The 144,179-nt window shown below is 42.7% G+C and overlaps 5 protein-coding genes across 40 annotated transcripts; 3 read left to right on the plus strand and 2 right to left on the minus strand.

The window, feature by feature from the left end:
* Positions 1 to 785: 785 nt before the first annotated feature.
* On the minus strand, positions 786 to 56,579 carry kank4 (KN motif and ankyrin repeat domains 4). Of its 6 annotated transcripts, none has more exons than XM_040184045.2 (10): positions 52,211 to 52,351; positions 16,930 to 17,003; positions 13,035 to 16,409; positions 10,247 to 10,340; positions 7,687 to 7,959; positions 6,335 to 6,419; positions 5,838 to 6,057; positions 5,570 to 5,712; positions 4,956 to 5,156; positions 786 to 3,999 (listed from the first exon to the last, which is right to left on the minus strand). In XM_040184045.2, exons 2-10 carry the CDS (start codon positions 16,946 to 16,948, stop codon positions 3,880 to 3,882), a joined length of 4,530 nt encoding a protein of 1,509 aa, XP_040039979.2. In that variant the 5' UTR covers positions 16,949 to 17,003; positions 52,211 to 52,351; the 3' UTR covers positions 786 to 3,879. The 6 variants fall into 6 exon arrangements, with proteins under 6 accessions (XP_040039979.2, XP_077964256.1, XP_040039977.2 ...); XM_078108130.1 differs by lacking the exon at positions 52,211 to 52,351 and adding an exon at positions 23,013 to 23,201; XM_040184043.2 differs by lacking the exon at positions 52,211 to 52,351 and adding an exon at positions 54,843 to 56,579 and having other exon boundaries at positions 2,982 to 5,156.
* usp1 (ubiquitin specific peptidase 1) lies at positions 55,921 to 66,012 on the plus strand. The gene is made up of 9 exons (XM_040183396.2): positions 55,921 to 56,056; positions 56,520 to 56,752; positions 60,220 to 60,364; positions 60,789 to 60,887; positions 61,128 to 61,294; positions 61,465 to 62,123; positions 62,439 to 62,597; positions 62,717 to 62,918; positions 64,056 to 66,012. The coding sequence occupies exons 2-9, from the start codon at positions 56,586 to 56,588 to the stop codon at positions 64,948 to 64,950; spliced, it is 2,493 nt and encodes an 830-aa protein (XP_040039330.2). The 5' UTR covers positions 55,921 to 56,056; positions 56,520 to 56,585; the 3' UTR covers positions 64,951 to 66,012.
* Positions 66,013 to 66,061: 49 nt separating this feature from the next.
* On the minus strand, positions 66,062 to 107,133 carry dock7 (dedicator of cytokinesis 7). 30 transcript variants are annotated; one of them, XM_078108114.1, is made up of 53 exons: positions 106,973 to 107,133; positions 104,379 to 104,478; positions 103,004 to 103,179; positions 102,122 to 102,190; positions 101,900 to 102,029; positions 101,590 to 101,802; positions 101,253 to 101,338; positions 101,083 to 101,149; positions 100,461 to 100,610; positions 100,054 to 100,134; positions 99,540 to 99,702; positions 98,407 to 98,549; positions 98,183 to 98,276; positions 97,904 to 98,066; positions 90,019 to 90,136; positions 89,674 to 89,744; positions 88,159 to 88,297; positions 87,900 to 88,001; positions 87,466 to 87,552; positions 86,522 to 86,753; positions 85,715 to 85,879; positions 85,475 to 85,495; positions 84,944 to 85,113; positions 83,965 to 84,057; positions 82,287 to 82,376; positions 80,200 to 80,295; positions 79,962 to 80,102; positions 79,720 to 79,833; positions 79,220 to 79,387; positions 78,633 to 78,772; positions 78,088 to 78,257; positions 77,269 to 77,444; positions 76,970 to 77,152; positions 76,309 to 76,468; positions 75,986 to 76,082; positions 75,327 to 75,344; positions 74,254 to 74,350; positions 74,022 to 74,156; positions 73,777 to 73,929; positions 72,812 to 72,970; positions 72,526 to 72,626; positions 72,209 to 72,401; positions 71,972 to 72,115; positions 71,610 to 71,741; positions 71,158 to 71,172; positions 69,152 to 69,277; positions 68,972 to 69,061; positions 68,617 to 68,853; positions 68,382 to 68,525; positions 68,185 to 68,291; positions 67,721 to 67,888; positions 67,055 to 67,074; positions 66,062 to 66,801 (listed from the first exon to the last, which is right to left on the minus strand). In XM_078108114.1, exons 1-52 carry the CDS (start codon positions 107,008 to 107,010, stop codon positions 67,059 to 67,061), a joined length of 6,441 nt encoding a protein of 2,146 aa, XP_077964240.1. In that variant the 5' UTR covers positions 107,011 to 107,133; the 3' UTR covers positions 66,062 to 66,801; positions 67,055 to 67,058. The 30 variants fall into 30 exon arrangements, 29 of the variants coding, with proteins under 29 accessions (XP_077964240.1, XP_077964239.1, XP_077964242.1 ...); XR_013468592.1 differs by lacking the exon at positions 67,055 to 67,074 and having other exon boundaries at positions 69,152 to 69,286; positions 70,104 to 71,172; XM_078108113.1 differs by lacking the exon at positions 67,055 to 67,074 and having other exon boundaries at positions 76,309 to 76,444.
* angptl3 (angiopoietin-like 3) lies at positions 93,040 to 97,178 on the plus strand. The gene is made up of 7 exons (XM_040183398.2): positions 93,040 to 93,878; positions 94,192 to 94,302; positions 94,467 to 94,578; positions 94,690 to 94,803; positions 95,122 to 95,217; positions 95,596 to 95,868; positions 95,962 to 97,178. The coding sequence occupies exons 1-7, from the start codon at positions 93,351 to 93,353 to the stop codon at positions 96,144 to 96,146; spliced, it is 1,419 nt and encodes a 472-aa protein (XP_040039332.1). The 5' UTR covers positions 93,040 to 93,350; the 3' UTR covers positions 96,147 to 97,178.
* Positions 107,134 to 108,144: 1,011 nt separating the features above from the next.
* On the plus strand, positions 108,145 to 117,075 carry atg4c (autophagy related 4C, cysteine peptidase). 2 transcript variants are annotated; one of them, XM_040184880.2, is made up of 11 exons: positions 108,145 to 108,383; positions 108,496 to 108,617; positions 109,494 to 109,577; positions 109,729 to 109,959; positions 111,675 to 112,014; positions 112,501 to 112,571; positions 113,365 to 113,558; positions 113,727 to 113,805; positions 114,587 to 114,663; positions 115,128 to 115,247; positions 115,608 to 117,075. In XM_040184880.2, exons 2-11 carry the CDS (start codon positions 108,542 to 108,544, stop codon positions 115,773 to 115,775), a joined length of 1,440 nt encoding a protein of 479 aa, XP_040040814.2. In that variant the 5' UTR covers positions 108,145 to 108,383; positions 108,496 to 108,541; the 3' UTR covers positions 115,776 to 117,075. The 2 variants fall into 2 exon arrangements, with proteins under 2 accessions (XP_040040814.2, XP_077964257.1); XM_078108131.1 differs by lacking the exon at positions 109,494 to 109,577 and having other exon boundaries at positions 108,184 to 108,383.
* Positions 117,076 to 144,179: the final 27,104 nt, after the last annotated feature.

The raw sequence follows: 144,179 nt of genomic DNA on the forward strand, positions 1-144,179 counted from the left end.
GGACTTGTTATATTGGGAAAGAGTGTGGAGGACTCTGCAATGCTCAGGACTCACATGGCGCTTCTCAGTCCGGTGTGTGCAACATGTACAACAACACACTCCGGATGAGAACTTAACTTAACGACGTCGCTGTGTGTAAGAACTTTGCAGCTCTCATTTAGCTTTAAAATATGAGCTTATCCTGTTATATTAAACATATATATGTTGTTTGTCCTATTGATGTTTTATTATGAGTGCAAAAGAAGTGGCAAGTTATTCATGGCCTTCTAATTTATTTACTGGTCAGTATTATAGACAATATGTATATTTCATCATCGATGTTCTTGAGTAGATCCATAGAGAAGGAAGATTTCATTATACATAAGCATGCACATTGAACTGTAACATCTATTCAGTATATTTTCAATGACTTACCTTTTTCTTTTGCCTGAACACCTTTTTACAGTAGAAGTTTCTTAGTCGTGATGGGTCAAATGTCCTTAAGCCATCGTTACATTTAGTTAAGCGCAATAGTCTAATACTAGAATATAACACCGACAGTATTTCTACTTTTGACACGATATTTGTTGTGACGACCAGTTCTCCACTTTCAGTTTCACACACTTTCACACTTGATGACAAAGAGACTTTTCGTTCTGTCAGTTGGTGTGGTCTTACCACAAAGTTATTCCACCATCTGCTGGTCACTGCGTTTTACTACATTGTATTGTGACTTTGGAGGTAAAGCCCACATGCAGAATCGTGCTCGGAATCAATAGAAAAAAAATCCAGTTCACACAAAAATCTTTGATATTAATATGTATTTATTCAGAAGTAGTTCTCTGGTTTTGCCACATATAAGCCTGTTGTTCAAGGGATATTACAGAGAGGTACATGTTTTTATTTTTGACTCTGTCATGTACATAATCTCATCCAAACCAATGAGAAATGCCAGTATAGCTTTAGCCGGTGTCAATACTGCTTTAGAGTTTACGTTTACCCAGAAATATCAAGGGTAAAATTAAAGGGCACATGACGCAGTCAAAACCATGTCCACATCACACATGTACTTCACCACCCTGCCAATCCATGGTACGCTAGATAATCACATCATCAGGGAACACTCTGCATCATTCTCAATCATTCAATTTCCCCTTCAACACAATCACTGGAATATTTGTCCATGCATACATAAGTATACTATATATGGTAAAAAATATAGCATTTGGAATAAATACTTGTATCATTTATAGAGCAAACCTTCAGACAATGCTTGTTATATATTTGTCACAATACTGTCTGTACACGATTTTTGATTATTTTTGATTACTAAACAGATAAAACTATATATTCAACCCCATGTGAAACCGATTTAATTTCAGTTCTTTGGTGTTGAGCCAGTAATGAAACCGTTTCAGATCTGGGTCACACTGGATTAAACATATGGATGTGATTCACTTCAAGACTTAATACACGAGCACGGAAGACCAGATATACCAGATATTTCACACAGCACCGATTGGATCATCGTTTAGCCGTCTGTCTAACAGGAAGCATCAATGTGCCTCAGTGTACAGACAACCAGAAATGATCACATGTGCTGCGATGATTTAAAATAAGTTATTTCTGATCCTGTTTTAATGCAAGACTCATTGTTGAGGAAATCTTTGCTACTTTGTTACAAAACAAATGATTTGATTACTAAAGCCACTGTTGAAAATATCCCATTATTGCTTAAATTAATCCATTCTCTATATTACTACATAAACGAGATACGTCATATAACAAGTATATCTTCACGGGGATTCCGTAAAGAATCATTTTAGCATCCACAAAAACAATGTCTGGGAATGAGAGACTGAGCGGTCAGATCACACGGCAGCTCGTAAAAAGAAAGGCGATTATCTCAGAACTGGACAGCGTTTGCACGGCGCCGTCTGCACCTCAATGCAGATTGGCCTCCCGCAGATCACACATGGCAGTTGTTAATGTGAGTGGTATTCACCTTCAAATGCCACCTCCAGTGACCCCAGCAATTAACCCGGTCAGACAGAGAACATGTGGCTGATGTCGTCTCTGGAGGAGTTTCCTTTAAGAAGTAACTGGACAATATCATTAGATTTATCTTGTCATGGAGACTAAAGGTTTACAACAGAAAGCCTGTGTTACAAACTCGAGGCAGTACCCAATTAGTTGACAATGTTACTTCCAAAAGTCTGTTAAACAGAGCATTTAATTAACTTTTGTTTCAGTTACTGTGGAACGTTACCGATCTGTTGATAACATTGTCTGCTGGGCGTTTTCCGCAGGGGTCACTGAAGGTGAGCTGTTACGTTGTAAACATTGAATCAAACCAGAACTTCTGTTCAAAGATTCTTTAGAAATATGGGTGTGCGTTTGTTTAAAATAGAAGAAGACGACGACCACACTCCCTGGAACACATCTTATCTCTAAGATGTGACATCGTCATCTGATTAAGGCTGGACCAGAGTTCCTCCCCCTAGAGGTTTAGGATTTAAAAGTTAGCATCGATATTGCTTCTTTCCGCATTGCAGCAATAAAAAAAAACTTGTTTTTGACATATCGTTTTGAAATTATGAATTACTTGAAGCGGCATCGAATTGTTAGTCATTTGAGAACAGGCAGACCAGACATTTGTTGTAAAGATTAAGTGTCTTTAGTCGCACATGGTGAACAATTATTTAGTCCCATGATCCAAGCCGGTACAGTTATACTTGCTAGATTGTTTTCTCGGAATGTATCATAGTCGGCCTGACATTCATTGTGCATTTTGTAGCAGTTGCATACAGGATTGGATTTGAAATGAGAAGGCAAACAAGACACATATTGTATTTGAACTGAGGGACCAAGAGGGAGAGAGAGAGACGCTTATCATGAAAACAGTATTACAACATACTGTTGTTCGTTTAGTATTAAATGCCAGCCAGTAGGGAGAGTAACTGTGTATCGTCATGCAGCACCTTCTGAACTGAACAATCTTCTTATTAGAAAACGTTTGTCTTTCTTTAATCTGGTAACATTGTGGTTATAAAAATTCGTAACATAGAAATGTTCAACAGAAAACATTTTCACCCATGTCCCTGTATCTGGAAAAACATCATTACTATGGCAAAAACAATACAATAATTATTGTTTAATATCCACTGAATGATGGGAAATTTACCTGGACACTCTATTCTATAATTATATAACATCTTTTTTATAATTCACACTTTTAGACACTTTTATATGGTTTCTTAGAGAGGACTATTTCCTTTACACAAACACAATAAAAAAAAAGTGCAGCAGAAAATACAGTTTTCTTTGTTTCTGTATGAGTATAATGCATTCGAATAACATTCTACATATATGGTGTGTATCATTTCTCAATCATTTCCATATTCAAATATGGAAATGATAATGCCAATCTCATGAAGGAAAAATAGAAATTATGTCATATTTAATATTATATATTTGAAAGGTAGATCATGTGCTTAGTATTTTTGCTTGAAGAGCTCGTTGATAAGATAAGAAGCAGACGTTTTTAGAGCATCTCTTCATCCACTTGCGATTCGGTCCGTCCCTGCTGCCCTTTAATATTCTCACCCTGTCTCATATGTGATTTCCTGTCAATTGTCACCATGGCAATGCCTTATCATCAAATCCACAGGGTCTCATTTGTTGTCTATCCACTGAGTGGTTAAATGCAGCATTTCCATAAACACCCACAGGGCCTCAGCAAGCGAGTACATCCACTTTTTTCACTCTGCATACTAAGTCTTGTATGGTGTCCTCCTGTCTGTAGTTCATTTGAGTGAAATCCTTTTTCCTCTTTGTTGGTGGGCAAAAAGTTGTGTAAATTGTGCGGTTGTTGGTTGGAGAGCGAGAGTGGTTTGGATGTCACTGGAGGTCCGTGGTAAAAAAGGACTCGGGGCCTCGGGTTTCAGCGTGGGCCTTCAGAAGGTCACGTATCTCTTGGTGGGCGGCTCCCTCTGCCACAGATCGCGCTGTCTGTCCATTCTGGGGAAACACAAAACGAATTGTCACAGTTTCAAGAGTATTGCAGGAACTCATCATATCCTGACAGTGGCAGTGTTGTGTTGCTCTCTCTCTCTAGCAACTTCACATTATAGTCTATGTGTATTTACTGCAACTGCCCCAATGCAGGCAATGCAACTTAGCTGTAAGATCATTGGAAGAGCTGGGTCCAGTATCAGGAAATAGGGTTTTAGAATTTTTCTCTTCTTGCAATGCCAGATACGTTGTAAAGCTCATCTAATCATTTTCTCCTCTGCAAGGATTAAAATAATAATATTCGCTGACAAGTTTCTCGGCATCAATTACCTACGAAATAGGCCAGGTTACAAAATATACCGTGGGAGGTTATTAAGGAAATGCCTGAAGGCCTGCACGACATTAACATCCATGTGATCAATCTAAACACCGGTAAAAACATAACCCTAACCCCTAACCCGTCATCATCATGGCATGAGTTATCCTCTGAGGTCGCCGGGCAGCAAAAACCGCTCCAGAAATGCTTCAATGTTACAGTAGCCTTCAACGCAGCAACGTGTTGATTAAGGAGTGACATTACTGTATTGCCGCCGTGATATGGCGTTATCTGACTGCGCACCTCGAGCTGTGGAGGAGAATCGACCCTCTGGAGCAATCAATAGACTACCAGGTACAACAATCAATCTCCATTGTGTGGGCGAGGCACCGTCTGCTCTAACCGACGCTGCACGCGACGCAGCCCGATGTCTAGTTATATATTCCATGTATGTGTGTGACCCCGGTGGCCTTTTTGCAACACGGCAGGCAAATAAATAGGTGTCGAGGTGAAGCAGCGATGGCGGTCCTCTCAGTGAATAAAGTGCCCTCGTTGAGTTGAGCCTGCTGATATTCTCGTCTTCTTGGATGAAGGTGAAACAGCGCAGTTGGCAGTATACGTTGTACTTTACGGTACAGCGGTGCACCTTGTCCGTGAGGGTGCTGTCACAGCGGCCCGTCTCCAGCAGCATGCGAACGATGTTGGTGTGTCCGTGTTCGCTGGCACACATCAGGGCCGTGGAGCCCTCTCGGTCCTGTGCGTTTACATCCGCACCGCAGCTCAGGAGCAGCTTTACCATGGCAACGCGGCCATGGCTTACCGCGAGCATGAGCGCCGTCTGGCCCGCCTGGAGAAAGAGGAAGAGATACGGAGAATTAGAATTAAATGGGGGAGAGGGATTTTATGATGGAGAGATAACGAGATGCGGGTTCGGAGATGAGGGAGGAAGTAGATAAAGAAGAAGAGATGGAAAATTAAGTGAAAAGTGGAGGGAAAAAAAGTGTAAGATTGCATGCTGTTACATTTTGTTCGGTTTGCACTGCAGATGTCAATAAAAAGTTGTTGAAAATATTCCAGTGAAGAGAGCCACTTGTAAAAATGTCCAAAGATACAGTCATTTCCCCCAGAGGAGTTATTCAATCCCCATAACTGAAATACAACCCAATGTACAACACGTCAGACGACAGAGATAATCCTTCAAAATCCAGTCTGCTCAGCGCGCCCAATGATTTCGTGCAGGCATGTATGTATTGATATTACCTGTCTGGAGCACGCATTGACGTCACCCATTCTCAACAGCTGTTGTGCAACCTCCAGGTCGTCAGAGCTCTCGGCAGCTGTCAGTGCAGCAAGCATCACGGGAGTGTAGCCTGCCTTGTTTACATTGTCCGTCTCACACAGACCTGGAAACAAAATGTTTTAATAAAATACAGCGTTTGCTGCAATCCTTTTCATAAACTCCGTATTCAAGCTCTTCTGCTTCATTCACCTGAGTTTTTCACTGCGTGTGTGTGTGTTTGCATCTCACCGGTATCCAGCAGCAGTTTGACCACGGGGAAGTTTGAATGTGACACACTGTAGTGGAGGGCCATGTTCCCGTTGCCGTCGGTTAAATTGACTACGTATGGCAGGAGGGTGGGCGTGGTGAAGCCCACTTGTCTCAGGTACAATCTGACGGTATCGGCCTGCGATTCTTTCTGACTGGATATCTTGAACCACTCCTGGTAGAGCACCACTAGGACCTGGCGCTGGGGGAGAGAGGAGGGAAGGATGCTGTGAGAAAGCCGCCCGTGGAAGCGTTTCTACTGTTCTGTGAACATTTTTTAGTGTTTGGGTTGTTGAGCAGCTCGTGTTTTCAGCCTGAGGAACGGGACTGTGAGCCACATTATTTTAGAATCTTAAATATTTTCCCTCCGCAAAAAATGTTTTTATCTTTTTCTCAGTCACTGAATAACTTATCAACAGGCAAGCAATTAACTTTGCAGACGAGTTTGAAGAATTACGACAGCCAAAAGAAAGTCTTACCATTTCTTTATCTGGTGAAGAAACCTCTTCCATTCGGTCTTTTACATAGAGGCAGGCGTCTATGAACCCCTGGTTCACTTTCTCCCTGCAAACAACAACAAGATGGCACGTTCAAGTACTTTCAAATGGACCATATTAAACATTCAAATTTGTACCGGCATTTGCGTTTGTTTTTTGCCTGATTTTCTTTTATACCATCAATCCGACATAACCTACAGCCAAGAGATGGAGACCAGTTATTGTGTAAATACTGTCTTGAGGCTTGTGGGCCTCGGCAGTTTAGACACATCTGTCAATGGTCTGACGGATTGATGGGACACGTGAACCTCAACAGCAACAGTTTGCTCTGATTCGCTGCCCAATAATATCCGCGGTGCGCTCATGCTGCTGGTCTGTCATGCACAGTCATTCTGAATGTCTCAAGCAGTGATACGCCCTGATGGGTCACGCTCTCACTGTGCACTGGACTCCAGCTACAGCATACAGAAACTACATTATGTGTTCAACAACACACACATAGGAATCGGACAGGTGCCGAGTGATGAGTTAATGCAAGTCCTGCCTTTTATCTACTGACTGGCTCTGAGCCCCGTTCACATACCTGAGACGGATAAGTCTGTGACAGGGAGGACAACACTGCTGGATATTTGCTTTTTGTTCTGGGCCTTTGGTATTTTGGAGAAGGAAGGGCATTCATGCACGTGATTAGAGTGCAAGCAGTAAATACTGTGTGAAAATAAGTGTGAAGGAGCAAGTTTTGTGTGCTGTTGCAACGTATGTAAGCGTATGTATATAAATGTATGTGTATAAAACGGAGGTTTGTAGTCTGGGCAAGATATTAAGAGGTAAGGAGGGGTGGGACAAGTTTTAAGCAGGTATGATTTGGGTTTTAATTGGATTGGCTTTAGCTGGACACAAAAAAAGCACTTAGTACTTGCCAAGCATATGTCACAGTGTCACCATGTGGCCTTAATCACTTTTTATGCCTCGCATTTGACTCTGTTTTCTTCTATCATTTCGTTCAATTTACGATGTAAGCTGGAGTTAGAAGGTCAACCTTGTTTAATTATATGAGACTATTCTTTGAAATTGTCGTGTTAATGTTCTGAGATGGCCAGCGTGGGTCACAGTGAGTAGAAAAACTGCAGTTCAGATTGCTTTGCGATGTGTCATTGAAAAAAAAGAAACGTCTCTACCAGCAACAGAAAGAAGTGAATGCTGACCAATCCCAGTTTATTAGATAAACCTGTATTTCATTTCTATAACTTGGCTTAGCATGACCCCATCCAAAGGCTGCATAGCTATAGAGTAACCAGCTGTATGTATGCGTGAAGGTTTACTGTCTATCTCACCCTTCAGCCTTTTCTTCTGGAAGCTCCTGACTGCCTTCTATATCCAGGAGGCCTCTTTCACCCTCCGTCTCTGCAGCCACGGCACCTCCTCCCTCAGTGGAGACCTCTGCATCCTTCTCCTGTGTCACCGCTCCCTCCTCGGGCTTGTCTGCTGGCTCAGGCTCTGTTGCCTTTTCTTTCTCTACCTCTGGTGAGGAGCTTCCTTTCTCCTCTTCCACCTCCACCTTTGACTTCTCATCTCCACTGGACTCTTCGCTGGATGTCGACTCATAGCTGGAGGTGGACACAAACAAGTAGACGTGCTAAACATTAAAAGCAGAGACACCTAAATATCCCATATTATACCATCTGGTATAAAGCTTTTGCATTATTATTGACCTAAAGTCAGGAAATACTTTTAGGACTAATACTGTTTTTATCAGATATCCATCAATACATGATGCACTATTTGGTTCACCATTGAATTTAACACATGATTAATCACTGAAAGTAATTTGTACAAAAATTAGATGCTTCATACAGAAGCAGCCACAACAATGAAAGGAAAAAACAAATCCGAAAGCCGATGAGTCAACAGATGCTAAGGCTAGATAAATACAAACAGATCATAAACCTCTAGAACTCAAGCGTGACTTGAAAATAACAGTCTTCTGTAACCTTGGCCCACCATCGGAAACACACACTTAAACATATACATACAAATCCATAGGCATGTTTGCACACCTACGTATGCAAGCTTGGACACAACCCAACCCTGTTTAGTGAGGAAAGCCTGATGGGTGTTTACAAGTGTGCGTGTGTGCATGTTTGTGTGTATCATAAAGGAACCTCTGTAAGGCCAACGATCAGATAAGTCTGGCTCTGAATGCTACGGATTCATACTTCTTTGTAGACACACACACACTCCGAGACACAGACCACAGCACAAGAGGTGTTCAGGGGCCATAGCATTCCCTGCATTCCAGAGGAGCTCAAGGGAGCAATATGTTAGAACATCCCAAGACAGAAATGCAAACAGCAGCCCACTTCCGAGTGTGGCCAGAGGCCTAAAGATAGTCAGAGAAAATATTGTTGTCTGACATGTTTGTCTTATTATGAATAGCATCTGTAACATCTAACTGGAGACTTCAAAACTCGAGAGATCCAGTAAGACGTGAACCACCTTGTATGACTTATTAATGGTTGCATGTGGAACAGATCTTTACAGTGAATTTCAATTTGTTGTTTTTTCTGGAGTTGGGGTTACTTTTGCAGATCATTCCAGAACAGGGAGGAAGGACTAGACTTCACCACAGCTCTGACAAAACAAAACAAAGGCGAGCAGGTCTTGAAACAGTGAAGCTCAGGAATGCAAGAACAAGAACATGGGAATGAAAAATAGTTTGTTGGTATGTTGGTATCTTTTAGCAGCGTTCTTTTCGAGCATAGACCCTTTATTCAGCTATTGTGTGTGTGTTGCTTTGAGAGATAAATCACAAAAGATTGTGAGTTGTATTTCCCTTATGTTGACTGTACAAGAGAGGGTTTCAGCTGTGGTTACAATGACATGCTAACGTGCTGACGCTTTTGTGTTTTTAATCTGAATATCAGTCAGTCAATATTTGGTTAAAACAAATTATTGATACTGTTGGTTCATTTCATGTGGAGAGAGTCCTGTACCAGACTCCAATTTAAATGAATAGCCTTTTACTGCTACATTGCTCTTCAGCAAGCGGTCCTATGGTGAGTTACAAGGCAATAAGTACTGACACATTTGGGATGCAGCTAAAACACCAGCCATAATTCAGTCCTCATGAAAACTTCTGAGGGGCATGTGTTTATTTGCTTCTACGGTGGGAAGTGACATCCTATCACACAACTGGTCACTTGAGACACATGCTGATGTGAACAGATGCACTTAGAGCTGTCCGCTGTGATGGGAGATGCATGTTAATGCCAGGTCTGAACGGGGCTGTTTGTGTGTGCATGTGTACGGTGTGTTTGGCTCCGTCACATCAGCCAGAAAGAATAGTCTCCCTACTTTTGATCTTCCAACTACTACTATCTGCATACTTAAAATTTATCAGTTTACACATACACACACACACACATACACACACACACTCAACCACTGCATCCAGCGTCAGAAAATAAGCAACATAAGCATGCTTTACACAAAGCACAGGTGTATATCAATATTGAAAAGAAAAATGCACACACATCACATAAGGTAGAACTCATATTCATGCACACACACATTAGGTGTCTTCAAGTGAGCCTCGACGACTAACCGCAAGAATGGACTTAGTTTACAGTCAATGTGGTCTCGGCCTGCAATCTATTTGTACTCATTTTGTATTAAGATTTGATTACATTTAGTGAAGATAAAAGAGAACATTGCATTTAGTTATTGTTAAATAATGTCCCAAATTGTTTCATGCAGCTAAACTATTCTGTGTAGATAAAAAAATGACTGAAACATAAGTGGAGACAAAAATAAAAATGAAGAGAAAAACTGCCTGACACAAAGATATAGAAATCACAAAAAGAGATTGGACCTTGATCAAAAAGAAGATCTTACCCTCCGTTCACCCCAACAAACTTCAGGTTTTTCTTGGCTCCCTTGTTCCCCTGCTTGTCAGCGACCCCATTTTTCTTCATAATTGATTTGAGACCTGGTGAAGAGCAGACAAAGATGAATGAATAAGAAAAGGGAAGGGGGAGAGGGAGGAGGGGGTGTATTAGTCCTTTGTGGAATTGTATTCTGTTTGTGTATACACAATGCTAAACAATGTAATATTCTCCCTTATTCCTGGCACGTTGTCATACCTGACAGTTCTCTGTAACTGGTAAGAGGGTTCCAGAGGCCCTCCCTCCTGGCTCAGTCATTATTTATTTTATTCCCCTCTTCAAATAATCTTCAACAGGATCACTGATTGCTCCTCTTTTACGGAGTAGTTATTGCACACCAACATCATTATCAGTTCCCAAACTGAGATTAAGTCATGCAAAATGAGGGTTAATTAAAGACCAACCCTCGCAAGATTATACCTCAATGAAGCAAAAAGATACTTCTCATAGCAACACAATAGTAGCTGTTGGGAAATTAGGACCTTGCAGTAAAGTAAATGAGTAGGCCACCAGGGTTCACTGGATGTTTTGATGAAGTTTGAGAACAATGTAAAGCATAGCCGGACTTTGCACGACCAGGCTTTTTTGAGTAAGTTATAGTTTCAACGCTGAGCCACACATCTACTAGCTCTGCCTGGGGGATCCCAAGGCGTTCCTACGCTAGTGTGGAGCTATAATCTCTACACCTAGTCATGGGTCTTCCCCGGGGGGGCCTCATCCAAGCTGTCCGTGCCTGGAAAACCTCCAAGGGGGCGTCCCTGCCAGATGCTGAAACCCGGAGTAGGCAATCCATCCATCGGTTTCCTTCTGAGAACCATGGACTCGGATTTAGAGACATCAAAAGCACCGATGAGATACTCCGCACCCCGGACTGTTAAACCCCCCCCTCACTGCGCCTCGATATCCCGTCCATGATACAGATAGGATTGGTGATAAGTCGCAGCCTTGGCAAAGGCCAAAAACCCTCCAGAAACGACTCCAACTGACTGGCAAAAAGCCAGACACAGCTTTGGCTGTGGGCGTACAAGGATTGGATTCCACCAACAAGTTGCGCCTTCACCGCATACCCCTCATGATATCACAATGATAGTTTCCACTTGTTGGCTGTATTTCTTTGTGCAAGTGTTTATAGTATGTCTGCCTGACCCAAAAGTACAGTGTGTGACGGTCTGTATATTATCTCGTGGAAAGGGGAAGCTAGAGCCTCATTTGTATACTTCACCTAAAAGCAACACTACAATAATTGTGAGTGAACAGCATCAAGTGCAGAGTGCATGAAAAAGAAAATTGTTACGGAGATCTCATTATTTTTTTAAGGCTTGCGGAAATGAGAAGCTTAGCTGTGCCTGACAGCGAGACACGGTGCAGAGACTGTAATGTCTTATACTTATTTATCTTGACATTCCCTTGAGAAATAATATAAGCAGGGTGATGTTTACAACATATTTGGCATTTCAATAGACCCTCCATCTTGTGATAAGAAAAACAAGGGTGTATTTTAACCTCGTGTACCTTGACTCACAGATATTTCACTCATCCACGCAAATGTGTAAAGCCTCACTTGAGTTTCTGATGACTGGGATGAGGGAGATTTCTCCTCACAGCAGTAGAAGTTTCTGTTTCCAGTATTTGCGAAAGTAAAACACTGATCGGGGGAGTTGGGCTGTGAATCTCAGATGTCAAATATGTAGAAAGCAACAACAAAGAAAAAGCAACAATTTGAGAGAGCCCCAAATCACTTAAAACCTCTCCCGTGTACTGTACTCCCAACACTGAACTTTAAATGAACCCTCTACACGAGTTATGTGTGTGAGAGCGGAGTGATGCTGTGAGCTTCAGCTCGTGGGCCAGAAACAGAACCGTGCAGAGGGAGTAAAAGGCATCGTCAAATGTAATAATATAATATATTAATGGAGGTTATTGGATGATATTTTAAGAGGGCTTTGTAACATGTGTCTGTCCACTCTGCCATCCAATAGTTACTGAAGCTTTTGAAACACAATGTGTTGTGCTTCAGCCATAGATAAACCAGCATGATATTATTTAATTTATTTAAATTATACCTAAATACTTATATCTATATCTACACTATATACATTATATAAATTACTATTTATTTATTTTTTATTTATATTAATTACTGCAATTAAAGCGTTCCTAAATATAACATGACTTGTAGAGATTTGTATTGTATTAAATGAATTTTAGAGAAACGAAGAGAAAAGCTTAATAAAAGGACAATATCATCATAAATGAACTAGAAGGCAAAGTAGACTTTTCCCTTTCAGGTAGACCACAAAAATGAGTTGTGACAATACATCACAGTCCACATCACTCCGAGTCATTAGCCTCCTGGAAAGGTATCAGATAATTAAGTGTCTCGTAGAGTAATGGGTATTTTAATTCAGATAAGGGGAATTAATTAATCCTGTCATTGTTCTAACTGCAGAGTCAAACTGGTCACAGTGACTTCTAATAAGTAAGAACCCTATAAAGGGAATACCTTTGTCAACAGTCAGTTACTGCACACAAACATGGTTGTGTTATAAAATAAAATAAACTACAGTTACTAAGAAGCACCATCTTGTTTTCAGTTTGGTAATAACAGCGTGTGTCTCACAACAGCTGTATGAAGCAATATGCGTTCAACCAGAAAGGTTGAAAAAAGCTCCACACAAGACATGAATCAGAATATATACAGTTTAAACCATGGGATACTAATTGTAAAACAGGCCTACCTTGATCGCGCTGTTTGCTGGCAGCAGCAGCTTTCTGGCCCGGCGAGTAGAAGGCGGAGAGGACGCTGAGGGAGCTGACCAGTTGACTTTGAATGGAGCTCATTTTGGAGGGACCAGGCTTCCCGGCTGCCTTCCCCGCGGTCGCTGCAGGAACAGCTTTCCCTAGAGGCTTGGCTGATGCTCCTTTCGCTGCTTCGGCCCTTTTCCCCGTTGTCTGTTTCTGTGCGCTGGGGCTCTCCTGCTGGCCGGCCGTCGTCTGTTGAGCCCCAGTGCTGCTCCCCAGCTGTGCCCACTGCTCGCCCAGAAGCCCCGTCAGGCGGGTCACAACTTGGCCCAAAGCCGCAGGCGACGTTGGCGACTCACCGGAGCCTCTGCGATGAGGCTCGGCCTCGCCGGCTACCCGACGCGAGTCAAGGGTTTCGCTCGAAACGCGACGTTGGGTTGTCTCACCGGAGCCTCTGCGATGAGGCTCGGCCGTTTCGCTTGAAACGCGACGTTGGGTTGTCTCGCCGGAGCCTCTGCGCGGTGATTGTGTCTCGCCGGGCATCTTTTGAGGGGCTTGAGTCTCAGCGGAACTTCTACGGGAGCCCTGGGACGAGGGTTGAGCCTCATGTGAAACCTGGCCGGTTGGGCGGGTCTGGGATTCCCCTGGTACTCCACCGGGAGGTTGTGATGCTTTTAGTTCTTTAGAATGCCGTCTGGTCTGCGCTTGAATTGATTTGGGACGTTTTTTTACACTGGCGCCCGGTGGTGCACCTTGAGTTTCACTCCGTGGTTGTGGTTTCGTTTGTTTCCCACTCGACTCCGCTGAAGGCCTCTCGGCAAGGCTGCTGTCCTCAACCTGAGACGGGCATGAGGCTTGAGACGGGGATTCTGTCTGTGTTTCAGAGAGCTGAGCCTGGGTTTGGGCCCCGGGCTGAAGTGGAACGTCCACCTGGGACCGCTGCGCTTGAGTTTCACTGGATGCCCGTTGAGGACGCACAGGAGCGGCCTGAACCTGAGCGGGTATCGGCTGTACCTGCTCGGCTGAGAGCTTTCGGCCCCTCTGGGGTCGCACAGGAGCTGCTGCCTTCACATTGACATTCTCTTCAGCTATTAATACGACTGTGTCAGTGACCACAGTCTCTTTGGTTGTTGCGCACACGATCACAGTTTTAATCTTGGACTCAACATTTTCTACTTCTGCAACAAGTGCACTGGAACACCCTTGATCCTGACTTACAATGTCTGAAACTACACTTTCTTCAACGTTGCTCTCTTGGACTGCAATTGAACTGTCATTACATGCCACATGTTCGCTTTCTCCACTCTGTCTTTGAACTATTTCATTAGCTTCCATATCCTCCCCTCTTTCACTAACCCTGCTACCTACTTCTTCTAACGTTTCACTGCCTGGAAGTTCTCTTACTTGACTCTCTACCTCTGCATCTCCGGCTGGGTTCCTGTCCCGCTGTCTTTCTACCTCTGTCCCGGCATGCTGGTCTGTCCTCTGTGCTTCCGCTGTCTCGGTCACCCTGTCCACAGTGTTCACTCTCTCTGTCTCTGTCCCCCGATCTACACTGCTGGCCCGTGGTCTGTGAGGACGGTCACTTAGTGTCTCCCCCTGTGTTTCTGTGACTTTGTTTGCCCCCTCTGCTACCGGCGTCTCTGTCGTCTTATCCTGAGTGGCGATCCTCTCGGTTTCGGTGCCCCGCTCAATGCTGTTGGCTCTGGGTCTCGGTGGGCTCACGGCTTCTGCCTTTGTCTCTATCGACTGTTCCTTTGTGTCCACTTTATCAGTTTCTGTTTGGTCATTGATACTTTCAGCCCCTGGTGTGGGTCCAGACACCTTAATACAGATCCTATCGGTATCCGTTCCCTGATCTACTGTACCAGCTGACTCTGTCTCCGTCTCTTGGTGGGTGAAATCTACTCTCTCTGTCTCGGTCCCTGTGTCGATGCTCTCTCTTCTAGGTCTGTTTTGTGCTTCTGGAGTACACGCCTCCGCCGTCACTCCATCACTCAGTTGTAGTATTCTCTCTTCTTTTACCTTGTTCTCATCCATTTGTTCTTTCAAAAGTGTATTGGTTCTCTCCAGATCTTGGCTAGCCTGAGTAAGTTTAGCCTCCAGTATCATCAGCTTTTCCTGTAGATTCTGCATACTGTCGGGTTCCTCGAGTTTGCCCGCTTTTGCAGCATCACCATCTTGAATCTTGCTTGTCTCTGCGTCTTTTAAAGCCTCCCTGAGTGATGTTAATTCCTGTCCGGCAATATCTTGTGATAGTTTTTGCACTGCATCATCCTGTGTACTCTCTAAAGTCTCTGTTTGCAATTCTTGCTCTGACAGCCTATTCGTTTGTAAATGTGCTGATGTGCTGTTCAAAGCATCCTGATTTATGTCCTTCTCTCTTTGTAACACTTTACTTTTCTCTATAACAGCTTGTTTTTCCTTCTCTGTTACAAGCTTTGTCGGCCCCGAAGACTCTAAATCTCCAGTGGGTTGAGTCTTCAGAGCTAAGTTGAGCCCCGCTGAAGGTCTCTGTCCTTGTGGCTGAGTGTGTGTCCCAGAGTCATGCTTGGACGCTATTGTGGAGGGCAAAGAGGAAACCTGGGCTTTGCTTTGGGCTTGGGCATGGGCGTGTAGCTGAAGCAGCAGCTTCTCCCTCTCTTCCCTCAGTGAGCAGATCTGAGCTTTGAGTTCTGGAATGGTTTTCACCTGCTCTTCTAGCTCCCTGACCCGCTTCAGTGCCACAGTGATCTGCTGGTGAAGCCCTGTCCGATCCTGAGGAATACACCGCCTCTCAGTTATGTCCGGTGAAGCACGAAACACGTTCTCCGTCGAGCCACTCTCCGGTGTTCCTACAACCCGATCCGGACTGCTCGAATCGGAAGCCTTTCTCTGCTGTAGGGTGATGGGCATGCTCGATGCTCGGAGCAGGTTCGGACGGCTTTGAATACCCGAGGTTCTCTCTTCAACATCCTTTGCTCCAGCTCCCAATTCGTCTCTGGGCTTCGCTGAAACATGGCCAGCTCTGATATGGCTGGAGGTCCCCCCTTCGCTTGCCCTGAAGTCGTAGATCTGTTGGACCTCTGTCACCCGTGATTTTGGCTTGGGTCCCAAGGTGGAAGTCCCGGACCACGTGCTGTCCTTGTCCTTAGGGGGAGGCCTGGCCCCGTGCCCAGGAAGACTGAAATTTCTGGGCAGTGTGCTGAATTTGGCTGGGCTCTTGACTCTGCGCTGAATATGAACCCGTTTGATGGTGTTGCCTTTTTCAATGTCGTCAACATACTTGAGGAAGTCCAGGTCCAGGTGGAAGCCATAGGGGGTTTCCACTGAGTAGGGCAGCTGCTTCTTCTGAATGCTGCCCTCACTGGCTTTGGTCTGAAAGCCGTTGGCTGTTGGGAGTAACATTGCAATGAATCAATGTATCAATGAAGCATTGCTTCTCCCACTAATGCTACTATAAATTCTAACAATACCAAAGATAATACCTCAAATCGCACACCTCAAATGCATTCACGTGTGCAATTATTCAATGAAATGATAGAAACCAAATCACAGATCATGAATTATATTATTCCTTTTTCCCCACTTGTATAGATAAGTTGTATAGTTCAGCGCAAACGGTGCTCCATGATGTAAAACCATACCACTTACTAGGAAACGATTATCATGCAGCAATTGTTCCAAAACAAACAATTCATCATGTTGCATGCTGCTCATGCTGTGTCAATTTATGAACGTGGTTATCAACAGACGAAAATAAATGCTGCTCCGCTTTAGGCTACATACACAAATTGAAGTTCAATATTTTGGCCTTTAAGTCAGATGTTGTGTAATGCAGAACCTCGTTCTATAAGAAAAATCAGAAAAGAAAATTGTCTTTCGGTGAAGTGCACGCTTAGTAACACTCACCACTTTTCTTGTCCATCATGGGAGGCGGAGATCTCAGTCATCGACTTGCGTTTGCTTCAGTTGGAGCCTGCAGCCTGGATAACGCAGAAATGAGAGGTATATGAAACAGAAAATATTATCCATCATCGTTGCATTACCGGAACTGAATTCTACACTGTGCCATGTCGATTCGTACAGGAGAAAGAAAGATCTGGGAAATCAAACAAACAGAGAAAAATAACGTTTGAACCTTGTGGATAAGGCAGTTTTCATTTTCTGAAGATACTCTTCCTCCAGGATTGGCTGAATATTTTCAGCTGTGTGCTGTTGGAAGTACGGACATTTTGCAAGGCAAGCATTACTTGAGCTGGAAATGCAATCAATCAAAATGTCAGCGAGTCCACCCAGGGGCCTGAACAGAAAGCCGTGCCGTCTTCATAGATTGAGGCTTAATAATGTACTGAAAAGATCTCGTTACCTGGAGCCAAAAGGTTTGTTTTTTTAGAGATAAACAGACACACATAAATACACACATCATCACAATCATGTGATTGACAAACTCTGCACAAAATGTGACACCATGTGATTGCTACCATGGCAACCTTTTGTCAATCCGCTACTTAAGCGTGTCCCAGGAGTGAGGAGCGCGCAGGCATTCCTGACTCCTTCTGACGCTTAATGCGGCTACGATCGGCGCGCTGTCCTTAAGGCTTAATTAGCCATTTCCGGAGCGGAAGAATGCCGCTTGTAATTGCTGAGTGAAGTACAGAGAGACCCAACAGGCAATTACGCACAGTGGGAAGGCAACAAAACCTTCCTTAATTAGATCATTACCGAAACGGAGAGACGGAGGTAGAGTAGGAAAGAATAGAGAAGGCGGCAGAAGGAGGGGGAGCAGAACCAAAAGGAAAGAGAGGAGAAGAACTAGCGAGGAGAACATGTGATGAAAAGATATTTGGAGGGGAAAAAGTGACAGAATAGATGATGCTGTGAAATAAATTGCCACACTGATTAGTGACATGACAGAAGTGATACGTAAGATTCTACCTTGCCTTCTCCACAGGGCGGTTGTGATTCAGACCAATATAATCTATAAACATCCACACATACGGTATATATCTTGTACAGATTGCTGGACAAATGTATCGGAATCACATAATCTTACTTAAGGTAGAGACATAACTATTTAATTTTGCATCAATGCTAGGACACATCATTTTGTTCTATGAATACGTAAAAGGAAAAACATTTTTTGAGTCTGTTCCTTCTTTAAGAATTTCTGTGTTTTCCAAATCAGGCTCTATTTTTGATTTTCTATCCACTATTTCTATTCCTATCTTCTATTTTGATTTTTGATGAATGAATGATGAATGAATCACAATAGTCTACAGTCATAATGACTAAGAGCTAAAAGCTCATGAAGGCTACAGTATGTCCATCCAGATTGACAGTGTTTGCTGCAGGCTACACGGCTGAAAGTAGGCCGCAGGTAAGTGTTTCCAAAACTGTTTCCATGTGTCAGCGCCACTTCAGTCACTCTCTGTGTCTGTGTCTGTTTACGTATTTATGCGCTTATATTGACTACAATATGTAGGTCTACGTTTGTGTCTGGCTGAGTCACTGTTTTTGAAGTCTCTCAGTCTCACATTATGACCCCATAAAGGACATGTAGTAATCCGTCAACACCAATCCAATAAGCATGACAGCTGGTCTGGAGGCGACAACGTCGGTAATGTGAAGCCCGGAAGACCAGAATAATGAGGGCGTAGTAAATAAGTTCACACTGACAGGATGCATCAGCGTAGAAACAACACCTAAAGTAATATGGTTGTATTTTTAGGGTATTTTGGAACAGAGACCCACAGAGAACCACATTGTATTTGGAAATGCCAAAATAACATACACTGGGGAAACTGATTCTCCTGAAAATACAGCGTATGATTATATAAAGTAAGGTTATACACCAAACAAACACGCATACACGGAACATTAGTGCTGAACAAACCTACCGAGTAAGAGGAGAGGAAGCATTAATTGAATGACATGGGTCATTACTCTGGAGTGTCTTTGTATCGGATATTGAATTAGTCTGATACACTGAAACAGAGCAGGCTCAGACAGAAGACAGGCCGACAGGAAATAAGATTGTCGAGCGCAGGCAGGGGACAGCAGATCGGCTGATGGGAGAGAGAGAGAGAAAGTGTAAAGGAGAAAGAAGTGCTGGTGGCCGTGAAGTGGATGCGTTTTGGTACATGCTCTACATGTTTTTTTAATTACCGCTTTCAGACAACAACCCCACTTCTGACTTCTAAATCATTTTCTCAGTAAAGAAGCTTGTGGTCTCAATCGGTATTTTCAAGTCGTCTTCAACACAGCCCGTCCAATTTAGAGTGAAGTAATTGATAAAGCAAGGCATGCTTTAGGGGCATGGCATTGTGACCAGGGTGTCGCTTGATAGTGTAAATCCAGTGACAGGTTTCAGTTCATGACAGTAAGTAAAACGGTCTTGCTCAGCGTAAAACCAGAGTGCAAAACACTAAATTCCCTTTTAAAGTTTACCACTATCCACGGTCAGACACATGGTCTTACTTAGATTAGATTTAAAATCACGTCATGGAAACTGTTTCTTTTTACAGGAGTTTACATTAAATCTGAGCCCGTCACCGTTCCCGATGATACAAAGTGTGAGTGAGGGACGCAGCTGGCGTGATTAGTTCAACTGGTGAGTTGCAGGTGCAGCTCACCGTCTGCTATAATGACACAGAGCGTCTCCGGAGCAGCAAACTGGTATTCACTGATATGGCCAACTGGAATATTTCTGATTGCAGGAACGGATCAAGTGAAGGTTGTAGCTGGTCTCTATAACATGAAGACCGAACTAGGAGACATTTACATGATATATCAGTGCAGTCTTTAAAAACGCATCAATAAGCCGTTTGAGTCTGGTCTGTACCACTCGAGACTTGAGACTACTCGAGGTTGATAATCCAGTTTGATCTAGTCGAGTCCAGTGTGAATGTCTGTACTCACAAGGGGACTTATTGTTCCCTCTATGCTACCCAACATCTGGCAATCAAACCCTGAGAGAAAATGAGAGAGGGAATTTTTATCTACGGGCTTCATTAAATAGTGTCCAAACAATCCCGCTGGACGGCAGTGAGAGGCTGCGGGTTTATTGTATAGGTCAGAGTGTTATTCCTGTGTGGAACTGCAAATTAAGATGATCCGTTGCATTCGATACTTGAATGAAGTGGAACATGATAAGAAGATTTTGTCCTCACGGTACAACAACGAAAAGATGGACTAAACTAAAGCTCTTTATCTCTAGTTCTTTGCTGGTTGACTGTTAAAAACATCTTTCCCTCCAGCTTCCATTATACAATAAGTTATGATGTTGAGTGCGGAATAGAAATGTTCTTTCTAAGCTCAGAGCAAAAAAACTCATGCTTTAAAAAAAGAAAAAGGAAAAAATTGCTGGCTTAAGTCTGTGTTTCTATTGCTCAGCTTCAAGGTTCCTTTGCCTCAGCGTAAGGAGATGTATTGTAAGCACACCAAACATTTCAAGGGCCCAAAAATACCCAAGAATATACAGGATGCATGTGGAGGAAGACCTCAACGTATATTTGTATTCCACTTGGAATGATTGGCTTAGGCTGCTCTCGAATATTAGATGTCAAATAAACATTAGATACTAGAGTTCTTTGCAGCATGTGATTAGAAAACGTATCGCTTGATTTCCTTGTCAACTATGTATGTATATGTATATTGTCAAATATGTATATACAGACAACCAATATTGAACAAACATAGCTCTATCTATATCCATTTATTTGGTCCACCTGCACCATTTTCACAAATGACCATTACACCACACGTTACACGTTTAAGCCGCAATAATACAAACGTTAACTGTCCAATCAGATTATTTTATTATATTAGGCAGTGAGAAAGACTAAAAGCGAATGAATAGCCATCAATGACCAGACGGAGATATACAATTGGGTTTGATGTTCTGAAATAAAAGATATTCTACTTGTGTAGTTGAACACGCAGGGATTTGCATGTGTTTAAAACAGATTTATATGTGACAGAGGAGGTACTCTACGTACAGTTGCATTAAAAACATAAATTAAATCACTATGTACATGCGCTATGTGTGTATTTTCAAATTGGCTACTTTAAAATACAGTGGAATAGTGTGAGTGCAGGAGAGGCGGCAGAAATAAGACTTCCCTGCACTGTGCGAGATGTAAATATTGGATCCTTTTGGAGAGTGTTTTCAAAGGTCCTTTTGATGTTAGAAAACAGTATGGAAGGTGGTTAAAAAAATGATGCCATTTTGACTTTATCTGCAGTAGCACGGACCTGACTGTAACATTAACAACACTGTCCAGCTTCTGCCTCAACTGTCAGAGGACAGATAACCCTTTCACCAGGCCCTCCCCGCAACTGCTTTATTCTCAGCATATCTCTTGATCGCATTATCTTTCCATACCAATGAAAGTAACTTCTGTTTTCAAGCGGCTCTGCTCACGCCCTGGTGATATTCCAGCACAAGAAGCAGCTGCCTGCTTTCATTAACGATAAAGGAAGTGACACACTATCTATTATTCATCGGAGCACACGGCCAACCCCTTCTAGCTGGGTCTGGCGTTAGCATTGCGCCTACATCCGCTCGTGGAAGTTAATGAGGATGGTGAAGAAAGTGCCCACTGCTAATTAGAATGTGGACTATCTGACTTCTGCGGTGGCAATCTGTTAATGGTGACTTGTCACCATTAACAGATGTTAAAATGGGTTGAAAAGCAGAAGGTGGCAACGTGAGGAAGGAAGGAAGATTGAGGAAAAAAGTGGAAAGTAGACAAGCCATGGGGAAGAGTAGGGAGGGGTAGTCGGGTATGGCGGGAGTGAGAGAAAAAAAATGATTGCAAAGAGAAGGGTGTTGTACATTGCCGCAGACTAAGATCACTTACAGCGCCGCCATGTCACATTACATCCCTTCTTGCCTCCCATGACAGGCAAAAACAACTCAAACACACACAAACATATGTATGAAATATTAAAATGTACAATATAACCAACTAAAACATGGGTTATGAATGAATCTGGGTCCCCGTGCTCATTAATAATCACTTTCTACTTTTTCAGCCAAAAAATGAGGAGCCACAATCGTCCAATCAGACAATTCTAACACAGTTAGGCATTTATAAAATAAGACATGTGTGCATGGAAGCAGAGTCAGACATGCGTTTGCACAGAATTTATTCCCCCTCGGAGTCCCCCCCCTCCCCCCCTCGGTGATAAAGAGCCTGCCTGACACGAGTGTGAAGCCAAGCAGGCGATGGCTGTGCAGCACCGTGTGCAGAGCAGGCAGGACATCTCTGGGAGGAAATCAACACTCTATTGATCTTAGCATTATGACAGCCTTCCAACTCCGCTTCCGCTTTCCTTCACAGGAAAACACACCAACATGTGCGAGAACACAGATGGAACACGCACATTCAAATATCATCTAGTCAAAAAAAAATTAAAGAGTTGGCTGATTGCTCCACTGAGTAGCTCAACACTTATTTCATCATGTAGTGTGTGTATGTGTGTGTGTGTGTGTGTGTGTGTGTGTGTGCGCTGCCTGATTGTCAGCCTGTGCATTTATTCCTCATGCACCGTCAGCTGCCAACATTACGCGAGGAGCGCAAACATTCAACCGACAGAAAAACACCCTGCTGCCTCTCTCTCAGCCACATGCAACCGCACATGCATTCAAACGCACTCTTGCTTTCTCCCTTCACACTCGTTGTCACACATCCCATGCAAAAATGTGTGACCTATGTTCTACCCTGCATAAATAGACTGCGGAAGAGGAAGCCAGAGATGGGAGGTGTAGCGGATCAAAGCGGATAAAATGAGTAATGTGTGGTGAACTAAATGGAATTAGAGCGATGGAAAACTGAGAAACAAAGAGAGATGTGTTCATGGGAGAGAGAGGAAAGAGTCAGAGAAATGAGGACGTGAGCAAACAGACAAAACTGGGAGGATGAGTCAGAAAAGGGAAGTGAATTGTCTTGGGGTGCTTAGCCTCTCACCTGCCACAGAGATCCACTCACCTCCTGTCCTTCCTGTTTCTTTTTCCTGTTAGAGCTACTGGCCCTGAGGCTCTTTTAACTTCAGCGGAGCTGACAAAGGGAGGGGAGAAAGGCTGATGGTGTTGGGGTGAAGAAAAGAAGGCTTTCTAGCTGGTCACACTGTCGCTTCTCTTAGTATAGATTCACCAGCCTGCAGCCAACTGCCCCAGAAAAAATATAACTGCCTGAGAGATAAATGGGCTGAATGGAGCGCACACACATAGACACGCGCAAACACAGTAATCAGCCACTACCGGCACCATGTATGTGTTTTAGATAGTGCAGCAACTTAAACTGTGATGAGTCTGTAAAGATTGAGATTTCCTTCAGTGAGAATGAGCATAAGTGATACAGCATATGCATAGGCTGTTTATAAAGAGCAGACATAGACTTTGTTTGTAGACCACAGTTTTGGAGCCTCGAGACCACCTTGGATTACGACCGTTACCATGTTATTTTTTTCGCAACCAATGGACAGAAATGAACATGTTTGGAATGTGGAGGAGTGATGTAGAGACGTTGTATACGGCAGCAACCTGTCAATCAGAGTAAGCCTGCATACCATGCCTTAGTGCGGGCTTACTCTGCTATGTATTATGTTCTATTTTACTGTAAAAGGGACCATAATTAACTAAATGAAGGAGTATTGCATTGAATACGACCCGATAATAGTGATCGAGAACCTGAACCTGACAACATTTGGCAACTGGAAGAGTTTCTCCCTGCTACCGGGAGAAACTCTCCCAGTTTACGGCGAATGCACGTTTTAAGACAATTCCATCATTGGCTTCACTGAGCATAATCTGTGGTTGCTGCCTGGATACATGCAGCAAAGTGGTTCTGTGGGCCTCGTGTGTATGCAAACGTTTTGTGCCTGAGTTCGTTTGTGCATTGACTCGTGTGCAAAAATGTGATTTGTACGTGTAGTTAGTCTGCTAACACAAGGCCTGGCCTACATTAAAGTCCCACCATGCACCGGTCTAATTATTACTGGAGGACCCTCACTGGGCTGCCACAGGGCACATGAGGCCTGCTTTGACCAGGTCAAACTCAACACACAATCAAAAAGGCTTTTTGAGACATAAACATGCCTCGCTGAGTAAGTAACTAGTAAACCCTTTAGTTGGATCTGTCCATCTTAATTACAGAAAGTGGTCTAATGAGTAAAGCCTGGTTGACGGGGCTAGCGCTGTAGTGTAAATTGGGGAAATAAGTAACAGCCTTTAAATAGGCTAACTTCTCAAGTGAACAGGTCCTACTTCTTATCTCGTTCCTGCACCGGTCCCTCAGACCATTAAAGCTAATTCTCCTCTTCAAGCAAACATCCACCCTAAAACAGCAAACGGCGAGCTTGTGGCATCTGTAAAATATAGCCTCCACACTTGACATGCCACGTGAGTGCAGGGACATACAGAGCACATCAAATATTTATACGGATACATGGCAGAGCTGTAGCATTGCCAGGCCTTTAAATAAAGCCAGTCTGAATGGATGTTTTCTGGAAGTCAAAGGGTTCATTTGAATTCACATTGGAGGGAGAAAAGTTGACGCTCAATCTGCCAATTTGCGCTCTATTTGAGTCCTACATTACTTGGTTTATTTTGCTGATGCTGTTTGTGATGCCTAGTCACAGAGTAGAGTAAGGGAAGTAGACCGCGTGAGGATGTCTGATGTGTGTGTAGGAGACTAATTGTGATGCTGATAAGCCCAACAGAGAGGAGAATGTGGACCTGCAGAACAGTGGAATTATTTGATGCAGACCTCCATCACTATGTAGCTCAGAAGGACCTGTCACTATACATCTTGCTCATCAAAAGACTTTGTCTAAAAGAGTTTAGTTGACAAACACACAACTTAGACAATGTTCACATCTGTGGCTAAATCGCTCCCCTCTCCCTATGTGTCCAATATTCTGCCTAAAATCTGCTCGCATCCTTTCATCTAAAGCAGCAGACGGAAAGAAGGTTTAATGCGGCCCCGGGGGTTAAGCTTACCTCTTGCCGATCACATGAATGTCTCCTGTCAGGAGGGATCAGATCCCACATCGCACCCTTAGGTACTCTAGTAGCCTCACTCAGCTCGTGTCTTTTCATTGTGTGCGGTTTGTCCATCTGTCTCGCTTGTTCTCCTGTTACTTATTGTTAAGTTAATGGCAATCTCTAAATAGCATGACACAAGCATTGTGTTGGAGTGAGACTGTAAAGGTCAAGTATCTCTTTGTGTTGAGATAAGATGGAGTATGGAATTAAATGGTGGGTTGGTGCAGCACCCACAGTAATACAGGGTGTTCGACTGACCCTCTTAATCATGGTGGAGGGATTCGCACGACCACATGACCCTGAGGCCAGTGGGTAAAAAGATCCTGGAAGCGTGTCACGAGGCAAAGCCCTAAAAAAGAGCCTGTAAGTTGTGTGTGACACAAAACGATGTAGTTGGTATGTTGCGTCTCCTGACCGCGTCTGACTGGACACGCTCAAACATGGGCAAGACAAAGAGGGGCACCATGCAATAATAGTTTGGATATAGAAGTAACAGCCCAAAATAACCACATTTGTTTGTGCCCACAATGTAAATATTGGACAGGTGTTGTGGTTTGAGGTTTCACGTTGTGTTTTCATCCTGAGAAGTTCTCAAAATTGAATGATCGAACATGGCTCTTTCACTTTGACTTAAACAAACCACGCTGAATCGATGGATGTTTTCTTGCCGTCGCCAAGAGGGCTCACAACAACAGGCGTAAGGGTACAGTTTGTCAGGTTATTGCTGCCACCTTTGTGGACTGAAACCTGGCTTCAGTGATGACATGTCCCACACAGGACAAATGGAACAAAGTGCATTGTAGTGCATCAGCAGTTCGCTCTACTCAAACATACAGTTGAATGTTGGAGCAGCATGCAGCGTTATGTAAAGGGAACCACAGGCTTCTGTAAATGAACGCGTTTGTCTGTGTGTGAAAACCTAAAAATGTCTTCAACTGCTGCACCCTGCAGCTGGTAAACAGCTTGGAGTCAGTTGCAGATAACTGAGTTATGAGTGAGTCACAAAGAAACACTTAATGTTGAAGTATTTATGTGTTGAACGTAATTCCAGTTTAGGATTAGTAGCCAGCACAGTCATCATCTACTCTCAGACTTGCAAGTACATTTTTTTCCCATTAAGTCTTCAACTCACCACAAATCAGGTAAACTTTGTAAAATATATGTGTTTGCTTTTTTTTTATTTTCCCAATTTTGCAAATGGTATTGTCATTAGACTGCCAGCAGTACTCTTATGCTAATCATTTAAAGGCTACTGTTAAACTTTCAGAACAATGACAGCTTGAGATTAATGCCAAGTCCTGCAATAGGGGCACAATCTGTGCATCCTGCAGTAAATGAGCTTGAGTGGGTACAAGTGTGAAAAACAAAACAAAAGCTCACAGCTCTCAAACAACATCAAATCGAACGGCTTGGAGTCTTCTGGAAAAATGTTTTGTGTCAAAATGAACCAAATAGACAAGATATCACGAAAATCCCAATGTTAAAATTCAGGATGTATGACTCCCAGCAGGAATGCGGTAGAACCTAAAACCGTCCTATAGGCTGACATGCTCAATGCATGGGATCATCATAACATTTGGTAATACATCACTGTTTAAGTTTAACATGCTTTTCATAGTTGGATGGATCATTTTAATAAATTCCACATATGTTAGACCTATTTAAGTTAGACTGGCCTCCTTCCTTTATTTTTGAAACGCATGTGTATTATTGAGGCAATCGGTTATTGCTTGAATACACGGATAGCAATAAATATCTCTTCTTCTGTCTCCAGACCATATATAGTCGAGACCAACCTTGCACCGCCGACTGACAATATCACTGGCTGTCATTCCTGACAGATTGAAAGTGTGCTGGATTGTTTCTTTGTTTTCATGGGTCTGTTTTGTCATTCCTGCCAGGAAGATGCACACAGTCAGAGAGATGAGAATAGATGAGAATAATGCTCGAGATCCACTGCCTGCTTTTTTAGCTTGCAAACGCTTCAAAAGGCTTCTGACATTTGAGCTGTTGACTGAGCAGTAAATCGGAATTTATTCAGACACCCAAGACACTGCATTACGAAAACAATCATCCACTAGAAACTATCGAGAACTATTTGCGTATGCAGATGGGTCGTGATCCATTGCTCAGGGCAAATTAAACTTCTGTAACATAACATCAAATATCTATTACTTGTTTTAAGATGGAAAAAAGTCAGTTATTACCAGAATTTTCCGTTGAGAAAATGTGAGTGTGTGTGTGTGTGTACTGTACATGTTTGTGTGTGCCAGGGCGGGGTGGGCTGGGTTGGGGGCCGGGGCCAGGGCTGGCAGACATCCTGAGGAAGGCCAGTTGCTGATAAGGCCTCCTGGCGGGAAAAAGACTGTTTATACGAGCGACCGCTGAACTGACCAAGGCGCATGCCTCACTCACAAGAAGGAATGACCTGAACTTATGCGGGTGACCTCTAAAACCATGGCAATATTTAATGTCCTCCTAGAATTTCTGATTCTCTCATCTTTGCTACACGTAGTTGTAGTCATTAGGAAATGTACAGCCTGAGTTAAAGTGCATGAAGAGCGCACAAAAGTCACTGGCGGCTTGCAAAGATAGCGGCTCAGGTGCGAAATAGACAGAAAAGTGCACACCACCTCTGTGTGTCTCTCACGCTTATTATGAATTCTGACTTGCACAGATCCTTTGTATTTAGAAAAGTCCTAATTCCTTTTTTTTTTAACCAAGGTAATTTGTCATTTGAGCTGGAACACAGATGCTTATTTTGGAAAAAGAAGACAAGAAGCATTTTGACTAATGGTTGTAGTTTGCATTACCGCATTGGTGCGATACAGTAACCTTGAAATAATTTGCTTTTCCTGCCAGATTTGCCATTTTATAGCACTGCAGGTCTGTCCTTAAGTGAGCATGATATGGATTTTTATTGGAATCAATAAACCGTAAAATAAGACAACCAAATGGATTCTTGTTGCCTCGCTGCACTAGAGGGAGATGTATATGTGTATCAGTTGTCAGAAATTTAATGGAGCCAAATTTTGAGCTTGCCGATTTCATGTGTGAAACAATGTATCTGTATCTTGGAAGATTTTGGCTATAGGGGAACCAGTCTAACCAGTCTATGATAGCAGGAGTGGAACTTCACCACTACGAGTTGCTTTTAGTCTGTTTTTATTCATCAGCAAGTGTCAATTAATCTGATCTCACTGTCACTTTTATTTGTCTCAATCCATGTCATTCCAAGGACAGACTGAAGATTTGGAAATAACACAGGCCTACGGAGGAAGGAAATACGTAGTAAATAAACAGAGTTTTATCATGATGTGTTGTGTATGAATCACGGCCAACAATAACCCGATTGTGGCTTTGGTCGGCTTTCTCCCTCTTCAGGGCTTCCCTCTGCTGACATGAGGGAGCGAGTGACAAACTACAGCCTGGGATCTAATATCAGTAATAATCACTACAGCCAAGAAACCACAGCTAGAGAGCACTTAAGTAGAGCGATATGTGTTTATGTACCTGTTTTATTGCCGTCATAGAGGTTTACATCATCTTGTTTTGCTCTCTTTTTTGTCATATCTTTCTCCCTTCATTCCAGACTATGAATATACCCTGAAGCTATTGAAACCTAAACAATGACCACAGTTGACAGCGAAAGTTTCTCATTCTCCAGTCTGTAAGGGGAGAGTTGTACGCTATATACAGTATATGAACAAATGGAATTAAAGAGGGAAAAAACGTCCCTGCTGCACACTACATTACTGTACTGTGTACAGAGATCATTATGAACCGTATTACAGTTCAGTCAGTATGATTGGTGTATATACATATAGATAGATTGATCCATCCATTTTCTATACCACGATTCAATCAACTTATCGACCAGACAAGTGTGTGTCGACAAATAATGACTTTGGTCGAGGAGCATCGCTAGACCAAACACGAAGCTGCTGGAATAGGCCCAAATTTGAGGGTAAAGAATAATCATCTTCTCCGCTGGTTTCCTTTTTATTTGCCCAACTGTCTCCTGGCACATCTGAGCTGGAAAAGAGAGGTGCTTCCTCAGCACAGGCAATTTGAGTCTGACTGGAAGCTACAAGGGTCGCAACCTTGTCCAAACAATTCCCAGGAATCTCTCTTTATGTACGTGCAGAATGGAGGGGGTAGTGATGCTAAAGGCGTTAAACCTATTTGTTGGGTTTTCATGCTGTAAGAGCAATGTACTACATGTGGAAAGATTTGTCAGACACAACAACACAATGTTGAGATTGCAAAGAAAAGGCCTCAAAGAGGTTTAAAGATAAACATCCTATACTGATCTCTACTCTGGACCACTGGGTAGTGCTCACACAGAGCAGAGACATCTTTATCTGCCCTCAGGGAGGCCTTTGTGAGAGTGTAATGTTTTCCTTTAAATCAAAACTGCAGGAAACCCACAGGATAGTGTGTTCATAAATATTTATAATTCAAATTAAATGATGTGGATTTAAAAAAAATTGGGGCCACATGTTTGGAATGGCCCAGGGGATTTGCATAGTTGCTGATAACAATGGACATTATTTCTTTGGGTAAATAGACCGCCTTTTGATGGAATTTGGCTGGTCCGAATCCGTTTAGAAGCAAACAAAGAGGAACATGGACTCAAGTGTTTTTTTTCTCCTATTAAATGTTTTTCATAAGACAGAGAAGAGAAGGACAGATGAGGACAAAGTGAGGACAACAAGGAGATGTGTAAGGAAGCAACGCAGGTGACTCAGCTGGCTGAGCCTCTGCCGTGTGCTTCACAAACGAACGGCTCAGGTTGGGCTCAAAGCCCTTTTTGTGTCTCACACCCGCTGTTATCTTTCGTCACACACTCCATTGTTCCCTATCTTAAAAATTGTCAAGACGTGAAGATGAAGTGCAACCAAAGGGGAGAGGTTTGTTTATGACATCATAGAGCAACAGCTGCCTTTGGCCACAAAGAAGGGAGTCAGGCCCGAGCCCTTTCTTTTCTTCCACCTCCTCCTCTCTCCACCTGAACTGCCCTTTGTGCCTCTCTTCTCTTTTTGCATTATCTGTCTCTCCACAGTGGGTAGTGCAGAAGCTCTGCACAAAGACCAGCGGCACATTGGGCAGACGTGAGGAACAAGGCCCGCTGGGATCAACACCATGGTTGTGGCGATGATGATGATGATGATGATGTTACGTATGGAGATTTTCCAGTGAGGCAAATAGAGAAAAGGATGAGGTCGAAGGGAGCATCGGAAGGAAGTAGCAGATGGCGAGAGTGAGAGGTTAATGGTAGGAGGATGAAGCAATTAGACATGGCTGAAAAAGAAAAGCAACGGGAGAATCCAGGAATAGCAAACAGTTGAAATACAAAGAGAAAAGGTGGAAATACAAGAGGAGGAAGCTATTATAGTTTAATAACTTGGCAAAAAACAGCTACTGCAGTGTCAATGAGATTCAACTCATTTAAAAGGATCTATACACTGTTTGGATCATACTTCACTTGTTAACAAATCACACAAAAAAAGAAGCAATTTATTTATTTAGGATATTTGAGTGGTGCACCTACGGTTTGACTATAAGCATCTTGGAATATTGCGTGAACATCGCTTTGGTCAGAATAACAAGAGGTTTTTGCTTTTTTTCACATTCTGCCAATATTGTAAGATGTGCGGATTAACTTCATGGGTCACTTCTGGACCGTGTCTTCAATCATGTGAGATGGAGTGGGGTGATTGGGCATGCGATAAGGAAAGTTTGAGAGGAGAGAATCAAGGTATATCCGCCAGAGGAAATAGGGAAACACGAGGGGCTCATTTCTGTGAGGAGTGCTGCTTCCCTGCACTTTTTTTCATTCTGATCACGTTCCTGCAATCGTTTTAATTAGCCAAAGTTTCTCTTATGTGCTTTTGATCTTGCGCTCTTAGCGTTTTCACAAGGCCCTGCTCAATCTTCGCACAGCCCTGCTGCAAAATGCATTTAATTGATTTTAATATTGACAGCAATGTAGTTTGCTTCCCCCTGAGATACTGGAGAGATGCTGCGACTGCTGTGCATCCATCTGTGTGTGTCAGTCAGCTGCCAGAGTGGGTGGATACAGACAAACTGCACACCACCATGTACGAGCATGAACACCAAATAGGAGATACAGAAATGGCAGGAGAAAAAAAAAAGTACTGCAGTTTGAGAGCAGTCCGTATGTGCAAAAATGAGAGGAACACACAAATGCACTCACAGATGTTGAGAATCTGGGACATGCCGAACAATCGGGACATGAATGCTTGAATTATCTCCCTTTACATTGAAGCTGAATCCCCAAATCACATTGACCCCAAATCTAGCAAAACAATGCCTTATTGGGAGGTATCTGCTTCTGTGAAGCTAAACCCCCATCCTGCTCACCTCATTCTGTCTCTCACCGTCTGACAGAAGCAATCTATCGCTGCAGAAACCATGGGTGAGATGGGAATAAGTAAGTAAATCGAAATTCCTTCCAGAGAACAGGCCGAAGGCTTTGTCCCTTCTTAAAGGGTGAGAGAGAGTGAGATGGAGAGAGAGAGTGGAGACTATGTTAAAATAACTTCTACATGCGTATATGGGAAAACACTCCCAGTTTCTTGATGCCAAAGCAAATAGGCCACATCAGAGAGCGAGCTCTGAGACAAAGGCTCAACATTTGTGTAGCCATGGACATGCCAGGATATCTTTTCCAAAAATACTTGATATGCATATTGTGTTAGATACATGTTGAGGGCTCATACTGACCATTGCAATCACGTCTCAGCAGTGTAATGCTGTAAAGATAATATTTTCTGTGTTATGTTAAGTGATAAAATGCTATGAGTTGGGGGGCGGGACATTTAAAATAACATCATTTACAATAGTTTAAAATAGATTGCTGTGAGGAAATTGAGTAATTGCAGCAAACAAGAGTTTAGCTGCCGATTCCAGACATTTTTCTACTTTTTTTTCCATATTAGTATCATGGATAATTTATTAATACCAAATGATTGTGTTTCTTTGTTTGTGAGACGTCCCCTGATCTTTACAGGGTTGGAAAAAAAACATTTGGTTTGATGCTATGGTGATTTAAATGAAAAAGAGAACCTTGAAAAATGTGTACAGTCAAAAATAATTATTAAAAGTAATTAGTTCTTTGCTGAGAAGTTGACACTGTTAGGTTTCCCTCTCTAACGAGGATTCATAGTCTTGATGTGAAAATCTGTTCTGACTCACAAAAGAGACCCAATAATTATTTTTAGGCCAATTAATTTCTTTATATTTCCTTCGTAAGCAGCACCAATGTTAATGCTGGCTTGTTTTGCTCATGGTTTAATATCGGGTGCACCACATACTAATGGCGCCTTAATTATTGGGATATTAATGTCATGACATTTGAGACTTTTATTTGAATAATTTTTTACCAGAACCCCTTTTTGTAATGTAACATCCAAGTATATATCTTGACTCTGTTTTACTCCGATCCCATTTTAACCATCTCTTTCATAGTGAGAAGAAAGAAATCTCTCGAAAACTCAGCACGACCCGGCTGTAATTTCAAAGTACCATTTTTTTCTCACCTTGTTAACCAACTGCTAGTTTTTTTTATCATCAGTCCCTTTCTGCTTTGCCGCCAGCGAAATTGATAATAAAAATAAAACATCTCACTCTGTTTCACCTAGCATGAAATGTATGATGACTGTATTGAATTTTCTAAGGGAAAAATTGATTTTCCAGTCGGTTGCAAGTGTGGCATAATCCATCACTCTCGCATGGGGCTCAACTGAGATGAGGAAAGCGTTGGTCTGAGCGTTGAAGCTGTTGGATTTTCACCTCTTACAATCTGGAACATTTTGTTTTAATTGGAAAGTTTTAGGAGTATTTTGGATATTTAATGTCATCTCATTTGTAGTGAACAATTGCGGGTATATTTCGTCATTTCTTGTAGCAATACCTGCTGCCATATGCATCCGTTTTAGAAAAGAACCTTAAAGATGGATGTTTGGCAGATGTGCAGATGTAGCCTGAGGGGCAGCTGTTAGTGCGAGCAACGAAAAATGAACATTAAACACAACGCCAATGTCAGATTGATCCACGTATCACAGAACAGAGACAGAAAGACAGACTCTACAGAATCCTTGATGAAGTTATTCATTATCAGGTAGACACACCTTATATAGCCAACTTTTACATTTTGAACATCTCTGAGGATTTAATTCTTTTACAGTGGTGTTTTTGATTAGTATTTTCCGCCTCTCAACCCTTGTTGAACCGGTCAAATCCTGCCGCTATCCTTTTTGACGGACCGGATTGTGCAAGGCGAAAATTGCAATATGGCTAAAAACAGATGGGACAGGAAACACGGTGGGTTATAAACCTACACCTGTGCTATGAAGCAATATTAGCAGGCTTACGACAGCTTTCTATAATAGTAGATTAATCAACAGCTTGACCGTCGTAAATGTCTTTAATTACAATCACTGCAGCCAAGTAGCATCAATCTGTTACGTAATTGTTGGAACAAGATTAGTAACAGTATCAAACTATCAGGCATCATGAAAACAGTCACGAGCAAGAGATTGCATTGTCTGTTTGGTCTCAGGTCGTAAATACGAAACAGTGTCAAAGCTGCTGACTGTCGCCGAGATTGTGCACACTAAATCATTTGAATACTGATTAGTTGTTTTTTTCTAATCCGTGCTCCATAATATAACTCAACCCCCCTCTGAGCTCCCTGAATCATTGACCTATATTTGATAATGCTCCATTTCTGCACTGCCTCAGATGGCATACAATATATATTAGCGTCTCCCCCTCTGAATTATATTTACAACAGTGCATAATGATTTGTTCAACATCGCCCCCGGAGATCCACGCCACAAAAAAGATTTACAGGATTCTTTTTCAGTCTCTAATAATACATTCAAACCTGCTTGCACATCCTCAGCCATGCAAAGATAACCTCTTCTCACTCGCCGACTCCTTCTGTATTCTATGAACCCATCCCTGGTCCAAACTGCACCTTTTAATGCCTTTATCCCTTTTAATTAAGCAGTGGGGCTTCATGACCTCTAATGCTTTCCTTCGTCTTCCCAGGCTCGACCTGAGCCGCGTTCTAATCAGCCACAACAAATGAAAACACCTGCGTGGAGCTGCAGGGCCTTTAAATGGGTCACACTCAGTGGCACAGGTGGTGCTTGTTGATCTAATTGCCGCTGCAGACTAAATATGCACGAGTGAACAAAACAGCAAAACACCCGATGTCGTTCTGAAACACAAGAAAGCCCAAACTGGTTGTGATCCACAGCTTTGCGCGGTCCGTATACACACAGCCGTCTGATCCTAGTGTCTCTCTGTGCCTCCTGCTCGCTTCTTTGCCTCATCTTTTATATTTATATTTTACTCTTCCTTTGCCCTGATATATGCCACTGCCGTGCGTGGAGAGTTTCTTTTGGAAAACATTGTGGAGCAATATCATAGATAGATAGATGGATACTTTATTGATCTTTTTTTTCAGCACTCCTCTACACATCATATAATTATTGTTTGGGTATTTGTGACTTCTACTCATACTCCTACATGGTGCAGTTAAAGTACACCAACGAGAGGCCCAATTTATTTTGTGTTCATGCTGGCTTAACTTTTAGCCAATTCATCTCCCAGTCACAGCTACAAGAGCAGAAGGGTATTGATCAGTGCTTTTTTAACATCAGCGAATGAGGCCCCTGGTAGAAGTTCACTCCGATTTAATGGTGTTAGTATCAAGCTGTTTGGAAGATGTTGAAACGTTTCTGCTTACTTTCTGTCAACAAGTAGACTAGCACCTCAGTGGAAAGTGGAAAGCACCTCATAACAGCCCAGAGAATGCATTAGGGTCCGTATGTATATATCATAACTTAGCGCACTAATCTCATCTTGATTCCAGTTTAAGGTTTCTTGGAGGTCAGACAGTCCTATAAAATCCACCCGTGATCCCTGAGCGGATCATGTGTACCTTTCATGTTAATCGAGACGAATAAACAAGTCATTAATTCCAAGGGCAGCTTTTATTCAGCTCTAAACCGAAAAGAAAAGAGACTCCAGGCTGAGAGAGGAAGGGGGTGTATTCCCCGAACAGGGGAGAGATATCAAATAAAATCCCTCTCCCGCTCCTCATTTCCCCCTCCTACGCTTTCCTTCAAGGAGAAATAACACAGAGGGAAGGAAAGGGTTGCCAAGGTCACTTTTGTCGTCCCTTTCATTTTCTTACTTGTACACACACCGCAAGATGGACATATACATGTTTATGCTCCGAGGAGAGATATTACATAATGTCCTTTGATGACTAGAGTCTGGCGGTTTCTTAATTAGACACCGCTGTGGTCATGTGGCTGATCTCCGGGTTCCGACATGCACAAACACCTTGAAGATGCCCATGAGGATATTCTCCATTTACACAAAGCAACATGAAGGATTTTAAATATCCATGATTTCCGTTTCAAATTCAAAGTGACGCCTCAGAAGAACTGAACGAATCCGAACAAGACGTATGCTGGAAAACATTGTGGAGCAATATCATAGATAGATAGATGGATACTTTATTGATCCCTCAAGAGGGAAATTTTGGTATCACAGCAGCATGTACAGGGAAGAAAATAGAATAAAAAGATACACATTATATACAATATAATAAGAGAAATATTAAATTATTAAATTAAATAAATTATATATCATATATGCTTTTATGATATCATGCAGTATACTAGTCTACCCAAAAGAAAATTGGCTCAATGTTGAATAAGTACAACATTAAAATTCTCCTTCAAGTATGTAATGGTGACAATAAAACAGAACAAGACGTTCATGTGACATGATCATATGACCCTTTAAAGGAAGCCATTCTGCATAATGACTACTTTATCTATTATACATTTGAGAACGTTTTGCTGAGAATTAGCCTGTATTTTCTTTACATTAGCGCTTTGAATTCAGGACTTTATAATGTATTTTTACAGCTATGTTTTAGTGCTTTTACTTAAGGTAAGTTAACTCTACTGGTGGACAAAGCACTTCAATCTGCCCTTTCCTGTAATTCAGTTATTCGCTCTATAGGACTTCCCTATTAGTTACTGTTGTATTATGGGAACTTTCCCTTAATATACTTTACTCCTTCCTGGAATGACAGACAATAATACTATTTGTTTACAGACTAAACATATTATAAATATATAATGGCAAGCCAATACCTGCCTTCAAGCTGGTTGTGTATTAAACGTAACTGTGCAGCTAGCTTCAAGCTTCAAACTAATTCATTATGAAATTAAAATTTGTAGACCAATGAACTGATCTGATCCTAACATCACAATACGATTCGGAACAAAGATAATATTGAATCGCAGATGAGCATTAATCATCTGGATCAAACACCGTGAAGTAAACCGTGAAGACTCAGAGCACAAAGCATGAGGACAACTCAATTGATAGTTTCATGTCTTTCGCCGAGCATATTCATAAGAGTAAAAATAAAACAATAAGCAGTGCTTCTAGTTTGGTTGCCAAATAATGGCACTCAGCAGTGAGTGTCAAACTTGAGGTTTTGGTAGAAACTCTGTCCCGTCTTTTTCAGAACATGTTAACAGCAAAGAATTGGCTTGAACTGCTTCTGTGGCGCTTAACGAGTGAAGAAATCTCATCGTCCAATCCTTTCTCCGTCTGAGAAAAGAAACATCTGTATCAGCCACTCTACTCCAAAGAGGGAGAGCGCAGGGAGAAGATTGCCTTTCCATCATCATTTTGTTTCAAAAGCTTTCCAAATTACCAGCGTCTTTGTTTGAACTGCTCTATATTGAAATAATGGGGATGTATTTAGGTTCACTGCACAAAATGACACAGACACACTCTCTTCGTCTTTCTCTCTCTGTCACACACACACACACACACACACACACACACACACACACACACACACAATTGGCAAGACACACACAGACACACATAACTACAATATTCCCCTTTGGCACCAAGCGCTTTGTGCACACCAACTGAAACAAAAGCTGTAGCTGGGTCTAAAATATATAATATTTCAACCGCTGAGGGAGCTCAATCGATTGTAAGTCCTCATAAAACGGCGTGTTGGCATTAAGCCACTTCTTGTGTGTTTGCAACATGGCCTCACTGCTGCTGAACCTCAAGAGGGAATCCTGCAACGCTGACTGTAGAAAACAGGGAGGCAGCTGCTTTTATCTTCCTCAAAGATTCGTGAAGAAATGTTTGGAAGCCTGAAGTTAGATGTGTCATCTCCAATGGCAAACGGGGAGTGTGATAAACTGGGACATCTGTGAATCAAGCGAGGACGCCCCTGACTTGTGGAGGAAAATAATTATGGTTTAGATTTTTTTTTTTTGAGTGAGACTTAAGGTTTTCCCTGGTGCAGTTTCCTTGGAGCCGGCAATTAGTGGCCATCAGGGGAACTGCAGCTTAAAGGCACTTCTGCTTTCGCTTCTAACTTGGCATAAATTCAAACCACTAAAATGCATTTTCTAAGACTATGCTGCCTAAATCCAAATTCAGACCAGGAACACGTGACCACAAAAAAAACATCCAACTGCTGGGAAAACAATATGGTTTGGCCAAAGGGCAGCTCATTTATAAACAGACTTTGTTTGGGCGGCAGACTGGAATCAAAAGAAAGGCTGACTTGCTGACTAGAGTAGCGGCAGTTCAGATGTTTATAAAAAAAAAAGGAGATAAAAGAAGAATGATGTTGGATCTGAGGAGGAACATTTTATTATTTTATATCCTTGCAATGAAGTAAATACACGGCTAATAAAACTATAACAAATTACGGCTGAGTGATGCATAACACATTTGGTGGATCCCCTGAGGTACTGGTACCAAATCCAGTGTGGGTAACGTTCACGATGTATTTCCTGTCACTGTAATGGCCTGTAAAACATGGCTTTAGGAAATTCAAGTAAACAGACGGTTTTACAATTTAAATGACAGTGTCAAAGCATCCAAGGAGTGAACTGATGAAGCCGTTATGCTTTTCCCGAAAGTGGCGGTAACAGCAGGCACTCAAATAGGACAAGAACAGGCGATGGTGTGTAAAAACTTGGCTGTGTGAGGACAACCCTTTTTGCTGGCTCGGAGATTTCCCTCATGCCTCTCGCATCTAAATGTAATTAGCTCTGTGATCATGTTTAATACCAAAGATAGCGATCATTGTAAGTCGCTTTGGATAAAAGCGTCAGCTAAATGACATGTAGCGTAATTCGAAAAATGTTTACTTCCTTCTTACCCCTTATGGTTTTGAGGTTATGATCATATGGTGCAGGGAAGACAAACCACAAACGGGAAACTGGCGAAACAAACTGTTGTGCGAGATGGTGACCTCAGTGGGATTCCCCTTCTCTTCAAAGGACCATAACTCTCTCTCTCTCTCTCTCTCTCTCTCTCTGCCATGTTCCTTTTTTAGCTCCTGGGCTGAGTGCACACTCGCTTTGTTTTTCTCTGACACGTCCGTATCTTCTGCTTCAGCTCTTTTTTTTCTCCTGTGCCAAAACACTATGACCGCTGCCTGCTGTTAATCTCTCTGGTTTTCCTTTAGGAATGGACAACTGACCTGGTGAATACATGGACAGGCTGGGAATGCGCCAGTTGGAAAGGACACAAAAAAAAGGCAGGCTTCCTACGGCACAGGGACCACTTGTCAAGCAAGACAATAATTAAGGGGGACGTGAAAGTTAATGGAGACTCAATCTTGAAACATGAGGGATTACAAAAAACACATTTAAATAAAGAAGACCATAAATAATCCATTTTCCATCCTAAGAACAAATTGATAACTTTATAACATGTTTACAGTGCAACTGCATTTAACTAATTCTAATCAAGCTGCACAGCAAGGAACTAATTGCTGACTCATCAGGACAATGATAAGTGGCCAGCACAACTGCCAGGTGCCTTGTCCGATCATGAAAACCCATCAAACAGGATTAATGAGAAGCAGTCAAATCCTAAAAAGGCTGTAACAAGCAAAATTCTGCCTTATGACTTTTACAATTACTTGACGATTTAAAAGTCAAAAAATAATTAACCGTTTTAAGAAAATGTAGCTGCTTTTCTTTCCTTTCAAGTGCTAAAAGAGAAGGTTCCAGCCTCTCTGATGTCTGTACGTCAACACGGCGATTAGCTTAGTTTAGAAAAGCAAAAATGGAGAGCAAGCCTGGCTTTAAAGCCTTAGCATTCTGCCTACCACCTCTTAAAGCTTATAAGACATGTTACTTGTTTAATCGGTAACAAACAGAAATGTAAAGGACAATCGAGGACAACAGTTTATATATCTGCCCAGCGCTTAAACAACACCTGTGGCTCCCATACCTGCTGCCAGATGTGGTTCACAAGCACAGGTTTACGAAAAAATGTATAAACTCTGCAACGTCACATACACATCGATCCACCCAGCCTTTTAATCCCCCCCATGCTGTTTAGGGTGTTAAGAGGCCGTAGCCTTCCCCTGCTCCTATTGGACGAGATGATGGACACTGTGTACGAGTCGTCAGTCTATCCCAGGACATTATTTCCCCAAATCTGTTAAAATGCAAGTCTGCAGCTTCCGAATTGTCAATTACGGATGCAACAGAGCAGCGTACAAATACAAACGGGGTCCGCGCTGTATGTTCATTAGAAAACCACCTTGAGGTAAGTGCTCTTCAAATCCAACCACCCCCTTCTTTGCATGATACTGATGTGAGAGAACCATCTGTTACTTTTTACTCTCCTATTACCACACACACTCACTGTCAGGGATGTGAGGGGGGGAGGGGGGGTCTGTGAAGCTTAATCTGCTGGCCTCTCTATCGACAGCGCTGAGTAACATGTAGACCGCTGTCAATGGGTTGAGAAAGCAGATGGCCGGAGGTGCACAGTGCAGACGGTTAAAGATGAACTGTATGTGTGAGTCCAGTGTGTCCAAAAGTGGATCAAAATGAGTCCTAAACCGATGCAAGGGTGTCCTTCCCCAAATGATGCAACAATTAATAAAGAACAACAGTTGAAAGAAATGTAAGTAGCCACGGCCTCACGGGCCTCCTTACCGCTATCGCTTGTTCCCATGCGGAATATGCTTTATGAGGGGAAAACCCTCATAAAGCATGTTCAGCAGAATGAGGGTCAATCACATCTCTCTTCACTTTATCCTTTCCAGCATTCATCATCTCACATCTTAGATCTATATTATTCTCTCCGTACTCATTTCCTTTGCTGTCCCCAGCTTTGTGTGCCTGGATAAGATGTCACCCTGTGCTGTGATATTATGAAATCCTTGAGCGAAAGAAAGAGGGGAGAGGAATGCACCGCTTTTCTCAGGTGACAAGAAAACTATGAAGTAACGAAGGATTACCACCTCTAAAGAATTACCTCGTATGTTTGTGCGATTGTTGTGTGAAGCTGAGATAAATAGCCTGGGTTTTGTATTATTTACTTCCACTTAGCTCTCCCTCTCCCATTTGCCAGTATGTGCTACAGCTCTTTGTTATTCAGTCACTATCTGCTTTGTTACAATTCCTCCTGTCTACAACCTTCTTATAAAACCCACATTACAAATGCCAGAATAAACTGATGAATAAAGTACCTTGTGCTATAGCCTGCTATCTGTGTTCATATATATATATATATTATTATACACACACACACACACACACACACACACACACACACACACACACACAGACCAAGGATGTGCTATATGAATCCGTGATGAACGGCCTCCCTCTGTCAGGCTGCAGGGCAGTTCCCATACTCCAGGCTATCACACAGACGTTCTACAGAGCTCACAGGGTTTCTTTTCCCAGCACGATACTACAAGAGTAACTGCGGACAGTTGACCTCCGTTTTACACTCACGTTCCCATGAGTCGCCCATATTGAAACAAAGAATGGAAAACTGAAATCAGTTCTGTGTCTATGTTGCTAGCATATACTGCCCTACTGGTAATAAAGGCATACAATACAGTGGGACTGCTCAATACTGTAAATTGATCACGTGTTTAAATAGCATGTATATTATTTGCTTTTTTTTTTTAGGCAAAAATAAAGGTTCATGTATTTTTATATTTGAGGAAATGTTACTCCGCCAGTATGTGGTATTGGACATAGCGTCTCTCTAGTTAGGGAGTCAGATAATCTTCATAGACAATGGACATAGACATACTCTAGAACGGTAACGTGGTGTGAGGGAGACCTACTTCTCCACTCTAAGCTTGATGCCACCCCGTTAAACCTTCTGAATACATCTTCGATGAGACATAGAGATGATTGAGTGTTCATTTCCCATCCTCGCCATCTCTTCTTCATTACGCTTGACCTTTTCCAAGAGGCTACATTCAAGGAAAGACGTAACAAAATGAGCGAGAAGATGTAGAGTGTCCAGAGAGTGTGAATGTGACAGAGGACAGAGGCGGGGGGCTGCTGGCCACACATGCCGCATCAGGAGGCCTGATTATCCCCCAGGATTACACTTTAATCAATCTAAAGCACTAGTCTCTGTCTGCAGCTGTGCTAATCCCATCAAAGGGAGGGCTCTTTTTGCCTGTCAGTCTATGCTCTCCCCATTCACCACCATGTTAAATACCCAACAAAGCAGCATGTCAAGAGTCATCCGAGCTTTAGCCTTGAGACGTCGCGACCCACTCGGCACCACAGCATCCAATCCAACAATAATTCATTCAATTTGAAAATGCTGCAGGGAGGATTTTCTTATTGACGATGCAAATTAATGGTGGCAATGCATTTAAATGACAATACACTAATGCATTAATCATTTAATTTATTATAATTGTTTCAATATTTTTATTATATTTTCTTTAGAGAGAGAGAGAGAGAGAGAGAGAGATTTAATGATGCTAATTTTATATTTATAAATTGTTCCAATTTTGGAAACTTAAAACCACAATATTTCTTTCTTTTTCAGTAGAATGTCATCAGGAAGTGGAACATGTAAATTTCCGAATTCAAGAAAAACCCACAGTTCAATACTCTACCATTACTAACTACGTTAGAAGATCTGTGTGTACTCGTGTGACTATGGTGAAAACTCTTTCATCTCTTCTCTCTCCGCCTCACTCAACCTCTGCACAGATGAATGGATGGATAGAAAAGGGAAGAGTGGGGGGAGAGAGAGATTTGAAAAGGCAAGAGAAGTCGCTGAAGGACTGAGGTACGTAAAAAGGAAGACGCGTAGCTTACGAGCATTCAGGATAAAAATAACCTAGGAGCCTGGAAGAGATTTTTTTCTGCAGACCTCGATTTAACCATTTGTGCATGAATGTTTGTGCGTGCATGTGTGAGTATGCGTGTGCCTGCGTGGTGTTAGAGCTCCGAGGGAGAGAATCCTATTTTCAGCGTAAATTAAAAAAAAGAAGATTAAACACGTAGTGTACATACACTGTCACCTTATAAAGAAGATGTAACCTCACAATTCGTCTACTAGCAGACACAGAGGTGCAGCTTTCTCAGAGAGCAAACCTTTTTTCACAGTAAACAAACAGATGGCCATCTATCACAACGCGCCAGATAAGTGTGCAAAACAGCAAGACACCCAGATAAAGACATGACAGCACTGGACCGAACAGACATACTAAACACGACCCATCTGCTTGATTGTGGTTTGTTATGCAGGCTAGTTACTGCACTCCACATTCATCTGGAGTTGGCACAAGCGCCCTCACTGAAATGGTTTAGGACAAATCTGGGACTCTGGGATGTGGCCAAATTGGAGCATCGCGTACAGAGCTTTGAAGCGGCTTAGTCAGCTGCAGACAATGCACAGCGGTGGCATCGTGACACAGAAAAACAATTTGTCAGTGGGTCACTATTGGTTTGTATTTGTGCTGCGATGCAGGCCGGCCATTGCATGTGTTGTGAGAAGACGTGACCACCCGGCAGGGACAAAGGATGATGTACTGGAGGCGTTGTTTTTTTCATTGTTTATGGAATATACAAGAGGTGGAAGGGGAGAATTTTTTTTTTTGTCCCTGCATTGAACGGATTCAAAAGAGATCAATGGCTCATTTTCTGCTGTAATGGGTTTTGAGAGAAGCAGACCAGTCACTATTCACACTATTCCCCTATATGAACTTGGGAACTTGAAAGTTATATTCGTATTTCAACTGTGCTGGATTATAAGCCAACGAACGGGTTAGTGTACTAAGAAAAAAATGAATGAACAAACAAATACGAAAGTAAAAACTATTTAATGATCCTGAAATTCTTTAATGTAAATTTCCCAAAACATTTTTTCATATTTCATATTTTTTCAACATAATTTCCGCATTGCTGTTCGCTTATTGCATATTCTTCTAAAACCAAAGACGCGTTCACGTTTTGGTTATATTTACTGAGAGCATGTTCTGCATTGATTGTCCCCTTATGTTGTGCCATTCATGTATGAATCCTTATGCACTAGAAAAGTACAAGTTTGCCTGTACTCTTTCACTGACAACCGCAATTATTCACTCAATGGGTAAAATAACTCCCAGTGACGGCTGATAGTCATATTTGACGATAGCCTTCATTGTCTGTTGTAAATATGCAGAACAAGATATCTTATTAATGAGTAATCTATCTAAGCTCTGAATCTTGGCACGGGCTCAGAGAGAGTTTCATTAAGACACCGATGTTGACCTTGTTTAAAGAAATATGAGAGAGAATGATATATTGAGTGCACTGGTGCTACAGAAAACCTCATTTAAGATGCCAATCATAACAGAGATGAAGATCTCCCACTCGCTCCCCACCCCCTCACCCGTCACTGCTGCCTCCCCTTATCTTCTTCCTCTCTTTCGTCCCCTTTCTATCCATCGTTGTCCTTCCCTCTCCACCTCTGCATCGGATTTCCAAAAGGAGTCTCAGTGTTTTGGAAGCCGACTGATAGAAATGTGCGACGCGCCGCAGACATAAAGGCAGAAGGACAGATTAGTGGGGGAAACATGGCCTTTGGAATGCCCTTTATTCTCTCTCTCCTTCGTTCCGTTAATGCCTCTCTATCAGGCCTATAGCTGACATGGGAGAGGTGAGCTGAAAGACGTTTTTCTGTTCACCTCTTCTCGTCATCCTTCCTCCCATCGGTCTAAAATCCTTCCTTTTAAATTTTCTCCTCTGGTTACTCCTCTGTAGGCACCTTCTCATTATGCCCATTCCTCACATGCCACATTAAGTAAACGATCCACAGTGTCCCATCCGTCTAGCAAAACACGTTTTAGCACAACAGATGAAAGGCATGCAGAACTGACTCAAAATTACAAGCTATCTGTTATCTGATTGGCTGACATGGAGAGCCGTCTGTGGATTTTAGTTACCGGGGAGAACAGGAAGACATTGTGTCAGCAACTTCTGGAGCTGCAGGGGCTAGAAGAAGATAGAGGTAGACATGCATGCTCAGCAAACATCACTATGGGGTGTTGCAAGAATGAAGGTATGACGTAAGACGTACATTATTTTCTAGGAAAAACAACACATTAAAGTGCAACTCTCAGGACATCATTTTATAAAAAAGTTTTTTTCCATACTGAAATAGTTTACCTTCTCCATGAGTCATCATTATTGCAATTACACTGTCACTGTGCAAAAAACAGTTACAGAAAAAGACCCAAAAGTGACCAGTGCTCCTTAGAAAAAATAGCTTTTACGTAAATAATACAGGATAAAACTGAATGTGAACCAGTACATTGTCTCAAGGTATTTGTTTCAATAATCAGACACTGTAATAGAGCTCTACATATCTCCTATCTATTCCTTTGTATGCATTTGTTGTACTATGGAAGAATACAAAATTAAAATAAAATAAAAGCAGTTTTTCAATATTGATATTTAAGTTCAACACCTGGATTGCGAAATGAATTGGCTTTAAACACCGACTCTGATTGACAGACACAAGAGGCCTCCATGATCATACAATCTTGCTGATTGGATTCATTCATGGTGGGTGTGCGAGTTCAAGTGCTGCAATCCAGTCTGATTGTGTCACAGGGACACCTGCGCATTCCCTCTCTGCCTCCTCTAATGCCGTAGTGGAGCAGTCCAAAGCCTCATAATGCAAAAGGATGCCCAGTGGAGATAAGAGCTGAAAGAGATGCATCCGAGGCCAAATTGCTCAAATACACTTGAAGGGAGACAGCCTTTTTTTCAACCCGTTTTGATATAATCAATCTTGAGGGGAAAAGGAAGCAGCTCCTGAGTTAGAACACAGGTATAGATGTAGCTTTACAGCTAGTATCACTAGTACAGTGTGGTGTCTCTTACCGGTTGCCTGTGTATGTTCCGCCTGCCAAGTGTGCCTGTTTATTTGCCTGATCCTGACTGCCTGTCACCAGGTGTTCCTCTCCATTATCTCCTGTGTACCAACATTTGGATCCATTTCCCTGCCCCCAGCAGAACCCAGTTCTGATCTTATGTTCCCTAGTATCTGACAGTATCTAAAAGTATCTTTGTGGAAGTATTTGAATGCTCACATTTATTCCCATTGTTTGTTGTTAGAAAGTATTACGTAGCCTCTACCTGAATTACATTTGCTGGCTCCAACATTGTTTTCCAGAATATACTGGGAACACTGTAAATATCTGAATATGCACATAACATAGAAAACAATACACACGCGGTAGTGTCTGCATGGTGAGAAACAGAATGCACAGACACACACTCCATGGTGGAGCAGCAGACAAGGTTCAGGGCTCATTAAATCCAAGTCAGGCAGCAGCTCCACTGAGGCCAAACACTCCGCAACTCACACAAGGAAGGTTCTCACTAAACACACTCACACACGCCCACCTCTGAGAGTTCATAACCTGGTAGCTTACGCGCACGTGTGTGTGTGTGTGTGTGTGTGTGTGTGTGTGTGTGTGTGCGCATGTACGTGCACTGACGCTACATACTTGCAGGTGCTTTCCCTCATAATCACACCGATGTGCACAGCTATACGCAGCGACGAAGCATTCATCTGTTCATCTGCATTCCTCACCTTCATGCAACCCCTTGGTGCAAGCCATCATAACAGTTAGTCTGAAAGATGGGAAGAAGGTCAAAGAAGCTTTGCGCATGCACATGCAGACAGTCACACACATACACATACTTTTCACAGTTAAATACTCTTTAAATTCACAGTGCAGAAAGAGGTAGTAAGCCGACTGGTCTTGTCTTGAATCCATGCATCCATCTGCAAACCGCTTATCCTGCACACAGGGTCGCGGGGGGGCTGGAGTTTATCCCAGCCTACTTCGGGCGAGAGACGGGGTACATCCTGGATTGGTCGCCAGCCAATCACAGGTCCGAGACATACAACCATTCACACACTATATATGTGACACCCACATTCACACACCTACGGCCAATTTAGAGTCACCAATTAACCTGATCCCCAGTCCGTGTTTTTGGACTGTGGGAGGAAGCCGGAGAACCCGGAGAGAACCCACGCAGACACGGAGAGAACATGCAGACTCCACACAGAAAGGCCACTGGGCGTCAAACCCAGGACCTTCTTGCTGTGAGGCGACAGTGCTAACCACGACACCACTGCCCTTGTTTGAATCCTAAATGTGAAAATAAAAATGTAACAATTTTTGAAACCAGTCTACAGAAAAGATAATTGGCCAAAAACAAACACTTGCTCAATTTGACTCAACACTTCGTTTGACTTCCCACTATTGTCCATCAGCCCCCGCAACAACTACAGTCCTCTACATTCTTGCATGGCTGTGGTTTTCTTACAACTCTCCCTCAGAACTCCTGCTGCCAGCCAGAGCCGGACGAGGCGATGCAGGCAGTCACTGACTGAGTGGGTGCATTTCAGACAGACGTATTATCTGGATGCCCAGTATGCACAGTGGGGATAATTGAACAAGCACACATTACGTGCAGCACATGGGTAGCAAAAATAATACACCTTAGGAAAACATATAATCAAAACCTGCAGGTGGATGCTGATGTCAGGAAGCAAGGGGGAAAAGCTGTAATACTGCCAAGCAGTATAAAGGGTGGAAGGAATGTGTGCAAACCAAGCAGACAGTAGGGTAAAATATCTCACAAGTATACGCATAGATAAACCGCTAAAAGGTGCAGTAGATGTGCAACTTGTTTAAGTGGTTAAGAATGTAATGTTTAAGTCTGCACAGGCAACAATAGTCACACAACCTCAACAAGAATAAAAACCCACTGCACCCACAAACGATATATTTATACACACACAAGCATCTCGGATATTCAAATATACACTTAGAGAGCCAAAGGGTATTTAAGGTTCAGGACACCAACGCACAACACACGTAAATGCAAGCACTAACTTTTTGTAAGGAGGGGTCCCGTCCAACAACACAGGGAGTTCCTGCCTCCTTCGCTGAGCCAATTACAACACAGCATTTAGTGATGAAGGTTCCATTAGGAAGTCCCATGTTTCCCTGTGCACTCTGGACTCCCCTCTCACGACAGACTCTGTTTTTTCCTCCCTGTCAATGCCAGGAACCCATTACGGAGCAGTGGTGAGGATGCAACGTAGGGAAACAATGTAAGGATAAACCTAGCCATTGTTCTTCACTCTTGCTACTTGAGAAATGTCCTGTTGTGGGGCTTTATTTCGGGCTTAGCTGTTCTAGAGGACGTGTTTTTAAATTACTCCCTAAATACATAACTCTAAATTTAATTCACTGAAAACCATCTGACCCTTATTTTTCAAGGGTCAAACCAGGGTTTAACATATTTGAGGTCATTGACTATAATTCACAAATAGGTTTTGAGATGTTTTCCGAAAAAAAGTGGCTTGCAACAGTAGCTCAAAATGTCTTTAAATCCAGCAAGAAAGTTGCCATGTCGGCAACACTGACCCCCTCAACGTCTACTTTCAAAGCCAATGAGTGCAGGGACAGAGAAGAAATAAAACAAAAGCTTTCGGCCCGTTTTCGTTTTTGTTCCTCTCATCCCCACAGTTCCTCTCAGCATTGAACTTAAAACCAACTCAGTGATCAGAACTCAACAAGTAAATATTACATTTCATTTTTGAGACGTTCATTGAGTTCAACTCAAGTTGGAAACACTTCTCAGTGGCATTGTTCTGGCAAAAAGGCAGGAGAGAAATAAGATGTCACATAATAAATATCAACAGTTACAACATAAAGATGAAACGAGATAAAAGCAAAGTTGCAATAAAACTAAAAGAATATGTGACAGCCCACCTGCTCACAAGTGATAAAACGTGTTGTATTTAGTTATATATTCTAGTTGAAGGGGCGATGATCAATAGGAATATATTTGCCCTGTAGCCTGACAAGTATACCTGCCTGACATCATCATACAGACCCATAAAGATGGATCATTAACATTTTGAATACAACAAATCATATTTTTTCTAGGTTCAACAAGGGCTTAACAAGGGGAACGGGAAATTTCCATGGCAGCTACTTTTGGGTTGCTTTGTCTTCATAGTGGTGGTACCTTGGCAAATAGGATGAGGTCCCTGAGCTGTGACCTGTTATGTGACGACACTGAATGACTCAAGTAGGTTTGCCAACAAAACACATCAACTAAACAGATTCTAAAAGAGGGCGTGTGATCTACTCCAGCTCACATTCTTTATACACAAAATGTGCTTCCAGAGCAAAGAAAAGAATCTACCTTGGCAATGACTTTAATGCCAGCTGGCTGCGGTTCAGAAATGGGCGGAATCAGCCACAACAAACTCATGAATTGTCAGGGGGCAAAGTGCGTCTACAAACTCTTCATTTTGCAAGTTAAATCCAATTTACCACTTTCTCTGAATCCATACATTTATAATATTTGACTTACGTGAGTCACGTGGTCCTTAGAAAACGAATATTAAAGAGAAAGCTAGAAGATAAAGTAAATTTACACCGGGTTAAGTCCTAAATGTCTTTGTGTAAGTTGTGTAATCTAATAAAAACAGCTTACTTAGAGAATCTCCTCTCACTTCTACCCAACCCTAAAACGACCACTAAAGTGGCGTTGTTCCATTGAGCCGAGCGTTCTGTGGGAAGCTGTGGTTTGCAGAGCAGATGTGCTGCAGGCACAGAGCATAAAACACACCTCCAGTGCGGTGTGAAGTCACCCTTCTGCTGACCGTGATAGGGGGGAACACACCTCCAGCTTTAGGAGACCAACGCGGAGGGACAGAGCTGTGAAAGCACGGCACGGCTGAGGAATAGTGTGTCAACAGGGAACGAGATTAGCAGTGCTGTCCGTAGGCGTCCGCTCAGCTAGTGTGTGTGCATATGTGTGTGTGTGTGTGTGTGTGTGTGTGTGAGGGAGTGCTAGCCTGCTGGCTCCTGACTCTCGTGTATCTGTGTGTGTTCTCAGCGAGGTTTTTTTGGAGTTTAGGGAGTCCCTCTCCCTCCCCGAGCACTGCTAAGAAGCTAAAGCTCCTTAGCCCCGGCTCTACTACCTGTTTGATGAAACAAGAAGTAACGTGGAGATAAAGCGATTGCAAATCCAACCTATTCTTGGACTCTAACTAAAGCACACTCGCGAGAAAGTGTTTCATATTCAAGCTTTGTATTATGTTGTGGACTATTTGGTTGAGTAGGAAAATGAGCACCTTTATCCCTTTCAGCCGTCAACCTATAACACACATTTTTGAGCAAACAGACTCCTGCCGCGTGGGCAAACAAAAGAGAAGCCCTACAAAGGAGTCAGTGGATGGGAAAGTCTTGAAAATATGAGCCACATGGGAGCGCCGGGCGCTCGGCCATTCCAGACAGAGACATGCTGGCATCAACTATCCCCCGCCAACTTTACACACGGACACACGCCGCGCACATTACTGCCCATCTCGCATGTTGAGAAGACAACCTGTGACACGTGCCAGGCACACACCCATCACAGCGAGGCATCTGCAATGTGCTTTGTGTTTCTTTTCTTAGGTGCCGGCTGATGACGAATGCGTCTATAATTACCATCCTGAAAATAACAGCAAACTCCCAAGCAGAGTTTATTCAGTGTGGTGCACGGCGATGGGAGACAGGCAAAGCATGATTTTTCTTTGTGCAGAGGGGAGCGTGCTGTGCTTTGCCGTGAACCAGAGTAGCAATCTTAAAATGCTCACTGGAGTGGCTACAGATTCTGGGTGGGCCCAGTGTGTATGTGTTTGTGTGCGTGTGCGTCCGTGTCTATGCTTTAACACACTTTCCATCCGATTAAGCCGCTAAGCCTCTCCTCTACAGTCCTACCTAAGGCTCGGCCCTTAATGGTCCGACCTCCACTGCAGGACAGAAGTGGACTACTTGACTATTCAGGACATTTGGCCTTAACCCAGAAAGTCATTTTTGTTTTCCCTCTTGTCAGCAATTTGATCAACAATGCTTTGAGCTAAACAGAAATATCAGCATGCTAACACGCTGAAGATGACAATACTAATATGCTAATGTTTCCTAGGTATAAAGTTTAGAATGTTCACCAGCTGAGTTTAGCAGGTCAGCATGCTACCAATTGCTAATTTGCACTAAAGACAAATACCATTTCACAACTGGTAAGATTTGTCTGATCTGATCTGATTATGGCACAAAATAAACAGGAAACCTTATAGTAATAAACAGTTCCCAATAAGGGGGAATGACAGTCTTTCCCAAGTGTTGCCATCTATAAAAGCATTTTTGAGTTTTTTCCGTCTGGACCAAAATTGTTAACAGACTGTGGATCCCTGGAGCCACAATTCAAATAAAAAACTAAATACAATTTGAATGTTGTTCAAACAATGCAAAGTTCAGTTTATTTGAACATTTCAACTAAAATGTTAAAATGACACGCCCCTCCATGTGTTAAAATGCTATTACATTTGGGATTACAAAACCTTCTCAGATCTTCCTCAAAAACCTTAAAGATTGGAGAGCTAAAAAAAGAGGAAGTGCTACTTGTGTTCTTTCCTGATGTTTCATCTGACAAGACCTATTTCCAAACCACACATCATGGCATCCTGAAAGAGAATGAACCTAACGACCAAGAGCTTGTGAGCTGGTGTGAGTCCCCTTTCTGCGCCTTCAAGGAAATCACGCTGAAACACACACACACACACACACACGTATTCAAAGACAAACACATACGGGACTGGACACTAATAGGAGTCAGCCGATCTTCAGGAACAATGTCTGTGTGTGTCAGTATGTGTGCATGAATAACAATGTGCCCATTAACCTGAGCATTGATGGATCTTAATGTCAGTGAATGCAGCACAAAACAAAGCCACACAAACACCCTGTAAACAAGCCCCGTGTAACAGGAACGCTTTGCCTTTCTAACGTTGTGTAGCTGCGGTTAGTCAACCAACCGTGGCCAATGCTCTGTGGCAGGCATGCAGGCAGAGCAATGACCACGACTAACTCCGAATACAGACCCTAAAAGAGCAGAGATGGAGAGAGACACAGAGAGGTTTTGCATTAGAGGGAGTGAGAGGTGGAAACAGAGGGGTAGCAAGCGGAGCAAAGATGCAGAGTGAATGTACGCATACTGCTAAGGAGCACCCATGCAATATCCCTCTAAATGACAACCATCACTTCTCACCTCGATTCGTCGTCTGCTTACTTTGCCTTCTGCAATGTGTATTCAATTACAATACATTTACGTGTGAGGCTTCAGCTGACAGACATAAGTCGGACCAGAAGAGAATTTCACTGAAACCCGGTCCAGCCAACGCAATGTTTCAGAGAACGGATCAATCACTGGAGAGCCGTGAAAGACCAACCGTTAAATTTGAAGAGATAGATATTCCATATGACAGTATGGTGGTGCATACCTGTGCAAATATGTATATGTGTGCCTCACGTCTAGCATCTAATTACTACACAGATGTTTTGTGCGAAAAAAATAAACATCAGCATGCAGAGAAAAAACTGGAGTCATCACGCTGAAATGTATGTAAATGTGTGCTGGTGAAATGTAGATCCAGTTCCAGAAATGACAATTAAAATGAAGAGTAAAGAAAAAATAAACATGGGAAATACAGAATACCGGATGACACGTGAAGAGGAAACAGAATAAAAATAAAGAGGGAATGTGATGAATCAATAACTGATAACATAAAATCATATGAGTCACACGAGAAACCACTGAAAAAGAAAGAATGAGAGCCAAACGCTAAAATAGAAATACTCGTCGAAAGTGCAGACCATATCTATCCTTCCCTTACCTCTGCAGCTGTGTGTGGTATCCTTTGGGACAAAAAACGTAGCAGGAGGGGGGGGCGGATGAAACTTCAGCTTCCACAGCACCACTACAGATCCCCACTTTCCAGCTCTGTATATATCGTCTGCATATCGGTTCTATCAGCCGAGCCCGTCAGTCCACTGAGACAGAAATCCGGTCGCCCTGCGTGGGTATGTGTAAATGTATCCTGGATGGGGATGAATAGTGGCGAGTGAAAGGAGAGTGCTACGCTAGCGGGCAGACAGACTGGCTGAAACAGGGGGAGTAGAGAGCAGACTGAGTAGGATGGAAGAGTTGCTGTTTCCTAACATCGGAGCGGCTGGGCTGGATACACCCACTTTGTGAGCGTGCATCAAATGGGAGTCTCTCAGATGCTCCAAAGAATGCAAAGGGAGCGAGGGAGAAATGCTCCTCATCTGATCTGATGCATGCACATGTGCATGCGAGGTTAGGCACACATGCACACAAACATAAAGGATCTCATTAACCCCCTTTTACTGACACACACACACACACACACAAACACACTCTGTCGTCTGAACACTGCCTGTGTGAGATGTCGACTGGGACTTTCAGGAAAAATAAGCACAGTAGCAGATGGGGGAGCAAGGCAATAACAGTCTTTGTGGGAAAAACAGCCTTTAACGAGTTTATCTTGATTCAAACAGATGGTCAAGAGCTAAAAAATGGATTAAACTTGTGAATTACTAAAAGATTTTTTTAGCCCTTTCGGCCTCTGATACATCTCAAATGCAACAATCTGAAAGCCGAAAATCCAATACATTTTCAAACCTGTTAAGAGGGCTGAAGTTAAGACTTTGCCCCATTTTTTTTTATGAATTAGACGACAAACAGAAAAGGCCACAACAATAACAAGTATCAGATACAGGTTTAACTTAATTATTAATCCAGATTTCTCCGCATTTGCTGATTTCGTCTTCTTCAAAGCTAAGATTCCCTGCATGCCCCTGTATGAGTTCCTCAAATAACCTTCAGAAATACCTGTTCAAGAATTTTAACAATTCAAGGTAATGTTCAACATTCTGCGGAATGCACAGATTTGCTCTCTTTGGTCTCTTTTTTTGTTGTACTTAAATGGTCAAATAATGTTTGCCCCAATGTCTGGAAAAAAAGAAGGTACATATTGTATACAGGCGGGTTTGTGGTTGAGAGGTAATTTAAACTTCAGGACATTCTTGGTGTGCACCATTGCCCGTCGCTCAACATGCTTTAATTTTCCCTGCAGTGATCCCCTCCTGGGAGAGAAGATGGGTGGAGGCTGTAGAGGGAGGGGGTCATGTCATGGGCCAGGACTTTGAGCTGCCACACCGCCAACCTCTGCTGCTCCGGGCGTGAGAGCTCTGTGTCTCCTGGGACAAAGCCTGCCTTGATAAAGGCCAACTCCATTGCCTACATGGAGAATGGTCCTCATTACTCCTGCGGGTTAGGGGTTACATTCCTGTTGGGTGGGCCGATATGAGCTGGTATTTTGGAAATACTTGAATTCACAGCAGGTTGCAGTTTATACAAAATCCAGGCGAAACAGGTGGATTTTCTTTAGATTTTGTGTCATCTGAAAAACAGCGAACGATATCCCACAACGGGGCGGCTGTGGATTTCAGTGGGAGTACAATTCCGCCCCCATCTCATTTTGTTCCATGTATGTCAAGTGACCTTGCGCACTGTACAACAATTGTGTTTGCCTCCACTGTGTAAAGTATTAGCCAATCAAAAACCTAGTTAGTTCGGGACACGGGTGACATAATCTGCATTGTTTAGAGAGTATGCAAAAATGATGGTATCAGGAGGTGATGAGGGAAGTGAGACGCGGTAATCCCTCTTTAAAATGCATCCCCTGGTTAGGCTTTAGATGGGATGTGAGAGAACATAACACCTCCCCACCGGTGTTAAATCTGTGAACACCCCCTCCTGGTTATTACATGTGTAATTAATTCTACCACTAGGCAAGTGTCCATTAAACTATGAGTGGAGTTTAAAATTATCCCAAGAATGAAGTATGTGCTTCTGGTGAAGAAACACACTGATTTAAAGCCAGAGCAGAACTGGAGATTGCAAAGATGAAACACATGGATGGTGACGCTGACAGCATTTGCTGCAGCTCCATCACTACCACAGGGCTACAGTCCTGACTGCCCCCCTTCCACTACGGAATCAGCATCTCTGCTGCAACACCACTTGATCACCAAGCCAGAAAATGAATAGTGATTCCGGAAGCTGAGGCACAGTAGGTAGCTCATGACCATCGACACATTCTTGTTGCTGACCAAGCAACCCCCCCCTCTGCAGCTGCAGCGGCGGCTCGTCCTGCACAACCCCGAAGACCACCACATGCCAGAAAATGCCTACACCGCCTGCGTGAAAAGGAAACGACACACATTTTTCTTACTTGCTTTGCCTTTGCATGCAATTGTTTTGATGAAGAACGCACGCCCGCAACATCACTCTGACGCCTTATGGAAAATCAACACACTTACAACCGAGACACATGAGCCGAAGGCGAGGATTCAATCGACCACGCTTGCGGTCAGCCTTTACAGCTGATTTTAGTTCATCTAATGACGCAGAAAGCTGTAAAAACCGCAGTTGTGTCTTACCTCTATATTCGCGGAGGGAAAGCTTCTGCTGACTGTCAGATGAGGAGATGCTCCGGCGGAGGTGGGAATGATGTTCGACACTTCCACCGCCGTTTACAGCTACAATGTTGCCCCCTGCCGGTTGAAGGTGGATATCGCTCCGGAACGCTGTGATCGGAGGTCAGGTCCTTCTGTTCCGATTGTTATTGTTAATGAAACGTGTTCCCAAAGTCAGTTGAAGAGAGAATGTTGTGTCCACGCGTCTGAGTAATTAAACAACAGACAAATTGTTTTAGGGCTGAGTGGCTTTAACAAGAGGCGAAAATCTTTAAAAAAATAAAGGCCAAAAAAACATGAAAACTTCTGTCCTTTCCTTGTGAATCCATTAAACTTTTTTCCAAAGCAATACAGACCTAATCTAGAACAATCTATTTAAATGGACCTGGGGATCCAACGGTTATCTGGGCGCATGTGATAAAGAAAGGCAGACTCCATGTTTATATAATACATAGTAAATCTATGTGGAGGTTCAAACCTAAACTATGCTGAGTTCTTAGTAACAGTATCACTGGTTAGTTTTGTTACGCTTTTAAATACATTGGAGTACTACCTTTCAATCCAAATTGCCGAGCACATGACCCGTTCTGTTTCCTGTTAAGCCCGGATGGAAGAAGTAACTTTTGTTTTCATTTATTTAAGTTCGGAAAACACATAAAAAGGGGACGTTCAAGTTAAAGTCCTGCATGAAATGATTTTACAACTTTTAATTTTTTTTTGTTGAATTTCACTTTCCAATAAATATTGCCTTACGTATGTCTTTTAATTAAGGAAGAATCCTTCTTTTTCAATCTAATTTGAAGCACCTTGATAAAGGACTACAAAAATGGCTTCGAAACGAGGCCATGTGGGCCTAAAATAGTTAGGTGACTTAATCAAAGCCTGTGGCCTGAAATTTCTGCTGATAGAATTTTACAAACGTATTTGATAATTTAAAGGATTTTTTTATGCCTCCAAAAATACGTTTAATTGCAAGGCTGATCATTATTTGGACATTTCTTTGCGATGTTTTGATTTCGTGTCGGCGCTTCGCGGGCAGAACAGATGACTGCGGGTCTTCCGGTTTTCCGTCAGAAAAAAGCGCCAACTTCTGCTGCGCCGTCCGGCTGGCAAACATTATTGTTGACTGGATACTCTGTGAAATACATTAAGACTTCGCGCTGGATCGACTTGTTCAAGTAAGAGTGTACACGCGTCACGGGGGGGGGTTCGTAGCTTGTGTTTTTGGACTGTAAAAAAAAAAGAAGAAAGATTACGTGCTGCCGTTTTTACAACCACGCCGCTCTGACCCACTTTCGTCTCCGCGCTGCGCGATAAACCGCAGCTCGTTCCTGACGTCAGTTGCCGGTGTAAACGGCTCTATTTCGGATTGAACGTGGCTTTGCTAACGAGAGAGCCACCAGCACGTCACCGCAGACTAACGCGAACACGTTATATAACTCGTTGTTCACTCGATTGAAGCGGACACGTCTCTAGTTCCCGCTAGCTAACGCTAGTGCGGTTAGCTAGCGTCAGTCGACAGGTCGTTGACCGTATTCAAATAACGTTACAACCAAACTCATCGCGTAGTTTAGGTTTCGTTATCGTTGAACTCCGATGGCGCCCATTTGACGTTACGCCGCGTTTCTCTCCTCTCGCCAGTGAGGTGCGCTGTTGCGTCTCCGTGAAGACCAGCATCGGCCCGAGGGGACGTTTCGCGGGAGAAAGATGCCCGTCCTGCAGGGGGAACACGTCGCGGCGGCGGGGAGCCCCGTCAAGAAGAGCAAACTCTCTCTCAAGTACCACCAGAAGAAGGAAACCAAGCGGGTTTTGGACTTCTCCGAACCTCAAGCAGATGAGCCCAAAGCAGTTGAGCAAGTGGAGCCTGAGGCCAGGTGGGTAATCTGTGTTGTGTGGTCGAAGGTCAGAACACCTTTGTTGAGGCGAAGCTGGGTCAGACTCTCTGCTGCTCTTTGCCCAAAACATGCCAGAGAGTCATTCAAACACATTCACCCCAACATTTTAATCGTAAACAAGTCCTTTAACCCTGTAACACCCATTGTTGTAAAATTACAACGTTACATTTAACCATCCTTAAAAACAATGTTATTTTTTATGTTTACTACATTTACATAGTCATTCGGTCCTATTGTTCAGTCTCACAATGCTATTGGATTATACATTTGTTTATAAATCCCGCCTTATGGCCATGAACTCACAACATCTCAAGGTTTCCTTCGAACAACATCTTTGTTTCAAAGGACTGGATTCATCACATTCAAGTAAGTAAAATGTCTTTTATATATTTTTTGGTTATTATAATGTCTAGAGCATGTACATATGTAGTTATTGTGTAATAAATTCATCAAATTTCATTTAGAGCTTGTTATATACTTGTTGCACTTATACAACACTGGGTGAGTGAGGTAGTCAAAATAGCTGGCTTGTTGCAGTGGGCTCAAACAGGTTGTATTCCCTCCACTACACCACTGCCTGAAAGAGTATTTTCTTATACATGGACAGTATACCTGTACATTCTACTCTTTTGTTGTGTTCTGGTCACATTTGGCTGATTTTAAAAGTTGTATCTCTGAAAAGTAGTTCATTTGATCAGACTGACCTAAAATTCCAGAGGATATCAACAGACCATTCAGTTCTGGGAAAGGTGAACATGTTCCTGAATGTGGGGTGTTAATGTAAGTGGGGGTATGCATGCTTTCCTTTTAGTATGATAATTAGAGCGCATAACAAGCAGTATTGTTTGACTAAATGGCTGGTGATTGGGATGCATGTTTCATTTAGCATGATAAGTAGACAGCATAGGCTATGCCATTTACATTTAGCAGACAGCAACAGGTTAGAAAGAAACTTACAATAAACGGACAGTATTGGAAAACATTTCTACCCTGAGCACTTGGTCCACCAACCTATTACTTCAGGTTATGTACTACAATATAAAAAGCAGCATATTTATACATGTTAATTAATTGTTTTATTTTCAGAATGCCACCAGCAAGGAGAGCGTTGCGATACAGTGTGCAGGATGTGATTGATTCCATCCAAAATGGTGACAGGGAATTTGAGATGGACCTCAATGACACTGATGAAGACTCAGATGAAGATGTCTGTCAACAAGTGGACAAAGAAAACCAACCACCCATGGACTGTCCAGCTGATAATTACGTGGACATCGAGCCACAAACAAACAAACAAACACACCATGCCCCCTGACAGGTATCGCTGGCTGAAAAAAGATTTCATCAGTCCCAACACTGATCTTTCTGGTCTGGATATCACAGGAGATGACATTTCCCTCCACACACCATGGGAATACTTCAAGAAGTTTGTGTCCAAAGACATGATTGAGGCTCTGACACAAAACACAAATGAGTACAGCTTTCAGACGGAAAATCTGTAAACACCACTGTACAGGAAATTGAAAAAATGTTTGGCATGTACCTGAAGATGGGCCTGGTACAAATGGCTGGAACCCGTATGTATTGGGAGACAGAGACACAGTGCTCCCCTGTTGCTGATGTGATGCCACGCAACAGATTCCAATCCCTGTTGACATCATTACATTCAACATGACAGTATCTGAGACGGAAAAGAAAGATAAACTATGGCTTGATTCATTCAGAGAGAAATGCCTGCAGGTGGTACCAGAAGAGCACAACTCTGTGGATGAGATGATGATTCCTTTCAAGGGGAGGTTCAGCAGCATCAAGCAATATATGCGAGGCAAGCCAAACCCATGGGGATTCAAAGTGTTGGTGAGAACTGGAATCTCTGGCATGATGTGTGACTTCGATGTCTACCAAGGCAGTGTCTACCAAGCCAAACCTGAACTTGGATTGTCAGATGATGTTGTGATGAAACTTGCTTCCACACTTCCAGAAAGTCAGAACTACAAAATCTATGTAGACAACTACTTCACCTGTGTTCCATTATTAGTAAAGCTCCTTGAACGGGGAATTCATTATGTGGGACCAGCCGGGCAGGTGCGCTTACCCAACTGTAACCTTGAAGACGAGAAGAGTTTGAAGAAAAAGGGGAGTGGAAGCCATGATGTCAGAGTGGAGGGGAATCACAACATCTGTGCTGTCAAATGGTATGACAACAGGGCTGTCACACTTGTGTCCTCGTTTGCTGGACCTGAACCTGTGCAGAAGATTCAACGCTGGGACAAAGTCAACAGAGCCTACATTGTGCCTACAAGTTGAGAGGCCTTACATTTGTTGGTGCCTACAACAAGTACATGGGAGGTGTGGATTTGTTGGGACTCATTTACAGCCAAATAGAAGTTCCCCATCAAATCCCGTCGCTGGTACATGTACATCTTTTGGCACACCATCATCCTCGCTGTGGTCAATGCCTGGCTCCTCTACAAGCGGGACTGCAAAGCTCTCAAGATCTCTAACAAAGAGACAATGAACAGGATACGGTTTCAGGCACAGCTAGCATCCTCTCTCATCCTAGTCAACACAACACATCAAACTCCAAAGAAAGGACGACCATCTCCAGGCAAAGGGAGCCCAGCAACACAGACAGTGACATCAAGTAGCCCTCTGGAAGAGACCATCCAAGAGATGTGCTCAACTCCCATTGGATGTACGCAAGGACCTAGTTGCACATTTCCCACGGAAGACAAGGAGAGGACGCTGCAGACACTGCAATAAAGGATACACCAACGCGCAATGCAGCAAGTGTGATGTTTGCCTTTGCTTTTCACAGGACAAGAACTGTTTTTGGGACTTTCACAACCAATGAAAGTCAGTCATGAAAAGAAAAAAAGGAATTAAGAAGTTGCTAGAAAAAGCTACAGATTTATCTGTTTAATATTTTATTTTTAATAAATGACTTAAAAAAAATATAACTAACGTGTGATGTATGTATGTGTATATATAATTTTATGGGGCTAAGTAAGCAATCAAACCTGCAAATGCACCCTTGGTTGTTCTGAATTGTTCAGACAATCTGAGTACAAATACAGAAATTCTGCTCTCAACTAAGCCCAATATTACAACATTTCTCTAAAAACATACATGAACATTTTTTTTTGTAAAACGTTTTAATTCCTGCATTAAAGGCCTCCTACAACAACATCTGAAAGGTAAACTTTTTTTTAGGTTTATCTATGTTTGGGTCTTTGTGTTTTTCAAATGAGAAATCAACAACGTGGCTCAGTTTAGAAAGCTACTTAGTTTAAGAAAACTGTAAATAAAAAATAGCCTATTATCCATGTTGGCTGTTTGGTTATGTACATCAAATAATGTGCAGCGGACCATAACAACAATTAAACTGTCATTAGCAAGCTATGCTGTTTTTGTTTTAATTTGAAACCGTTGTCTTTGCTGATCAGCGGCTGCGATCAGGTTGTCCCCGGTCCTTCTCCGTGTCCTGCCTCACCTGGTCCCCTCCTGTCACACGAGAAGAGGGAGCGCTTGGTGCCATTTGTGGGTTTCAACAACTTGGGCAACACCTGCTATCTGAACTGTATCTTACAGGTGGGTCCTTGTCACTGCAGACAAGGTGTATATTTATACACGTCATTTGTTGTTTAGCAGCTGATACTTGTGTGTCTCTTCCCAGATGGCAGCAGGGTAAACTGGTTGTGGCTGATTTTGTCTTGATATCATTTTAGCTCTTCGTAGGCTTCTCTTCTCACTGATATCACTGATGCTTTGTAGATGGGTACCAGTGATGATCTGGATGCTTTTAATCACCAGCTATCGACCCCTCCTGTCCTCCGCCGTGCACCACATAGCTGTTTCTAGTTGGGATAATATCAACATCTAATAACACCTGTTATGTCCCTGCAGACAATACAACAAAGCAATGCCATAGTTTCAGTTCTTGTGGTGTTTGTATACAAAACAAACTGTGCGTTCCATCAGACAAATATCCTAATTTGTCTTCCTTTTTCTGCAGGTGCTGTACTACTGCCCAGGGCTCCGACAAGGAATAAAGAAACTGTACAACCTGTCTAAAAATGACTCGCCAAAGGAGGAAACTGACAAAAGAGATGAGGTTAGTGAAATTAAATTTTTTTTATGCATGTAACGATTGCTTTCAAATTTGATCTATTTAATCAACTTTACTAATTCAAGATGATATTTTTAAGGCTGTTTTACAATATTGTGCCGTCAAAGACATTTGATTGTGTCATTGCGTCCTGACCTGTATCGGACCTTTCTGATTTACTGGATATAAAGCCCCAACTGAAACCATCTTGATTCATTCTTTTGTTTTTATTTGACCTCCCCGTAGTCAGAAGTCATCGATGAGGCTGTGCCTGCTCAAATGGAGCTCCTTGGGAGCTTCAACAGTCTCATAACATCAGTGGAGCAGCTGCAGTCCAGCTTCCTGTTAAACCCCGACAGCTTCAGTGAAGGAGAACTTGCTACACCTCCTCGAAAAGTACTCCACACGCTCAGGTAATGATTTGATCCAAAAAGGATGCAATCCTTTGTCTGTTTGGAAACCTATTTAAATACATTGTACTTATTCCACATGTATCTAAAATCCCCAAAGAGTAGCAGCACAAACGTTATACTTTTAAGTATGCTTAACCTGTCCATCCATGGCTGCTCTGTGTGGGTTTCAGGCAGCTCAACCCCATGTATGAAGGCTATCTTCAGCATGATGCCCAAGAGGTGCTGCAATGCATCCTGGGATATATCCAAGAGGCTTGTGAGACCATCAGGAAGGAGCGAGAGGTGGAGAGGGATGCCGAGCAGCCAGAGGTCCATCTGGGATCCAGCAGCACTGCATCAGAATCCAAAACCCCCTCTGAAGACGACGGCCAACTCAGCGGCAAGAGAAAGAGTGACACCGAGGTGGGAAATGCCAAAAAGAAGCCCAAATCTGTCAAGCAGAAGAAATCTGATGCAGAGGATTGTAAACCCTCCACTCGCTCAAAAAGGAAGTCCTCCAGTGACATCACGGTAAACGGCTGTGGGGACAAAGAGGCAGAGGAAGAAAAGGGGAAGAAGCTCAACAGGGCGGCGGAACAGGTCAGTGACTGCGAGGGGAAAGATGAAAAAGCCCCCAAAGAAAAGAAGAAGAGGTCCAGGCTGAGCTGGCTGAGGCCTTCTGGGAAACAACCAAGTATTTTCTCAAAGTTCCTCAGCGTGGGAAAGATCAGCACCGTGAAGAACCAGAACAAACCGGAACAGGAGAAGGAGCTGAGTCCCGAACAGAAGACCAGTGAAGAGAGATCACCTGAAGAAAATGCTGATGTGAAGGAGGCAGCAAAACATGACGGTATGACATTATTACTGCAAGGGGAGTCGGACCGTGATTTAATATGAGGGATCAGTTTTACAGGTCATCATTTGATAAAATAAGTGATACGCTGATTGGTAACCTCAGGTCGATATAGACGGTCAGTGATTTTTAAAGATTTGGTTACCTCTTGTTTTTGTTGGAACAAATTGTGCAAATCTTAGTCAAGTTATTCTATTATAGTTATCGATGAGGCTCGATGCACTCAAACATTCAGAGTAGACGGTCAAATGACGAGACTGTCCCCTGAATCTAACCTCAGTGAACCAACCCAGCTGTTTGTGTTCTGCCCAGAGGGGCTGGACCTGATGGAGCACTTGTTCCAGGGACAGCTGCTGCTGAGGACACGCTGTCTGGAGTGCGAGAGCTTCACCGAAAGGAGAGAAGATTTCCAGGACATCAGTGTGCCGGTACTCGACGAGGAGCCCAGCAGCCCGGACGACCTCTCGGAGGGTAAACGCCGCCACTTCTGACTGCTATCAGTGCTGCAAGTCTTTATTGAAACACAACCGTCTCCCCAAAAAGAACAATGCAGAGTGAATAAACAATTATGACCTCCTCTCTATTCCCAGTGTCCCCGGATCCCAAACCAGAGCTGAAGACCCTGAAGTGGGCCATCGCTCAGTTTGCTTCGGTGGAGCGCATCGTCGGTGAGGACAAGTACTTCTGTGAGACGTGTCACCATTACACAGAGGCGGAGAGAAGTCTGCTGTTTGACAAAACTCCCGAAGTCATCACCATCCACCTGAAGCGCTTCTCTGCCAACAGTTTAGAGTGAGTTGATTCTTTCCAATCGGTTTCCTTCAGTATTTTCTACCAAAGAATTGCAGAATAATTATACTGGGGCTGCAACCGTTCATCAAAGTGGACACAATTCTGACAGACGGCGACTTACTATATGAAGTAATGGCTATTTTTAGTTTTAATGGTGTTTTCATTGACAGAAAGTAAACATGGCACCAAGCTGTTGCAACGCAGTTTGGTGCAAAAGATCTATCACATAATGTGTGAAATCACATTAGATGATTAGATGCCGTTAATTTAAAATCAATCCTTCATTCTTCCACATCTAAGACCCCAAATATATCTGATCAAATATAACGATCATAATATTATTCAACCTTATTTTGTATTTTTTTCAAATCTTAAAATGCCTACAGAAAAAGAGCAACACCTCTAAACAAGGAAAAGAAAGTTGAATTAGTGTGATTCATTATTTTCCATGTTTCGCGGAACATTTCTGCTCTGTACATTGAAGTTTCAACCTTCATGGCTTCCCCGTTGTGCTCAGAGTGCAGAATTAAATGCCCTTTGATTGCATCTGTTTAATTTAAATAGTTTATTAAGGACAGTTTAAACAAGACGTCTTCTATCTTGTCTTCATATCCACGGAGGTGGAGTCCTTCAGGCAGACGAGTCGATGGCCTCAGCGGCGCTGTGTTCTCGTGTGTTCTCCTTCAAGGCTGACTACAAACTCATTTATGTTCATTTCAGCTCCTTCATCATTCATTCAGCAGGAACACGGTGCTTTATGCTGACACGGTGCCGCTGCTTTAGTAGACGTGGGCTGTTTATGATGCACAACGCCGCGGCATATTATACACGAACACGTTTATGAACTACTACACATACTTTAAAATGACATTTTGAATGCATACTAATATACAGCAAAGTGCGGCCCAATGACATGTCTCTGCTTCTTTGACATACCGTACTTTTTGTTTTTTGCATGTCGTGCTACACTGAATGTTTTTCAGTTAATGCTTTTCCTGCAATACAAAGCATCCCTATTGAACACTTACTGTAAACTAGTGGCGCCTGGAATTAAGTTTGAGCTCCATCGTCTTGAGTCGTATCTGCTACAGACTCCTGCCAGACACTCACTCGTCCCGCCGCTTCTTCTCCTTGCAGCTCGGACCCGTACGCCGGCCTGTCCAAAGTGAACACGCCCCTGCAGACCCCTTTGACCTTGTCTCTGGAGGACTGGTGCACTCAGTCTTCGTCCGCCAAGGCTCAACGCTATCAGCTGTTTGCCGTAGTCATGCACAGCGGCGTCACCATCAGCAGCGGCCACTACACCGCCTACGTCCGTGCGTCCGGCCTGATGGATGAAAAGCCCGGGCTGTGCGACCGCAAAGAAACGCAGGAGGAGGAAAATAAAGAGGGGGTCCAAGTGAAGGAGGAGCCACCGGACTACGACGACGGAGAAGTGTCCTTCAGCCTGAGCACTAGGAGGCTGAGAAGTGGAAGCTTGGGGAGCAGCAAAGTGGGAGGGAAGAAGCTGTCGGAGGGGGGAGTCGGACTCTTGGGAGGCCAGAGGAGTCGGCCTAGCTCCCTGACTGAGGGATCCAAGCGGAAGAAGCCCGCTAGGGGCCCTCGCAGTGAAGCAGGAGTTAAGAAGGAAGCAGGACTTAAGAAGGAAACCGGAGGAGAGGAGGACGCGCCCAAAGACACACTCAAGGACACACTCAAGGACACGGTCAAGGACACGGTCAAGGACGCGCCCAAGGACACACTCAAGGACACACTCAAGGACACGGTCAAGGACGCGCCCAAGGACACACTCAAGGACACGGTCAAGGACGCGCCCAAGGACACACTCAAGGACACGGTCATGGACGCGCCCAAGGACACGCAGGGTTCGAACAACCTCCTGGAGTACGAGGGCAAATGGCTGCTGTTTGATGACTCTGAGGTGCGTTTGTTCGAGGAGGAGGATTTCCTGCGAGCCTGCTCCCCTGAGACTTTGTCCTCGTCCACGCCGTACCTGCTGTTCTACCGAAGGATGCCCGAAGCACAACTGTAGCGTGGACTCAAAGCTCCCGGCAGACTCGGGATGGACTATTTTTTATTTTTTTTAAATAATGCAAACTGGGTCAAAAATACTTTGGGTGTCATATTAGCACGTGAGCTCCCCTCAGGTGTGTTTGAGAACTATTCAGTGAAAAGGGAATTTACTTTTCTATGTGCTTTTCTGATCCGTCATTCATTTTGTTTTGCTCTCTATTACTTGCTGGTTGTTTTTTTTACTAATTAGAAAAGCACTTATTTTTTTTAACACATTCTATGATGGATGATGGAAAATGGATAATAACTTTCTATGCTTTTTTTTTTTTTATTATTCTAAAATGAATTTGTGTTCAAGAGCCGTAGATAGCTTTTCTATTTCAAAGCAATACAGACTCTGCTCCATAAGAGAAAGGGGCAATATGTGGATGTTTGTGACTTTGTTATGAAGAAAGCAACTCCCAGAAACCTTCTCTTTTGCACTGATACCTTTTTAGTACATCGGACTTTCACACTGGAATATTTTTGCATTAAAAACATTCCATGTTTATCTAATATATGCCAAGTGTATCCATATGTTTGGTACTGTTAATACGCAAATAATTATTGCAGGTGTTGAGTGCATTAGTAGCTGTTTCAGGATGTAAATTGAGAGTAAAGTTATTTAGTTAGGATATTAAAAGAGGATCAATTAAGACGTTATTTTAACGCAACAATTAAACAGATTTGTGACAGAAGTAAATTAACTTCTTACATACTCAAATTCTATAAATGTCAGACTGGTTTAAGACTGCTCAGTCAATCACTATCAGCTGCACCATGAAAATATAAACTTGGCACAAAATTATTTTGACCACAGAATTCATTTTGTATTCCTTAGTATTGCATTAAAGTATTCAGTAACGGTGACATTGTCTCAGGTCCAACAATAATGGTTATTTGTCCAATCATGGTTTCAGGGATCAAAGCCTGGTGATTAATTATGACACACACACACGTACGTTGTGTTGTCTCCTTTAAACTGTAACTCATTCCATCTGTTATTGTGTTTAATTCTAAAGCAATAAAGTTTTTACCTTCATCCAGCAATAGTCCTTCACATTCAACATAAAATAAAACTACGACAAATAGAACATTAAAATATTTATTTAGTAAAATATTTAAAATAAACAACATAGAATAATAGAAGGATGTAGTGCCTAACTTTAAAAACATTTCAATAAAGTATACGAAAGTATCATGATAAATAATGGTACCATTTTTTCCACCCCGAATTGAATTAAATAAACTTCTCTTGCAAAACGCATTGCTACACCATAATAGAAAAGTGCACACATGAAATTTAATAGAGATTTTTGACATAACATCATTGGACACCTTGACTTAAAATCACACCTCTGCACACTTGTCAAAAACAAGCAGTATTTTTTGGCACTTCTATGAACCAATGAACGGATCTGAGTTCATTAGTTTTCCTCCAGCAGGTTGTGTTGGTTTTGAAAGTGGAAGCTAACATTAGCACATTTGTAGAAATAGCATAAGGACATTAAAGACTTGTCGACAAATAGCCAGCAAAGGAACTTTGTGTCAAAGCATCTCTTCAATCCGTTTAAATGCCTCTGACTGTTACCGTTTGTATGTAAACAAAGTAAGACACTGGAATGACGTACCGAGCTGCAACACGTTTAGCCTTTCCTTTGACATAATATTGGAAAAACTGACCAACATTCAAAAAACTCCTATTTACAATCAAGAATAAATTAATATTGCAATTTGTGGTGTGAGTTTGTGTGTGTGGGAGTGTGCGCCATTTGCTCTTCTTTATCTTCAAATGTCAAACCTGCGAAGACTCATTCTGCTGAAGGAATCTCTGGAAACAAGAGGAAAGAAAACGTTTACATCAAACAGGGAAGTGATTCGGGGGCATTAATTGGACTTCGAGACCAACAATTTTAGCAACATGTAACTGATATCACTCTGTAAATCTGCTGGTTCCATTAATACAAAACGCAATAGGGCTTGTGAGAATAGCAACATTGTAAAGTTGGAAGTTCTAAAATGTCCTTTCGAAATAACACATTAACACAGGAGAAAAAGGAGAAAATGTGAAAGTCCCGAGCTACCTGGTCAAGCTGTCCGTTTGCTGCATGAGTGTTGAAGAAGCAAAGACTCACGTAAGTTCACATCCAAAACACACCGCAGGAATCCATAGGCTGAAACTATGACTAAATGTCATAGATCTAAAGAAGTCATTGTTCTAACCCGTTACATCAGTGAAAGACTAACCTACATTTATTATACATCTGATTGTAAAATAGCAGTTTGATAATATATTCTAGCATGTCAGAAATATGTATAAGGAAAAAAAAAACTCAAGAAAAAGTATGAAAAAGCCATAGTGTAGTATGTCGAAAAAGTGAAAGAAAGTCTGTATAACATGTTGAAACAGTATGTTGCAAAATATGCCATGAACCGTAACATAAGCTGCACTCCGCATGGACAGAACGTGAGCAACAATCTCTCTGGCTGGTGGTGGACAGCGAAGAGAAGGTTAAAGCATATAAATGTTGTGCACACACACACACACACACACACACTACCGTGGCCTCCCTGAGAGGGACCTTGGCGTGACGCTACCATTCAGCAGCCACACATGGGGCTCCGGGGCAAAGCGACAAGGAGAGAGGGAACGTGGGCGAAGGGCCTCATCGCAGCTAAGTGGACCCCCCCTCCTGTGTGTGTGTGTGTGTGTGTGTGTGTCTGTCATCGGCAGCCACGCGCAGCGCTACCTGTGAGAGTTGACCTGGAGTACAGGTTTATAAAGCTGCGGGATCTTTCTGTTGATGAGCGGCTGAAGCGCCTCCTTCAGCCGGTGGTAGTTCCTCTCCAGCTCCCTCTGGTACTCCTTCTGGTCCGGGCCGATCAGGCTCTTGTTCTTACGCAGGGCGTCTTCGCACCTTCGGCACAGAGAGACGGCCGGCGTTTGAATTCTGTACCACACTTTGTTTTGCTACTGCAGGTGGAGAATCTTTGCGCTGTTTTTTTTTTGTAGTTAAATGTTCACTTTTCAGTTCTCAAATCGGACATTATGAAAAACGAGAGCTCTTTCACGCAGAAATAAAAACATTCCATCATCAACAGCAGCTTTTTGAACTAACCAAATCATTGTTTTTCTTTTCGTAAATGATACTTTTTTCATTTTTTTGGACGTTCGGATGGCAGAACTTAAGGTTTTCTTGTATCCATCATCTACCTCTTTGTGAAGTCTTTGAAGCAGAGCCGCAGCTTATTGTGGTGTCGGTACAGCTTGGGGTCACTGGGAATATCTGACAGGAACACCTGAGCCACCTCCAGAGGACCCTGAGGGGAGAAAAAAAAACGTTGTGACTTTTCTTCTACAGCTTTACTTATTCTCTTAAAATCCTTGAACAATGCAGACTAAAACCTTACCTGGTTGACGGTTGTGCCCACTGACCCCTGCAGGACCATCTGTAGCATCTTAGCATCGGCGGGGTCCTGGTGGGTGGCAAAGGCCAGCTCCTGGGTCTTCTTCTGCATGTCTTCTATTGCCACCTCGATGGGTGTGGATATAACCTGGAAGGAGACAAAGCGGATCCTTCGGTCGGCCAGTCGGGATGAAATGAAAAGCTCCTGCGGGCCGGTGGCTCTCTGCGGGTCCACCCACCTCCTCCTTGTGGATGATGTTGATGCGGGTCTTGATGTAGGGGAAGGCGTGGGAGGTGGTGAGGATGGTCTTGCGCTTGAACTGCTCGTGCAGGTCCCCGTGGGCTCGCCCGTCCAGGGTGAAGGGCGTGCAGTAGACAAAGCGGCGCAAGTTGTAGTTCTTATCGAAGTAGGTGATGCGGTCCTTCATCTCGTACGTGTCGAAGTACGGCTCCACGTACGTGATCTGGATGCACGCCTGCACAAACAACAATGGACACGGTTTTCGGTTGTTTTTTCAGATAGAAGACGGACGCCCAGACGTTTTGCTGCTAAAACCTCCACAGGTGGGAATATACAACCTGCCCAGCACTGACCTTGTTAGGGTCCAACTTGCACTTGTCCACGGGGTTAGAGTCCTTAATGACTTCTACTTGGTCCTCTCCAAATCGTTCTCCATAGAAACCCTGAGAAGAAATGCATCACAGAACCTCCTCAGTTATTAGGCACTCTGAGCACATTCCAGGAGAACCCAGAGGCGTCACAGTGGAATTTACCTCCAGCCTGTGAGAAATCTCCGCCAGCTTGGTGATGGCCGGCTCTTTGTACACAAACTCCTGCTCGTCCAAGTCACCAAACTTTGAACCGTAAATTCCAATTCTGAAGTACGTACCAAACATCCTCTTTCCGTCCTGCGAGCCGGGGCAGATAAATATTAGTACAGAGCAGGAACATGAATTCAATTATTTATAAGAAGCCTTTATAAAACCACGTGTCACAAGCAGTATAACAGTCCGAGTGTACAAACAAAGGTCTTGCAGCTGAAACCACTTTTTTTGATTTCTGTGGATCTGAAGATATTGACAAATGTAGCTGAATGTGTGACACATGCCTTATTGCCTTATTGCAAAACATCCACAGGAAAACAAACACAGCACAGTATTCATGTCATGAACAATTACTGCTATGAAATTCAAGTCAACTCTAAGTTGATGTGGCTCAGCTTGACCGTACATATGTTCTGTGAATGTTTCCTCTGCTTTGAGAAAAACAAAGTTAACGCCATTTTATAAATATGCCACAGGATTCATGAGAGAAAACCAGCGAAACCAACAATGATCCCGAGCACTTCTAATGGGTGAATAAAGTCAACCATTTCCCATAAAATAGACATTTCCATCAAATCCAGAAACTGAATTTTGTTCCCCTCAGACATCTGGAAAGCAATTTTGGCTTTATGTTCATTCAAGCCAGAAAACACAAATGTACTGGTGGGAGTGAATGAGTGTGTACGCGTGTGTGTGTGTGTGTGTGTGTGTGTGTGTGTGTGTGTGTGTGTGTTTGTGTTTAACATGAGAGAGGGAGGAGCTGCTGACAGGTTTCGCAGCTTAGTTCGTCACCGCGTAGATCATTTAATAAACCCCCAAATCTTAAAAATCTGGTATTCTTTACCGCAACTTCTGTTTCAAAAATAAATTGAAGCACATCTGGCCCTAAAAAGGAACTTACCACAAGACACAATTAAGTAAAGTGGGAAGGAAGGGTCGGCAACCAGGGAAATCAAAAAGGAGAAAACAGAACAAATTTTAATGAGGGTCGAGTCACTCAAGAGAATTTAAAAAACAACTTAAACTAAAACACAATAGATAAATATCTCCATTGATTCTTAAAAATAACATAACAGTAGTTGTGGAGCCAAACCATGCACAGGCAAACAATTATGACAAATAAAAGAAAAACAGAGTGAGAAAAAATAGATCCACAACTGTCAGAAACACAACATGCACCCTCAGTGCATTTCCAAAGGGAGCTCAGAGCGCTCTGTCCACTTCATGCAACAGACCATACGAACTCAGAGGTTAATACGGTTAACAAAAGAACAGGATGGATGAAAAATATCAGGGGTCGATTTAGTTTGAAACTAATAAAAGAAAGGGCGAGAATAAAAAACTAATCAAAATAAAAAAGGGATAAATCAAGCAATCCTGAGACTCCTGTGAGTTGAACCCTTTTGGCAGAAAGAAAAAAAACCCGGACTGCCTCTGGAAGTTGCTTTGACCCAATGCAGGTCTGCAACAGCTTGTTTTTACAAAAGGCTCATTTAACGGCGTGTGGAGACAGTGACCAACGGCCTTCGCCTAAAAACAGCGCACTGAAATCGAGCCCCGTGGTTGGAGAGGAGGTGAAATGAAGTGTGACGGCGTCAGTCGATGAGTGTGTGTGCTGACTGATGCACCGGCGGGGCAGACGGGAAATGAAGACGGGAGGAAGTGTGGATTGTGCAGGTGACGCATTCACTGAGACCGAGTTCCCATGCCGACACGGCGACGGGCTCCTCTCGCACACGAGGAGGAGGGAGGAAGACGAGGGTGGTGTTGCTGCTCACACAGCAGGGGGTTGTGGGGGGTGGTGGGGGCAGACAGCTGTGCATTGTCTGCAGATGTTAATGGATGTAACAAAGCAAAGAGAGCAGCGGAATGCCCACGGCTAGCAGATAAAAAGATGAGAGTAAAAAAGATGAACAACACGAGCAGGGCCAAGCAGGAACTGTTTAGCCACCTACCTCCCAGCCAGTACTCTGTGTGACAAAGAGAATACAGGACAAGTGAACCAAGAGACACAGACGCCAGCCACGTTACACCGTGGCGTTTGTGCACGCAGTGACGTCACGGCGAGAGGAATGGACTCCTTGAAACAAATCCAGGACATTAGCTGGAGTGGAGAACAACTGACCTCTGACAAACACACATCCTTACTTCATCCTTTTTCATAACCAAAAACTCTTGGCCTCGTGCAGTTGCTCTGCACACAGAACGACCGGTAACCTTGGCCACGACTTGCCCGGAACCGGAAATAAAATGCCAAAATAATAAACCCATGCAAATGGCTAGGCACAATATTTCTATTTTGCTTCGGTGTTGCTACTGCGCTATTTGTTTGAAGACCATGACGTATTTTGAGGCCATGAACATGACCCTTGAGTGAAATCTGCGTTATGTGTGTGCGTGCGTTTACCTGATGCACGATTTTGCCAAAGGCTTCCTGTAGTTTGCCATGAATGGTGGCCAGCTTCTTTGCGTCCCTGTTGGCTTCATGGATGGGAATCAGTACCTTGTACACTTCGTTTACAGCCTCATACATGCCCGCCTGGAAGGGAGACGGAGACAAGTAGTCTACAGTCACTCATTCAAAAATACCATCACCTGAAATTCATTCACGTTTTCATTTAATTTAAACTAAGGTTCCACACACATCTGACGAATGATTACAATGACTCATCGTGAAATGAGTTCATTAGTTTAGTGAGAGAAAATGAGAGCCAGTGGGCGACATCCACGTCCCTCCACCCCCCCCCTCCGTCCTCCTCCACTTCTCACCATGGAGAAGGAGGCAGCAGCCTGCTCCAGGAGTCCCACGAGGCCGATCTCGGTGAAGTATTTCCCCGAGCAAATGCCCTCTTCGTCTGGCGACACCACGTCATCGGAGACCGCCGACTCCTCCAGGACATTGGAGGAGATGTTCTGGAGCACACACACACACACACACACACACACGTGTGAATACCCAAAAAGAACAACACAGGCGCACACATTTCTACCGGGCGCTCTCCTTACCTGGAAGGTCACACATCCCACAGGCAGATACTTGCGGTCCTCCAACATGCTGAGGTATTCTGCCACCAGGGCGGCGCTGTGCACCAGACACTGAGCGGCCTCCGCGTGGTTGTTCCTCTCTGAGTGTTTTCCGGCCATGTTCTGAAGCCAGGTCAGCCGCAGGTCTGGTGACGTCTGGTAACCCTTCGCAATCCTGGAGACGTGAGATCAAAGACGCACACAAACACAAACACACACATGAGGGCACACACTGGCAATGTTCAGTGCAGAAATACGTTTGGAGGAGATCAAAAGGTGTTTGCTTGAGTGTTCTGTACCTGTACATGAGATCTATCAGCATCTCAGGATCTTCCTGGTGCTCCTTCATCTTGACTGTGTCGGATAGGATCATGTGCAGGTTAAACACAAGGTCCTGGACCTGAGGGAAACAAAGCAGAGTGTGGGCTGTGTCCTTCTGCCAGCTCCATCTTTTATCTTACACAAATACACAAGAGAACATCAGTAGAAATCAGTGCATTTTGTAAATAAAATCAATCATCAGTCACTCAGCAGTCCTCCAACACAACTAAAGACAACTAAAGACTTTGATGGATCCATCTGTACCTGGTCTGGGAACGTTGTCTCCCTCAGCTCCAGATCCTCTTCTGCGTAGGTGAGGATGGTCTTCAGAGAGCGACGCAGAAACTCCTCATTAAAGTTCTGAGACGTTCCCACCAGGGACGAAAGAGACATGGTCACTTGCATCTTCACTCTTGCAAAGTTCTGAAAGTGCAACCACAAAGGAAAGAAAGATTCTAAACATGTAGTCAAAGGCACTGACTCTCATAGATGAGGAGTGCAAAGGTCGAGTCATTTCTAAAGGTCTCTGAAGGGCGAAAGGCTCCGTTCACATGCAACTGGGCCACAAATAGATTTATGTTTTTTTAAAGTTTGGTTTTGAGCTAAATTGGGTTATGTAGAGTAAACAAAAAATGGGAATGTGGTAGGGCGGGGTTAGCTCAGCTGCAAAACCGTGTGGCGAACCACAACCAACTGTCATCGGCTGCCGCGTGCGGCTGCTGTCATCACTGTGTGAATGAGTGAATGATGACATTAAGAAGCGCTTTGAGTGGTTGGAAGAATAGAAAAGCGCTGTACAAGTACAGTCCATGAACCATTTACATTTCCTTGTAATAATAGATTTAATCATTGGAAGCAACATGAACCTTTGTTGAGTCCATGTCCTTTCTACCAATGTAAAAAAAAGTGACACTTCTTCCTTGTTATTCGGACCCGCTTTTACATTTTATGGATTTTATTTTTTACATAACCTTCTTCACAGAGGTAGCAATAGTACTTTTACATAAGAAATCTGATCATTTTGAATAACCTTGTCACTGAAAAAGAAGGACTTGCAAATGTGAGATTCAAGTAGAGGTCAAATCCCGAGGCACGTGTGGTACAGGTCGTGCTTTTTTGGCATATTGTAGGCGCTCTTTGAAAACAACCATCCCCGTCCCAGGTTCAACAGTAATTTGTTGCTGAAAAACTGTGCAGTTGTAAATCTTAATTCCGCCAGCAGCACTTACGTTGCCGATCTCAAAGTTTTGCCTCATGAGCAGGTAGAGGGAGGCGCTGGCGTGGGCCCTGATGGTGCTTATGCTGCTGCTGCAGCTCCTTAACAACCGCAAACACAGATCGGCACATTGCTCCGTTTCCTCTTCAAACAGCAGTTCAGGAAACTACACAGGCAGAGAGAAAAGACACCCAAATTGACAGTACAAGTATTAAGTCCTGGAATAAAGTGCAAGAATAACTGGTCCAGTAGTCTAACCTTTGACACCAGCGCCCTCTGTGTGGCGAAGCAATGCTGCAGGTAGAGGGCGCTCTGGTTGCAGGCCATGCTGTGGAGCAACACCTTCAGCACGCCACCGAGGATACTCTCCTTGGACTCGGTCACTGACACCGTCTGAAGGGAGGGTGGAACATGTGCAGCCGTTTGTTTTGGGCTATTTTTGGTAGCAGTCTGGATGGGTTAACGAAGAAAGTACTGACCACTTGCATACCTGTACAATGATCTCCAAAGTATCAAGAATAATTACGTTGGCCTCCGTCGCAAGGTTACCATCAATAAGGGCTTCATGTTCCAGCTCGGCTCGGGTCCTGCAGGCAAGAAACCAGAAGATTCCCTCAACAACAGATTTCCAACTCCCACGTTGCGATTCTGTTGATGCTCAACATTAAAGGTTGCATAGGCTTCTGATCAGCACATTAATCATAATCAATGTAGCAAGAAAAAGGAATTCTGATCTTGTTTTCATTAACTTTGATGATGTAGGATATCTTCATGCAACCAAAGCCCAAAGTTGGTCAAATCAATAGGTTCTTCTAATCTTTAATTAAATATATTTTACTTGGCAAGATGTCGTTTCCCCTCAAACACAGAGCTCAAACTTAACAAATGATTAACAGAAACGATGCATGCTGACCCTTATGTGCACTGCTTGTTCAAACCTCAAACGAGGGGGGAGATGTTTGAAGGCATTGAGGAGGCTGTTCTTCATTAATACCAGTAAGGTGATGCACTCGTGCTCCATAGGCACAACACTGGACTAAGTGTTAAACATCTACATACGTGTTGGGAGTATAAAACCCTAACGGGATAGGCTTGTAGTAGCAATGGATCTATTCTACTATTCAAAAGTAAAACCAACAAAATAATGACAAACAAGAGCTGTTGTTATATTTGTCTCTCTTTTTGCGGCTGCAACAACCAGGGAGGCACATGAATCAGAATCCCAGAACAAGAAGCACACTGGTTAAAAAGCACCCACTGCAACCAATACCAACCCTGAGACAGACACTGTTACCAGGGCAGAGGGAATGATGGGAACGGGGAGGGAGTTCTCTGTTGGTGCATTCATGTGCATGTGTAAATAAAATGGATGGAACAACATGGGTGCATCAGTAGGTAGAATAATGAATGTGGCTCACCCAAAACAAAACTTATTAGGTGTCAAGACTAGTTTTAATCAGGACTGGCAACCGGCTGACCACAAGCATGTGAATACACCATAAACAAGGAAGTAAAGCAAGGGGGATTCAAAGGAGCACACTGCAAGGGGGGTCCATACAATACCTGATTGATCTGTGACACCTACATAAACACACAGCAATGTGAGAGAACAAATGGAAATTAACCAAAAACAAAGGTTGGCTCAATTTACAACAAGAACAGAGAGAAAAATCTAATTTCAGTAATGAAAAAAAAAAAATTGTACCGTTTGTCTCCATTGGTCAAAATAAGTGAAATAAGATACAAAACTGTTGCTTTTAAGTTTGTGCAACACAGATAACGGCAGTTGCTGGAAAACATCTAAATGATTTTGATAATCAGATTGATACTGTATGTAAATGCCAAGAACATATGGATGTTTGTATCTATTACTAGAAGGACTTTAGTAGTGATATCCTGATTAGAGAATGGAATGATGATCAATCACTCTTTTGTTTCAGTTTGTTTAAAGTTTTCCAAATGACTTATTATAATTGGGGAAAAGGGAACAGATGGAGCTGAAGAGTGAAAGTAGGGATGGACATATTCATAACATTTATGGATTATGTTGTATACACCCTTTGTGTACTCTATTTAATGTGTGTTTGTGTGCTTGTATGTGTTCCTTCAGAGAACAAAAACTCCAAAACACAGTTCATTAAAAGGTCAGCTTTGGTGTCTCGGGCGTATCATTGAACTTTGGTAAGAATTTGCATGTGGATTAAGTGTAAGGAAGGGCGTACTTGTCCATCTTTTCACTGTTTTGTCTCCAGTGGGTCATGTCCTTCCTCCATCGAAGGTTCTCCTGACTGCCAAAAGCACTGCCCGATGGACTCCGCTCTAAATGGTGAGGAAAGGGTTGTTGTTGGTTTTATTGGTGGTGAAAGAAGGCATGTGTACACAGGGAAACTGTCACTGACTTTGGCTCAATTCCTGTAATAGGATCTATAATAATATCAAAGTGGTGTGCGGGGAGCCGGATACACCGCAATTACTGCGTTGGCCTTACTTTTTGTGTGTGTGTGTGTGCTTCCGAAACACGGTGATTTGTGAGTGAGAGACCTACCCAGCTGTCCGCGGCTGCGCCGCACCATCTCCTGTCTGGCACCAATGCTGCCGAGTATGGCCTCCTCCAGCTTGGCCTTCATATCTTTGGACTTCTTAAAGGTCAGGCTGTTCATCCGTTCAAATGCCTTCTTCCCCTGCATGGTGAACACAACATGGGCCTTGTATCCATGAGGCAGAGGATGAGTGGACAGACAGAGAACAAAGCCGGGAAGTTATTTGCACCACAGCACTCAGCAGGCAAAGCAAGTTTAGAGCATAAAAGCAAATGTGCAAGGGCACAGAAACGCAAACAGCAAGCAGATGGCATGGCGGAAAGCAAAAGATAAAGAAATAAACGGATGCCTAAAGCATAGGGAGCGGAAAGCTGTCTGTTTTTACTATTTTAAAAACACTTTAACTAGGCAAGGCATAGCCACTGCAGAAAACCTTGTTCTGAACGAAAGAGGACAGTACAAACTAATCATACGCTCAGAAGCTTTGGAAGAAGAAAAAAGTGAACACAGAATAAGCTGTAATAGGACTAAAATACATTGTATTCCTGGGACGTGAATGTAACCCAACATTTACCCAATAGGCGGGCTTACTCAACCCTCTGTGTGTCCTTGACGACCGCATAGTGATCTGTTATGTCACACTGCTGTATTGATTGCTGATGTTACCTTGTACTCAAAGCAGGAGACGCAGAGGTAAAGGAGATCCAGGAGGCGGTTGAGCTGGGACACCGACAGGTCTGTGAACCACTTCTGTAACACCAGCTCGTCAGCATTCTTCAACACCCACAGCAGACAGATGAGCAGACTACGACTTGACTCGGCCGAGAAGGTCCCGTGCTGACGAGTAGCCTGGAGAGATGGACGACGAGCAATCAGCCAGGAGCAAAGAACATTGTAAAAAATGTTGTGACGATGACCAGCAGGAGGATCGTTCCTTTAATTAATTGCAGGTTGTGGAGTCGAACCTGTGCGTTGAGCAAGAAACTGCTTGGTCGCGACATTGGAGTGGGGGTGGAGGTGCCTGCTATCGCCATGGCGACAGTCTGGCTGATCAAGCTGTTACCCTCTCCTTCCGCCTCTTCTCCACTGCTGCCCATCGCCGCTCCCTGGGGACCTGGACGACCCCACTGGTTGTGGGACTCTAGTGACATGAAATCGAGAGTTTAAAAAGTCAACACATTAACTGGAATTAAAAACAATACAATTTGGACTGACGCTCTGGGTGTGATGTTGCGACTCAAGACAGTGAAAATGTGATGTGGATATAACGAGACCAAAAGAGCGAGACTCATAACTATTGATAGAAAAAAACTCCACAGACTGAACCCACCATGTGTAGAAACAAGCTAGGTAACCGCTATTGTAGATGCGATGTCTTGAATGGGATAAAAAATACAATAAAAAAAATCGGATCTCACTAAATAGATCAGATATTTTTCAGTTTAGAGAGTGAAAAAGAAATGCCATAAAGATGAACTAGGGTTGCAGATCAGGCACATGATGTTGTGCAACACGCTTTGCAGGTCAAATGATAACCTTCTGAGTTCCAAAGGATATGCTATTGCAGGTCAAAATATAACTCTGCCATGGCATATGTTTGAATAGCTAAGGTTATTTGGCATTTCGTAACGTTATGTTTCAAGAGAGACACCCCGAGCCACAATGTTGCATGCCAGTAGGAAGCAAACAGATCTGACATACTGAGATAACATCTGACATAGTTGTGGGTGAAAACAAAATATAGAATTATTTACTGGACGTTGAAAGAAACTCCTAATTTTTACCTGTAAAGTCATGGAGCTGTGTTAGTGTTTCCATGACGATGCCAATGAGAGGTAGGTAAAGCATGGCAACGCGGGCCTTGACCTCAGGATCGGCGTAGCGAGGGTCGGAGTCATGGCTGGACAGGAGGTTATGAACGACACTCACCACCTTCTTATGGAGGCTGAACATTCTAAAGGGAAGAGGAAGGTAAAAGAAAAGCTAGATATCGTGTTTTCAATTTTAAATTCGAAAAGCACAATGGGTGCGAGAACAAGAGATCCTAGCCACATGAAACTTCACTTCGACTCAGCCACATGAATGCATGTCAGTGAAAAACAGGCTTATCTCTCACCTACAGATACAGAGGCTTTAATCGGAGAATATCACTTTCTTTTCACTGCAGTATTTGGCAGTTTAATGGGAAGATGCACACAAACGGACACAATAGCATCCATTAATAAATCTCAGTGATGACCATTTGTCTTACACTCAATCAGACATAAATTCTGTCTTTACAAAACGATCCTCAAAGGGTGTAGAGCGTGCGCATTCAGGGAGAACTCACCCTTCATTGTCCGGGTCCAGTATCACAGACAGTTCAGACAGCACCAGTCCAGCCAGAAAATGTTGCTCCCTGAAGGGGACAGACAGCTCAAACATGTTGGCTATCTTCTGGTCCTGGACATGTGTGGAGAACCCAGAGCTCTGTGAGAGAACACAGAACATAAAAAATAAAGCATTAATATCCTACATAATTATCATTTAAATGAAGGAAACTGTGTCTTCTGTGAGTGTTAAGGATTTCTTTGTGTTAAGGAGTGGTTGAAAACTTACAGTCTGACAAGACAATCATATAATTGTGAGTCCCCCTCCAGAGGTTAGCATTATGTAAGTCAATATGCTACGAATGCTGTCATTGTTAACATGGTTTTCCCCCCCATCTATTTTTTCTTTGATTTGATTTAATGGCTCTAGCATCGCCCCATTCTAGCAAGTTTAAGTCTTTAAGTTTGCAGAAATGTCACAGATGCCAGCTATTACGGCAGTACTAATGGGACAAACTGTTTGCTAAGAGTACGACTGCATCACTGGGTGCATATCTGTTTGCATGCATGTATTCAAACGTCCCTAGACCCCTTGGTGCCTCCTTACCTGTGAAGTTGCTGAAGACACAGAAGGGGAAGGCGAGGCCGGCGGGGTCAGCAGACTGCAGGGCAGGTTCAGGGTGACGTAGTGTTCGTGGCTGCAAACAATTCTCAAGAAATCAAGCCTCAAAGACTCCAGGGTTGGGTTCTGGAGAGCATACAGCTTTGTGGACACCTGGAGGTAAAATACAAATGAATTTAAAAAAAACAAAGAAAGGTATGCTTCAAAGCACCAGGATGTAAAGAATAATAATAATATCTGGCTGTAACTTCCAATAAATTATATGCATTTATATATATATATATATATATATATATATATATATATATATATATATATATATATATATATATATATATATATATATAAATAACTAATTGTTGATTGGCCATCTAGGCTGATATTCTCTTCACTTGTACTAATCCAAATATGTATTATGTATTATCGTTGTTCATAAAAAACACAGTGAAACAGGAAAAGTGTCTGATAATTGTGTGCCAATGTACCTGTTTCCAGTATGCCCTGATTAGGGTGAAGACAAAGCCTCGGTCCATGACTGACAGCAAGTCGTTGAGGAAGAAGGCCAAACTGGTGTTTAGTCTCTCCACCAACTCTAAGTCCTGATTGGATGAGAAACAAGCAAGTCTTAAAAGGTCTCCAGAGTTGGCGCTTTGAACTTGATTGAAACAAACTACCATTATATGAGATATCCTTTGTTGAGTCGACAGCTCACCGGGCAGTTACTCACCTTCTGGAAACGAGACACAATGTCCCCAGCGATGGTGCTGACCAGGGCCGTGATATCGTCCATGAAGCGTTCTGGGAAACGGTTCTTCCTGGGCGACTCAAGGCGCTCGGTGAAGTACAGGTGGTGGATAATGCTTTTAACCTGTGGTAAAGGTCGATTTCCATGTGAAAGGTACAAGACATTTCCACCCACTTGTATGCGTCCGGGCTGTTTCAGGTGTAAAAGAGTCGTTTCCTACCATGAGTTCAAAGAAAAACCAGGCCTGTTGGAGAGCGCCCTCCCTGACGCTGCCGCTGCTCACCACCCACTGGAGGGCCAACTCCTCGTGGAAGAGCTGAGCAGAGCAGCAAAGAAGGAAACGGAGAGAGAAGGAAGTGGAGATAGTAGGGAGTAAGAGATCGGGAGAAGGAGAAGCAACAAAGCCAGACAGAGAGAATGTGAGGCACCACGAGAAGTATCCTTGGCCATCTTGAATTAAAATGTACCTAAATCTACCTTTTGTGAACGGGTTATTCCACATGAATGTACTCTTACAAAATGTAACGAATGAATGGGAATTTTGACATGAAATGAAATTTAAGCAGGTTTAGTTCAAAATGATTAGCAATTCTAACTTTCTCTATATTAAAGGATAATACAGTCCAGAAAAGCTTCAGCATCTGCAACACTGAAAATTAACTTGATTAAAGGCGAAGTGACGTTTAACCAAAAACAAAAGGTTTACATAGACATATTACGTTAAGGGTTACCAACACAAAACAGTGAAATCCATTCAAGGTTAGGAAAATAAAAATCCTAGAATTGTGTGCAATAAATTTTATTTTTGTGAAATGATAAAAGATAAATAAATAATAAAAGACTTTTATTACCATGCAAATTATAGTATTTAATGACGTGACTTAAGGATAATCAAATTGAATAGGACTATGCCTGTGTTGACTGTGTACATCTTGAGAACTGCTCATTTAATCTACTTCACACTTGACAGGTATCTTGTTGGGGGCTTTAATTCACATGTAAAACTATTAACTGTTAAACTATTAACACTGCACAGTTAGTTCTAAATTCAAATGTGTACTTCCAATAAGACATAAAAGAGAAGCACTATCAGCACAATGTGCCCAATTAATGTCCGTCCATTCAAATATGATGCTGGAGAGTTAATGAATAATAATGCATCATACCCTAAATATTATATTCTGCGGGTCAAATCTAAATCTGCGTAACTATTAATATTTCTTGCTACGGTAAATACTGGAAGTATAACAACATATTAAGTTGTATATGTTGAGTTGCATGTTTGTCAAGTGCTTTGAGGAGCTTTGTAAGTTGCCTCAAGTTATAATGAGAAAGAATAGTAGCCTAATTCAGAATGTTACATACCTAAATATCAAATTTAACTGGCCCCCAGGCTGCTTCCATAGCATAATGACAATGTCCACTGCTGGTATTTTACCAGATCGTTTTAGGTGTTACTGACGTACTTCTACTGAATGCACAGCAGGTGTATTGCTGAGGACCAAAGAAAGTGTGAAGTTGTTTATCTGAGCAATCCTTCGCAAAGCTGCAAGCAGCAACACCTCAGTCTCAATCTTTTGGAGGGGAAATGCATTAGAAGATATTTTCCTGTGTGCATTTCTGCATGAAGAAAACTAACTTATTTTTCATTTATTTGAAGAATTATGCATAATCAACCTGCATTCATTTAGGTGTGTGTTTTTATGAAAAACCGTCTGGCTAACTCACCAACTGTTGTGCAGTCTGGCAAGTCTTCCTTGATCATACTGTCATATGTGTATGATATAAAATAGATGACGTAGGAATAAGATCTGATCTGATTTAGACATTGGTAATCTTTTCAATCATTTGTATCTTCATTTTGTGTAATTTTCCTTACAATCCTGTTGCCTGATTTAAAGTGTAAATTTAAATAGAAACGTTATCTCTATGTCTTCTTTTATTGATAGAACCTTTGCAGCAGATTGTATTCTGATACGCTGCCCAGCCAACAACATGTTTGTAGTACTGGCACAACATGTAGGGTCATTTCTAACTCACACCTTGTATGAAAACAGAGTTTTCCAATGAAAGGAGACTTCCCAAACTAAGTTAGCCAGACTACAACCAACGTTCATGTCCCATGAAAAACGCATCGATACATTCAGAACGAGAGGCAGAGCAGCAACATTCAGCATTTAACGAACTCCACAACCACACAATACGACATCGACCAATTCAGAGGCACACATCCACAGACATGACAGGTGAGGAGGCGGAGAGAGTGTCGGGCGGGGTTGGCTCCTCCCCCAGTGCAAGTGGCTCTACCTTTTTTGTGGGCAACCGTCCTGTTAAAGTTTGCAAGAAACTGGCGCTCTCAGTGTGCGAAGACATGCGATTGCCACAGCGCTCCATGGCCTATGGGTGGGATGAATGGAACGGTGACAACAAGGTTAGTGGAGGAACAACAGGAGCGTAAGGTAGCGCCTCTCCAACCCGCAGGGAAAATGCGTCGGCTGGATCACACGCATCCACCCACACATGTAAACACTACAGACTTTTGTGATCTCTTGCACACGCATGGAGACAAACAATGAGAGTAGGACACAGGACAGGGTCACAACGCTTCAAAGCGCTAGGCCCGTGATCTAAAACAGTCAGATACATTGGTAGATTCAGTGCCTTGAAAAGGAGGGATGCAAAATGGCTGCTTAAAGGGAAGCGTGCCATTCTGCATCCCACAAGGTGAATACAATACTTCGAAGAAGGAAAATGTCTGTTTTAAAAGGTATTTTCTTTGGTAGAAAGACTAACACAATGTTCCAACATAAGTCAAATGGTGATAATGTACACGCTGTGTCAATGTTGGCACATTTAAACCAATGTTGCAATCTAGCTGTGATGTTATTATATGACTAATATGCAGAGTTAACTCACTCATGGCTCCTTGATAGACATCAAGATTAGTGACGAACAATTGTTCTTGACAACTCAAAATGACATAACATCACATGAAGATGGAAAGTGAAGCTGACAAACAACCTCATTCGTAATAACACACACACACACACACACACACACACACACACACACACACAGGTATTCCATGCTCCAGCAACACAATGAATGCCATGAAGGATAAGTAGAAAGTCATGCAGTGGTATTTAGGGACTGAGGGCGGAGTGTATGAACTTAAAGCAGAGGGAGTGAATAACGGCGTTAGAAGCAGTAAGGAAAAGAGGAAATTATAGAGGAAATAGAATTCATAAAAATATACTGAAGTAGATGAATATGATTTGTAACACTATTCTTTTTCTCTAAAACTGTGAATAACTGTGAACAATGAAAATAAACACGTAAAAAGATCACAGAAAGTCTGGGTTTTGGGTTTGGCAATAATGGACTACAGTAAACCCAAAACGGCAGAAGAGCTCAGCATGGAAAAAGTAACCATGTAGATACTGCCATGAATGAGTCGGATATATGGGCACTGAATTATTTGGATTTATTTAATTGATCTGTTTCACATGCAAGTACTGAGAAAAAGGGATGTGTTAGACATGATTAATGAAGAGGGGTGACTGAGCTCTAGCATAAGGGGGAGAGGGTCATGGAGGCGGCTGTGACGCCTGTGTATGGGATCATGGGAGGGTCGTGATTTAAAGTTTACCAGGAATACTGTTATACTCGAAGTTCTGGTCTTTTATGTCCCAGTGGTACACTAGTCACTTTCTATACAGTTTAAAAAATACATTTTTTTAGAAGGTTAGCAATAGATAGATGGCAATCGTAGCTGTGTGATTTAAAACCCACGGAAGTAACTTTACAAAAGGTTGAGTCTACAAATGAAAGATGTGACCACGACTACACAATTAGGACATGGATTGCCACAACTCTCAAAATGAACCCAAAACTCTGAATATCCTAGTATTCCTCCAAGGTGAATACGGTGCGTTGTTTTTGTTGTTGTGAGGCAGAGTGCAGGACGGGGCATTCGTAAAACCACCTGCATGGTTTCTGGAGCGGACCCGGGGCTGGATCCCCAGGGGGCACTCTTACAGCCCATGGTGTGCACCCACGAGTTGGAGCGGTCTAAGCCCTAGGGGGGCCGAGTTCAAGGGACACAAGGCAGGCGGGAAGCAAGTGAATAAGCAAGCGGCACGGGGGGAAGGAGGAGGAAAGGAATAACGACAGGTTAAAGAGGTTCAGAAGTCAGAACTGTTGGTAGATGCCAAGGGCCCCAAAATAGAATCGCTGTCAATAAATAGTAAATCCAAATCATCACACAGAGGAGCAAAGCAGAGCTTTCTTTATTTGTGAGTATAAGAAATAACTTGCCGTCCCTCAGAGACACGAAAAGAGAGGTTTAGTTAAGTATTAGCAGTCGGGAACATTCATCAAACAAAGGGGCTGCATTCAAGCACTGCTCTGGGACATTTAATAAAAACACATTTAACGGTGGGCAATCACAACTTAAAACAAGACAAAATATACATTGCAACAGATAAAGTAAATCAAAGAAAAAGAAATAAAAATAGATAATATTCATGACAACTGACACAGTGTGCTATTGTATCTTCCTGACTGCATCTGCTTTATGACTTTCACAACGTGCATACACTGACCACTGTGTGTCCATGCGTATGTGTGTGTGTCAGGTTGCTGTTACAGCGGTTAGAGAGATAAGATGTCCAATCTTTTGTTTACGCATTGGTTATACAGTTTCAAGTGATATAGTATCTCCCTGAGTCAGTGTGTCCACATGGGAGGCCTCTACCTTTATTTGGTCAAAAAGCTAAAGAGTAGAGATCAGTAAAACCACTTCACGTGTGCATGTCTAACATACATCACACAGCAACAAGGGCTGCTGGACTACTTCACATTTAACCCTGATTATCTGATGGCAAGCACCATAAAGGAATTAGGTAAAGTGGCAAAAAAAGGCGTATGCTTAATCAAAGATATTTTGTTCTTGGGGTCCTTACCTTGCTGCCAATGATGGCGCGGACCTCGTCATCAGGAGAGGTGGGTGTCCCAGAGATGTCGGGGTTGCTGTTGCTGAGGCTACGGGAGCGATTGAGGTTGAGGCTGGCTGGTCGAACAGCTGAGCGAGCCATTGTGGCGTAGTGAACCGAGCCGCCCAACCCGCCTGGGCCTGCAACAACACACACGGAAGGAACATTAAACAGGTGGCATGTTGCGGGGTAAAACTACTTCTGCCAAATCATTGTGGTTCCTCTTGTATGTTGATTGCATGTTGACGCAGCTCCAAATGCACAGATTGGAATTTGTACAAACCTTGCTTCTTTTCCAATGCAAAAGACAACCCATCATATTGCATGTGATAAACACACAGGTTTAGTCTTGGCAGTTCATAGTTTGTTAGTTATCACAGGACTGATTGCAGGAAATAATCTATACTACTCACTAAAATGGAATATTGCTTAGATAATATTAATTTAAAGGGAAGTATAATTGCACACAGATTAAGACGTAAAGTGGTGGGCCATAAGTACCTGTTACAGATGAGTTGGGGTCTGTATTGGGCAGGCAGAAGACAAAATGGATATGGGAGGAAGAAAACAGAAAATAAAAAGAAATAGAGGAGGAAAATAAATTATGGCGGGTTTGATAATAAAAAAAACAAGTGAAGGTGAGTTGGTGGTTTGGTAAAGTTAACTTAAAAGAAGAAACAGAAAAACAGGTAAAGAATAAGGAAGAATGTTGGTTGGTTATCTGCATTGGGAGTAAAATACCTGGCGAGGGAGAATTGGGGTCAGTGCTGGGCAAGCGGAAGACATAGTGGATGTAAGAGGACAGCAGGCCATTCCGGCCATGCATGTCCTGGCTGGTGTCCAAGTACTTATGAAGCCGGTTCACTATGGATGCCATGACCTCGAAGGATGCCTGGCCCAGATTCACTGAACACACAGACACACACAGAAGCAAAGTGACACAGGTGCAAAAATGCAGATATGGACAAATACACAGCTATGCACAACATTGTGTTATCTGTGTGTTTGTGCGTGTGTAAAAAGCGTGACCCACAAAACATTTTGTTAGAGTAAACATATTTGAATATATATACGTTTAAATATTGTTTAAATATTGTTAAATAAGTTTAATACTGAACTAAGCTTATCATAAGGATACTATACAGCGGGAACTGTATAAAGTAAATAAATGGGCTGAACTTTTTTTTTTGTATTTATCCGTATAAATTAGTAAGACAATTTTCTTATACTGATACACATCTATCCAATAAGATGATACAAAAAATAAGACAAATCTTTTTTTTTTTGTTCATATTGACATCTTCCATTTGATAGCTTTTGGTGGAAACAGATGCAGTGGTGACAAACTTTAGCTTGACACAACGGGTTGAAACTGGCATGTCTGTTGCTAAGACCAAATTCAGAGAATCTTTTCATCTTAACTTGTCACTTCTGTAAATAAAAGACACATACAACTGAAAGTTGCAGAATTGATACATCATATATCAATTGATACATATATTTCTATTAATCCCTGGCTTTTTAGTGAAGAGAAAAGCAAGGTCATACCTATCTGCCCAGCAATTACTGGCGGCCGCACTACAAGCAGCACCAACTTGTCGAGTAGAAGGTGAAGGAATCGAACCACTGGCTCCAGCTGTGAAGAGTTGAGCGCTGCGATGCTGGACTTGAGCTCGCCCTCCAGGTTGTTCTCCATGATGCGCATGTCTCCTATCCTGACTGGGAACATGTGCTCATCCAGGGCGTGTACCAGCGCAAAGAATTTATCCAGGTACTGGTCCTAGAAAAGGGAGAAGGAACGATTGGTTTGCAAAGCAAATTAAAGCAAGTCCAAGTGGATATATTAAACAACGGAGAGAGACACAGATGAGAGAAAGAAGGAAACATAACAGCGTTAAAGGTAAATAAAGATGAAGAATAAGGGAAGGAAGTTAACATAATAGAAGTAAGCTCAGTTCCACTCATCTGTAAATTGGCTTACCAACTGGAAACTACAGAAGCGGCGTTGCTACTAGAACACAGTAGAATCCAGCAAGTCTAATCTGTGGCTGCAGCTTTGATTTATGAGCACATTAGTCTGAGTTAGGCTCCTAGGGACCACAGTCAAGCCCCCCCACACCCCAGCCGACACAGAGATGGAGTGGGCCTCAGTAAATTACTGCCACGGCGAGCTTCACCCACTAATGAACTGGTGCTGCGGAGAAATTACTGTGCAAAAGTGAAAACGTTGTGTGTTTGTTTTTTCCTGACAAATCCAAATTCTAAATGATACCCTGTGAGATGCTTATGAAAACTGAGATACTATAGAATTTCTCTTATTCGTTTCTGTAAAGAAGCTCTTTCCGCCTATGTTTATATATCTCCTGTTGATATATTAGCCCATTGAATCAACGTGAAAGATGGGAATGGGTAAAGGGAATGAGACATGATAAAGGTTAATTCCACAAATATCCCCAAACTACAGTAAAAACCATTGTACACAGCACTGTTACCTGTGTGTGGATGGATGAAACCGAAACCACTTCCACATTAAATACTCCTCGATGGTTGTCCACCCACTTCATCCCAGGGAGAGGAACCTGAGGCACAACAATATCAGAGTAAATCTGTGCTGCATTAGCAAACTGAACATTTTACAAGCAGTAGAAATGTACGATAGGTCACTGTGCCTATCGTACATTTTAAATCAAAGAGGTTTAAATCCAAAGCCTTTTCATTCCACCCAAAAGTCAAATAAAGAGTTAAGTAAGTGTAGAGAATCTCCGAGGCATCCTGACATCATGACCCGGTCATGACTCTCCTCAACACGTAACCTTGGTAACTGAGTATCCCGTGAAGCTAAAACTGCTAACTGGGGAAAAAATATAAATGCGCCTTCCATAAACATCTTTATCAGTTTCATCATCTAAAAAAACCCTTCTCTTACGTCTGGGGAGAGGACAGAGTAGGATTGTGGGGGTTTTTCCAGAGACACTGGCAGACAGAAATGACCCGTCCGCAGACGTCCATTCTGCAGCATGGGGATCCACTGGAGAGAGGGGAAGAAAACATGAATCAAAATAGAACGCACAGGATAATATTATTTTTCATTTAGAGAATGTGTGCTTGTTAATCCTGTCTTTTTGTTCTTTAGCTTGTGCCTCCCTCGGAGAGTTGCACTGCTCGGCTCTCTAATCGTTACCCACCGTGTATCCCACAGGGGTCTCCAGGGGCGTGTTCTGTTTCTGTTGGCAGCTGACGTGGTAAAAAGTGAAGAGGATGTGGTGGTGGTCCGACAGGGAGGCCGGCAGCTTGATCTTGATCTCATCATGAAAGTCAGGGGACCTGTTGATAGCAGTTTTAACAACATCATAAAATTACTGAAAACACTGTTACAAGCTGCTTTATAATTAGTTACTTGATATATTAGTAAAGACCCTCAACAATTATCATTGTGTTTCTGCAATATGCAAACAGGTTGTCATCCCATTGGCCTTCAACATGGCTCATGGCTAATAGTTTATATGTTCCCCTGTAAAAAACATTTTTCTGCATCAAGGAAAGAGCGTGCATCTGCTTTTCCCTGCTGGTTGCCTGTGTGACCAACGACTCCTCGATACTGGTGTCCACTAAACAGAACCCGCTTCTGAACGGGGAACAGGTCAGAGATTTGTGCATGCGCTGAAAGCTATAGCCTATTTTCAGCTGATTTTCAGCCCACTTGTGTCCCAAGACAAGTCAATTGATCCAAAAGGAAATAAATTACTTAACACATCATAACTCAGTTGAGTAGAGTTATTTTTAGGCCCCCAGGAGGAAACATTGTCTGTAGGCCAACTACAGCAGGCCAATCTACAAGCCCACCAGGATCGCCTCAAGGCTCAGGATTATCAGAACTGCTTAAAAAGGTCACTGAGAGGCTTCCATTTCTCATGGGAACACGCATTTTGATTATGGACCAAAAATAAAAACTGGCCGAGGGACCAGCACCAGGAGCAACTGCAAAACGGGTTGTTGGCTGAGCACATTACATCAAAGCCAAAAGTAGAACCAGGGACATTTCCTCTTATGATAGAGAGTCACTTTCTTTGCTCGTCGTTCAATGTGTTATGTGATCATGTGTTTCATTAAGTTACTTGACAAGAGAAATACTGTGCCACGTCTAGAGTGAAAGGCAGACTGTAATTGACCATTACCTACAGGCACTCCTAAAGAGTGGATAAAGTCCTGATGTATGTGGGGTCCCGTTCACAGTGGTACATTATTCACACATTGATTAATTTTAGCCTTGAAGTTGTGACCCCTGCGTGACAAATGACAAGCCGCCGGATGTCATAAAAACACACAAGATAGTGGTGATAAAATGTTAGAGACCCCTCAGCTCTTAAGTAGAGACGGAAGAAACCGGTGCCAAGGACACCACTTAACAAGGTCCAGAGGGTTCTTACGTTGGTGGAGGAACAGGAGGTGTAAAGATGCCGCGGCAATGTCATATTAAAGACAGATATTTGTGAATTGAATTTTCTAATAAATCTCGCGACAATCACTGAGACCATTTGATGGTATGTTTGATTTTCATTCCTCACCAACGCTAATAAGAGATAATTACATAATCGTATTGTAATGCAACTACTAGACACAATGAGAGCTTTGGTTCAAAATGTTAAAGTGTAGCACCACTTCCCTGCAGCACTCTATGGAGACTACAATAAGGACCTCACCTGTTATGGTACACGACAGCAGTATAAGCTTCTTTAGCGAAATCTCCACAGCTCGACTTCCCAAATATCACCTGAGGGACAAAAGAAATACTGACAATAAGATAGTCATGAAGATAATGAAACACTGAACCATCACCATGTGTCAACGTGTATTTACCAAGCGCATGTTTGCTTATGTACATAGTTGTAGGAAAATGCTGCGCTGTTACATGGCACAGCATTGCCATAGAACCTCACATCCTAGTACGAAATAACAAAAGCCCTCGGTTGTCCACACAGCAACATGTCGTACCGAAATGGCCGATTATATTAAGGTACAGTTGATTTCTTGTCATCGTGGCGTACCGGCATTGCGTTGCTTGGATCCTCTCCATTCATGAATTGCACTTTCACTGTGATGTTGCGGGCGGAGCCTTGGCGGTTGGCAAAGTTAAGACTCTGAGGGTTTACATACAGCAGATTCCTAAAAGGCAGACATGCAGGCACAGAAAACACAGGGCACATCATTAAGTCATGTCATTTAATGAAGTGCAGAAAAAAGACAATCCATGACACGGCATGGTTAGTGTGCACAGAATAGGTATAAAGATACTTTATTTAGTGTGTCAAAAATAATATAGAAATAATAACAAGAGGTTGAGCGATCATCATCAAGAGATTAATTTATAAATTCAATGCAATAAATTCAAATTGCATTGTACAGTTGATTTATTCTGCCTCACAACTTGACAGTTAAACACATCAACTCGTTAGCAATTGTTTAAAATACATTTTGTTAAATATAATACTTTAAGCAATCAGGGGATTTTACAATCCAGATCAAAAACACTAAAGGGAAGTGGGAGGAAACTACATTATCGGTGGTGCAAAGTCCCTCGGGATCAGCCGACCAACCGCAGTGACGTGGTGGAGTCGCTGGGGGACGGCCCCACAGAGACCACAGCTGGAGCCACAACTGAAAAGGAAGCGTGGGAATCTCTTTGGTCTGATTATTAGACTCATTCCCTTCCTCTGTTTCTCTCTATCTCGCATGAGCTAACAATAATAATGGCCGCTTTAAAGTGGCTTATTGAGTTTGAAAATAAATAGAGCCCAGGATGACTTCACAGTGGAACATCTGAAATCCCCATAAAATCCAGTAAGACGGTGTCACATGTTGGTCAGTCCGTCCCATCAGATTCATCCTCGGTTAATCAGAAGACAAAGCAAACTCTCTCCCAAGAGGTCACCCAATGGACTGTTAACTGTACGATGACGGCTACCCGCCTTTCCCATTCGGAGAGACCGGAGGCTACATGAGAGGACTAAGTCATGGTTCGCAGGCTCAACACAAAGATCAGGGTGTGTTTCGCTCCAGTAGGTCGGCTAATAAAGTCCTTCTCCGGTAATTCAGAGAATGACGGGGCTGTTTTCTGCGGTACAGTCATAGAAGCTGCTGACCCAGCACCCCGTCCCCACTTCACACTGATTTTGAACACACTTTTAAATTAATACAGAAGAAGTGAAGAATATGTTCTGAATTAAGTTTAAGAGGTTAAAAAAAGAGGTTACAATTGGATCAACAGCATCTTAGATTATCCCTAAATTCAGTAGAATTTACCCCCCTTGTGTCTGTTTCTTAAAAGCACAACAATATCTGAAGAGATAAATTTGAAGCACAAAACACTACTAAAGTGGTGTAAAGTTGGCTTCTTACACCACCATCTTACACCTAATCTTACATGCTAATAAACACACAGTTCATGACAGACCGACCTCAGCCAATTAGGTGCTACAGTAGCGAGTGAACGTGACATTTATTTTAACCTTGTGGTTAACAAAAGGATGCTGTGGTGGAAGGTATCCACGCAATGCAACAATGGAACAAAGAACCTACTCACAACACGTTTGGAGCAGTTTGCTAATCCGGAGGTCAACATGAGGGGGGAACATTGCATGGTATTGCAACTGTTACAAAAGGTACAAATACGACATCGCAGAGATAACTGATAGTAGAAGGATATAATCAGTACGGCTAATCAGTATAACAGTGTGGACAGTAAACAAAGTTAGCGTACGCAGAACGTGGACAGATATCCTGTCATTTAAATAGACTACTAAGGTGGTTCAATGCTGATTTGAACCAGATCTTTACTTGTACGGAACATGCCGGCCCCTCAGAGACGGCCCCCAGCTAACCCTGTTAGATCCGAACCCAGATCCTCCTCTCTGGTAAGCCACAAAGCGAACTACTGTGCCGCCATGACAGATCCTGAATATCAGAACGAGCTTTATGCTGATCAAGCAAATTCCTCTCACATTCACCCATTCAAATGTTTTCTTTTCTATGGGACCCCCTCTTCATGCTGTCAATGTCAATAAAACAGCCGTCCCTCATCAGAGGGCCGAGCCCCCTCCACTGTATGTGCCCTGTGTGGGCCGTAGTGCCAAAATGTTTCCACATTAAAGCAAAGCCAAATATCTCTGTAACTTCTGCTACTTGTATAGTAATGTCATACTCATTTCCTTTCGCATTCAGTGCCTGATCAGCTAGCTGCAAACAAGGCATTTGTTTTTTTTATCTACGTATTGAAGTGTACAAAACTAAAGGCAGCAACTGCATGACATGAAAATTATCCTGACTAGAAGGGATTTTTCCTATTACATAACGGCACACAATTACTTTAGAATACATGCAGTAATGAGTGCAAAAGTATGAATATTTATGTTTCAATTAAATACTACACCAAGTAATTTCACTGATTGCTTCCTCCTCCCTCCCCGGCTCAAAAGTAGATTCACCAACCAAAATTTCAGGTCCGCGTTAAAACAACTTACTAGGAACTTCCCATAAAGATTATTTTTAACGACACAATGGAATGATCCCTTCCAAGTTGAAAGCTAATCAGTTGACTATACATTCCGCACCTACGTTTTAGTGGTAATGTAAAAAAAAAAACATCACACAACGCATAGCGAACTTGACATGGAATGACGGGGTTGGGCAATAAAACCAAGATGATGAGTACACACTGTCCAAACTCTAAAACATCATTCATGCCCAGTAGCTCAACTCTGGCACATGTGACAGCCCCCCCAGGAGGGAGGGGGAGAGAGAGAGAAGGGAGGGAGGCGGGGGGAGACTGGTGCTGGGCTGATTCAGCACCATGCTAAATCAAACCCAGCAGCATTAATTACACACAGCATTATCAATCAGAGCAGAGAGCGTGCAGCCTTATACGGTTTGAGATTGATCGGTCTGACAATCCATCACAAACCTGTGGTGGGCCATTGTTGGCTTTCTGCTGATCAGCTAAAGCTCTGCACCACAGATGGAGAACGGGGTAGGGTGTGGTTTGGAGAGGGGATTTGGGTTAAACGGGTAGTAGAGAAGGGGAGGGCGGGGGGGAGGGGGGTGCATGTCATTTGCTCACTGCTGTGATTTGTTTGTTCAGGAGAGGGAGGGCTCCTGTGTGGGATGTGGGAGGAGGTGGGGATACGGGAGTTAAAACATAGTAGGCTTTAATGATCGGCTAATCCCCACCACCCCTCCTCCTCTACTGTGAAGGCGGTATATAACACAGGGCAGCCTGCTGCTCTCCCTTCATTTGAACAGCAGAAGAAGTCTGGGTCACGGGCCGAGAGGGAGAGAAAAAGACTGTTGAGCAGAAAACACCGGACTGGACGAGAAAGTCGCGATGAAGCCGCTTTGCCTGTTGCTGCTGCTCGCAAGTGCAACTGCCGCCACCCCTCTAGGGTCCTCAGGTGGCGAAAGGCACCCCGACCCGGCCCCCAGGGCCCCCGCCACGGCAGCAAGCCCGACCGAGGAAAAGTCCCGCTTCGCCATGCTGGACGACGTGCGTCTGCTCGCCAACGGCCTGCTTCAGCTCGGCCAGAGCCTCCGAGAGTTTGTCCACAAGACCAAGGGCCAGATCAACGACATCTTGCAAAAGTTGAACATTTTCGACCGCTCTTTCTACCAGCTGTCGGTGGTCACGTCTGAGATCAAGGAGGAAGAGGAGGAGCTGAAGAAGACCACCAGCTTCTTGAAGGCCAACAACGAGGAGATCAGGAACTTGTCGCTGGAAATAAACTCCAAGATCAACGGCATCCTTCAGGAGCGCACGCAGCTGCAGAGCAAGGTGGGGAACCTGGAGGAGCGGCTGAAGGGACTGTCGCAGAGCTTCATGCCCGTCGATCAGCTAGTGGAAATCTCCACCCTCAAGGTAAGCGGCTCCTTAGTCGGGTTTGCGGCGGTTAGCGGATGCTACGTGCAAAAAGCGAGCCAATAAAAAGTGCTTTTTATCTACTCGACTGATTTAAAACCTAAATGTAACTTCTAAAGCACTTGAATTGACCTGTTGCTATATTACAGCAGTGATTCATTGATAAAGAGTTGTATTGCTGTTTCCAACTCCACAGTAGAAATATGGACAAAAAAAACTGATATTCAACCTGTAATTAACAGTTTGTTTGATTCATGCGAGTTAACAGGAGCAAACCTTTGAAACATTGTAAAACATAACAATTTATTTTCAGGAAGTGATTGAATCTCAAGAGAAAACAATTACCAATCTGCTGGAAGCCGTGAAGGAGCAGCATGACCAGCTCGACAACCAGAAAACCAAGATTATAAACCTGGAGGAAAAGGTAGACGACTGTTCTGCACGAGTTTATTACATTTAGTCTTTAAAGGCCAAACGTCTGCCCTCAGTGAGCACAGGCTTTCTGGGGGAATAAAAAAGGGCAAACAGCGTTTTAATAGAGCTGAGAGGATTATTTAACATCATAGATTTATTTGCATTCTCTTGCAGCTAAGCTATGACAGCTTCCAAGACACAGTCGATAAACCAATGGATTTTGAGCCTGCAGCGCCTGATATGTTTGAATATCTAACAGGGAACTCAACTGACCTGGACGTCAATGGTAAAATGTATTAAATGTTAACAGCTATTCAAAATGTTGGCATTGATAGGAAACACTCAAAACAAGATTTGGGGACATTTCAATGCATTCATTTTCCTAATTGTGTTTCAGACCTCCCAATGGACTGCAGTGAGTTGTTTAACAAAGGAGAAACAAAAAGTGGAATCTATGTCATCAAGCCGAACCAATCAGAGCCATTCAATGCTTACTGCGAAATGGGTTCAGGTGAGTGAGACGACGGCGATCTGAGCTCTAAGTATGAGCAGCAATACTCAAGCACGTACATTCACATGGTGAGGTATCGGCAGTCATGCGTGTTTTTCCATCAAGAAGCAATAAACAAAAGCTCGTCAAGCCGGGTGGCCACAGCAACGGGTTATCAAAAAGGGCACACGATGTTTGTGCCTTGTGTATCGAAAGCTGTAGCGGAGGAACCAGCAACACTGCCACCTTGAGAAGGCTGTGTGAAAAGAAGGCTTCTCTGATTCCTGTGCTAAAGCGACAGTAACTTGACTTGAAATGCATTGCCAATCTATTCTGTAGATGGGGGTTCCACTGTCATCCAACGCAGGGCAGATGATTTAGTGGACTTTGACAAGACATGGGAAGAGTATGAGAGAGGCTTTGGAGATCTGGAAAGTAAGTACTTTTTTTTTTAATTCAGCATATGACATTTGACAAAAACAATACATATTTTGATTTATATAAGTACTTCCTGTAATACTTCCTGTATTGTCCGTTACACAGCAAATTCTCAAAGCACTTACTAGTACTTGGCCGAGACAGCCAGTCGTATTGTAGACACATCCCAGAGTAAAAGCTCCACATATTTTAGTTCCATGAATGATCAAACCTTACCGTTTGATTACGGATCACTATCAATACTAACAAATGTTTTAAAAAACTGTTCCTGGGAATTTCCTATTAGAGGAAATAAACATTTCAGAGGCTTGTTTCAAAAGACACATGAAATAACTACGTCCTAAGAAGCTCAAAACTGACTAATGTGTTCCGCAGAGGACTTCTGGTTGGGCTTAAAGAAGATCCAGAGCTTTACTCAGCAGGGAGTTTACATCCTGCGTATTGACTTGGATGACTGGAAGGAGGGGAAGCACTGGGCTGAGTATCGCTTCTCATTGGAGGGTGCGTCCAAGGGCTACACCCTTCACGTCAGCCACTTCTCCGGCGACCTGGCCGATGCCATGGCCAACAGAACCGGCACGAGATTCTCCACCAAAGACAGAAACGATGTCAACCACCGGAACTCCAACTGCTCTCGCAGACACGCGGGTAAAGACTGAGAAAGTATTCAGCAAAGGTCATTCTTATTAAGTTATGTTCACATACTGTAACGTATGTATCTTGTCCTGGTCGCTTTGGCAGGTGGTTGGTGGTTCAATGCTTGCAGAGAGAACAGCCTCAATGGAAGGTATCTGTGGTTGAGGGCCAAAGGACGCTCCATGAGAAGGAAGGGCATTTACTGGAAGCCTGGCACGGGGCCCTCATATTCCCTCAAGATGACCAAAATCAGCATACGACCAGACCCTAATGCCCAAAGCTTCAACTGAACCCCAAAGGTTGTCCCTTTTCTGACAATGCTACGGACATTTTCACAAAACATTGATCAAATCTAATGCTCAGCCAAAAAGTGAAGCACATTCTCAGTCTATCTGCATCATTAAGTTGATTGCTTGCAAACAGCGTTTTGTTGGAGGAAGGTGCTGACCAAACGATTTTCTGAAATTTGCTGGACCGCCGCGGTGATGCAACCATACCACGCAGGTCATTAACCTATCGGGTATAATCAGGCAAGGACAGTAGAATTGTCATTATGCAACATCTACAATCATTTGCAAAATGGAAATATTGATCAACATCCGCAACCCGACTCGGCGCTGACAGCAAAACGCAACAGTGCTGCAGTAAGAGAGGAAACTATGAGGAGCGATGACAAAGCGGTTATGAAAACGTTACTTGGCTAGAACAGAGAACTTGAATGTACACGACAGCTCCTATGTTGACAAAGCTATTTGAATGGCATATTATCTTTATGAAACTGTTAAATGTTTCCAGAGGGCATATGTATAAACAGGTTATTACATAAGGCACGCAAATTATACAAGTCAGTGATAAAGAGAAGCACCGCATCTCCAACAGCTCAAAAGGCGTCCATGCTGGTGAATTCTTTTTCCAATGCAGTGTTTTACTTTTAATTCATCCCTTGATTCATGGAAAACAATCCACAAAGCGAGGGCAATGTCATCAGTGAAATACTGTGCTAAAGTGGAGAAAGAAAGCTTTGGCAGCACAATGACGAGAGTTTTTTGCTTTATTTGTTCTATTTTTTTTTTACTTTGTAAAGTATTTAAACAATTTCACGCTATTATATGACTTATGCCGGTATTGTTAGAAAAACATAATTTCTGTGTATTTCCAGATTTATTGAGTCATATTGACTCTTGTTCATTATTACAATATAACCAACTCTACTGTAAAGGTGCCTCGTACGAATACGCCACCCTAATAAGTAGTTATATGCTCTATTATATAAGTAATATTTATGAAGTAAAAATAAAAATATTGTCTAAATGACAAACACAGCTATGTTTCTTTATGTGTGTTGATTTGTAACTTTGTATTGAACTTAATAAAATGTCCGAAGAAAAAAGGTTTAGTGTCCTGGTAACCCTGTTCAGGTTATCAATGACCTCAGAGTGTAGTCCACATACACTCAAATGACAATAACATTGAAGAATGAAACAACATTCATATCACGACTGTGATAACTATGATTTCCTTCCCCCCTCGTTCCACTAGCTCTGCCATTATTCAACCAGGCATCTGGTTGTCTGCAGACAAACAAGGCCTGTGGTAACAAGGTTATGTCAGCAGCAACAACACCTCCTGAAGTGACCTTTACAGAAATAGCCCTCGCTCAGACGGACTATGTATGCTGGCCCTTCAAAAGAAGTGAACATTAACGAGGCTGCGCCAGACAGCACACAGCAAAGCGGGATTAATGAACGATTACATTTTTCCAGCTTTCGGTTTAGTTTAGGCTTTGATAGAGGCCGTTGTCCTTCGTGGACTAAATGATTACTACAAAGAGTTTGCATTCGGCTCATGAAACATGGCATTTTCGCTATATTAACTTTTTTATCAATTTGTTTGCTTTTAATAAAAACATTTAAAACAGCGTCTGTTTTTTTTGTAACCTATTGACAAGATTATCCTGAAAAAAAATGATAAAACCAATACACACTCAAAATTGACTAAATAAAAAAATAAGAAACAAAGGCTCAATTTTCATTTTTTTCTCCCCTACCTGAATGTGTTGTTTGGTACATAGACGTCCCTGGCAGGGAACTCCAGGATCTCCCTGGTGGGGCGCACCCTGCTGTCTGGGTAAGGTTTGACCTGCAGAAGGTCAGGTGTCAAGCAATAGTGTGGGTTTTCTGGAGCTGGAGAAATATCCAATTTCAACTGGGCTGTGGTGACAGAGGGACAAGGGAGAGAGAAAAGCGGATGTATTTGTTAAAATCAGAAGAGTTTCAGGTTCATCTACTAACGGGATAAATAATGACTCGATTCAACGCGACTGTACCTGTGATAGGTCTGAGTCTTCTCAGCACTGAAGAAGGCCTCCTCATGTCAGCTAAGAACTTGTACAAGTCCTCATCACTGAGCCTGTCCCCCTCCTAAAACTCACATGTGCAACATAGAAATAGTTGATTCAAAATTGCAAAAGGAGAACTGAACATGTTAGAGAACATGTCCCTTTTCATCTATGTCTGTGCACTAAAAACATTGTATGTATGTGCGTGTGACCTGTTTGAAAAAGTTGGTGATAGTAAGCGTTGCAGGCCTAAATCCTGTGAGACTGCATGATTCGTCTCCACTGGTTGTCCTCTCCAGGGAACGCCTTCCCATGATGCTCGAGTTCCTCCGTTCTGACCATGAGCCTTTTCTCTCTGCACAGAGGAGGGCAGAAGGAACCACATTGGAAAAACTTAAAATTCTGAATATTGAGGGCATTTTCTTTTTTCCACGTGACAGAGAACATACATTTGTCTGATCTGCCTAGCAACAAAACAGCAGCCACCACAATCAGCATCAAAGATACCCTGTGGGGTTAAAGGTTAGACAAACACCAACGGTCAAACTGAAAATAACACACCAAGGATCAATACGGTATGATGTTTTGCTCTCTGTTTGAATGTTCCTTGCCCTGTTTGGTGTTGGCCCATGAGCCATATGCGTGCAATTATTTTTTCACAATTTATTTTAGAATATGTAGGAAACAGATCTCGCATCAGATCGGTACTCTGTATTACCCGACACGCAAGCACAGTAGGGCCGATTAGTCGACGTAATCAACGACGTTAGCACTCTTCAAACACAATATCAACACAATTACGAGAGATCTACTCTAGCATAATAAAAACCTACTAAAGCCTACAACGTGATAATTAAAGCTGCGTGTGTTTTTGTACTAAGCAAAGGCTCGTGCAGCCTCACGCGAAGGAGTCTGGACAGAGAGCATCCTCAACATGCTCGTCACTTGCTATTTTGAGTGACTTTTAAAACTTTATATGCACTTTCTCTTTACTTTCAAACGCATGTTTGCACTTACATTTAGTTTTACTATTTAATGTATCTATTATGATGATTAAATTTGTATTAACTTGTTACTCAGAAACATTTGAAGTTCAAAAAAGTTATTAGATGGAAATAAACGCCCACACATTGTAGCAAAAATGAATACATGTGTCTTTGTTTCCAAGCTCCTACACTGTGGTAAATAATCGTTAGATTAGTAGACTAATCGAAAATTAGTCGATTGATCGTTAGTTGCAGCCCAAAAGCACACCCATCGCTACCTGTGCCTGGTCTGAAAATACCTGACGGATACTCTATTGTTACAGTACACAAAGGGTTACAATCCTAAGGGAATGTCGGACCTGTGAGGCTCATCTCCAGCTCCGTATCTCTCTCAAGACTGCCAGCACTGTTCACAATGTTCATCAGGTGGATGGCGGTCCAGGCAAAGGGCATGCGGTAGCGACCAAGGCGTTGGCAGAACTGCTCCGATTGGCCACGGAGTTTCTCTAACTTCTCTTTATTCTACAGAAAAGAACATATTAAAAAAGGTATTAGCTTAAATTAAATAGTCCTTATACAAAGCTTGAATTGCTGTTTTTCTGTATCCACTCAGTTATTACAACTTGATTATAGATTGTACAACATGTACAGTACCACTACCAGTCAGACGCTTAGACACACTTTCCCATTGAATTGATGAGAAAATGTGTCCAAACTTTTGATTGGTAATATAGGTGATAATATAGTTTCCATTGTCATTACATTAGTCTGACTTAATGGATGAAAAGGAACATCATCATCATTATGAGTATTATTACAATTCACCTGAGAAGGTTTTATGTGGCATTTAACTCTCATTCACCCTGATCATACCTTGGCAGCATCTGACTCTTTGAAGACCATGTAAGGCTCAGCACACTCTCCAATATCTCCTTGCTGCAGAACCTTTTCGAGCTGCAGACAAAGCACAAGCATCCAGTTACCTCCCTCAGACACGGCAGCACAATGATCAAACGGGACAAAGACTGACCTTCGAATTGGGGCACTGGCCTGACACAACACTTTCTCCTGGAAATTACGTTTGAAAAAGTGGCTGTCAAACTGTATTGGAGGACTATTCAATGGATCAGCTTTCCCAAGTAGACCGTGTAGAAGACCAGTAGAAAGCGCTTTGTATCTTCAAGAACCCTCACGGTTTACACACTGAGACATATGATCTATATATTATCTGCTGAAACAGACTTGAAAAGTCACAGGAAAATGTATTAGAACTGTCTCACCTTGATGACAAGGAAGACATCCTGAGAAGGGTAGGAGATGGAAAATATGGCAGAGCGTGCGAGCGTGGAGATGGCCGCCGTCTGAATGTGCGGACGAAGCATCCCCTTCGTCTGCTCGGAGTTTAAGTCGAAGAAAAAGTTCTCCGATATCTGAGGGACACAACTGGTGAGTATAACATACAAATGAAATGTGACCCTTTATCCATACCGTGACAATCATTACTGTGCTACAGGCTGCGGTACAGCAACCTGATTTATTCCTTGTGGTGGCTGACAAACATGATAACATTTCCGTAACAAATAACCCACTTGTTAAAGTGATGGAGCTGCTGTGCAGAGCAGTATATATGAGAGATTTACTTATCAAGGCAACTGCTACCCTCTAGTGTTTGTCAGCCAAAGGTAAGTGGAGTGAACAAGCAGTGGACGATCTTCTTCAGATAGATACACGGTTACAGTTCATGATTTAACGGTGTCCTTATAAGAATAACAGGGCCAGAACATAAAGTTTAATTGTCCACTCATCAAATTCGTTTTGGCCTCCCAACAATTTTAAAGGTTTGCAGAAGTGACACAAACAACTCAGGGCTGAGGAGGCACTGAAGAAAGCATAACAGCTTACCTTTTTCTTTTCCTTGACATCGTATAAGGCCAAACTAGCAAATATCGGTTCAATTTCGATCTCAAACCTTCAAGAGGAGAAGAAAAAGAAGTGGGTCAGCAGAAAGCAGCAGTTAAATAGAAGAGTTAGAGGCCTTTTCTTTCCTCTGAAAAAGGCTGTCCACTACTTACTTCAAGGACAAGCACTTGACGAGTAGCCTTTGGCCAAAGTGTTCTTTGGGTACTTCAGGCACACAGTGACGCTCAATGGGCTCCTCCTACACGCTCGCAGATAAGGCCACATGCAAAAACAAAATCAGCGAAAAATGTTCAACACAACTATGAATATCCACACAATGAAGAAACAAATGCATTCATTAAAAAAGAAGACGACATCCTAGGACTGGTTTAACAAACACAAGATTAAATCCAGTTCCTTAGCCCACAAAACTACGCCAAATTACAAAATGCACGTGTGATGAGGACTCGCAGAAAAGCGCTTCGGCTATATGAAACGGGTAAAGTCTACCTCGTCGAGGGCGGGGTGCAGGGCAAAGAGTTCGCGGTGGCGGTTGGCCTTGCGATGCTCTTCGTTGTGCCTGTCGATCTCCTCATTGGGGGCGCGGTCGAGGAGGTGAGGGAGGAGGGCATCGGGGAGGGAGTTCTTCAAGTCGAAGATGCTGCAGGCCCAGCTTCCACGCGGGGTGTCGTCTATCGACATGGACCGCCGCTTCAGGTCATCCTGCAGGAGACAAGACACACACAGAACGGCGGTCGTCTGACTATCTTTTTTTCCCATCCATCTGAAGTAGAGATTGGACCACTGTATGATTAAGTACCTGGTCATCCTGGTAGCTGCTGCTGTCTGGCATCTCATCAGCTTCAAACACTTGTTTGGGCAGGCCTTTCTGACGCTCCTTCTGCTTGTCCAGAGCGTTGGGGTTGAAGCCTGTGCCGAGCTTGTGGTATCTAGCGGATAAAGCATTCATGCGCTTTAAGTCACTGCTCGATGTAGACAGAACATTTTACAGCTATAATAATTCCACACAGTGAAGCCTTACTTTCTATTGACGACGGCCCAGTCTTCTGTGTAGGATCTGACGCAGTCTCTAACGTGAGCATCGGTGTCTCTGAAACCAGACACACTCAGTCAAAAGGGGTTTATTTGAACAGCAGGAGTCCCACTTTAAAGGCATTAGTCCTCGTGAACAAAGATGACATCAGTCTGATCTTATTTAATCTTGCTGGTACATCCTGCAGCGACGCACACTTTGCCTCTTCTGTCATATCAAGAGCCAAAGCTACAGGAAGGAATGACATTTAGTGCACGGACTGAACAGCGTCATTTAGAAAAATATCTGAAAGTTCTTTGTCTTTTCCTGAAGCCACTATAACCTCCAAAAGTAATTACAGAAAAATAAAATTATAATAAGACACAAAAACACCATTTGGTAATTTCCCTAGATAGAAAGTTACTGTATATAGATATGCTTATATGCTTAGTTTACGTTACTTTAACGCCTTTTATGCAGCATCTAACACAAAGCAGAGGAACCGGAGAGAAATGCCAATGTGCCATTGACTTCAATAGAGGCCGCTGTGGCATAAAACATTAAACAACTTAAAAATGTCAATGTTCCCGTTCAAATTCAGAGGTATATACTATCTATAATATATTTACCTAGTGTTTGTTTGTTTGCATCAATTCAAGTAAATGAATGTTTTAATTAGAAAAGGATAGCGGCGACTTAAAACTCCTTCTACAAACTTTCATCTTGTGGTTCCCTGCGGATCCAAGCAACTTTAGTTGACATATTTCATTTGTTCACTTGTTTGCGGCTGCAAACAAATGTATAACCGAAACATTGAGATTCACATCGTGTGTTGCTTGTATTTTAACTGTCGCTACCACCTTGAGCACATCCACTACACAGCTCGCTCACCCTTCCTCCGGGACAGCTTGCGCGACTGTGCGACACTCCCTGGGTGTGTGGATGACCTCAATATCATCTGGGGGGAACTCGATCAGATCTCTCAGGGGGCCGGACTCCACGATGGGAGGATGAGTGATGAGGTACTCCTCAAAATCCACTGGCTCCACCGCCTCTGTGAGGGGAACCTGGTGGACGATGAGAGGGGGAGATCACATTACATTACATTACATGTCATTTAGCTGACGCTTTTATCCAAAGCGACGTACAATAAGTGCATTCAACCATAGGGTACAAACTCAGGAGAACAAGAAACAAGAAAGTGCAATTTCCTCAAATAAGCCAATTTACAATTTGCTATAGATGAGTGACGTTACAAGTACAATTTAAGTGCTACAATTTGCTAGTCTTTAGTCGAGATAGAGTCTGAAGAGGTGTGTCTTTAGTTTGCGGCGGAAGATGTGAAGGCTCTCTGCGGTCCTGATGTCTTCAGAGAGCTCGTTCCACCATTTCGGCGCAAGGACAGCAAAGAGTCGAGATCTAGTCGAGTGTTTTGCTCTCAGTGAGGGAAGCATAGATCACAAGCATAGGGAAGGGGAAGTAGCTTTGTTACCTCTTCAGTTCTCCTGTCTGCTCCTATTCTTATTTTATTATGTACACGCATGTCTTGGCAAAGTATTCAGAGTCTAGAATATGGAGTATTTCTGTTATTTGCATTGAGAGGACAGTTCTAGCTCATGGGTTATCATTCCAAACCGGAGAACCACTTCTAAAAAAAAAGAGCAAATTTCGGATTTGGGCAAATGCTTTGACCTGTCATCAAGCTGAATCAGGCTTAGACTAATCGTGTCTCTGGCCCTACTATGCGTTTGAAAGGACAAACCCAGGGGGAAATCTCCGTTTCAAAAGGTTCAGTTTAAGTGTGTGAAGTGTGTGAAAGGTGAAAGTGTGCGTATGTGTGTACAGATTTTAATTAAAAGCCAACTATAGCCATAATTAAGGAGGAGAGGGGGAGTATTTGCTGGCGTTGTGGTTCTGGGCTACTTAGGGACAATTCGCACTTAACCTTTAACAAACACACCATCTGGCCTCAAACATTTGCAATCCTACAAACACTGCAGTAGAAGTTACATGTGGGGCAGCTAATGGTCAACAACAGCTGTGCACACATTCTAATAGTCAAAAAATGACATCCTTGTGAAGTATATAGCAGTGACCGTGTGGCCATTTGAGATAATGGGAAAGAGTATCTCAACTGTTGACAGCTTCGACGCTGTTATTAATGTTGCTGTTTCAGAATATGCAGTGGCAGCAGCCGTCACACTCGTATGATGACCAAAGACGGGATAACAGGCTCCTGCCATGAAACGCTCTTGAGACGACTCACATTGTTGCTTGTTGCGGCCCCAACGTTGAGGTTTTTGAACAGTTGTGGGGACCCCCCATACTGGCCAGCTATCTGCTTCCTGACCTCTGCTGCCACAGTCCTGCAAACAGAGGAGAGACGGGAGGGTGTGAGGAGGGAGGAGGCGAGAGAGTGAACACGGTCCATCTAAAAGTGTGTGATGATCCACCAACGACACATTGGTTGGCTTAGTTAGCGTGTTATTAAACCTGAAAATCACAACAATACAGTACGTAACAATGTTTGGCCATAATACCCTTCACAGTGTGAATGTCTTCAAATACATTATGCTTTTAAAGATCAGGCAACATCATTTTTTTTCTGTGTCATTTTGATCAAAATAATATTTTACACCCGGACGGAGAGGAGAGAAATAACAACAATCCACTGAACCCACCAGTGGTCACCAAGCTCTTGCTGTTCGACAACTGCTGTTGCTGCACGGGTCCTTTAAATCACAGAAACCGCCAAAACCACTCAGACCTTCGCCTTGAACAAAACAACAGCACAGCAAGTAGCCCGAAGTGACACAAACAAACAACACATTTGAACCAAGAATACGGGCTGGACCCCGAAGACACGGGGTGATGTTACACGGGTAACAGAGGCTACAACCGCTTATTCATACACTGTTCTTCGTAACCAACCGTGTGACCCAATGTTTAGTCTGCCTTTGCTTTCCATCCTGATAGCAGATTCACAATAACTACCTTGAAGGTTATAATAATGGGGGTGAGCAAGGATTAGGTGTGATTCCAGTCAACAGTGTTGCAAAACCGTAAATGTCTGAACGGAGTCTGGTTTCCCCAAAGCCACTATAGTGCTCAGTGCATCACCGCCCCATCGTTAAAAAAAATACAAGGTTGCAAAATAGAAGAGCTTCCAGCTAATCTTCTTCAAAGGACACCTGCGTGGCCCGACTCAACAGTTGAACACTCCCCTTATTCAGAATAACATGACGGACCGTAGTAGAGATTCAGCAGCATGTGCAAATGGAGCAAAGCACTGATCCTTCAGGAGTCCTCCCCGATGCCTCTCACCGGACCTTTACTGAGCACCGGTCACCAAAACAAACGCTGGTCTCTTATCTTGAAAATGGTAATAACACGAAAGAATAATGAGCTGTGGCATTTGAAGCTGACAGTGGAGGAGAATCGTTTGACTGAGATGTGCGTGTGTCTAAGGCACATAAGTCACTGGCAATTTGAGTCACTTCATTTGAATGAACGTGTGAGATACGGAAACTTATTTCCATTACTTAAAGTCGGCAGCGCTTTTTTGAGCAAAATGAACAAAGGACAGTCCCCATGCTTGTGTTTTTTTGTTTATTTCCTGTATCCCCATTAGGATGTACACAGCATCACTGTGTATGTTCATCTGTAATTCTGCCAGCTTACCATCCTGTCGGGCATCTCAGCCTCCTCTTGTGCGAACAACCTGCCATGCGACGGCTCATTCTCAATCCACATCAATCGATGGGAAGGTTCGATCACTGGCTGGGGTTTTGATTAATGGGGAGTGAACTCACAAGCAGCACCAACAACGGAGTGGACACCACGTGATCACAGCAGACAGACTTATGAATCCAACCTGTGATGTTTGTGGAGTTTTTTTTACTGAAAAAGTTAACATATCTAAGAGGAAGAAATAGAAGATCATGTGTAAGCCTTCTTTAATAATCTAGATTTTTCATAACGAAAAGTTAAGCGGGAGCAATTATTCCTTCTCTCCAAATACGTTATAGCGGAATCATAACCTCTCGAGTTCAGAGGTCAGAGATAAAACCGAATCACGAAGCCGACACATATTATTTTGTTTATCAATATTTACGAGATTCACTTGTGAGTGTGAGTTCAATGATTAGCTAAATATGTCTGTGTTGACACTGAGAGAACAGAATATGTATCTATGTATACAGCCGTCACTTGGGGAGATGGCATTTGACAGCTAGCACAAAGACCTTTGTTAAAGAGATTAACGTACTTTGATCAGTCAGAGAGGCGGGTGAGGAGATTATTACATCGTTATTTGCTAGCTGTTGATGGAAGCTCTTGTTTCCAGTCTTACTGCATTACAAGGACGGGTTCTCGCCTAAAACATAACTTAAAGTTCAGGCTCATCTCTCCCGTCAGTGCCTCCTAGCTCCTGGCCGTTAGCGAACGTTACTGTGGGCAAGATGGCTAACGCTAGCTGTCTAAAATAAACGTTTTTACAATTTACAGCATGTCCCTCGCATTGCAAATAATTTGCGAAAACCCGAGTGCCGTTTTGACGAGACGAGCGTATTTCAAGGATGAACCATCTCCCTTCTTTGTTAGCTATCCATGGGGACAGAGACTAGCAGCTAGCGGTGACGTCTGTTTGGGTGGGTCTGAGCATCTCATAGATGTGGCTAAGTAGCGCAGCTAACGTTAGCTCGCAGCGGCCGGGCTGCGCTGCTGGCCGGGCCTCCTTCACAGGGTTTCCCCCGCCGGTGGTCTCGGGGCGACCAGCAGTGAAGGCGACATGGTTCTCGCTGCGCCTTTGACGACCTCGTTACGGGGAGGGGGTCGGTGGGGGCGTCTCGAGTCTTTTACCTGCTGATTTTTTGGGCGAAGGCGCGGCGTTCAGCCATGGCTGTGGCCGCCGATGAGCTTTGAAATTCCCAGGCAGCCTTTACAGGAGGCAGACTCCGCTTTCCAATCTCCTCGGCCACAGGAAAAACTGGAAAACGGGAGAATGGATGATTACCGTAATGGCAGTAATGGTTTGCAACAGAACACACCCAAAGAAAAGCCATTGCGCACCGTAATGTGTGGAATAAAACTACTAGGATATGTGAATTTCACATAAAAGCCACCCTTACAAATGGCATTCTGTTTAGGTTAGGGTTTAACTACTAGGTTTGGGGTTTTTTTTCATTGTGGATTATGATCAGTTACCATTTAAATTATGGTACCATTGACATACTTAAATGTTGTAATTTTCACTTCAACCCTGAGAGATTAGACAAATAGATAAAATAGATGGATAGATATACTAGTATATACTTTTACAAGATAAAAAAACAAACAAAAAAAGACAAATATTTATACTTAAATATTTGTCTTTTTCCATTCGCAAAAGTATCATATTACACTCTAAGTATACCTTCAGTAATGTTTTTGTGAGTTTCAAACAAATATTCACAACAAGTCATTTAGTAACTATTTAACGGCAGTATGTCAAGACAAACTACTGGATGAAAAATAATGAAATATACAGTACAAACACAAACGAACACAGATGACTCCACATAAAAGTCACACACACACACACACACACACACACACACACACACACACACAGACACACACACACACACACACACACACACACACACACACACACACACACACACACACACACACACAGATTCTTTGAATCTTGAATAAAAGTCACACTGATATATTTTGATTCCGTTTTAAAAAGTTACAAATTAACTACAACTAAATTATAAATAATAAAACATCAAGTAATACGGGATTTCCATGTTCCATGCTATATTTTCTTATTTGTGTTTATCCTGGCGTTTAACTTGAACATTCATATTGATTGCACGATGGTTGATTACTTTTGGATCAAATAGAGGATTCTGGATTTTTATCCGTTTCCCGGCATTTATCATAAACTGGGCCCCTTAGACAATAAACTATGTACTGTCACAAGGAATAACAAGCGAGTGGTTATTTAAACTCCGCCCGCTCGGATGACCCAGATTAACACATCGAGCGTATTCTTGGTCCAGGCGGAAACACCGCGAGATCACGAGTGTTTCTCTGCTACTTCCTCAATATGTAAACATCGGAGACCGCGGCGCAGTATTATTAAGTTACACTGCAAGTCCACGGCGATGCACTGCGTTAACTCATCGGTATTACAACAATATACAACGTAATAAAGTTTGTACAACGTAACCAGGTGGAAGGAAATGAGGAAAAAAATCTCGATCGAAGGCGAAGTTCCGAGGTAAATACTTGTTCACTGCAAGCTGTGATTTCACGTAATTCTCCTTTATGGACTGATCCGGGTCACCTATTCATACTCTCTTCTTTGCACTCGTCTGTGTGTTGTGCACCAGGGGTTGTACGCGGTGAGGGAATGGGTTACATCCCTTGCTGGTCTAAATGGAGAATAAAGGGAGCGACGAGGTGGAAACATTGAAGACAAAGTTCTTGTCTGTGTGGCACAATGTAAAATACAGTAAGTCGTTTGCTTCAGGCTAACACGCACACATTAGACGCGCACACATCCATGCCACCCGAGCTTAGTCCTTTCTCCACTTTATGTGAAGTATACTAGTGTCATGCATTAGTGGTGTGTAGTTTGAACCTGTCCATTGAGCTTCGATCTTAATTTCTCGATTGGAGTTATTGTACTTCGTAGATCAGAATCCGCTTTATATAGGCCTACCAATTATATTCTATGCCCAAATACAAGGGATCTTACTTTTCAATGCTTACATTATACTTGTTCACGGTTCCAGGAACAATTTCTAGGAGGATTTAAATAGACATGCAGCTAAAAAATCAAGGGGAACCGTGCTGAACAAAGACAGGGACATTTTTACAAGTCAAAGTAAATACAGAGAGATCAACTGCAGACACAAGAGCCGGCACAGATACAAACATGCATCAGAATTCAATGAGACAACAACCTACTGCTGTTGAGTCAGCCTTTAAAATAGCTCTATGCCAACAGGTCCACCAAGGCTAGTTTATTTTGATTTTAAAAAATGTGGTTATTGTCTCCCTTTCTATACAGCTTAACAGGGAGAAAAGAGGAAAAAAGGGTAGTAAGTACAATAATAAGAGTAAGTAGGCAGTAATCCTCAGATCTTGCATGAATGAGTGAGTGAAGTCTAGTTTGGTCAAAGGAAAGACAACCAGGTCCTTTCTTATACAACTGGGACCACTGGTTTCCAATTCCCCTTTTCTATGACCCAACCACATTTACTGTCATCTGCACATCATAGCTCAGCAGCCAAAAGAGGCAGGGTCTTCACAATAGGAAGAGTTTGTCTTTTGTTTTTAACCATCAACTTAACTAACATATTGTCTTCTTTATTGTGTTTCTTAGGTTGGGCTCTAAAGTCAAAGACCTCATTCAGTAGAAATTCCCCGGTGTTTCTTCTCGGAAAATGTTACCATTTTAAGGCAGAAGGTATAGCAAACATGCACAGGACTACAATTTAAATACACACTACCTGTAATGATGTTCACATGGCCATTCAGGCCATTAAATCACACAGAAATCCCAATTGTCCACTGTGCACATATCTGAGTGGATCAAACGTCATCCGTTTTTTCCCCAGATGACGAAAGTGTCACTGAAGCCTGTTACGATGCCTCCGACGAGGACTCCGTCACGGGGAACGCCGAAGCTTTCCGCAAGGATTTTGCGTCCCGAGTGTGGCTGACCTACAGGGAGGAGCTGCCGCCTCTGCCCAGCTCCCCCCTGACCTCCGACTGCGGCTGGGGCTGCATGCTGAGAGCTGGGCAGATGATGCTGGCTCAGGCACTCACCCTGCACTTCTTGGGCCGAGGTGAGTAGAATGTCAGCGACCCCACCTGAGAAGAGGTCCAACCCTACATGATCATAGGAAAGGAAGAAATGCGACATATATTTCCTTCTTAGAAAAGTGGATTCATTTCTTTCTGACTTTACTTTAATCATTTAAATTTTATTTTGAAAGGTCTGATCACATTCGATCATTCATTTGATCATTTGAGCAGGTAAAATTGCATGAATTAAATGGCTTTTCACTTCCGGGAATATTAAACCATTGCGAGGAGTCCCACACTAAGCTTTTTTTGATTCACAAGTCAGAAAGCTCTCTCTCAAAAGGCTGATTTGAATTCTCGGACTAGCTGGAATTATTTGGTTGTGAAAAAGAAAAATGTACCTTCCTTCATTCTTAACAGCCCCTGCTGAAGTGCCCTTGGCCCAAGAGAAGAAGCTACACATGTAGATATTTTGAGATGCTTACACACTGCAGTTCCCAGGCTTTTTTTTACTTTAAATTAATACGGAGATGGACCGTGATTAATCCGCAAACACCTGTTTGTAATTTTACAGAGATCTAATAAGGACAATGTATCCAGCATGGTAGCTCCAGTGGCTGATGGGGTGTCCTAGTTCTAAAGAAATAGCAATAGTAAATCAGATATCGGATCGCTCTAGGTCATTTTGAAATGTACTGCAATTGGATCCCATGTTCATTTTCTTTATTTTAAATCAAAGCAGTAAAGGGAACTTCTAGCCGGTTTAGACAGTTTCCTCATTCTCAGTCTAAAAAGGAAAGTTTAATTTGGTTGATGAAAAAGCATTTAAGATGAGTGAATTCCTCATATCTGTTGGATCTATTGTCTCTGAAGTGTCCTAGACTTTACAGGTCCTCATAATGAGAGTTTAATGTAGTCATTTGGAAAACAATATTTAAAACTTGTTCTTCTGTCCAATCTAAAATATGTCACTAATGACATATTTCTCTATAAAATGACTAATGGCCACTTAGGGATATTTATTGAACAATTTCACTTTGATTCACTTTGGATCAAGGTCATTTTGTTAATGCCTTAGACTCTAGTCTGGCCCATTTTATAGCCTGAGCCACTCCCTTTCTCTCCGCCTTCGGCTCCCACTCTGTTTGTAAGGCTAAGGCATCGTTAAAGTGAAATACTGGGACACTCAAACTTTATAATTGAACAGAATGACACCTAGTTGGTTACTGAAGGGACTGTCTGTCTCTTTAAGAGAAAAACCTTCAATTTAAAGTTCTAAAAGATGTTTTGCTCGCTGTAAATTAAACTTTGATCAGGTCCACGGACCCTCAAAGATACTTTGTCAAATAGTTGTTGTTCTATTACAAACCTGTAAACGTGTTCGTACACTACAAATAAAACCTTCATTTCACATCTCATCTCTACAACTATGTCCTTGTAAAAGGTGTTTTTCAGTGGCACCCTTTTTAGATGGGGATAATTATGTATTACTTATTTATCATTAATAATGTGTTGTTGTGTTGGTGATTTCTGGCTCAACCTCTTTATCTACTTGCATAACATGACAAATAATCCTATTGAAATTGGCACCCACAGACATGCAGTATAGGATATTGGTAGTCCGAGGTACTGTCAGTGGTCTAAGAAGTACAGTTGATTAGCAAAATCAAATTTGTATCCAAAGGCCACTTTAAAAACTCAACCCTAGATTTGAGTCTCTGATGTGGATTATAGCTCGTGATTTTTTCCTCCACAGACTGGACCTGGTCGGAAGCGATGTCGCTCCAGCCTTTAGACGCAGAGACCTGGACTGCCACCGCAGCAAGACGTCTGGTGGCCTCTCTGGAGGCCTCTCTTCAAGGTTCCCCCGGGGCCTCCGATCAAGCTTCACCGCCCACGCACCAAGCCCATGCCCGGGGATCCGCAGAGGAGGCAGACGCTCATCTGAAAGAGATGTACCACCGCACTCTGGTGTCCTGGTTCGGGGACAGCCCCTCGGCTGAGTTAGGCCTCCACAGGCTGGTTGGTACGGGCCTGACTATGGGAAAACAGGCGGGGGACTGGTATGGGCCTGCTGTGGTGGCACACATCCTCAAGTAGGTCCCAAGGCAGGGATTTCAGAGTAATGGCTATTTGAAACATTGCATTTCACGTTTGACATCTGGGTTTCACATGAGTATTTATTTCTGTTTAAGGCACAACATCAAAAAGTCTTTGTTTATCAATTACTACGTAGATTATTTTTTCCGGGGTTAATTTTATCCATAGTTTATGAAATAAAGTTCCAATAAAAACATTTGTATTGGGGAAGCTTTAACCAGATAAATTAGATAATACAAGATAAATTACTTTAATATCAGTGCAACAAAATGATCATGAATGATTTTCTGTCAAATCAACTAATGGACAACGTGTTTCCACAATATTAATGCCAATCTTTATATGTACGTATACTACTAAGCCAGATCTTTGAAAATCGTCAGAATTAAATCGATGCTAATAAACTGTGTAAGCTCCTGACATTAACTTGACATAACCTCTGCATGTAGACATTTAAATCCCCTCCGTCTGGTTTCTCTTAGGAAGGCTGTTGAGGAGGCGATGGACCCCGGCTTGGCGGGTGTAACTGCGTATGTCTCCCAGGACTGTACAGGTATGAAAGATGAGCTGCTGATAAAAACAGGATACTGGGCACAACGCCCACACTGACCCTTTCTCCTTCCACCATCTCGCTCTGCTGCTGGGAGACTACGAAGAGGCTTGGAAGGGTGACAGGAGACTCACTGTGTCCATTACACAACAAATACATCAACTCCAAAATCTATAACGATAGCCTGAAAACGTTTTTTACGTTCAGCAGCCAGAACAGAAGAAAGCTGGTGTGACAGCGAGTGTCTTCAGTGTTATGAGTTTGATATTAGAGAGTCCCAGAGAGATGCGACCCTCTGTCCAAAATAGAATTAATCAAATGTCCATCAGAGTCAACAATGTGGAAAATCATGTTCTAATATTTGAAGTAATTTATCAATGAGATATGTTAAACATGTACTATTTCCTATTCCTCAAAAAGGAAGGATTCGCTTTTTTAATCTGTGTTGTTGCACTATAAATTGAATGCATTCGGGTATTGTAAGTGTGGTTGGAGGTTCGAAAAATAATTGCAGCCCTAATATAATGAGCATGCATCCTAGGTATTTACAGTGTGTTTGGACAGAGTCCTGGAATTTGTCAGAGGGTAAAGAAGAACATCTTTTAAATATGTGTGATTGGTTCGGATGCTACATATAATTGGACATTTTGGGGACGCTCATAAGAAATAAGAACCATCTCAAATAAAAAGAAAACACTGACCGTTTCCTCCAATGATGTTGACATAATTTCAGCTAAACTGACAGACGGGGCAGACATGAAAACAAAGTGACCCTTTTGATATTGATCCTCCATAGTGTACAGTGCTGATGTCATCGATAGCCACGAGGCACCGAGAGCAGGGCCGTCCTCCGCGGAGGGACCCGCATCCCCGCAGAGCGAACGACCGGTTTCAGCCTCGCTCCCGCCAGATGGCCGAGCCGTGATCATCCTCATCCCTGTGCGGCTGGGAGGGGAGAAGACAAACCCTGACTATTTTAACTTGGCAAAGGTGAGGGGAACTATTGTTTTGAACTCCTTTGGTGTTGGATGGATCACATGTAAACTCACAGGAGTAAAGTAACTAAGCGTCGTTATTCTGTCACTGAATTAGATTATGTGTATTTGATCTCCCGGTCAGCTCTACTTTGTATTTCTCTGTCCCTGTTTCCGCATGTAGAGCATACTGAGTCTGGAGTACTGCATAGGCATCATCGGCGGGAAGCCCAAACAGGCCTGCTACTTTGTAGGATTTCAAGGTTAGTCTTAGCTTCATGCAAAACAGAGAAAGACACACAGTGAGCGCACGGTGTGAATAACAGATTCTTTTGCATAATATACCCTTCCTGTGTGACGAGACAAAGTAAGTTAATGTATTCCTGTTTGCCTGAGGAAAACTGAGAGGAGTGGAGATGGAGGCAAGTGAGGCAGGGCTTACTTTATTCCCTCTGACCCATCAAAGCCTCACCCATTTATCACAGGTAAACCTCCCAGGTTGTGAGCTGTAATGGATTTCCATAGGCGGCTTGCATTAAATTGTGTCCGTGCCCCAAAGTGAGCCACTCTTCATCACCTTCAGGAGCCAGAAGGAACCTTCAGTTGTACATCTTGGCAGTCAATATTTACGCATTTACATTTTACCAATTTGAAATACAGCGGTGGATGATGTCTAAATGACAAGCGATGCATTCTCACTGCCAAGGCGCGGCACAGCGAGGCATTTATCACACGCAAATGGTCGGAAATAATTGGGTGTTTGTAAAAGTAATTTCCCCAACACAAAAATTAAATGACAACCTCTTTTTTTTTTGTAGGTGTAAAGAATGTGGTTGTACAAACGCGTCCGATTATGCAGAATTTAATCCGCCGCGGTAGATATTAAAAAGCAACAACCTTCTGGGAGGCATATTTGACGCACACAAGCCTAACAGTAGCCCAAGCGGGTGACTTTGAGCTACTCTGCATAGAAATTGGAGAGAAGTGCGTTTTCGTAATAATCCGATGTTTTTGAATAACTTGTCTTTTGTTTTGTCCTTGCAGATGACAGCTTGATTTACATGGACCCTCATTACTGTCAGTCTTTTGTGGATGTCAGCACCAGCGATTTCCCTCTCCAGGTAATGTGAAATTACACAGACGAGCTGACTGGGGCCCCAGTAATGTGAATTTAATAGTTTCTGTTAGTACTTAAGGTATGAATCTTAAAGCAGCCCATGGTCCAATTACCGAGTCCCTATCTGCTGATTTATTTGCTGCTCAGATGTGTGAAGCTGCCACTTAAGAGAAATACGGCAAATACTGGATCAGGTATTCTGAGCCTGAATATTTCAGGACCCATACATAAGAACCCTATAGTAACTCTGTTTAATGCTTTGGCATGCAGGGGTGTGACAACACACCCAAGTTGTACATTTATGGATGCCGTGACAGCAGATAAATAGGATTTCATTCATCAAATGATGCTGAATACATCTTATTTGCTGTAGTCATGATGTGTATGTATGGCCCACAATTGCAACACATTGTCTAGCCCTTCGGCCTGATGAATATTGTCTAATGTATTTTGTCTCTTTTTGTCTAGTCATATCACTGCCCCTCACCGAAGAAGATGCCTTTCAGCAAGATGGACCCGAGCTGCACCATAGGTTTCTACTCTAAGAGTGCTCAAGACTATGAGAGAATAAGCCAAGAGTTGTCAAAGGTGGGGAATAGTGCTGCCTCACACGGGACGTCTCACAACAATTATTCTTTATCGCGATGCTCATATATTTCTGATTCGTGCCCTTCAAATATGTGATCAGGGTGATAAAAGTTGACCAGCAGGTGGCAGCGTTTAGCCATGAATCTTCTCTCGCTTTGCTTCCCCTAGCCGGCCAACATGTTGAGGAGATGTTGTAAACCAGACGTGAAACAATGACATCAGAATGAATGCACTGTCATTTCTCAGCGGGTTAATCATGGTTAACTAGGTTAAGTGATGAAATTCAAAGCAAACCTTGTGAAGTGAACTTGGTGGGGGCAACACTAGTGCTCCTTTGAAACCCTGTTGTTGTTGTTCCAGGTGCTGCAGCCGTCGACAAAGGAGAAATACCCGGCGTTCACTTTTATGCAAGGTCACGGCAGAGATTACGACCTGTCTGCAGGTTTGACCCCAGAGAAGAGAGAATGGCCCTTCATCCGTGACCCGCGCAGGACGGTCACCACTACTGGGGACTTTGTGCTGCTGTAAAGGACTACTAACTGGGAACTTCTTCTTTTAATGAATCCAACTGCTGATATCCAAAACCTCACGAGAGAGCCTTTTGTGACATAGTTACCATAGTTACTTGGTTAACGCATCATGGAAACTTATTGTAGTACTTTTTGCTTGGAAATTGTCAGGAAACCTTTGGTTATTTGCTTAATTCAGTGAATCAAAGTGTTTAGTCATATGAAGGAGACAAATACTTTTAATTTTTAACCATATATTTGTTATAAAAACTTCAAGCGAGCGGTTTAAAGCGACTTCTATTCAATTTTTATTGGATTTGTTGTCGGTGTTTTTAGTGTTTGTCCATTTCAAAATCCTTTCACGCAGGTTTTGTTATGTGGATATTCTAAGAGTAATGTGGAGTGTTCTAAAAGAATATATTATTCTTTTATTATTATTATATATTAAGATTATAAGAAATATTATGAGTGGAGCGTTCTCTGATGATAGAGTCCAGTAACCTTTCCAAACTTATGTGCCAAATAATGAAAACCAGAGGATTTCTTTACCCTTCACCCGACACCTCACCAGCAGTAGCATGTGGAAGGGCATAATTCTGCACGACATCTTTCAATCCAAACAAACATTGTTTTGTTACAGCAATAACATTGGGTTGGGTGATTACAAAATGGTTTGCCTGCATTGTTATATTTAAAATGGTATTGATTTCTGATTAATGCAACACCAATGCAAGTGAGCAGGGGTGACAGTTAACAGTGAAACGGATATCATCATTTATCATATCTCATTAAGTGCTATCTGTTATGAATTACCCTTTGCAATGTAATTTGTAATACTGTATGTAAGATGATTTAACATATTCTTCTTACACACACTGAAGTCGAAACATAAAAAAAGGGAATTAGAAAATATTTAGATTAATTTCCTACCCAAAAACGACGTTCAACTTTCCAAATCAATATTGTGTGCAATTAACAATTTTGGCCAATTATTTCAAAGGATTCGTATCATTTCAAACCACGCTTTTTGTATTATAATAAGTAATACAAAATGTAATCTTTCTTACTTTTGATTTTCTTTTCTGTTCTGAATAAATTATTCTGTTTCTAAATGATCCTTACAAAACACCTCTACAGTCTCCACACCTTAAGGAGCTAGTAATGAAGAAGTACACTATTAAGACGTGTTAGGTTGCAAAGCTTTGTTGCAGCTTTGTTGTAGTATGTAAGTAAATAAGTAAGTATCCTGACTATTTTTTACATGTTGCCCTGTATTACAATACGGACATGTTTGTTTGAATAAATCAACCTTAAAATATGTTTAATAACATGTCAAATTCTTTTTAACACTGACAGGCAGAAGATATTTGACTTTCTTAATGGGTTTGCTTCTTTTCAGTCCACTTGGGGCATTTGAAGTGAATCTAGTTAAATAAAAAAAAATGTTTGTTTCTTTTTCAGTGCTTGATGCAAACTTCAGTGGTGTGTTGAAATGCATTCAATCTCTTTCTCTCCCGGTCAAATGTAATAGATTAAAACTAATCGTACGTGCTAACCATCTCTACAGCCCATTAACCAGGGACCGGAAAAAATGTGACCCAGTGACACTGCCAGCAATTGTGTTCCTCTGCAGGGGAAAAGAAAATTTCCTTGTGTGCAAAGCTCTGTTACCATGGATAATCTGTGTGTTTCCCCTTTAGTTTGAGCCATGCCAATCTGTTTTCCTGTACAATACAAATTCTTGTATTATGATGAGCCTCTCTTTTTAAAGGAGCGAACTGTCCCTTCTGTGACAGAGCCGGGGCAAGGGTGAGGATGGATGGACAGAAACCAGGAAGAATCTCCCATCTGTTTTCCTGCTCTACCATGGAGAAGCAATGGCAACGCAGATAAAGGCATCATTTAGATCCCCCCGTCTGATCTGTGTGTCCGGCCACGTCCCGTTTCTTTCTTTCATGGACGGCCGTCCGGCTGTGTGGACAGAGCGGGAACATCAAGTATGCAGAGGCAAAGGACGAGCGACATTCTCCAACGTTGGAGGATGGCAGGGTTGAATGGACAGTGGGGAGTCGTAGGGAGGGGGGGTGGGGGTTGAGGCATTTGGGGGATTTTTTTTTGTCTGAGACATGAAAGAGCGTCTGTGCTTAGGGGGACGCAGCGCTCTGAGGGTTGCCTGTGTTCTCCATGTATTTACAGGGGATGTATGAATATTTGATTAATGAGTCACAGACTGGAGGGATGAGAAATAAGCGAGTGGTGGCTTTACGAAGCTATCCGATCATATTCACACACACACACACAGGCACGTACACTATGCCCCCCCCCCCCCCCCCCCTCCCCTTTGACACAGCTGCCTAAAGTGTCATTGACATCGCAGATTCCGGAAAATCTAATCTGCAGCCGGGCAAATTCCTCACAAAGAGGGAGTCCATGAGAGTCAGATGGATGGATGTGTGATGGGGGGTGGGGGTGCGCATAAAGGCCCAGAGGCGCCAAATAAAGATTGTATTTTGGTGTCATCTGCAAGAGGAAATGGGTTGTGGCATGCAGCCCTTAGAGGGATCAACAGAAAAGAGGCCTTCCTTCATCATACTTGTTTTAGGAATAAACCCCTGATTAGGTTTAGTCCTTAACTTGGACTTGGACTTTACCTACAAACCAACAAATGTAACCTGAAAGCCGCTGCGGGAACCTTGATACATGGGTTAGCTGTTAAAGGTTGAGTTTGTAGACATGGTCTTCAAAATAAGAGAGGAAAGTAAACAGTAAATGGGAAGATTTTGCAAGTGCAAACACTATGCATTTTTCAAAACCTTAAAAGTGAAGAAACCTAGGAAAAACAACGACGCAGATGTCTCAAAATCAGTCATGCAAGATCATTCCTCTATTTTGCCATGAAATAAATGGTACCAGATTAAGAAGAAGGTGCATATTAATATGTTACCCCTGACAGGCCCATTGAAAATTGTCTCAGTACTGTGTGTTGAGCCTTCTGTGTCTTATGCTAAAAAAAATGTTTTTCCTTTTTCCGTGACAATATAATCAAAAAAGTCACTTTTAGCTTTATTGAAGAAGGTGACAACAGCAACTGTCGTTTCTATTCCCTCTAACACTGTGGTTCTCAGGATCTCCCCCAGCCAAGATCAGACCATGATGGATGATACTGAGAACATCCAGAACAATTTGATTTAACAAAAAAAAAAGGAATGTCACAGGGGGAAAATCTAATACGCCCAGTCTGTGTCTATGAGAGCGTAAAAGTGTGTGTGTGTGTGTGTGTGTGTGTGTGTGTGTGTGTGTGTGTGTGTGTGTGTGTGTGAAGCTCTAAAGTGATGTGTACAGTCTTTTTCATTCACGACTTGTGTGTAAATTTATGTGGATGAGTGTGTAGTTTACATATGTACGTCTTGTGTGTAAGTCATTCTAAATCTTAGGTGTCACACTCCCCTCCTGTCTTCACACCAGGTGCAAGGGTGCTAGATTTATACCCCAGTAGCCCTTGCCCATCCTTGTGGAATGCCATGCATCTTCAAACAGGTACTTCACTTTGAAATCTCATCTCGGCGTGATATCTCTAGGCGGCTAAATATATCCGGCTCCCGGATCCTGCAGCCGTCGGAGCGTAAATACCGGCTCTGCTGCATCAGACTGCATTCAGTCTCCAAGTCTGTCCAACCAACTGTCTCCACCCGTCTCCTTCGACCAACTCATCCCTGATCTATCCTGTTCACCGGAGCTCCTGGAGAAGTGCTGAGGCACTGCATGCCTCACGCATCTCCTCTGGGTTGAAGCCAGACCGATGTCATGATGCTGTGATTAATCAGCACCACACAGGAAAGGAGCTTTGAAAGGTCCACCATCACGTGCACATGACCAAAAGCATGTGAAGGTCGAAGGTTCCCCAACCCGGGAATCAAAGAGAAGAAACATATTTAATAAAACGGCTTTTCTTGGAACCTATTGTTTTGGAATCACCAGTGCAGAATCCCCCATCCGTCACCTTTTCCAAACAAATGTGTATGAAATGTAAGTATGAAATTATTCAATATTTATTCACTTTGGTTACATTAATTTATTGTTTAGAAATAGTATGTACTTTTCTATTATTACAAACAATTTAAAGCTTAGAAAACAAAAAAAGTCTGTAGGGAAACATGGTCCTCTGTTTGCATTCGTTTGCATTTTGAGTATCTATTTTTAAGAAGCAGTCCTAATAGTATTGTGTTAGTAAATCCAAGCAGCTCAAGATTCAGAGGAGCTGTATCTACATTAACATTAATTTCACAGCAAACAACTATTTGCCATGTACAAATATAGCAGATTAATGTTTACCCGAGCAGAGAATGAAGTCACTCTGTGTGTGCTGTAGCCTCTCCTTGCTTTGTGGACATAGCACGGGTCAGCGCATGGCGGCGGCTCTGCAGCTACAGCTGATACCGCCCCGCTATCACCTGGCAAGCCACTGAGCAAGCAACTTTACAACTTGTTGTTTGAATTGAAATTACTCCTTGGACAAGGTCAGAGTGCGTTATCATAATTTAGTTTTTTTGTGGCATTATAGATGAGTGAGGAAATTCCGTTCTTGCTTTACTTCACATAAATAATTCTGCAAACCTCATGCGAGTGGGTCGAATTTGCTTTTCCCTTATTATTTTGCATCAGACGTCCGCTCTTCCCGCCGAGAGGAGTGTACCGTGGCAGAGGCCCAAAGCAAAGCTGCTCTTGTGTTGGCTAACCTTGCCTGGCTGTGACAACAAGAAGGGCACTGGTGTTAACATTTAGATAACGGATGTGTGGGCCACTTTCGATTTCCATTCCTGGTGACGGGGAATCCTAGCAGCACATCACAGGTTGTGTAGTGTAGTGTGTGTGTGTGTGTGTGTGTGTGTCTTGGGGGCAGGGGCACTCACGGCTGATGTGGAGGAACGCTGAAATTCCTCATTCTCCTGTCCTCTGAGGCATGGCCAGCCCTCTGTCAGCTTTTACTAACCAGATGCATCCGAAACAGGCGCAGAGGCTGAAGGGAGGGGATATTGCCTGCTGTGTAGCTGTCGACTCGTTTCTTGTTGCATGCTTGTGTTGTGCAGGGTAGCAAGTGTGGATGGGAGGGTTGAGGTTATGAGGGTGTCAACCTGTCTGTGTGTGTAAATGTGTATGGCAGGACATGCTAGACACACATATGAATGCATTTAAGAGCGTGTGTAATCCACCACAAACACACAAACACACACACACACACCACACTAAAAGACATGAGTTTTAATCCCTACCAAACTCTTGGAATTTTTGTTTGTGTGTATCGGTGCACACCCCAGCGTGCGAGTGAATAGTATCCTCCGTCTTGTAGATGTGTGATACTTTGCAATCTCATCTCCATCTCATCTCCATCTCAAACTCCTGCAGGCCCTGTGCACCATTACCACACAGTTGCAATAAAACCCACAGTAATTAAAGGGGATCTGGCTGTAATTGCCTCAGTGAATCAACTTAATCAGCACCTGTGCTCACAGTCAACCTAATGGTGCAATCCAACCTTTTAATACTCCAGGAATTAGAATTGTAAAAAATTATACACCTGATAATCATTCTGTATTTTGAAACTCTTGAGTGGACAATGAGTGGACCATTGTCCAAGGCAAATATTAAAGCTGCAGTCTGCTGAGTGTGCATATCAGAGCGTGTGCGTGAGACATAAAGCGAGAAAGCTAGAGAGAGAAGCAGAAATGTCAGGACGATGATGTGCCGCAACTAAATCAGTAACTAAGTAGACTGACTCATTAGTTTGACAGAAATTTAATTGGCAAACATTATGATATTACAAAAATGGTATACATATATTTGTATACATGCATACTGTTGTGGGCCAGTTTTGGGATTGACAACAAACAAGAACCTAGTCACAGCTGACATTTGACTTTTCTAACATCAAGAACAAAAATATGAATATGCCGCGACAACTAGCAAGCGTGTATAATAGCACAGCCATGGAACAGGAAATGACTACAGTTACTTAGAACGGTGCACAGAAGGAGTTAAGAGTAGTGAATGAGGAGTCAGCAGGCAGTTAACGGCCGTTTACAACAGGCAATAAAAGGTGTTTTGAGAAAGTGGGCCTCACAACAAACATGAGAGGTCATTGAGCCTGCAGCTGCCTATGAATATCAAGTTTTCTGCAGCGCAATGCAAGATTAGCCGTGGACAGACACAGAGGTGCAATCCATATCACTCGCTGACTCACCTGATGATGCATACACACACACAACGCGTGTTTTCCAGTGCTTTCCTTGCTGTGACATGAATCACATCTGTTTGGCATAGCTTTGTATTTACAATGGGGTAGCCGGGTCCTGTTAATGCCAGTGCTTTTGCTCTCAAACTGGCAGATGATGGCTTTGCAGAATGTACACTCAAATCCCTGATGTAATATAATCAGAAGATATGAGCAGGTATCAGGTATAAAATGTGTGTGTGTGGTGCAACCTGTAAGGGTCATAACCAGACTTTTTCTCTGTTAAACAGTAGTTGCAATAGATAGCAAAGTGTGTGCATTGTAGCCCGACAACTGTTTTAGAGAAGCACACATCATTTCCTCAATGGAAAACTCAGTGAGAGACGGTGTTTTGTGATAGTGGTGTTCCGCAACAAAATAAATAGAATTCAATGCATGCAGTATGAACTATTAAACAATAAAATACAATACAACAACCCCAAGAAAAAACACAGACAACGACACTGCTAAAATCATGAATAAATTAGTACGTCCATTAATCTCGCACCGCTGGGCCCACGGCCTCATTGAAATATAGGTCTTTTCAACACATATACCTAATATACTAAAAAAGAACATTTAAAATGATTCAGTATCCTGCATGAACACATTAATTTTCAGTACTAAAAATATATTTTTAAGCAGGTCTCGGGCCCTACTTCTTCCTTGTGTGGAATGCATAATGGATTCCTATGTAATCCATTACGGCTGCTGAGGGAGCTGGAGATGAAGGGTTTCCAGCAGCAGCCACCCGGGGTTGTTCTTCTTTAAATGAAGTTTTAATAAAGAACGACGGAGAGGCAGTACAAGGTCAATTATCAGCCTTTGCCCATCCACCACCACTGTTCTCAGATCCCGGTGCTTAGTTAACCATAATAGCCGTCAGTCACAGCCTGCTGATCTACACGTAGAAACGTCAGGTGCCCAGACGAAGGCTGAACCCATCTATTCAACGGCGCTGTCATTGTACGTTTGCTGTTGACTGTTTTTCGTCCTGACTGACACATAAGGTCGCCACTGTCACCGACAGGCAAATCAGGAGAGCTGACTGTGGTCGACGTTCATTTGTCAGCGCTCTCGTTGAGGAGGATATCTCTTTATGCACCCAGAATACGTTAAAAAACACTGAGGGTGTGTGTGTGTGTGTGTGGGCTGGAGGGGGGGCGGAGGAGGCGAGAGGTGGAGATATTAATTTCGTCTGTCCGGGTGCTCACTCAGCGTTGAAAGTTGAAAAGCCCCCCCAAGCCCGTCTCAAAGAGCGAGGTGGATTTAATGTACATTGTGCATATGAATACACTTATGTATTCATTTGAGCAATAAACGGCGGGCTGAGTCCCACCCAGAAAAACAAACTGCCTGGCTTCCGGCAGCAATTTTAATTAAATGCCATGGATTTTCAAATTTATCGATCCCCCCCTTATCCCCGTGACTCAAGTCTGAAGGATGTCCTGAGCCATTTCCATATCTTTAGCAGCTTGTGCTGCTAATGTGAGGTGAGGGATGAATGGAGACAGGGGTGTGCTTGGCTAAATTGGGCCTGGGTCACAGCGTGGAGTTGAGGGAGGGAGCGTGGTGTAAATGGATGTAGATGGGTTAAAGGTGTGGGGGGGGGGGGGTGGAGGGTTGCACATGTCCTGAAGCAATAGCCCCGGTGCTGCGGAGAGGCCTCCATCCCGCCGTCCCGCTCTCAGAGCAGATCTGTGTACAGATGGGTGTCTGACAGGCCTACAGCTGTTCTCCTAATTGTTCATTAAGTGTTCTATTGATTCCCTTATCTCGAGTACATGTGTCTTTCAGCCGCTGCTCTCCATGTGAAGTGGCAGACACGCGTGCCGCACGCACGCACACACACACAGACACACACACACACTTAGACACTTATCCTGGCTGGACTGAGATGACAGGGCCGGCTGATGCTGAAAATGTGAGCTGCCACTTCTAATCCAGGGCTCCTCTCTCGGCGGGGTCCGGCAGGGGCTGGAAAGCAATGCTGCGCTTGACGCACTAGGCTTTTATTTTCCAAACTTTTAACATCAATCAATTAAAGTGCTGGCAGCGCATGGAAAAATGTTTAATTCCTTGTTAAGCGGCAGCCGCCTCAGATTGCACCTGGCTGATAAGGGAGCTTGTGTGAGTCTATTAGATCCTGATACTCTTGCCTGATTACTTGGGGAGAGTGCAAGCTTTATTTAGGCTGAAAATGATCAAGAAAGATAGTCAGGGGGAGAGGAGAGGATATGCAGAGAGTTAGAGACGGACAGAGCTGAAGAAAAGGGTTGAGGCCCAGCAGCACATCCTCTTGAAGCAGTTTTTATCAGTTGCGATCATCTTGAATTGTGCATTATGGCATTCAGAGGGAGTAGCTCTCACCCTGATGCACATTTAATCTGCAAGCAGAGTTGATAAAAGGCTTGTGCGCTGGCATAAATCCTCTATGTAAAAAATAGGACATAAAGATAAGAAAGAAAGTTATTTAAATTTCCATAAGGAATAGATTTTTACATGCAACTTTGTTCTCTGCAGCCTACCTTTGACAAAGTCATCCAGTGTTATCTACTACATCCACCTAATGCAATAAAAGAACCTAGAATGTGGCGGAAAAATGAGACTCAGCCCCTGATGTTGCAGCAGCTTCTCTGTGAGGAGGGAGAGCATGCAGAGCACGTACGGAAGAAGGCAATTTGTTTCAGCGCTTCTATGAATTTATAGAAAATGCAGAAAACATAAAATGTAGTATTGTTCAGACTGGTCAGTGCTAAAGGGAGAAAAATCACCAGACAAACTGTAACCATTTCTCTTCTTCCCCCTTTGTTCCAAGCCTCACAATTTGGCTTTCAAATTGGACTTAGCGCTTCAGTGAGTCAAGTCATATACTCCCGGCTCGGGTGGTCGTCTCCATTTCTTGGTCGCGGAAATTCTGTCGGCCCTCCTGCATTGAGTGGAGTGATAATGTTCTCTGTAAAACACAATCAGTCACCTTCCTCCTTGCCTTTGTATAAGCCTCCAGGACCCCCAATCAATAGCGGCTGGCTGGGTGACTTATCATCGCAGTCTGGCTGCAGAGCTCGACTGAGCTGAGCCGAGTGGGGCAGCAGACAGTGGGCTGCATCCTGATGCAGACGTGAGGTGAGGGCTGCTGCTGACCTGCCTACCAGGCGGTGACCAATTTGTTATGAGTCAACACGGGGAACGATGGGGAGAAAAATCTGTTGTGGAGGGGAAATGTTGTACCGTTTCAGGCCGGAATCAAAGAGAATTTATGAACGTAGATGAAGTAACGTGATTTATGAGTCAAGATGAAGAGTGTTCATGCAAACAGTTTAAAGCAAAGAACTTCAAAATTGAACGGGTCACAGATAGTGTGGGCATTACAAATAACTGTGTATTTATGTGATAATTCTAGAATTCTGGAATAAATTCTAGAATGTTGAATACTTCGGCAGTTCTATTAAGTAGTCAGTCAGTTTAAGATTAGAAGCAAACAATTGCAACGCTAAGACAAAGAGGACTTTGCAGGATCATCAAATACTTTAACAGACAGGCTGATTAGTGACGGGTTGGATGCAGAAACAGCCCTCTGTCTTTTTTAAGTTGGAACAGCCTACTTTTTTTTCCTTAAAAAACTATTTCATGTTTGGTAATCAAAAATTAAACACACTGCATATTATGAAACATGAAATCTTTGCTCGCATCCAGGATATAATGGCTATTAATGTACGTATACAAATAAAATATGAAGCACTACGAGACACACAGCATGAGACAAAGGAGACAACCAACTTGCACTCATGACTCATATCAGTAGTTTAGTGCATGACTGTATAATGTTGATAAACTCACACATTCTGTTGGCACTTTGAGAGTTTTTCATGGGATTTTTAATGTGGCCAGTACGGAGCTAACTGCTCCTGGAGGCTGTAAAGGATGAGATGTGGTCACAAACACTCAACCATTGGCCTTGCCTACCGCTGCAGATTTGGGACAATATTTTCAAGGCCTTTACTTAACGCTCGCACTATTGTCACTAGCACTTGTTTAATACACCGTGAACGTAAAAGCACACTGCTCAAATGTTTGTGTAAATGGTTAACTAAATGACTAAATGGTTGTGCGGTGTGGTAAATGCATCACTCAAAAAAGTGGTAATCATCAGGGATCTTCACTTGGATGCACTTCTGTCACGTAATATGATTATTATCTGGTGTTAATCTTAAAACTTTCATTATCTCACTAATTTGCTGGCATATGCAACACTACCAGCTGTCCAAAGACAATTGAGTTAATTGTTTGAAGCAGTTAATTGGAAAAAAGGTTAATTGGCCAATTCTAAATAGAATAGAATAGAATAGAATTAGAATTGATAAATAATGTTACCAAGCATGCTAAGCACATATTGAAATCAATGGTCTGCAAATGCCTCCGGATAATATGTTTTGTCTTTACCGCACTGTGTGTTCTAATTTCATTTGAGATACCTGAAGTAATGTTTGGCATCCATAAAAGAAAAAAATCATAATTTCGCTTCAGAAAGAGCCAGATGTTGAGAACCACCATGACAATACTACTAGATGGAGTTAATACAGCAGCAGGCATCTCCTCCACTAAGTACACAGGCGGGCTGAGGATGAACAGTCTAAGCTGGCCCCCTGTTTACTAACATTTCAGTTTCTATGGCCTATCGACTGCATCGGGGAGGAAGGGGGCCGGAGAGATTCTGTCTGGAATTGTCTTTAACTTTGATGATGTTTGCAGCCAAGCAGGCCTGTTAATGGCCTCTAATTAGCTTAGTGAAGAGAACATGTTGACATCTGCTATGTGTTCACAGTATCTTTAGCCATTATGCTAATTCAACCATTATATATCTGGGGGTATTAATGGGACTGACACAAGTGATGTTACAGGTAAAGGGCTGTGAAATGGTCTGTAAACAGAAGGAATTGATTCCAAGGCTGAAACGATTGTAACCAGTCGACGCTGAGCTGAACAGCTACTTTCCTCCTCCTCTTTCTGCCTCCCTCCTCCTTCCCGTCTCCCCCCCTTGTCCAGCCTGTCAAATAGTCTCCGACACGTTCAGCAGAGGCTGTCAGGGGCCATCAAAAAGGTACCCAAACACACCATGAAATGCCGTCTGCTTACAAAAATGAGACTAGATCAGGATCAATACAGTTTACCCCACTTGCCCAACGCCACGGCACATCTATCCACCGACACCGGGGCAGACAAGCCTCAGGATCAGCCCCACTGCAAGTCTCGCTTTCTGGCTAGCCAGCTCGGTGTCATGCAGAGGCAGGACTTATTTTACAAAAGCATTACTTTTGAAAGACTCGGATAGGACAACAAGGCTGAGTCATAGATGTATTTGTTTGAAGGCAGACAGCTCTTTTTTTGGTGGGTGGATATCTTTTTTATTTTATTTTTTTATCATTTTTATTCTGTCTGAAGTGACCCGAACAGTCACCAGCCATAGAAAGGCCCAATCAAGTAGTAGTGACTGGTTTAGTTAGAGATCAAGCATGTGTATTAAGTTCATAGTGTTTTGCAAATCAATATTTAAAAAGGTCATAAACAGCGAGAAATACAACAAATTAATTCATTGTTAGGGCTCGAGCGTTTATTCTGCTGGTAAAATTGTATTAAAAATAGTAAATCATTCTAAATAATAATAATAATAGTATTATTCAAAACAATTATTTTCATCACCAAATTGTTGCAGCTTAGAATTATGGCAAATAATTCTCGGGATGGAGTAGACTTGATTTTATATACATTGCAGGGAATGTTTATTAAATTCCTCACCTGCTCATGTTGCAATAATCAGGACAATAGTTACACTTTTTAAGAGGAAGTATAATGATAGGTGTAATAAGAAGTTTTCATAAGTTCAAATACTGTTTTATGTTCCATAACTACTGAGGAGTCAAGCCCTGGTTCATTTCATCGTTGAGGCCGCCTAACAGCTCTCTTGTAACAACAGGAGGAGATGACCGTTGACTATCCTGTTCATTTAGCGGTGGATGTGCTCAGAGAGCTGAAGGCAAACTATAAAACTGAGCCCGCACTGCCACACAGTAATTGTATTACTTTACTGTCCGGACTAAAATACTTTCATCCTTCTGAAAAACAGTAAAAACTAAGATATGTATTCCATCCTTTTGGTCGGTACATAAATGAATGGTATCTCCTTCAAGATTATAATTAGTGCAGTTGTACCTGTCAATCTAGGATCCTCTGTTAACATGCATATCAAATAACAGCCTGCTAACCAGAACTGTCAAAAACATGAGGCTGATAATTACATGCCTCTATATAGGGGGGGTGGGGGGGTCGTGGAGGAGGTGCTGCATAATAAATCTGCTGTATTCATCTAGAGAAAATTCCACTTCTTCACTTTTTTTTGATAGGGTTTAAATACGAAGCCCAGGCTAATAAAAGATTGGCCTGTCATAATGAATCAGGAGGGCCAGTGTCAGGTAGGTAGTGTGAGTCCATCCTCTCATATATCCATCTCTGGAACAGTGTGTCTACATGGCTGAAGAAAAGAGACCAGTCGGCCTCCTATTTGACTCTCACCACTGAAATTAACTTTAGACACGAGAGAGAGACAGTGTTTGGAGCAGCATGGCTTCATTTTCTCCCGCAGTGAGCACCGGAGCCCCAGAGGGACACCAAGACGGATTTGCATGCCACTCGCTATCCTCTGCTATCTGCCCGCAAATTTATTATTGTGGCAAGTCAGCTTTCCCCAACAGCAACTTAGAGGACTTCTCAAACCTAAATGGTATCTGCGGGCGGTCAGGACACCCATAGAAATCACACACACGCACTCGCTGCTTGTCTCTCTCTCACACACACACACACACACACACACACACACACACACAATGAGGAGGTGGGAAGCGGCATCAAAAAGTAATCATGGAGATCAGAATACAGCTGTCAACAGTGCCGTATAGAATGTGATGGCTCTGATGAAGTGTTGGGCTGTTTCAGAAACAAAGAAACAGTTATCAACTTTTCAGCCAAAGTTTGTTGGCTCTGATGAAGCTACGCGGTGAGGTCGTCGTTGTAGCTCAGCAGGCTGAGACATGTTCTATACAGTATGTACGAATAGGTTTCAACTCAACCTGTGTCAGAGACTATCTCTTCTCTCCCTTGTTACTGTTCAAATCAAAAATTCCTCCAAAGTGAGCTGCATATCCGGTCAGTATTGTAATACATAATTGAATCGATTAGTAGAATCTCAGAGATGCAATAGTTAGTCTGTTGAGGTGGGCAGGAGGGGTTGTGAAATATTTGGTGTAAAGGTTAATTCATTTCTAAAGTTTCTTCAAAACTGTTGCTCATTTCCTGTTTATCGATGGTTTGGCTATTCGTTCCAACGGTGAAATAATTATTGAAGTTATTGAGTTTTTTCTGCACGGTGGTAAAAATCTGAAAAAAAAAGAAAGCTTAAGTTATGATGCAAAACAAGATTCCCTGGCTGGATATAATATCTGAGTTCGCTGTCAAAGAGCTGTTGTGTTCAAAATGAAGAAACTCCGGACAAACAAATGATATCGCGGATCAAAAAAGTTAGATCAAAAGAATTTAGTAAAAAGAATAAGCCTTGCGCTAAAAAGTTAACACCTCGATCGAGGATTTGCAGGCTTCTCCAATCCACAGGCCACAGAGAGTCCTTCGACCACAACGCAGTTAACTGTCTACCGGTTTCACCCACGCATCCCAAACGAAGGGACATACACGTACATATATAGACAAATCGAAAAAGGTGTGCTAACTATCCTATTGGTTTACAGAGTTATTCTATGATGATTGGGTTAAAGTTGGTGCCGTATGCAGCGTCCACGCCTCTGAGCACATGACGTCTTCTGCTGTGTTCAATGGTGACTAGTTATTTGAATTGGTGCAATGTGGTATTACACTGAATGTTGCGTCCAATGTAACTTGGGCTTTTAATGTCTCTCGGTTAATGTAGATGATTATGATTATGATTATACAGAAATTCAACTGTACACTAGTGTTAGATGATATGCATTTATTTATTGATTACATAACTCAAGAAAGTGGATTAATAGTTTTTGATATCCTACAGAGCATAGACCGTAAGCACTGACATGTACTCAAGGTCAAATACCTGTAAGAAGGTCATAAAACAGTGGGATCAGGAGATATGGTGAAATCGGGGTCAGTGATTCCCATTGCCTTTCCTTTGTCCCCTAATAAATATCATTCACCTGATTATCTATTATCATGTTATTGGACGTAAATTTAACAAGCTGTTGAGAGCGCTGGAAAATCAATACCTTTTAAATGCTGTTTATGTGTGATTAACGGTTAATATCCTCACAAATTATTTAATATAATAAGGTCATTTGTCTTTCACATGAGCCCGGTACCCTGCAAAGAATAATAGAATAATAAATGAGGACACTAGTGAAGAGGAGATTTCTGATGCTTTCCCCAGCTCCGTTTTATTACCCATATCCTCTTTACAGCTACAAAGCTGCACTATGGTTATTTTATGCAAGTCATAAAATTAGGCTGAGATGGAATTAGCAGACTCGGGGCTCTTTATAGGTCAAGCCGGTAGTTTATGAGCCCACGACTCCCTGGCACTATTGTCAGGAGGCTAGTTAGAGGGGTCTTTAAGCATGATTTAATATGTCCATGCCTTGGAAAATAGTTAAATAGCTAATTAAATGGAGAAGTTAATTTACATATTAATTGACCTTCCAGTAATATTTATATTGATACCTACACGTGGAGCCCTTGTCTTCATTGCCTTTCATCATAGTTAGTCTGAGCAAATATGGTGTAACTTTTTTTGTTTAAACTCAAGTTTCTTTTTATTGTCACTGGAGAGGCTGTGTATTCCCTGCCATGTCGGGCACACAGCTGGCTGGGGTTTCGTGTGCGGAGGACTCCTTTTGTTGTTGGATAATGGAGGAAGCACCATAAAAAGAGATGGGAAGTGGCCTGGGGGGCTCTGCGGGTTGGGTGGCTGGGGCAGGAGAGACTGTGTGTGTGTGTGTGTGTGTGTGTAGAAGGAAGGGGGGGGTGGGGGTGATGAAGGAGGTGGAGGACAGTGCCTGTGTCAAAGCTGCTCTTAATTATATCTCTAATCACCAATCAGCTGCCAACAGGACAGGACCCGGGGGCTCCACATTAGGCCAACCTGTTCAAAATTAGCACAACATTTCACCTGAAAAGCTTCTCAACGCGCACTTATACAAATACACACACACACACATAGGCAAACACATATGCACACAAACACACGCACACGCTCAGCCAGGTAGCTTCCTCGTGAGAGCGTATGACATCCATCTGTTTGTTTGCTATCATCCACACTGGCTATAATCCTCCATAAGAGATTTGTGCCACACTCTCTGTGGTAATAATCCATCGCGCCGAACGCGGATCCTGCGCGTCGCATTGTCATGTTGATGTCCGCATGGCCATCGAGGGGTAATGATGACACGGATCAGCGATGACAGATTGGAAGCACATTGTTTGTTTTCAACGGGGGGCGCGTACGTTCTGTGCAGCGTGTTGTTAGCATGGTAAGTGTGTCTTACAGCCCATTATCAGGTTGATCATTTGTCACTGGCCTGTCTTCACTTTGTCCCCCACATTCTTTTTGGATAATGGCCCTTCAAGTGGATCTGCATATGAGGCCTGCATTCGACAATAGCTGCCCTGAATGGACCTTTTAGGTGGTGTAAACTACAAATGTGGCAGCAAATGTGAGTTCAGCCAGAGAGACTCAGCATTAAGATGAGTTCTACCAACGGCCTCCTGAAAGGTGCTTTATGACCGTTTGATTTCTTTCAAATCAAACGAATTACACACAACAGCCAAGCCCATCACGTCAGGCAATGGAAGGTGATGTTTTGCGCCGTAACTATCTCCCAACATCCCTCTCCGCATGGCCTCCCCTCCTGCCGGTTTTCACAACATGGCTGCCGGCCCGAAGCCCCCGATACAGCCGCAGATCAGCAGCTGCTGAGGAGCCCCATGCAGCTACGAGCGACACCTCAGGGCCGCCATCTCCCATCACTCAGCCGAGCCAAGTAGCCTGTCAGACGGTGCTGTGGCTGCAAATTGAATATTGTTATGACCCATAGACTTTTCTCATCAATGCACCTGCTCATGTTTTTCACATGTTTATGCAAGATGGCAGATGAAGAAGAAGCTTTTACCAGTGGATTTTTATGCAATCATAGAGTGCTCTCTATACTTGGCTGAAAAGATAAGTTGATTTACTGATTTTTCAAATGGCAGAAAATGATTCAGCAACTATTTTGATGGTCAGTTTATTGTTGTGGTCATTTTCAAAGTTAGCCACACATTACCTATTTTCACATCTTCAAATGTGAAAATGTGTCATATGTTCCTGGACTTTACTGGAGTGTTAGTGATGCAATGAAAGTTCTAAGATCTTTGGTGTTTTGATTTCATTTTTCCTATTTCATGAATTTTATCCCAAACAATGACTCATTGAGAAAATAAAGGGTAGAATAATCTCCAATGAGAATGATAATGCGTTGTTGGCCCATTGTAATATGAAAAAATCACATGCATTCTAATGCCATGCTTGTTGGTAGTAAAAGACTAAACTGCCCAACAGCTGGTCCCCTATAATTTCTCTCCTGCTCTGAGTCGTTTATGTGGTGATTAGAGGCCCGCTGGCCCTGTCCTCAGGACTCTGTCCAAGCTCTGCAGCGGGAGCCTCAATATCACCCCAGACGGTCAGTTAGCTTTTCAGTGGCTAACAGTTAGCTTGAAGTCCCATAGCAGATATGCTGGGAACATCTCAACTGTGCAGTAAGAATAATCTAGCCAGGCCTCAAGTCCACAACTTGAGCTCCAGCCATAGTCCAACATTTCTAACTGAATAAGTCTATAAAATAGGCACCTGCCACAGGACCCAGCATGCATCACTAGTGCTAGAAAGGCGAGCAGAATCGCCCAGCAGTCACGGGCAGTTGCCTGCTGATATATCAGATGCGATCCTGGACAAGGGGTTCAGTGCCACAGCCAAATGTTAAAGTTATTTGTTCTTGTCATTAAGCTAAACTTTATAGCTACCCTCTGTGGCTGTTATTGCACTAGTGATTCTCCTGGATTGGACTTTATCATTGAGACTGTCTATGAAACTCCGGGACTTTGCCACTGCACTTCACTGAGCTATAATTCCTTCTTGCCCTTTTAGTCGCGATGGCCAGAGAGAGAAGAGACAAAGAGAAAAGGGGGAGAGGGGACCACGTAACGGATGCAGCATGAACTCTTTGCAATTTAAAGCACCTGTATTAATATCCAGAGTCTTAATATAACAGCAAACAATTATTTGCTTATTTCTCTAAGCCCACCCGAGCAGAGAATGAAGTCACTTTCCCTCTGTGGTTGTTGTTGTAAAAGCACTTCCTTGCTTTGCTGGCAGAGCCGGGCCGGCGGCACGTGCTTTTAGTGCATGTTGTCAGGGAGGGTGCCCCTCTGGCTGCAGTGAATTGTGCTCGTACTCGAAGGACATCGACATCAAACACAGCACCCACCCTCCTGTTCCACCCCTGGTAAACACTGTTAGATATTCAAGTTCGGGGCGCACATTCCATAGCTTTTAATTTAAAGTTAAGACATGTCACATGACTCAGTTGAATTCAATCTTAAACGTAATATGTTCAGTTACGTGTCTGGACACAGCAGGGATACAACCCATTAATCATTAAGCCCAAAGAGAGCCATTATTATTCTTTTTGTTATGGAACTTTTACATCAAAGTTTGGGTTTTACAATGTGAAGCTGATAGCGAGAAATGGAAAGTATGGATCCTCTTACTGTTGTAATGAAAAGGGCTGTGATCCGTGGGTGTTTGCTTTGCCTCAGTGTGCTTTATCATCGACGATGAGGGCATCCCTCACTAGCTTTACACCATTTTCAGAATGTTTCATTACTCTCCAGTTTTTCCTAAGGTTTCCTCGTCCGCTGACCCCACATCTGCCACTTAGGAAAGACATTCAAACCGAGAATATCCTGCAAAAAGTGTTTGTGGATCATTAAGAGGCTGCAAGTGTTACAAAAATATTAGCACGAGTGAGATTCACCGCGGACAAAAGGTGTCTGTTTTTACAGCCTGTGTATTTTCCAAAGGTTCTTGAAAAAGACAATGCGGTCATAGGAAATATAAACTGCGGATAAACGACGTGACATAAAAAACTGCAGCCCATGTCCTGTCAAGCCCGGGTGGCTTCCATCCTCGAACTGCCTTAATTTTCACCTCCTGTGAATTCCGCCAACATTGTCTTTCTCCTCTGGCACGAAAAAAAGGGATATTTTTCTGTACATTAGTGACACGATGTTACGCCTGTATTTTGCCATTTGATTACACTCTCCATGGCGGCATAAGGTGTCTCTATACAGGTCCAATGTTGTCTTTCATCTAAATTGTTATAAAATCTTATCTTAAATCCGGTAACCATGGAAACTACCAACGTGTCTCCAAAATTATTTTTTTTCTACCATTGAGGTAAAAGGGGCAAGTTTTTGCTTTTCAAGATGGCGGTGCGTAATGGTCCATGTAACATAAACATGTCCGCCGCTATTGGAAGATCAATGTAGGCCCACATGCCCGCCTTAACAAAACCCTTGTTCAGATCCTCTTCCCAAGGAAGCATGATATTAAAGACAGAAATGGGAACTGTGCCTGGTAAACGTAATGGATGGGCAGGAAAGTTTAAAAGCACCAAAGGGCCATTATGCAAAACAGGACTCGCACAAGTAATCTGCACCCTGTCTCTCAGCTGCCAAAGACAAAGAACACATGCAGAGGCCCTGATTGCTTCTTAAGAAGCTCCCCGCACCGCCGTGATGGATTCTGCTATTTTGACTGTTAATATGTTTGAATGAAAATTATTTATACATTTCTGTGAGGTTGAGCGCCTCTCCCTGTGATTACTGCCTCTGAAAATGAGAGCGGAGGAGCAGGAAATTTCCATGTCACAGAGGCCTGATGTATACTCAGATTATGGGCTGATTGCAGCTCAGATGAGCACCGCGTAGAATCGTTTGCCCGTGCCTGTGACAACTCCCCGTCCCTGACAAGGCCTCTTAGTTTTTCCAGTTATTGATGCATTCTGCATAAATGCAATCCTTTGATGGTGTCTGCTGCCGGGATATAGGTCTGGAGGGAAGGTGTAGGTGTGTGTGTGTGTGGGAACGGGGTATTTAATACACACAGAGGCAGGGAGCCGAGCGGCAAGGAGAGCATCCTGAATGCTTTTTATCCACCGCTGCACGGAGGCACTGATCAAAAGGGAATCGTGTTCAAGGGGAAATCTGCATGTGTGATGATGATACCTGGGTAGACATTCATCAGACCCTCTGTGCTAGTTTAATGGGAACAAGGATAGCAGAATGTGGAGGAGACGACAGGAGAGATTGGTGATGCGAGGACACGAAAGGAGGTCGTTGAAGGTGGGAGGCGTTTGAAAGGGAGCAACATAGATTTTACCAAGCCATTCCCATTCTCAGCTCATCACTTGTTAAAGACCTCTTGGTGTCACTTTTTAATGCCTTGACATCACTTAGGATTACGCAACAAACTACTTTAAGTTGACCAGGTTTAGTAAAAAAATAGGTTCAGTACTGCACATAATTGTTTTTACATGCTATATTTTTACATATTTCAGATAAAATCTTAAATTTCTTTTTCAATTTACACTGTACATCACAATAAGATATTTAACTTTTTACTGAACTATTGTTACACATTTTAAATATAAGACATATGATCAGCTAATAGATTTGAATGCTTAACAATAACACAACATATTTAGGTCCTTTACATCTTGTTTACAGGACCACACCTTGCTAAGTGAATACGCAGAGGACACAGAAAACAAATTGTAATGACACAAATAATCTTGCTTATGCATTGATAAACTGATGCAGAGATAGGACCAGAAACCCTTTATTCGTAAATGATTATAAAAACATATCAAAATGTCATCAATTGGAAGTATTTGTAAAACTCTATTCCAAAATATATAAAAGCATCCTTTTCGTCTTTTGTAATTCCTGAAAGGTTGACTTTTTTTCAAGAGAAAAGAAACTCATCCAACAGTAGCAAAGACTTAAGCGCGGCTTCCAATAGCCACCACGAGGCTCCAATACATAAAAATGATTGATGGATCCACTTACAGCACAACAATCCCCTGAGAACAATTACCGCCGCTTTGGTAATTCTGCAATCATGGCACTTGATCACGGCATATCTAACTCCTTCATCCTGCTTTGGACCTTATTCAAGAGAAGCTTTTGGCTTTGCAATTGAGGACAGAGTAATGAAAATATTTCAGTCGCCAACTTTTTAAGCCAATGAAAATCCAGCCAGGAAGACAGCGCTATTTCAGGGATAGTGGAGCATTGCCACTTTGCAGTAAAATGGAGTAAGTATTAAATGAAAAAACAAATTCTACCCTCATCCTGCCTCCACAAAGACACAGACACACAGTCATGCGTGCACACATTCAGTCAGCGCCCCCAGGCAGTTGTCCCTGTCTCTTTCTCTGTCTTTTGGGGCCTGATTTGAATACGACCCTTGTTTTATGGAGGAAGGTAATTGGAAGTTGGTGATTTACTGCAGTGTATACAGGGACTGCATCCAACAAAATATCTGCAAGCAGGGAATAATCGCTTTGTAGCCTGCTGCTGCATTTATCTGGACACGGGTATATTTTAACCACCGGGCGTTGACAGTGTTGACTATTAGCCAGCAAATAAATTATTCAGCACTTACAAGAGGTAAAAAATGGGAAAATCTCCTTTGCACAGCTAAAACAGGACAAAGCAATATGCAGTGGTGGAAATAAAAGAGCGAGTCATTTTTTCTTCAATTACAAAAGGCAAATATTTATTATTTATAACTACTTGCCTTGTATGGGCTTAAATGTTATTTATGAACCTGTTGCATAGTGATTTCCAATGTAACTCATTATTTTTAGCTGGAGGGTGTTGTAAAGGAGCAAGGATATATTTAATGACACTCTGCTAGTCGGTGCAATTACACTGTAATCATTATGTAAAATGTCCTATTAATTAAACCAATTTCTGCTGGGGGAAGATTCTTTTCTGTAGGGCCTGCACCTCATCCTTCAGTTGCCTTGCTGCCTCCTGTTTTTCACCAAGCCCCTATTATATTGTGACTTCACTACATACATATTTATAAAAGAGATTTTAATTATCCCCAAGATTTGGAACCACTTTCACATTAATAAATAGAACCCGATACAGAGGTTTGAAATCATACGTTTTGGCCTTTTGAACATTGTTATGGTGCTCGATATATGAATGAGTAGATAAGAGAAGTACTGAATTAAATATTGGCTCTTATTTCAATAATATCTCATGTTTACAAGATGGAGAGCTCAATAACAGTATTAGAGAATGAGGGTATTTAGTGGAGACGCACAGGAAGAAAATATGTGACCATAGATGAAGTAAACTGTGTATAGCAAAGTAAATGAATTAAACCCAAAAATGTAAAATTCTTTCTCATGCCAGAGACAACATTGAATTTTCGAATGGTCTCCCTTTAAGAAAATGTTGGCGCTAGCAATCATGGCAGGACAGACTAGTTGACCTGTCTGGCTCTTTATCTGCTGTTCTGGCAGTCCTAATGTCGCTGTCGTGACCAGGGGTCATTGGCACTTCCAATGCTCTTCAGACACAATCTGTTTTCTTTACGTCTTGGCACAAAGGAAACGATTAAGAAAACAATTCAATAGAGAGCGAGAACACACAAGCACATCTACATTGCAAATGGAGCCACTGGGATGTTTGCTATTCAGAAAGCATCAGTTGGGATAGGCCCTCTTTGTACGAGTGCTTAGAGGTCCACTTCTGAATGCAACAGTCAACCATGATGATGTTGAGGAGATGCAAAACATAACAAGTAATTTAAACTCAATAGATTTGATGCACAGCTTAATTCTGCAGGTTCTATAAACAGTATTTAATATGCTGATGAGAAAATCTTAGCATTACCGGCATCAGCTCATCTTAATATATACTACATTAAAAAAATATATGCTTAGACCCATGAGTGTCATACTCCTTCTTCACATTATTTTATATCATTTGCTACAAAGATACCAGAGTGTAATTCTCAGAGGTTCTCCAGAAGCCTGAACAGATGGCAACAACATCTCCACTCACAACTGCTTTGCCTTGGATCTTTTCCCATGCAGCTTGCCACGCGTTATCGCTCTGTTCACAAAGTTGTTACAGATGACTATCTCAGCGTGTCAACCCCCGTTTGGCAACAGACAAAGCTGGGGACACAATAGCCCGTCTCTTACCAGGAGTGAAGACTAAAGCTCCTTGCGGCAGCGTGACCAAAGCGCTGACGCTCTGAGCGGCTTACAAAGAAGAGTTGTTAAAGTCAAGACACCTGCTGTTAAAGGGGACGGCTATTTGATGATGATGATGAACACCACGATGGTGAATTAGAAAAGAGCAAAAAGAAAAGAATGATTAGGTGTTAGTGAAATAAAAAGAAATGGAGGGCGTGATGATCATTGATATTGTTAGGGTTGTCGAGACAAAGTACCATACATAGGCGATGCTATGTGTCAAAAAATAACCTGTGGGACTAATCAGAAAGATTATCAACTGTGTTTGGTTTTGAATTCAGTGTAGACACATATTTTGGGTGAAAAGTAAACACAAAAAGTGCATTTCAGTAAAAACATCTCCAGGGTGAGATGCACAACCTGTATTTTAAATCAATTTACTCTGAGATCTTCTCTCAATTTTACGATAACAACACCACCATATTGTTTCTATCTCTAGCAATAGCAAAACAGACAGACAAAACAGGAAATCTCATAAACTAAGTGGAAATAATTGAAGCTAGGCGCCATATCATTATTTTGAATGAATGTTACATTGATTAGTTTCTATGTTAAATTAAGGGTGTAATTTAGTGGAAAAATGTAATGGGAATACAGAATGAGCAATTACGTATAATACATTATACTGTGGTAAAATTCAAACAATACTAGGGTCAATATGTGTGACATTATATGATATGTAGCACCAAGCGCAATGTGTTGGTGTTAAGCCTCACAAACAACGTGGGAAGAGTAGAAATCTAGAACATTTGCATAGTTTTACATGAATGGCGGAAGTCCATCTTCTCATTATTTGCATCACAAGCATGAATTCAAAAACATCCACACAAAAAGAAAGTCAGATTTTTCCAATCTGCAAGACATCAGCAAGTTAAGATTATTATCACACCAGCCAGAGGTGGCACCGTAATTCTTATTACAGGTACGAATTACAATATTTATACTGCATGCCTTACTTGTGGCTGGCAGACGGATGGCAGTGTTGTATTTTAATCCATTACGCTGCGGTGAGGTGTCAAATTAGGCCGCTTCATTAATACACTATCCACAAGCGATAGAGAGGCAAAGAGGAGAGAATGAAAGTGCAGGGAAAAAAAGAAGGAGAAGGAGGAGGGGACAACTTTACATCAGGGTGAGATTATTATTATTCCCTCTCTCACTGAGATGAGAGCAAATTATGAGAACATACACCTTCTTCATCTGTTTGGATAAGTGGTGGGCCGGCGCCTGATGGATGACTCTGTTTACAAATGAGGGTGACAATGTTAAGCAGAGGAGCTGTACATACATTTCCCACCAATATGGTGCTGGCTGGTCTCCCACACACACACACTCACGTACAATGAAGAGGCAGACTGATGATAAGAGTCCCTTGGATACCGGATCAGGCAATCTTCCCAACCGCCAGCAGATTGATAGAGTCACTGCCCACGGACGCAATTGCAATGGGGAGGAATAAAGTTTGGCCTGCCGGTATCATCTGTGCTTACTGCCAACTCGGTGTGAATCTTTGAGGAAGGGCGACCTGCGAGGAACAAAAGGCACAGGACTTTGTGTAAAAACGCACCAATATTTTTTTTTGTCATTGCATTGCGTCCAGATTCTCAAATGTAATAATACGATTTTTTGTTTTTCTTATGTGACAGTAAAAAAATTAAAATAACTGATTTTATTATAACTGAAAAGTGTGGTGCGTCTTTTCCCTAATTTTTCTAAAATGTTGTAGTTGCAGCTATTCTCTTTCCTGTTGAGTTTTGAGATTTCTGGCAAAGTATACGAAAAGTTCCAAGAATAGTTTGCATGCTTTTAAAAGCATTTATTGTTAGGCATAAAAATGGTGAAAATAAAAACGTATAGACCTAAACCTTTGGGACTACAGATGAAAAATATCCTTTTGGCTAACTCCTGTGCGTTTGCAGAAAGGATTTTTATTTATATGCACCGTCCCGGAACCAATAAGATTAAAAGTTTTCATTTTTTTCTCCCTTTTATTACATTTACTCAATCAAGAATACAGTCAAAAATAACTAGTTTGCATCTGGTTTTTTAAGCTTGATAAATCTTTTGGACGACATTTTTCAAAGTGTCACTGGGAAGTTTTCACACGCTTGTAGAGAAATAGTGCAAAACGGCCTTTTTACAACAAGGCTCCGGTTCTGAAGAACAAATGGGCTGAGCCAGTCAAGAGCAATCGCTGACGGAGAGAGGTTAAATGTCTGCATTAGTACGTGTTTGCTCCCCCGAGCATGTTAAAGAGCCCTTCCTTCAGGAGCCCCCATAAGTCCTAGCATGTCATCTTTCTCTTGATGTCACAGAAAATAGACTGATGAATCACTTCCTGATGTCACTGCGGTGGACTGGTGACAATCAGCGAAATGATGGTGTCTGCCTGCCTACACAGATCTGTAATTGATTACCCAAACCCCAAACACTCGCCTCTCTCCACTAGCTATGATGGAACATTGGATTGAAATCACTCCGGATGAGGTGGGGTCTGGGCCATTTGTTATTTACTTCACAACAGCCCTCGCCCCCCCTCCACAAACCCCTTACCAACGCCACCCTCCATTCAACCCCCACCCGCTGCTGCCAGAGTTTTTGCCACAACAACACATTATGGTAATCAGACAGTATGTGTGTATAGGAATCAATCAACGGAAAAGCCCATCTCAAGAGTTATGACACGGCAAAATCTGTTTGTAACTTTTGATTTATGGGGAAATCTCCCCCTGTTTTTTCTGGATAGATGGGGGGGGGGCTTGCAGGACCAGTAGGTCCAACGCAGGTGATGTGACTGCTTTGAAACTTTTGGAAACGTTTGGATGCAGACAGACCTGTGTGTTTAGGGAGAGGAGTTGCTCCCAGTAGGCAGACCAAGGTTTTACCCATTTCCTTGTATGACTGCACAGTGGTGATGAATGCCATCTCAGATGCCTCTCATGAGCGTTACCGCCACCTTGGCACTGCCTCTCTCTCTTTCTCTCTCGTACCTGCCATCCCTGTGCCTGCCTGATTTATAAAGTTGTTATGGCAATTCACTCTGATGTTATTTCCTGCCACATAAATACATATATCTCAGGCAGCTATTATAAGGCCTGTAATAGAAGAGCATCAGAGCTGCACTGGGGATCCTCTGAGGATATTTGGCAGGATGTTTTTGGTTGCGCTCAGAGAGAAACTTACATTAACAATAATCTGCGATGTGCAGGATAAAATACTGTGGGGACTGTTTTATTATTGTGAGACAGCCTCTTTTATCCACTCTCCTTTTGCAGAATTGAAATTTTAAAGCAATATTTTATTCTATATTTTATTGACCCCTTTCAGTGCTAAAGTTTCTCAGTATAACAGTTTGATCAGCATAGGTCTATGTCGCAATTCTACCTTTACGGTGAGTCGTAGAGAGATATCAGGAAGTTATCGGAGAGAGACGCACTGCAACAATAGTGTCCGTCTGGACTAATAAACAATGCAATCATTACATTACGATTACAATTATTACTATTAATTATATCTACGCTCCAAGCGTCAGGCCATAGGAGGGCTATACTCTTTAAATATATGATATTTAAATATAATATATATATCGTATTAAATATATGTATATATATATGTATATATACTTAATATATATATATATTAATATTAATACTTAATATATATATTAATATATATATATATATTGAGATATATATATATATATTGAGATATATGAAAGTTTTAACTGTATTACTAAACACAAACAAATCCTCCATCACCTTTTTTTAACTCCTAGATATTCCGGTTAGTTTGGGACAATTTGTTTGAGAAATCTCCATCATGCCCCTTTCTAATGTTGCCATTAGCAATCAGCTCACTGGGAAAACAGGATGGCGGGAGGTGGAGGAAAATCATTTGAACCTTCGGCCTCGCCATGGATCCCCTGCCGCCAAGGGGGGTCAGGGGTGCCGGCCAGGGTGACAGCTTGGGTCAATACCCAGGAGCTGGTGGAGGATCATGCAGTGGGGAGGGAGAAAGGGGGAGTCACAATGGGGGACTTAGACTGGGTCGCCCTCCGGGATCATCCAGCTTTAAGTTTAAGTCTTCAGAATGTAGAGACGACGAGGTCCGTGACTGTGGTGGAAGTGAATGGCGGCGGTAGTTGCTGACTGCGCCGGCTCCAGCCAGGAGTTCACACACACACACACACACACACACACACACACACACACACACACACACACACACACACACACACACACACACACACACACACACAGAGGCTCCTCCTAATGACAGGCTGAGTGGAGGTATTGAAAGGTGTAACGGCCTTGTCAGGGAGTGTCCCTCCCCGTCCTCTGCTGCCAACCTGCTCCCCCCCTCCGCCGCTCAGGGGGCATGGCACACCACACAAGACTGACAACTGAAATATTGAGTTATCGATACAGTGTCTGTTATGTGACAGTATGTGTGCGTGACAGCGCGTGTGCGTCATCGCACGAACGAGAAAGTTATTGATATGCTGCATCCGTGACGTTGTGTGTGTGCGTTTATGTGTGTCTTTGACTTATTCTGTGTGTGAAGTGTCACCATATATGTGATGGAGTTATTGATATTGTGCACTTGGACACCAACCACCAATTGATTTCACACACCTGCATGCAAGTCAGGTAAAACCGGCACGCTTTAGGAACTCTGTGGATACGTTTGCCGGCAGAATTCAAAGTTTTCAGCAAAGACGGCCAAGGACTTTGGAGGTACAGTTTCCTCAAAAGTAATCAGCTGACGTGTCAACATCATGGGATGATTTGATATAGACACGTATAGGTGACATTTAGGTGATAACATTTGCGTGTGGGCAAGAAAAAATTGAGAAAAGAGAAGGAAAAAATGTGCCTGTGGGGAGTAGAAAAAGGTGTGATGTCAGGTATGGATGTGAGATATACAGACATTTTTTGCGAGGCCTATTTCAGCCGGACAGCATGGGGCTATTTGGAATAGAGAAAAGTAATAACCTCCATTTGTTCTCCCTTGTCTCCCGTCTTATGAAAAACGCCTTTACAACTTGCTTTGCCTTAACTGGGTTTTCTGGGAGATCTGGAAGTTTGGCATGTTGTCACATGAATTGGAGCTGGTGGAAATATGATGTTCCGGTCATGGCTTTGTCTGCTAGTTCAATATGTTGCTGTGTGATTGAGTCGGGCTCCGGCGAAGGGGATTCGTGTTATTAATAAAGCCCCTGGTGGTCTCGGGTCCAGCACATGTTATGCTGCTGTCATATACAAAGCAATTGTATTTGGTTTAAAGCTGAATATTGTTAATTAATTTACAGAAAAATGATCTGACTTTTTTTCTTACAAAAGGAACAGTATTCCACATTCTGGTCTGGCGCTCCCGGAGCCCCAAGAGAGCTCGGCCAGCCGGCTGAGCTCTCCGATCCCCCTGACTCCATCACTATCAATTGTCTTTGAACAGCTCCGATCATCACCTCAATTATCCGTTGTCCTGCCCACCTGATGGGTTTTTTGCCAACTATAACTTCTCCGTGGATGGACAGGGAATAATGACAGCTGAGGCATGTACCCTGGGTAGCAGGGTAGAATACAAAGAGGGCATATGGATGTTGATGTGGGTGTAAAATTCGGCTCCTCCAATATACACACACACACACACACACACACACACACACACACACGCACACACACACACACACACACACACACACACACACACACACACATTGATGCAGGACACACTTACAAAA

The sequence above is a fragment of the Gasterosteus aculeatus genome, chromosome 8 (assembly GCF_964276395.1).
Source record: "Gasterosteus aculeatus chromosome 8, fGasAcu3.hap1.1, whole genome shotgun sequence".
Taxonomy (NCBI): Eukaryota; Metazoa; Chordata; class Actinopteri; order Perciformes; family Gasterosteidae; genus Gasterosteus; species Gasterosteus aculeatus.

What these genes read in the sequence shown, in the direction of transcription:
- angptl3 (XM_040183398.2), top strand. Translation starts at nt 93,351, where the DNA reads ATGAAGCCGCTTTGCCTGTTGCTGCTGCTCGCAAGTGCAACTGCCGCC. An exon ending in TTATAAACCTGGAGGAAAAG is followed by an intron (nt 94,303 to 94,466) that starts GTAGACGACTGT and finishes ATTCTCTTGCAG; the next exon opens with CTAAGCTATGACAGCTTCCA. An exon ending in AACTGACCTGGACGTCAATG is followed by an intron (nt 94,579 to 94,689) that starts GTAAAATGTATT and finishes ATTGTGTTTCAG; the next exon opens with ACCTCCCAATGGACTGCAGT.
- usp1 (XM_040183396.2), top strand. Translation starts at nt 56,586, where the DNA reads ATGCCCGTCCTGCAGGGGGAACACGTCGCGGCGGCGGGGAGCCCCGTC. An exon ending in ATCTGAACTGTATCTTACAG is followed by an intron (nt 60,365 to 60,788) that starts GTGGGTCCTTGT and finishes CTTTTTCTGCAG; the next exon opens with GTGCTGTACTACTGCCCAGG. An exon ending in CCCGGACGACCTCTCGGAGG is followed by an intron (nt 62,598 to 62,716) that starts GTAAACGCCGCC and finishes CTCTATTCCCAG; the next exon opens with TGTCCCCGGATCCCAAACCA.
- dock7 (XM_040183371.2), bottom strand. Translation starts at nt 107,010, where the DNA reads ATGGCTGAACGCCGCGCCTTCGCCCAAAAAATCAGCAG. An exon ending in AGACCCCTGTGGGATACACG is followed by an intron (nt 88,002 to 88,158) that starts GTGGGTAACGAT and finishes CCCTCTCTCCAG; the next exon opens with TGGATCCCCATGCTGCAGAA. An exon ending in TCTCCTGCTTTGAGTACAAG is followed by an intron (nt 76,469 to 76,969) that starts GTAACATCAGCA and finishes CATGGATACAAG; the next exon opens with GCCCATGTTGTGTTCACCAT.
- kank4 (XM_040184043.2), bottom strand. An exon ending in CAAACTGCTGCTGGATACCG is followed by an intron (nt 5,713 to 5,837) that starts GTGAGATGCAAA and finishes TTTTGTTTCCAG; the next exon opens with GTCTGTGTGAGACGGACAAT. An exon ending in TCAATGCGTGCTCCAGACAG is followed by an intron (nt 5,157 to 5,569) that starts GTAATATCAATA and finishes CTCTTTCTCCAG; the next exon opens with GCGGGCCAGACGGCGCTCAT.
- atg4c (XM_040184880.2), top strand. Translation starts at nt 108,542, where the DNA reads ATGGAGAATAAAGGGAGCGACGAGGTGGAAACATTGAAGACAAAGTTC. An exon ending in GTGGCACAATGTAAAATACA is followed by an intron (nt 108,618 to 109,493) that starts GTAAGTCGTTTG and finishes TGTGTTTCTTAG; the next exon opens with GTTGGGCTCTAAAGTCAAAG. An exon ending in GTGGTGGCACACATCCTCAA is followed by an intron (nt 112,015 to 112,500) that starts GTAGGTCCCAAG and finishes GGTTTCTCTTAG; the next exon opens with GAAGGCTGTTGAGGAGGCGA.